We start from the raw sequence: 105,515 nt of genomic DNA, 5'->3' as shown, positions 1-105,515 counted from the left end.
ATTCAATTTCTGATCAGTGTATACAGTATAACCTAATCCGTTTACGCTGAAATATAATCCGCTTCGCGGATTATTGAGCGTAAACGGACCCAAATTAGGTTATAGCGTATAAACTAATCAGAAAATGAATACATATATATATATAAAAACGTGTCTAACAAAAATGTCACAAAGCGCATATTTGAGGTTTCCAAAGTAACGTTCTGTTTTGCGACGTAAAAATTCTTTTAACGTCAATTTTATAAACAATAAAAATTATTGGGAAGTTATGATACTAGATTAAATTTATACGACTGTTGATGTAATGAATAAAAAATACGATTTTAGCGAATATAATAAAATAATGAAAGAAATGTTGAAAAGAAAGCCCCTCCCTCCTTGCGCGCACTCCTGTCTGTTCATATGCAACGATGTCCTGGTGAAATCGGGATCAGCGTGACTGCATCAAAGTATTTTGAAGTGTGTGGACACGCGCTTGCACATTCGCTGTGAAATATTGTAAAATCAACGTATTTCATGATCGTCTTAATTACCTCTTGACAATTATTTTAGCTATGAGATATAATAAGCTGTACAAATATTGCAAAAATATTTTCTGGATTTTTTTTTCAAAGCGGACCACCCCCCCCCCCAAAAAAAAAAAAAAGATCTATTCTGGTGTGGCCTGTTTGACCCCTTATAACTCGAAAACCGTAAGAGATATCCGAAATCTGATTGAAAAATATCGACAGGATTATTGAGGCATCCACTGAAGAATCCAATGAGGTAAAAAAAATTAAAAATAGAAAAAAAAAACTTTGACCACCTATAACTTGCAAACGGTCCAAAACATAAAATCAGCTGTACATTTGTTTACCCGAATTAAATAAAGAACACATTGAAAATTGAATAATTAAAAAACGAAAAAAAAACAAATCCACATAGGTTTTAATAAAATACGTATTTTTATCCTTTTTGACCCCTTTCTAAAGCGGCAGGGGCAACAAAGTCCAAATTAAATAGGAATCTTCTTAGTAGTTGGTAAAATAATATCAACATTTCAGAACAATTCGTCAACCACAACTTAAGTTGCATGGAAACGAAGTGTCTCCGGACCACGACGACGACGACGCGAACGACGATTGCGCCGCCGACCACGACTGCGCCATATCATTATACGACCGCAATTTTTTCCGTCGTATAATAAAAACGGGGATTTCGCTCTCAAGTTTTCTCAAAGTGGGAGCTTTGCCAAGGTTTTGTTTTCTCGAAATGTTTAGCAACATACCTTAGAATTCCGAGACGAGTACATGTTTTCGGAAATATCAACATACATCTACATTAGAGACATAAAATCAAATAGGAAAGAAATAAATTCATTTTATACGCTTCCACAATTTGATTTCCAGGGGGGGTTCTGACCTTTTTGCTTGTAGGTTTGTTGGCTTTCTGTTTTAGTGAGGGTGTTTAACATTTCTTGGCGCATCACGAATTTTGTTTTCGTAATTCCTAACATTTTTCTCATAGGACAAAATTTCCTTCAAATCATTTTTAAATGGTTGATGTCAAACTATTTACCATATCAGGATGTAATCTGATCATTTCAATTGACCAAAACGTAAGAAAAATTGATATCGAATCAGATAATCAAGTTATAAGACATGTTATTTTATGAAAAAAAAAATAAGCACACTTCTTTTTACCTGTAACCATTAAAGAACGATGTACGTCGCAATACAAAGAAAAATTGAAATTTTGCAGGTTTCGACGTTACCAAATATGACACCAACACCGTACGCTACGTCTTTGGACCATCAACACGAAAACGTTGTTTTTGTGGGTCCTTTTAACCAAGATGCATAGTAAAAAGCTGAAGAGCAAAAATTTTCTGTCCTCGCTTCTCTCGGTCTTATAATTCTTTCTTTATAACACCCCCCCCCCCCACACACACACACACAACTTGAACTCCTTGATCCGCCCCTGGTTTAACGCGTTTGTACTATTTTACAAAAACAGATGTTTTAAAATTATTAGACGAACGGATTGGAAATATAATTGCCCTATATATGCATGTCGTATGAGAAAGTATTAAATAAGACCCCAAAAATCGGAAATTCCTACCATACCATATATCGCCGACCATATAACCCATGTTATACACCCTCCCCCGTGAACGCTGAAAATCGAGGTGAATTTTATCTCCGGCATTCCGTTACATATGACGTCATAATGGTCACTTTAGAGATGTTTCCCAGTATTCGAAACATTTATATAAGAGTCTTAAAACGACAATTGTTTTGGACAAGTGCTGGAATGTCGAAGAGAGAAACAGAACGTTCAGGTAAAAAAAAACATTCTACTAATTCCAGAATTTCCGACCTCTCCCCCATTAAACCGACCCGTCTATTTTTGTTTTTTTTTGAGTTTTTTTTTGACAGAAAGAACAAGGAGACATGGATCGATATTGGTTCCAAAAAGTACGCAGAGATATTTGATGACAAACCAATGAAAAGATTTACTTCGAAGACAGACACCCGATAGAAATTATCTACAGCGAGGATATTTTCCCAAAAATCATGGGAAAATTTTGTCTTTTAAGAAGCAGACAATTTCAAGATATTGACATTAGAATTGTTGAATTCACTGTTTCTGTTATCGTCCCATTTTTAATGCGCGTCAAAGGAGTAGATTACATGCACATATGTAATCCAGGGGACACAACAGCTTATGTCACTCTCTGTAGACAAGCATTGAATTGATTACCGCAAAGTTTTAGATGCTTCCCTGTAAATAGCTTGTCTTAATTAGAACAATTCTGGAATACTCTACCACTTACGGTGTGGCATAAATCTTTCTTGGATCAATCGTGTAACGGTAAAAAATGCTTCGTGGGCATGTAGCGACGCATAACCAGGTCCGGTTTTTTAGAGAGTCTGAATGCTAATAGCTACCGCGTGGAGCTAACAATGACTAACAATTTCAATAATGTTACCTGGTGTCCTATTCTCTTGGTTCGTTCTTAGACGGTAAAAAGCTGTCTAGCATCGAGGGTCCTATAAATGCGTTATGTACCTAGTACTTTTTTTCAAGTTTTCTAACCTTTCAGGTCAAGTGCCAGTGCTATTACTTGCATGCTAAGTTCGGTCTGAATAGAACTATAGAACATTCTGGTTTTGATTGTCAAACTATATATAGGGGCGACTTGCAAGGTAGTTTAGGGGGAACATTTCACCGTAAAACTTTTTTTCTTATGTTTTCTAGCTCCCATTGGCGTCTCATAATGCTCGTAGTTTACCTTAGATATAAAACGATCCGGTGGTTTTCTACACTCAGTTACTGAGTGGCTCCTTTAATCTGTATCTTTTTGTCCTTTTGCGTTATACGATTTTTCATGGTATGTTTCCCTTTTAGGGTTCCTGGCGAATAGTCCTGGGGTTCTCCCTCGTTTAATTGCACCTTCTATGTTGGCTACCTCAGGATTTTTTCAATCACAAAAATACCATTAAATCATTTTGTTTCCATACTTGAGTTATCATGTATGTTCCCAGACATGTCCGCTTGCTATTTAAATACCTGTCCACATAAAATTCAGACACAGCCTATGGTAAATTGATTCATAGTGCAGAAAACCCCACCAAACAAATGATACTTTTTCAGTCTACATAATGCTATACATGCACATGTTTATCATTTCTGCATTCAGATCTGCACTTTCCGAAAACCATACATTTATCTCCCACTAAAAGCAACCAACTGAAACCAAATCAAGAACGTCAACTCTTGCATAGTGCCAATTGTATGTACAATCTACATAATTTTTATCTCAAAAGCGCAACAACCAAATGAAAAACTTTGACTGGTTATGTGATCAGTAAATGTTTCTGAACAAGAAATAAAACTGAATTCGGAGGGTTTTTGACATGCATAAATCACCTTCTGTCCGATTTCTTTAGAAAGTCTGGTACATAATATAAGTTAGAAGCTCGATCCAAGTGACTGGGGTGGTCAAAACAAAATATATTTAATTCAAGTGCCGAATCCCAAAAGTGATGAACCACAACCACGAGCACACTCACGGCATATGTGTTTACAATCGAGTCTAAATAAAAACAACCAATATTTCTCTTTGTTTTTCCATCTGGGATAGAAAAAAAATCCATGGCTTTATTTTCTTTTTTTTTCTGAAAGACAATCGGCAGACTTTATAATTTTTTTCAAAATAACAAATAAAAAACTGTTGGTAGGGGGTCCGGAAACATAACATATTTTTAGGCCTAATAGGATGGTCTATTTATTACTCCAGCAGTGCTAGAGGTTGTCTGGCAAGCTATTTAGTGGCAAAACACATGGCATTAAGGAATAGGGTTAGCTGCCCATTACTGTAACATGAAGTTTCGGGGACTCTACATTATACATATAGACATAATGTATACGTAAAAGTATAGTGTACATGTTAGTACATTCCCGTACTCCAACGATTTTTAGTTTTGCTACATATGTATATGTCAGACTGCATGAACTGACAACTTTTTATATGATTTTTAATTAAACTATTTTTTTGTTTATGACTTCATGCCAATAAAGTAAAGTTTGTACATGCATGTACATAAAAATATAATTTTAGTCACATTCATGCTTGAACATTTGTTAAAAGGGTGGAAATTTTATTAAATATGAAGACATTAATACTACGCACGTAAATTTTGTGAAGAAGATTTACATGATTTAATGAAATAGAGATTCTAAAGTTAATAACAGTGTTGTAAAGTACTGTATGTACATACGCATTTTGTTGGTTCTGAAACCAAATTATACTAGCAGTGCCTCTGGATTTATTTTGTACAGCTGCAAAACAAGTACTACAGTACATGAAACATTTTTCAGGCTTTTTAGAAGTTGATAAAATTGTATGATACAAGATTTAGTTGAAATATTGATTTTGAAGTGTTAACTGTGAGCCAGTATCGATGGATTTAGCCTTAAAAGTCCTTCATATACCGGTATTGTAATTTTGATTCATAAGAATTTTGAATGTTTTCTGTTGAGTACATGACTGTAAGTGGGGAAACTTTACAGTTTTGCAGTTTTATTCTCTTTTGATAGAGAACTGTTTAACTATGACTAATGTAAAAACAAAGACCTTATATATGTAAAAAAAATGCGGTCGTATATTGGTATGAGGATGGCGTCCGTGTCGTCGTCGTCCATATTCACTTGGTTTTCGTGCGATGACTTTAGGTATGGTTGATCCATTGTTATGGAATTTTGATATGATTTACTAACTGCTAAAGGAATGCTCCTATTTAATTTTGAGTTCATGATCCCTACCGTTTTCAAATTAAGGCCATCTATGTAACTGACAGATACCACACTGTTGGTTTCTGTAAATTTTAAAAAAAATGAAAGGCCAGAATTTTACCAAGCTAACGTACATAAAGTGAAATGGTCAATCCTTAACATGACATATCAAGTTCAACAAATCCATGCAAGTACACCTTCAATGACTTTTCATTCAGAATTCTCAACTTTCCTTTCATTTGTGGCAACATCCCTTCGGCACCTGCGTATGGAGTGTTCATATCACAACTCACACGTTATGCCAGAGCTTGCCGAAACTGCGCAGACTTTTTTGTATCGCGCTAGAACTCTAACAAATAGGCTTCTGGAACAGGTTTATGTTGCTACAAGATTGAAGTCATCTCTACAGAAGTTTTCTGGTCGTCATCATGAACTCGTGGATCGTTATGGTGTATCCATCTGCACCATGAAAACTGATTTATTCAAGGGGTCATAGTTTTCCTTCCCTCGTTTGTCTACCCCGGACTTGACGTTTTATGAGCAACTCGGTGGGTGTTTCTAGAAAAGCAGAGGACGCTTATCCTACCGGTGCACCTGGTCCATGCTCCCAGTTTTTAGTGGAGTCCGAGTTGCTCATTTGCATATAATCTGGCGACACACTTCAGGAAGTTGGTTGTCGTAATCTGGCGGTCCATATACTGGTCCCAGCAGGTCTGTATTTTTCCTCCAATTTGGTATACTTGAGGTTGTTGTCCTTCTCTAGGTCGTCGGCAGCGACGGCGATGTCTACCAGCTGGGCTTCGGTCTTGAGGTCAGGAACTAGAACATAGAAGGGGACACCACCATGCTTTGCTGCTGCTGTTGTGCCACCCTTAAATTTGGAAGAAATGATTGTATTACATGCATAAGAATGAACATTTTAATTTATATATATTTTTACCTATGCCTAATTTCGTAATCTAATTACATGTACTTTTACTGTAATCTTAAGATACATATTTAGTGTACTAAAGTGTATGGCTTTCGCTGATGTTGCAGTTTTCAGATACAGTGTTTACTGGTTGTATAAAGCAATAAAAATGGAATGACTTTAGTAACAATGAAGACTATTAGCATTTCTCATAAGAAAAGTGATGTATACAAAAAATATGTAATATATATATACATTATGGTTCACTTACCTTGAATGTACCATCCATGAACCACCGTCTAGCATAGCCGCGAAATCGTAGCTCTTGATCTTTTTTTTTTTTTTTGATTTTGCGATCTAACGTTAAGAAAATACAAAAAAAATAGAGCTACGTTTCGCAGCTACGTCTAGCATGACTAAGGAGGTTGAGCTGGAACTCTGTAGCAAAGGGCATCAACTCGAAGATCAGCAACTAAGAAGTCATCACAATTTAGGAAGTCGGTGTCAAGCTGTAAGAAATAATGAAATATTTATATTACAAATTTATATTATAAAGAAAAAGAACAGTTAATAAACTGCAAATAACACAAAAGACTATGATTGTTACATGCATATGATGTCGTCATGTAGATATAATGAAGATTCTCATGTCTATAAATAAATCTTGTATTCAATCCGCATGATTTATAACCCTAAGTTACGATACTGTTTTTTTTTTTTTTTGCCTTTAAATTTATACTGCGTCAAATGTATGAAAACTAATACAAAATTAAGCAAACCTCAAAGTCTAAGTCCCTGGGTTCAGCTGGCCTGTTCTTAGCTCTGTGCAGGTTAACAGCTCTCTTCACCAGTTTCAGTTTAGCTGCTCTAAAGGAATGACGTTGGTGACCACTTGCGTAACTACCTCCATGGCACGGCGATGAGGATCTTGCTGTATCTGTTCTTTACATTGAAATGAAAGAAAAATCAGTAACAAATTAATTTGCTGGATATAACATTGTTTACACAATCCATACACACTGTCCATAAAGGTTTTAGGTACCTGTAAAATATATTCACTACAAATAAGTTACTTGAACATAAATTACCTTTGCAGACATCTCTGCTTTGATGGGCCGTTTCAAATCTGCTGGGTGAATGTGGTTCTGGACCCCTTGTCTAAACAGGTCACCATGTTGGCTGACTGTGGCATGAACGTAACTAAAATCTTAGTGTTCATATTTCCAGTGGGCAACTTTCATTTGCACTTTTATTTTTGAATACATTTTCTACACCATACACGTCATATAGGGGTTATACTACTATTTGAAAAACATTTGGCGACAGCTTCAGCATTCTTTTATATATATATATGTTATTTACGCCAATAAAGCCAATAAACAACTTTTACGGCTTATTAAATTAAAAATTAATCATTTGTATTAACAACAATCCAATTAAAAATAGTTTACCTCTAATCTCTTATCAGCACCTGCTTATTTCTATGCAATCAGTCGGTCACTGTTGATATATTCAAGTTGTCTAATTAGTTTTAGACGCATAATATAGATAGAAATGAAAACCTTGCGAGGCTATAGTCAGAATGCTGAAGCTGTCGGCTGATATTTCATGCTGGGCCTTTCACAAGAAAAAGGGAGCAGTGGATCCGATCAAGAAATTTATACAAAGAAAGTGGTTCCATGCTCTCATTTGCCACTCTTTTTTTTTTTGCCAAATGTTTTTCAGTGAATTAAACGTTAACTATTTACAACAAGCTTATGTTAAGATACATTTGAATTTGGTCTCCGTACTTTCCTTTTATTCCAATTTTTTTGCAATTTGTCGATTATTTGTGGCGTAAAAATTCAAACGATCGATATAAATTGATTCAGTACATGAGTAATTTGATTTTATCTGTTCAGTTTTGTGCAATTAGCTTAATCAAGGAGTTAAATATATATAAATCCTTGGCTTAATTTTGCAACAATTTTCTCAGATTTGTTGCAAATCTCATAAAAAAGTACATGTTTTGGTTAATAAGTTTGAAACATTAATTTACACTGAAACAAGTTCGAATATGTTATGTCAGGTTTTTTTTAATTTATGGAAAGCAAATTTTAGGAAATATCTACTGTAAAAAAATGCATATCCCCTTAATTTATTACTAAATCATAGAGCTCAGGTGAAATATAGGTAAAAATTATATCCACATTTCAAAAACAGACTAATTGTGAAAACAACAAAACCCCTATGTTTATTTAAATGGGCAAACCAGGATGACACTAGTAATGGGACATATGCAGGCAACTCACAAGATCTCTCAAGCAGCGGGGGGCATATGTGACGGGTAGATAAAATTTCTTAGATTTGTGCCAAACATATTAAAGAGTAATTACATTTTGTACCACATGAAAGTACATCAAACAGATGTTAAACTGAAGTTATTTAGGCCACCATTTCCGTATTACCTTGGTGCCTGTCCAATAGAAAGTACAAGTGATATTTTGGCCACGATAATTGATACAATGACTGGAAGAACAACTAATTAAAGGAAACATGACACAAAAATTTCATTTTTTAAACGTTTATATTTATAAAAAAAACTATAGTATGTTTAGATACGAGTATAACAAACGTTTTCTCATCAGGTTAGAATGATTTATTTGGGTTATCACGACGACCTAATCAATATGCATAAATGAAAACCGGAAGTAACACCCACTTACCATATATGGAAGTGCTACTTCATTGGTTCTCAATCTCCATTTGGGTGCATTGAAAATGTATACACGTGCCCATAAAAATTCATAAATCTTCAAAAATAGCTTGTATATATAATGCAGAGTAGTCCAGTGATCTGTGTATGAGTCGGATAATCGTGTTTGAAAGTAAGACGACTGAAGTTCTTGTTTTCTGTCAGCTGTTCATTTTCGTTAGGTATACATCCCCGCGTGGCGAAAACACAACTACTTTGCACACTATTTTAGGACTTGAACAGGAGGGTGCAAATAAAATAGTGACACTCTGCATGTGTATCGTTCTTACTACATGTACTAAAGGGTTTTTTTTAACGTCATAGACTAGCCTGTCGGGTATCGCACGGACGGGTATCGTTCTTTCTTTGCCGCTGGCCAAGGGAAAGCGTGGGCGGCTTCTTTTATCTTTACATGGTTCCGCGCCTCGTGACCACTGTAGTGTAAGCTGTACGTTGAGAAAAGTCGAATCATTTCCAAGATGGCGTTGTCTGTGAAATCGAACAGGCAAGCACCCATTTATACACTAATTAGTCAGCTTTATAGGGTAAGTCTCGTCATGTGACCCCGTGATTTCACGAGAATGGGTCCTAGTCTACCATTTAAAAGCATGGACTTGTCATTTAGAGAGCGTTGAGTTCAGTGTTGAGGGCAAAACATCTCTTTGTGTAAAAAATACCGATATAAAATAACAAATATCTATTTCTACATGATAAAGGTATTAAGAAAAAAACATAAATTAGAAGATTTTGCATTGTTATACTGCGTTTCGAGTACCCGGAAGTAAACAATAAAATGCAGATCGGTCTTCGGTCCTCAATACGTTCAACGTCGTAAATTCCGGTAAAGAAAATGAAACTAGAACGAGACTTACATACCCTATTCTCAATATATCTTGATAACTTAGTGATCAGTAAAAAGCTGTTTGAATAGCGTTTTCTCGATGATATCTGTTTACAATATAAATGTGAATATAACGTTGCAATTAATCGATGAACTGGCTGCGGTGATAAAAAATCATACCTGAAGCGGGAAAGCAACTTTTCTTTCGCCAATTGTCGTTAATCGATTACATTTAATCAATGATGTATAGTTAATCTGAGGGTATTTTTTATTCAACTTTTCGACTGTGAACTCTATTTTTCTACATTTTCAGTGCAAATGTCCAAAATATGCATAAATCCAACATTCAGGTTCAAAACCCGCCCTGTTCGGTTGCGTCCTTTTGTAAACAAGAGCAATTACGGTTGAGTCAAGAAATTTTTTGGGCGGTTCAGTCTAAAAAATCCGACAAAATAGTGTACGGTGTATTCTTAATTAAAGTGTCATTTTTAATTTTAAGAGAATTTAAGTGTTATTTTTTTGCCATGAGGAAGGAGACAGCTTTGCCTTGAAATTCTTGTAGATCACTGTATTGATTATCACCAGCGTTATCATATATAACGTTTTGAAACTTACACGCTTTGAATTGAATGCGAATACTAGAAAAACACCTGATATAGAACGTTGGACTTTAATATTGTTCCGGCCATTGGATAGGAAACACATAAAACAATTGTACCTTGTATTAGTGATGGAAAACTCTATATTGAGGTTATAGAAGCCGAAAATAACGAGGGTGACAATTGCAATATATATTATAAAATTTGGCAAATGTTTGCTATTTTTGGGAGATATGCGCGAAATCCATACCCATTCAGATATTCTACTACTGTGTACCTAACATCCTTTATGAATTAAGAGAACATAAATAAAAACAAAGGTCTCCAGCATGTTGCAGACAGGGCGCACAGTTGCTAAATCCCAAACACCTGTAATTTATCCATTCGTCACCTTAATAAATAAGATTAAACAGGCACTTTTCACCGTGACAATTAGTTGTAGCAGACACTAACTGAAGATTGGAAGGTTTGTCTTAGCAATAAATTATACATTTAAATTGTAGAAATATGACCCATTGATATAGCATAGCACAGAAATATGACCCTTTGACATTGGACAGTGAAAATATTATGACCCAATCATATTTCAACTCGATAAAAAAAAACAGACCATTCCCCCTGTGGCAAGAAGTCCAACACAAGTTTTAGTACACCTGTGTTATGTTGCTGTGCACATCAAATCTGCATATCAAGCCTGTTTTTGGCAGAGAATAATATTTTATTTATTTCCACATAAAATGGTCACTGTAACTTTCTGGATTAAATATTTTGACCCCCTTTTTGTGATTTGTAGATGAATTCCCATTCTAATTTTAGCTTAATTTCTTCACATCGCAAAGGTAGTAAAACCAACATAATATTTTCAGGGCTATTAGTGTAAACATGCTGCTTTTAGGTGATGTATAGTCTTCAAGTTTAACTTAAGGTAGAAGCGCCATAACACAATGAACTTACTGAAATAAGCACTGTAGCCTATGGGAAAGAGTAATCAAGGGAACCAAGATTCTATCGGGATTCAAAAGAATGTAATCCAGGGACAGTATAATAGGTCTCACTGCTGTTATTTTTTCTACGTCTACCTCTGATAATAAACATTGGATGTAATACGCTTTGCAGACAAAAACAATGTTATTTTTGGTTTTTTTCTGCTGGTGCAACAACATATTTGTCATATATAGAAAAAAATGTTTTACTACATCGGGGTCTTTGAAAACTGGTGTAGCATTGACACTCATTGACCTACTAAAAACTTTCATACGTTTCAAAATTAAAGACCTCACGGCCTTTATCCACTCTGACAGAGAATCAAGGTCTTCTTGTTCTCGTTTTATCCGTTTTTTTTTTTGCGTAATCCTCCACGGCACCCATAAGAACTTAAATTTATAATTAAAATTTATGGAGCGTGGTTCACGGTACTTGAGACCTTTAGAAAGGAACTTACGGAGAGATTCGTTTTCGGTGATGTTTAGGTTACAGACCACCAATTCAACCAATGAGCATTTGGAACGTAGGCAAAAATAGTCCTACGCAGAAATTACCCCTGTTCCTTATAGTGCTGTGAAAAAAGTTCTCATCTTATTTAAAAAATTTTAACAGTTTCTTAAAGGAAAAACATTTCTGTACATTTTATAGGTGCATTTTGCTTCTTGTGATGTGAAGCCTAATCTCCATAATGATTTTTAAATATACCCCTATCTTGTGAAAACACTGGGATTTCCCATGCTATTTATAGACCCTTCACTTCCGGTGACCAGTACTGCACTGCAAGTCTGCTAACCCCACATGCCATTCTGAGAATTGTGAGCTGACATATGTAGAATCATGCTGATATATAGTCCTCTGCAGGTTAAAGTTAAGGTAAAGTCCAGAGAAGCCATTGAATATTGTGAAATTAGCATAGAAGCCTATGGGAAGTGGAATTAGTGGTTTTTGCCTGTTTAATCTCCCGTAATGACTCGACCGGAAGGACCATATTCAAAATGGAGAATTTTTGCAAGAACAGTCTGGTAGTTTAGCCTTGAAGTCCCCAATTTCGAGGTTCTGCAATAGCCTTTTGGAAAATTTTTGATGCAATAGGTGAAGTATAGGAATAGCCATACTATGGCAAGCCAAAGTGGACAAAAATGAGTATTTTCTAATATTAAAAAAAAGATTTTTTAATATTACAAATTCATTTTCTAACATTACAAATTAGATTTCTTATATCACAAAACACTTTTTAATATTAAAAAATAGATTGAATTTCTAATATTAAAAAACGACTTTTTAATATTAGAAATAGATTTTCTAATATTAGAAAATGAATTTGTCGTATTCAGTTACGATTTTTTATATTAGAAAATCATTTTGTAATATTAAAAAATGTAACTGATTTTGCAATATTACAAAATGTGTGATGTTTTATAATATTAATAAATCAGGAATTTGTAATATGAGAAAATGAATTTTTAATATTACAAAATGAATTTCTAATATTAAAAAATCCTCTTCCAATATTAAAAAAAAATTTGTAATAATAAAAATTCATTTTCTAATATTACAAAATATTGATTTTTGTCCACCTTGGCTTGCCATAGAATATGAAATAATTGGTACATTTATTTGTCCTTGAAATATGGGGGAATTTTGTTGGTTACGTTCTTGTGGTGGAAGATGTTAGCCAACTTAATTGCATCTATACCTTTGTTGACAAACGGTAGTGGAAGAAATGATCGTTTTTCTTCATCTTGACCTTTTACACTAACTGGTTTAAAGAGTCTGTGGAAACAGATTTCCAAGATGATGGCAACAAGTGAGAGAGTTAGTCTGTATAATGATGAGGTGGGTTCAGGAACAGGAGTGTCAAGATTTGTTTCACTAAGGGCAGTGTATTAGAGGTTCATTCTCACTTAGCCAACATTTTGAAAATTGATAGTCTCATCTGGCCAACATAGGTAATTGGGGTGTTAAAATAACATTTAGAAACATTGTTTTTATAACTGTTTTATTGAGGCCACCCAAAGGGCTACATTTATGTTGGGTAAAATAAAAAAAAATATTAATGATATATTTTTAAAAGTATTTATAAAATAACACAAAACATTTTTTAATTATCCTTAAAAAAATATATATAAATATATATATTTCAAATATAAAAATAAAAAAATATAAGTTTAATTTTTAAATTCTGTACATAAAATTTAATAAAATGAAATGACTGCTATTCTTAATTGAGAATAATTATTATTGATATTAATTAATATAAATTAAAATAATTAAACATAAGATATGTTCAGCTTGCACCACTCTACTTGACAGATGCATACTCACTATAGCTTGGGGTGCTATGGAAGAGTATATAAATGTGGGGCCAACTAGCAGATTTATCATTTCAGTTCTCATGACTAACGCTCAAGTACACGTAGACTTTCTTGAAAATGGCCGCGGTGGTCATTATTTGCTCCATAATGGTTACAAATATTCAATAAAAACTAGACGCAACGACCGTTGCTACTGGAGTTGCATCTCACGTCAATGTCCTGCTACTCTGACAACACTAGATTATGTTCCTGTTACCATAAACAACAACCACAACCATGACTCAGATAACATTGGTTTAGCAGCAGCAGCCTTTATTAATAAAGTAAAAAAGCGTTGCAGGGAAGAGGTGTCACCAATACCTTCCATTTTTGATGAGGAGCTTGGTAGTCTTCGTAATAATGAGTTTGACGATGATGTCAATGAGATGATAGAGAAAATTCCGACGATTGAAAGTTGTAAAGCTGCACTCTACAGAAGCCGTTCTAAGGTGCTACCAAAGCTACCAAAAACTCAGGCTGATATAGACCTCGATGAAAACTTCAAAAACACACCAGCCGGTGATCGCTTTCTTCTAATAGACAACACCAACAACCGACATCAGCGAATGTTAGTGTTTGCTACAGACAACAACTTGGAACTGTTATGCAACTCACAAACAGTGTTTGGTGATGGCACATTTTATTCATGTCCTGGGATGTTTTATCAGCTATATACATTACATGGATTCGTTGAAAACACAGTATTCCCTTTAGTGTATGCCTTGCTACCAAATAAAACACAGGAAACATATTCAGCGTTCTTCAACTACCTTAAAAATGCCTTTGTAGCCAGGAATTTGAATTTTGCACCAGAATGCGTACTTATGGACTTTGAGACCGCCTCTAGAAATGCCATTACAACAGTATTTCCCAATGTGAGTTTGAAAGGATGTTTCTTTCACTATGTGTTTGGCGGAAAACTCAGAACTGTGGGTTAGCTGTACAATACAAAGAAAATGACAATATAAAGCAACTAGTCCGACGTGCAGCTGTGTTACCCTTAGTTTCTATTCCACAAGTTGAATAATTATTATAGTCCCCATGGAAGAGGCCCCAATCAATTAAATAATTGTAGTAAAAACAATTGCAAAGTCTCACCTAGCCTACATGAATTTAATTACCTGTAGGTACCTGAAATACTAAATGTTGGCTAAGTGAGAAGACACCGTATTAGAGTGTGAGGTATAGAATAGAGCTTAGTTTGAATGTGATGAAGTCCAAGAGGTTTTGTATGAAAGGAAGAAGACCATCTATGGAGACACCATGCATCTCAGGTGACGTATAGTGAAGATGACCTTGACTCCTTATCCGTCTTGGATTTTTGTCAAATAGATTCACTACATGTATGTTATATTGACTTGAAAGGTTTCCTATACTTTTGATGTTGTCATTTCACCTGTTACGTATTGCAGTACTTAGTCTGCGTATCAAATTGTTCATCTAGAATATATTTCCGTGTTCTTGCTTTTTGTACATTACTTGTGCTTCCAAACAAATTTTGTCTCCGTTTATAGCGAGCGCCCGCGAAGCGGTGTAAGCTCTACCGTTATTATGTGTACTTTCAAAATTTCCCTTAAGGTCCTCCAATATACTAGTCAGCTCAACGGATTACCACTTGAAATTGTACAAAGAAAATTAGAAGAGGAAATCCACATTTTTTATAAAATATTTGTTATTCCTTATGCCGATGATACTATTATTTTATCAGAAACAAAGGAAAGCATGCAAAATTCTTTGAACATTTTTAATTCTTATTGTGAATCTTGGAAGCTCCAAGTCAATACAAATAAAACTAAAGTTATGATTTTTAGCAAGAGAAAAGTCAGACAAAATATGGAGTTCTATTTAAGTGGCGAAAAATTGGAAATTGTTGATACTTATACCTATCTTGGTGTGATATTTAAATATAATGGTTGTTTTATTGAGACCAGAAAAAAACGCGTAGAACAGGCTAATAAAGCCCTTTATAGTATTTATAGGTTAGTTCAAAATGAACGTATACCAATCGATTTACAGCTAAAATTATTTGATTGTATGATTGAACCGATTCTACTTTATGGTTCAGAAGTATGGGGTTATGAGGACTTGTATTTAATTGAACAAATCCATCTAAAGTTTTGCAAGGGGATTTTGAGAGTACGTAATACTACGCCAAATTTCATGGTTTTCGGGGAATTGGGAAGATTTCCATTAGAATTGCGTGTTAAACTTAGGATAGTTTCTTTTTGGATAAAATTATTACAATGTTAAGGTAAACTGAGTAATATTTTATACAGACTGATGTTTTTTCTTCAAGAAAACGGTGTCTATAATTTTCGATGGATACGATTTATTAAACAAATATTTAATGATATTGGTATGAGTGAGGTATACACGAACCAATTTTCATATGTAAGCATTAAGCATGCTCAAATTACCCTACAGGATCAATTTATTAAAAAATGGTTCAGTGATATTCAACTAGCTTCCCGTGGCGAATTTTACTCTCTAGTCAAGAACTCCTTTGGTATTGAACAATACCTGCTGAAATTATCGGATTCACAGAGTGTGGATTACAAAGATGAGGACATCTAATTTACATCTTCCGATCGAAACTGGTAGATGGTCTGGTATCTCCAGACATGAACGTATCTGTAAATTATGTAACCAAACCGTTGGTGATGAGTTCCATATTCTATTCTGTTGCACGAATGATAAAATTGTCAAAATAAGGGGAAAATATTTACCAAAATACTACTACATAAATCCGAATACTAAGAAAACGGAAGATCTCCTATCATTTTGTAATATCCCTGTGTTGAGATCGTTATCAGTATTTATTAGAAATGTTTCTACTTTATTGTAACTGAAATGATTATATGTTCATTGTACTATTGTATGTATGTTTTGTGCTCGTTTCGTTGTTGTTTGTAAAACTATTATACACTATTGACCTCATGTAACCCATATTTATGTATGTGTCTGAGTGTATTCAATAAATCTGAAATCTGAACTAACGAAAAAAAGTCATGTCCCGGAAGTAACAAAAAGTGACTGTCCTTACGGAGAAAATTCATCATTTCCTTCAATCAAACAAATAAAAAAATATAGGATAAGCTTACGTTTCAGTAAAAATAAATTCATCTTTTCTGATAGTTTCAAGTCTTTTACTAGTTTATTTTACTTATTTAAAGAAGTGAATACAATGTTTATAAAAACTTCGGGAAACACGTGGATGTACGCACGTGTATCTCCGTTGTTCCGCTGTTGCTGTTGTCAAGAACCTAACCCGCCTCGGAAAAATTTAACACCGATTCTATTATCAAAATCGCAGCATAGCTTTTCTAAGATAGGAAAGGCAATCGTTTTCTTGTTTGAAATTTGCAGCTGCCGTCTGAATTTTGTTTACGTCACATGTAAAATATTCCCACCATTCGTGGAGAACTGTAATAGGGGAGTCGGTATTTCGGGTATCCGGAGCCCGAGCCCGAGCCCGAGACCAACTTCCCCGAGCTGAAAATGATTATTGCCGATATCTTCTTTAAAATAGGGTGAATTTCTTACATATTTTAAAGAAATGTCTATGAGTATAATGTAAATGTATTGAAATATTTAATTGAATAAGAGATAAATTTTGCTTTCAAGTATCAAAGAAAATGCGTTTCAAAATGGGTATTTTAGGTATCCCGTCTCGGGAAAGGGAGGTAACTCGATGTAAACAAATTATAGTTTTGTTTCATTTGATATATATTTTTGAAAGGTGGTTTTCCTATTATATCAATAATTGATTTTTCACAGTGCTATATCTAGATTATTATTTCTTTTTTTATTTATCATATATTTATACTTAATTTTAATTTTAATTTTTTTTTTGTTATCATTATTATTATTATCTAATACAGGGAGTGTATATTAGTGTAATATAAAGTCCTTGTCTAATGTTAAAATATTTTCAACAGAGCATCATGCAAGTCAGTGTGTATTTGAACCAATTTATGTACAATTGTAACATGAAAGATTATACCACTTGAAAATACGGTAAACGGAAAAAAGTTACAATAATGTCACTGAAACAAAAAATAAACAGAACAAAAGAAAAAAAAAACAGATGTGGCCTTCCCCTATTTTCATACATGTTATAAATAAGTAGATTTATGCTTATGAATCCTTTATTCCAACCACTATTCGTGAATGGAATGCACTTGATATATCGGCAAGAAATTCAGAAACTATTTCGAAATTCAAACGTGAACTAAAATCATCACTTAGTAATACTCAAGTCACTGTAAATTTCTCGTGAGGACCAAGAATATTAAACGTACTGTTAACGCAGCTGAGATGCTATACTTCATTCGTGAAATTGGACCTTTTTCGCGTCAACATCATTTACAATTGTAGTTTTCAATGTAGGCGCGAGAGAAAAGATGTTTATCAAAATGCATTATAGACATCGATACTATCGGAAATTGTGAGTTATTTACTGTGGAACCGAACGAACTAGTTTTCAAACACGTCTATGAATATATCAAGAAAAGTAAACGTTTTCTTCTAGCTTAATAGTTGCTAAATGTTTGTTCTTAAAGACATCATAATCATCAACTTCAACATCATCACCGTCATCATCATCGTCGTCATCGGAAGAAACATCTGAATATGGATTCTGAAGTATTTCATTTTTGTTCATGCATTCTTCTGTCTATAATATGTTAATAAACTTGTACACCATTGTCATGCTCGTATTATTGTCAAATATTTTATATTGGAGAAGACTACATATGTTGTTATAACTAGTGTCAGATCCATTACTTTTTAAGTAATAAAATGTGTTTAAATAAAACTGTTACATATTTTTACGAAAACGCAATTACACACACCCTTACAAGCCAAGAAGATCCATACCTTAAAAAAAATTGTCAAAGAAATATACTAAGACAGTTCTAAGTGTGTTGGACTTAATATTGACAGTAGTCCAATTAACAGACTTGTCAAATTGTCGTCTGTTAATTGATGGGAATGACGAAAGACCCCGTCTGGGGGTTGTATGGCTCCAACCATGTGTTTAGCCTTTGTTCAGTTACTAATTGCAGTCTGTTCACATAATTCAACCAATTTGAAATACTTACAAGTGTTATCAAAAAGATATCGGCAATAATCATTTTCAGCTCGGAGAAGTTGAGCTCGGGCTCGGGATACCTGAAATACCGACTCCCTGTAATAGTTACGGTATCTGCACAGATTGAAACTGGATTGAATGTTGCTAGAGATGCCCTTAAGGGATAAAAAATGTAAAGTATTGTGAAGTGCTGTAAAGTTATTGACCATTTTGAGAGCGAGGGAAAAGGGGGGGTATCGGGTTGGAATTTTTTTTTGGGTGGTGTTAGATATTCATTTATTGAAAAAAAAACTCCCCATTAGTTAACAAGAAGATTTTCAAATAGAAATATTGATTTTGCTGCTTAAGTATAATAAAAAATATTGCAAAATTTTCATCCGGGTCGACCCCCTTCTTTGTAATGTCCTTTACTATTTTTACGAATCTCGCACAGACGGTACATGTATGGCAAAGCTCACGGTGCTTGCTCGCTGATTTAGGCAATGGTTACCCTATATTAATTAGTAGGTTGCGCAATATCATAACTGCTTTGCAGTAGTAACGGAAGTATAAGGAACTGTTTACCGGATTTGGCAGCCCGTCACTGATATTAATTTTAGTCAAGATCAAGGACGAATATTCTCAAGCAGCATGATCACAGATTGACCGAGGCGTGATTGTTTAATTGCAAACTTCAATATTACATTTGGGTATAACATATGTCTACCATGTACCTCTGTTATCAGAATTCAATTTATTTTACCAAATAATTACGTAATCATTTCAAAGTGCATTGTAAGCAGATAGTGAGATATGACGCAATTAAAACTTTTATACAAAAGTTTTTACTGTATACTGTTTAATCTGTTTCCGCTAGGATAATATATTCTATAGTGTTAATAACTCGGAAGAACCAAAATCAAAATCATTTTTGTGAAAGCCAAGTATAGTTTTTGACTTAATAAATAATCCAGTTTAGTGACTGTGTGATAAGTAACTGATCAGGGAAGGTCAAGGATACTTTTGTTTTGTTCTTTTTTTTTTGTTAAGAATACAACACTTTATTTTGTTTTTTAGATGTGTTACTGTTAGATCAGGATGTTTTCGAATACTAATTGCAAAATATTTGCTTTCAAAAAGTTTGCATGTAGAATAAATGTGAAATTATGTCGTGTTGTTGATATTAGTCAGGTTGGAAAAACTACATGTGCACCAATTCCTCAGTGTGGTTTTACAGAAGACACAGGACAAGAACCTGAGGATAAAACAAGTTATAGTGACACCAAGCAATTTGAAATGTTCAAAGACACAGCAGCTTTTTATGTTGGTAGAGCTCTGACTGCTAATTCATTTGAGAGGCAAGAAATATTTCAATCTTATCGGACACAGCATTTCCGCAGAGCAGTTCCTTATACTTCGTTACTACTGCAGAGCAGTTATGATATTGTGCAACCTACTAAACAGAGACAAAATTTGTCTGGAGACACAAGTAATGTGAAAATAGCAAGAACTGAGGAACATATTCTAGATGAACAATCTGATTCAACAGAAATAAAACCTTTAGGTACAGTTTTCACCTTGACAGACAAATGGCAAATTTGAGGATTAACTTCATTACATTTTCATGTTTGCTTCTTACTTTTGCTATGAACAGTTAATGCTGACTCACCCATTTTTGTGGACCTTTCCAAAAGAAAAATTCTGGTAAATGGTAGTCTTGTTCTAACTTTTTATCTCTCCTTACCAAGGGTACATGTAACATGTGAACTACAGGTAATCAGTTCATTTTGAAATCCTTTTAACATAATTTCAGAAGTACATGTACATGTAACATGTTTTCTGACTATAAAAGGTTTTTGTCCAACATCTTAGTAACATAATTACATCAGACATTGATGTCATCCACAATTATTGATGATTTACTCATTTAACCTTGACATATACCACTATACAATTTTTCAAACCTCAATGCATGTGGTGCTATTTTAAAAATGACCGGTATAGTGGGCTATATAGTTAACCCAACTTGTCACTTCTACCAAAAATTTAACTCTGAATTCCCAAATTAAAAGTTTTCTTAAAGGTGCTTTCCAAAGCTAGAAAATAAGGATTTCAAAACCATTTGAAAGGTATCATGATCTTTGAATCTTTTGTACAAATGGACTTCAATTATTGATACTAAAATAATACATTTCAACTTTTCCTGCTGACAGCATTGAAGAAAATTAATCAAACTTTGAGGGATGACCTTTGACATGATTCCACCTGATCAATGAGACCTCAATGACTGTAACTGCATGGAAATGCTTACAATAGTTAAATGTACTGGTATTATCAGTTCAATTTATAAATTTATATATCCTCCTTAATTGTAGATGCAGAATATGGTAACAAAAGACATTGGGAATTGACCAAACTGGGTAGGGAACAAATTCAGAACCCAGGTCCAGGGTTTGAATTTTTTGTCATGTCCTATAATATTCTGGCTCAGAATTTATTGGAAGATAACAGATATCTGTATGGCCGATCTCCAGAGTATGTCTTAGACTGGCAGTACAGATCTCAGATGCTTTTACGGGAAATTAAAGCCTTAAATGCTGAGGTAAATCTACATTTTAGTACATATTAGGTTAGATTATTATCTAGTTATTTCTCTCAATGTTGAAAAGAAGTATCCCACATGAGTTTTGAAAAAGTTTTTGAATTAATTTTTCGTGTCATTCTTGAAAGCATGTATTTCTTTGCAATTTTCCCAAAGAGTTCATCATTAGGCTGCAGTTAGCCAGAATTCATTTTATCTTGCTTTTGATTAATCGTAAAGATATTAGTTGCATGTATGTAGTGGTATCAATCTAAATGAAGGTTTTAAACTAAGTTTCTTTTTTTCATCAATTGTGTTAAGAAACTATGTATCGAAAACGTTTTTGTTGTGTTCCTTTCATTGAGAGCCCAAATAATGATGGATTAACTATTAATTATGATATTTTAGTAACTTCTATTAATCCATATAAAATAAAAAGCTCCACACAGTGCAGTATGATACGACCACAGTGGTCGTTGGGGCAAGTGTGGACAATATTAGTTTTTGACACACTTAAGCAATGGGACTTACAATGTATTATGGACACAACAATTGGTTTGGACACTATAATGCACATAATTTGAAATTTGAATAAAATTTTCTAATTGTCAGACCAAAAATATAAAAAAGTCAATTTTTGGGGTGTGGCCTCTTTGATCCCCTTATAACTCGAGAACTGTAAGAAATATCTGAAAACTGATTGGAAAATGTAGGCAGTCATTTTAATGAGGAATTCAAAAACAAACAAATTTTGAAAAAAAAATAAACTAGAGGCTCTAGAGAGCCTGAATCGCTCACTTGGTAAAAATTAGTCTTTATAGCTTTCTATTAAAGCTGGACTCATGACCTTACTGTATTATTGTCACAAGAATCATTTAATCAATACACAGCATCTTAGTTATTCAACCGGTTTTCATATTATAAAATAAATCTCTAATTGTCATTTTCTCTCGTCAAGGGCAATAACTCCCAACATTGAGCAACAGATCTGTATGAAATTTTCAGCATAGGCCTCACCATGCGGATTTCCCCCTTGAGAAATTAGGCTAAACCCTTGGTTTTCAAGTTATTTCAACAAGTCATCAATTTATATTAGTTGTGACCATGTTTTCAACAGATGAAAATTGTTAAGGATATTCTACCAAACATTCATGCAATGTTTGGTTACAATCCATCCTACAAGTTGTCTAAGAGGAGATTTAAAAAAAAATCCATTTCAGGACCCATAACTTATGCATTTGTCAACAGATCTTTCCTAAAATTTCGGCATTCACGTACTTGAAGGTAATCCCAACATGCCAGATTTTAGCTAAACCCAACTGTTTTTGTGTTATTTGCATAATTAAATATGACCCCTATGGTCTATTTTTAGAAACAATGGCTATGTTTTTCACTAGATCAAAAATCCACATGCATAGATTGCTAAACATATTCTACATAATATTCATGCAAAGTTTTGTTTCCATCCATCCAGTAGTTTCAGAGGAGAAGATTTTCAAAGTCTGAAATGTTAAATTAGGGAAAAAATCCATTTCAGGACCCCTAACTCATTCATTCGTCAACAGATCGTTCTGAAAATTTCGACATAGGTCCATCCCATCATGCTGAACAATTTTGATTTATGTCAGATTTTAGCTGTACCCAACTGTTTTTGTTATTTGCATAATTCTTCAATATGACCTCTATAGTCTACTTTTAGTAATGGTGGCCATATTTTTTTTCCACATCAAAATTCCCCACACAAGGATTGTTAAAAATACCCTAAGGAACATTCATGCGAAGTTAGGTCACAATCTATTGAGTAGTTTCAGAGGAGATGTTTGAAAAAGTTTACGGACAAGGATGGACACTTAGTGATGGCAATAGCTCACTTGGCCACGAGGCCAGGTAAACTAAAAAGTCAATTTTTTGGTGGTATGGCCCTTTGACCCCCTTATAAATTGAAAACCGTAAGAAATATCTGAATTCTGATTGAAAAACACAGGCACAGATTTTCATGTGGTAATGAGTAAAGAAATACTTAATAAAACCAAAAATAAAGTTATTTTTCTGACATCAGGTATAAAAAAGTTCATGTCTTATCCAACTTTCTTTTATGGATTGAAACCTAGTTATAAAATTTTATTAAGATCAAATAGTTGTGAAATTATTGCACAGAAACCAATTGTCTGTGGACGAAGACAGCACCATACCAATAAATGACTGCAAATTTTTTGCTGTCGTACAAAAAGGGAATATTTCCAGACATAAGAAAGTATTGTAGCACTTTCTATTTAACCTATCATAAAACAACAATGCTTCAAATTTAATCATGAACCTCACTGCAGGTAAAAGACCTGATAGCTTGTCTGAATACACATACAAACATATTTCCCCTAGTAGTAATCACACAAAAACGAAGTGTCTGTAGATAATGACTACAGCACAGTAGAGGACAAAAGTCATACCAAAATACAACCACAAATGTTTTTTTGTTGTATAAAAATTAAATAGACTTCCTGCTTCCTGGAAACCTTTGATCTTTGGAAAAAATGTTTGCTAATGATTCTATCCTAGCCTATTAATTCTATTGAACTTGCAGATATTATGTTTACAAGAAGTAAATCACAAGCATTATGAAGATTTCCTCGAACCAGCTTTGAAAACCTTAGGTAAGTTGCTTTGTTAACACACAAAGTTCATTGCCATAAATTAACAAAGAAAAATAAACCAAAATATTAAAATTGTCTTCATCTCTTCTGAAACAAACGAATGACTCCAATGTTTGTAAGTCTTTAAGATAACAGCATTGATTTTTTTTCTTCAAATGATCCACTTTAGTTGCTGTTCGTTTGATTTGACTTACTAGCTTTTCTCTTAAAACATTATGAGAAAAGATATTTTGACTTCCGGGTCATCCATAAATTTTAACCATTTTCCAAAGCATGCAAAGAGCACACTTTTTGTGAACATATCTTGTTTCCATGTGACTTTTGCTATAAATTTAAAGACGGTACTGTGCCCATTTTTATTAAGTATTGTGTTTTATAATGGATGTTATTATACTGAGGATTATTATTATTACCTGTTAAAAAGATTGCAATAAAATAAAACAGAAATCCATGGATACACCCTCCCACCAAGCATGTATTTTGCACATTTTGGAAAATGGGTTGACAATTATGGATAAACCCTTATATATTGACAGATTAGTCAATGCACTTGACATGAAAAAGTCTTTCCCAGTCTTTACTATCAAGCAATAGTCTGAGGCCCAAGGTTTGTCAAATTGGAGGTTGGCCTATAAAATTAAATACTACAGGCCAACGGTCACTATATAAAAATTTCTGAAAAAAAGTATTTCGGCCTGTGAACTGGAAAGTTAGTTGTGAAGACTGCTTTCCACTTTAGGTTCTACTTTATTAATATACAAATGTAGATGAATGCCTGAAGCTGTCTTAGTAAGCTTATTAGCTTATAAATGATATAATAATATTTTGCACTGGTGGTGCACCGATCATCAGGAACATCAAGTAATTGGTTGTTTGAGGAGCTTTGATTCGATATCAAGATCAATTCATTCATGTCTTAAAAATATAAATACTTTGTTTTTATCCTTTTTTTCACATTCATCTTTTCTCTTGTCTGACTGGACTGTTTATCTTTCTGTTGACAAATTGTTTTATTTTTAATTGTATCATTGGATCATTCAATTAGTTAGTCTGTTGGCCGGGGGTTGGACAGGCCCCAAGTCAACATGTGGCTTTATTGATGATGATTTAACACATTTACATAAGTTATAATAATATAAAAATGGGGAAACAGAGGCATTCTGCCAATATGGTATTGAATGGTCATCCTAATCAAACTCCCAAACACCAATCATCTATCTGGAATTTGGATTGATTTCCAACACTATTTTGCACCTACCTTTTACTTAATATTTTATGCAAAATAAGTATGGTGCCCATAAATCACATAATAATTCTCCACTTTGAATTTTACACATGATTTAATGTATGCAGACATCATTACAGAATAAAAAAAAATTTGGGGTACTACTGTGAATTAATATAATTTTTTCCATTTCGTTTTGGTATCTTCTGTTTCAGGTTATCAAGGTGTGTATGTTAAAAGAACTGGAGACAAATTGGATGGTTGTGCTACATTTTATAAAACGGAAAAATTTACTTTGGAAGAGAGTGTCCCTATCGAGTATTTTAAATCAAATTGTTCACTTCTGGACAGAGATAATGTTGGTTTGATTGTTAAATTGAGACCCAACAAACACCCTTACTTACCAGAAGATTCTTTATGTATAGCTAATACTCACCTATTGTTCAACCCAAGGAGAGGAGATGTTAAACTTGCTCAAGTTATGTGTCTTCTTGCTGAAGTTGACAAAGTGTCAAAGACAAGTGAAGATGCAAGATGTCAGGTGTTGGTTTGTGGGGATTTTAATGCTACTCCTCTCAGTGACTTGTTTAAGTTTATCATTCATGGTTATTTAAAATATGAAGGCTTAATGACCAGGTTGATATCAGGTCAAAGTGAAGGACAATTCCGTGGCAGTAATAGGTGCTTGTCAAAAAACTTTTTCCCATCTTGTCATAAAATATCAGACCAGTGTCGTCACATCAAACCTTATGAGAAATGTAAAAACTCTTTACGACAGGAAGATCTGAATCATCACAATTGTCCATCTATTTCTCAATCTTCTGGACGGTTGTGGCATCATTTAAACTTAGTTTCAACATATCGTCACACAATAGAGAGACTAGGACATCGAGAGGGGGAAGTCACCACACAGCACAGTGCTGATAGGTGTATTGTAGATTACATTTTTTATGGTGTTAGTAACAGAGATGTTCATACTCGACGTAGCAAGCATACATCAACTAATGTTCAGGAAGGCAAACTTAAACTGTTAGGACGTTGGGGATTGATGTCCGCTAGGGAAATAAGAGAACTTGGAGATCTACCTAATCATTACCATCCTTCAGATCATCTTCCATTAGTTGTCAAAATGCTACTTGTATAAGACAGATGAACTTCTCCTTCACTGTGCAATACTCAGCACTTTGTAAATATGCAATATTTTTTACATCACCTTTATGACCTTTGTGTGAAGTAAAGATATTTGATCTACCTTGGAAGAATTTTAGTTTGTGGATGTCAAATTCATTAAAATACTTTAGTTCCATATTCAAAAATGAAATTGGGGGGATTTTGCTATATATTGTCCAACTGAAAAATAACAAGTTCATTTGGAATTTAATTTTGGGTTTCATTAAAAAGCAAAATCTTCACTTTAGAAAAGTTATCTAACAGAATGTCATCTACACTGTTCATGGGGATTATTTGTATAAAATGCATTGTAAGTTTCAATATTAAAATCCAATTACTTGAATTTAGTGTTTTACTCTTGTAACTTGGTTGTATACTTGTTTTGCATCAATTTACAGTTTTTTTTTTTTTAGCTAAACCATTGGAGATACAGAGGTTTTTTTTTGGTGTATATCTTTATTTTCTTCCATCAGCTATTCTTCTCTACTGACTGTTTTCCTCCAAAAATCTTCTGGTCCAAGATGGACAAACATTTTTCAATTTTTTTTTTAGTGGGAGCATGAATCCTATACCAATAGTCCAACCCCAATACAGAAAATGTACAGTAGTAATGGATTGATTGACTTATAACTATTAATAGCTAAAGTTGTTGTTAACTTTTTATTTCTTTTCTAGACACATTTGCTCATGATTGTCCAAACATTTGAAACTGACACATACATGTAAGAGTACAGTGTACTGACTAGATAAAATGATCAAAATGAGGTTTAAAAGCACTATTAGCCTCACATTTTCACTGTAAATATTTTTGTCAAGTCAGTGTACTGTAATTGTCTTTATACTGTAACATAAAATTCAAAGAGAAATAAGTCAGAAAAACAATGATTTGAAGCAGACAACATCTAGGCAACCTGAAAATGATACAACATTTTTGACACCACAAGAGTGTAAGTGGCCATATACATCAGTTGTAAATATAAGAACAGTACATTTTAACTGTTCAAAAAGAATGTTTGCAGTAAAGTAATAAACTTTCTTTAAAAAAAATTCAGAATTATGTAGAAAAACAGTGTACAGTCAATAGTTGAAAATAAAATCCCACAATATTACATCCCTATTTAAAGTATCTTTCAAAATGAAAGTCTATAATGTGCACATTCTGGCATCATCTGATTATTGATTGTTGGGGTTTAACGCCGGAGCAGCAATATTTCAGCAATATTCAGGCGATGAACATGAAAGGGATGATAAAATGAAAAAGGGGTGGAAAACAAGGGCAACAGGGTCGATCAAATTCAGATTGCCACTAGAAAGGAAGGGATGGGTAGGGTCGGGCAATTAAGCCTCCTGTGGCGGAGCACAAAGGTTCCTACTCGTGAACGTGGCATCTTTCCCAACACGGTGCACCACTATGGTTTGCGGTCAGGTTTCCCGTATTATAGCCTGACAACCCCAGCATATAACACGCCAGGGGTACCCCATTCCACCACCTGGGGCACACATCCCAGTTGCCTTGGGCAGAGCGCCTAGCCCCTGGCTAGAAAAGATTCATTCACTGATAGTCAAGTTATTGTCTGGACATCAAGAAAATACATGTTTCTGACCCTTTTTTTTGGCCCATAATTTCTGAAAAGTTCAAGATCAATTAAAGTCTGACCATTGTGGTATAGAATATTATGGAATGAAATCAGTCATTCCTATGCTTTTACTGGAGTTATATAGTTAAATTCTATAGAATACCCGATTAAGGCACCATTTAGGCACTTAATTCTAAAATGTTTACAGTCATAACCCCCAAAATTAGTACAAACCTTTCTTTTGTGGATTACAGTCTTATAAAGATCAACCAGATAGTACTGGAATTATCACACGGAAACCAAGTGTCTATGGACGACGACAGCACCACACCAATATATGACTGCAAATTTTTGCTGTTGTATAAAAAGGGAATATTTGGAGACATAAGAAAGTATTGTAGCACTTTCTATTTAACCTATCATAAAACAACGATGCTTCAAATTTAATCAAATTTAATAAATAAGCATACATTAAACTGAAAACATGAACCTCACTACAGGTAAAAGACCTGATAGCTTATCAAAATACACATACAAACATATTTCCCCTGCCACTGAGAAAAGTCCAAATCCCACAAATAAACAATGTATGTATTATTGAAACAATTGCACAGTTAATGAGTTGTTGATGTCAATATTTCTACGAAATGTAGGAACAATCAGTGGGAAATCAAAACTTAGGGGTAAAAGAAAATTACTAAAAACGACACATTAAAGAATATATTACAATGCAAGGTGGCAACCAAAGTTCCTACAAAGTTTTTCCAAGTAAGTCTCAGCATCCACAAAGTCGTAGGGTCATTTAGTCTAAAAAGTTGAGGCATTCTTTATAAGTATTTATGTTTTGCAGGAGGCAGCTTGATATGATTGCAGATGTGGAACCATGAACAGTTGTGAAAAGTATGTACACAATATTCATACTGATGCAGCTCTTAATGTGGATTGTGAACAAATGTATTGATAAAGACAAAATGAAAGGGGTGAAAGAACTTTAAAAAATTGCAGTCTCATATAAAAATAACTGACTACTTGAGCACTAATCTTTTTTATATTGAAGGGTGGTGGGCTGGGATTATTTTGAAAAAAAAAAATTCCAGATTTGAGAAAATTTTTACTCGGCCATGGATAGAAAAAAAATTATAATTCAATAATTTCCCCATTACCGTTTTTAATAATGTAGATATACAAATAAAAATTTTAACTGAACATAAAAATCCCAAGCCCCACAAACCCTTGAGAAGAAAATGATCTGTACCTCAATTCACAAATGTTCAAGTCAATTGGTTTAAAATTTGAACATATCTTATGTCAAGAGGGTAATGCTATCAACAGTTCATAAATACATAGGAATACATAACAATAATGTATAAATGATAAACTCATTGTCTCAATACTGATATGATGGAAATGCCATACATAGTTTTTTAAGCATTAACATGAAATGAACATGTTTGTAAATAGATAAAATAATAAGGCACAGACTATCTTCTCCACTGAGGGGGGCTGGGATTTCATTTTAAGTTAAAACAAAATTTTCACACAAGCAGGAATTTTTTTTTTTCAGCAGCAGCTTGAGTTTTTTTTTATTTGAAAATCTACATTGTTAAGTAATGGGAGGAATATTGAATCATATTATTTTTTTCTGTCAATGGCTGAATAAAAAAAAATTTTAAAAAAAAATCCCAGGCTCACTCTCAGTATAAAAATGGTCGGTGCCTAACAAAAGGATTGTTATATCCGTAACTGATAGTCTGTAGATTCTTTGGTACTGGCAAAAGACTCCTTAGGATTGGTGGAAACTTTCATAGAATCTGCATTAATTGATGTTTGACTGAAAAATATAAAATATGTATATTAAATAGTTATCAATGAATAAAAATAAATGCCAAAAAATAATGTCAAATTAAATATGAATAAGACATGCTATTATTATCCTGTAAACCTTGTTGAATCAAAATGGCAGTGCATATGTTCAAGTACAAATGATGACGAACAATCCTACAAAATTTGAACAAAATCCACCAAGAAAAAATTTATGGAGGAGTTGCACCCACAAGTGTGACCGGATGGGCAGAAGGATGCACCAACACTGGTTTTTCTATATCCTTTCCCCATGGAACAAAAATGACTGTTTTTTCAAATAATGAAAAACACTCAAATTTAATTTCCCCACATACTAAGTACCACTCCAGCTAAGAATCATGCAAAATGTGATACATGGTTGGAAAGCCTACACATTTTTATTTTTGATATTTTGTTTAAAATGCTTTAGTCAACAGAAATTAATATTTGGTTTTTCATATAACCCATGCTCATAGGATATAAAAATTGTATAGAATGCACTGCAGATTTCAAAATTAAGGGAGATAACTCGGTAAATGACACTCAAATACAATAGAATCAACTGGATTTTCAATGTTGATTATCTCCTAAGAGCAGACAGATCGAAATGAATAATTACACATTTCATAATATACACCCATAAAACAACTTAATTACAAAAATAAAAATACGTAGCTTTTTTTTTTGGGGGGTGTATCACATTTTTCAGATTTTGCATGATTCTTACAAAGACAGCTACTTAATTATGATATTAAATTTTTTTCTGATCTATTATTATGATCTTCATTCATTCATAGACATTCTGAGTGAACTTAATAACCCAAATATTTGTATATTGACCACTAAGAAACTGTAGAACAAAGTTCCATACCACAAAAATCTATTCCTGCCATACTTATCAATATAGTTATGACTGTTTAAAAAATAAGAGGCCAAGAAAGAAAACAAACATTTTCTTTGTGTCTGCATAATTACTCTAGTAAAGGTGGACAGATCCCTATCACATCTAACCCCTAATGCAGATTCACTGTTTTTCTAACACCATTTTTAAATTGCAGTCACTTCCTGAGAAAATAGGTAGGCTAAGCAAATTGCTTAGATATGAATGACGATTTAGATAATATATATAGCAATATGAGCATTTGGTGCTACAATGATAAAGCTAAAAGCAGTTGCCTGTATTCAGAGGTAAAAGTGTACTGTTTTATACTATTTCCCACTTGTTTTCCCAGGAAATGAACGTAAATTAACAAACACCAACATTAGAACTGTAAAACCTGCGTTACGGTTTAGACACATTGCCTATGAAATTGAACCACATGGTTTCACAAAATCAGTAATTTTCCTGTTTTGGCTGATGTGTCATTCTTTTTTACACAAGTGATTCCAGAAAAAAATTCAAAATGTTCTAGATTATTCAAATTTAGCCCAACAAAAATTAAAAGCTCATACTTGGTGGAAGTATTAACTGGCAAAGTGTCTTCAGAGATTGCAGAGATTGGTTCATGGTTTCAATGGAGACAGCAGGGGGCCTCAAAAGGGCAGAAAAATGCATTTTTGACATTTTTTGGGCTAAAATGTTTTATAAATCAGTGTTAAATGGTTCGGTCAGAAAATCCGTAAAATATAGCTAATGAACAATTTTTAGGCTATTTGGCAAAGCTGTTAGGCATCCAGCTTTTCCTGTCAGTGGAGGAGCTTCCATCCCCTTCAACCCCTAAAGAGAGAGGCACAATAACCCTCTCTGGGACCTCCCCTGCAGGATATCAAACTGCACCAAAAATGGTCATTTTTTTCAAGTCAAATTAGTCCAAAAAGTGCAGAGAAATCCATGGATTTAGCTCTCTACCATCCCTAGAAAACGGGGGATACAAAAATAGGGGCCTCAAAAAGCATCATTATGAAGAAATGGGATACCATAAAAAGTCTGTGAAGCAGGGATTATTGTAATGGGTGAAATTCCCAACCCTTCGAGCATAGCAGGCCAAAAGGGGGTTTAAACAAACATTTTACTGGTTGCTTTACAATAACAAGTAAAAATTGAACCACTTAGTTTCATATCACAAATGATAGATTGAATTAGGAGTAAAAGTCCTGATCAATTGAGAATGAGGGCCAAATAGGGCCGAAAAAAAAGAGCATTGTATTTTAGCCTTTAAAGATAGCTTGTTTCTTGCCCATCAGTTTATTCAAATGTATTATGTAAAGGAGCAAGTTGATTAGTTTTTACTTTGTTTACTTCATTTATTGATTTTTGAATTTTGACAACCAGCTGGCACAAGACAACAAATAATATTCAAGTGCCGGACACTTTTGAAACTTTTCTAAAGAAACTCAAATGCTGCAGTATGTATAAAAAACATTTATTCACCTTTAGTCTTCAAAGGTTTTGTGCATAAGCTTAGAAAAAAAATCAGAATTAATGCAATATAACCTAAGAGATTGGTAGACATGATCTAGTTCTAATTTAAAAACAGAAATGATTGGGATTCTCTAATATGCTAAATTAAAACTTAATACCAAGTTCTGCCACAAATTTTCTTGTTAGTCCAATGTGTCCTGATCTTCATTCCATTTCATCAGTAATCCATAATTTGAAATGTTGAATTTCTTACTGTATTGACATAATGGATATAGAGTGCAATTCAAATTTTGAAGTTCTTAAGAAATTTCATCCTATACCAGAATTAATTACAATCCTGATTCAGAGCTATTTTTTAAAAAGCTTGAATTACACAAATAGTTCTTTGTTTTAGTCCCCCAATTTTCATGATATGTCAGTTCCCTGATTTTTTAAATTTATGTGGGTGATGTCAAGAATTCCCCTTGTTTTTTATGTGGTTGGTGTCCAGCATTTTCACATCTTTTAGGTTTCTGATACATCAGAAATTTACCCATTTTTTCGTCACATAACTTACGATCTATACACTTTAGCTGCCTCTCTCAAACTTTTCTGAACGCTGTTTTCATAGGGAAATTCTGCAGTAGAATATGACTTTCTGGGAGACTGACTCTGATAGGTGTTATAAGATTTAGCCTGTAAAAATGTTGTACAAGTATTAAACAAATGACAGAATCTGCCATATATCTAGCCATAACAAATATGGAAACACCCTATTGCTAACATACCTATAATGAATTCAATTAATAACTCACATACCTACTATGAATTCAATTAATAACCAACTGATAATGAACTAGAAACACTGTGAGCAATGCTCACTAACTTGATACCCCAACTCCCCCATTTGATAACATGCACCTTTTGACCTCCATAATGATTTGGATCAAAATCTGAAATAGTTTTATTTGATTCCATCAGTGGTATAAGAGGAGTAACGAATATGAGATGGGTTCCCTATATCCTCATATTCACAAATGACAAAGTTTTTGCTATGAGGAAGATTGATTCAGATCAAAATCTAAATAGGAGGTGCACAATGGGAACATGTAACAAAGATTCTGTGAAAGTTTCATTCAATTCCATTCAGTGATATAGGAGGAGTAATGTATAAGAGATGGGTCCCCCCCATTTGTAATGGAAGAAGAAGGAAGGATGGACAGACACCTATCACTATATACTCCAAAAGTGGGGGTAAAAATAACTATAATAAAATGATTTGCAGGACTAGCTTAATACTGTGACAAGTATGGACATAAATTTCAAACTTGATTCAAATCTTGTGGTTTGCCACTTTTTTTATAATGTTGTCAAGATCACCCCACTAATATTTAACACTTATCTAAAGAAAACCATGTGTTAACAGATGCATTATATGACAACTTTTTGTGTGGGTGTATGAAAAAAAAACAAAAAAACATTACCTCTCAATCAATAAATTGTAAAAGGTACAAAAATTATCTGGTGACAATGAAGTCTGTTTTTACTAATATGAGGAAGAAAGTAGATTGTAACAATTTTTAAGAGCCACTGTCCGTATGAAACCTCAAACTTTCAAATTTCTTGACAATAACTAAAATAATTCTAAACAACAAATTGCCATCAAAATTAGCAGAAATTTTTATTTTTGCAAACTGTCACCATGGAGACCAACATTAAATACTTATCATAACTACTAAAAGGTAAATTTAGCTGTATTCAATTAGAAAATTATTTAAAACTAGAGATGTGGTTTTTTTGTTGTTGTTGAGAAAATTGAAGAGAAAATTGTATTTCTCAATGGTAATTTTCTAGATTGATTGATTAATTGTTGGGGTTTAATGCCCGAGCAGCAATATTTCAGCACCTGGGGCACACAACCCAGTTGCTCCATGGGCAGAGTGCGGTTGCAACGACTTGACTGGATGGACAATTGCACCGACTTTGTATGCTTTAAGCAACAGCAATAGTTTCATAGGATGAACAGTGGCAAAATGAAGCAAGGACTTACAAAACTCTTATTTTCTCGCTAAAACCATAACTTGCATTTCTAAGACAGACCTGAAAAACTGCAGTAAATGTGGATGTGTATACTTTGACACTATAAGACATTTCATCTTATTTGTTATATATCAGCTCAGAAAGGTGACTGGTTCTGGTATATTATCCTTAACGACTTTGGCATACCTGTTTTCCAATTTTTTGATGATTTATACAACAACGACCAAGAGAAACTCTTTTACGTTTTGATGGGACGTACTTCTGATCTTAATTATGCATTTCCCAACTTAAGCATTGAATGTTTTGTCAAACTTTGTTCAAAGATCATAGTGACATCATCTAGAATTTTCTTCAATTCACTTGAGTTCACTGACTAATTTATTAGATTTATTTTTGTACATTTTGTGACAGTTCAATTGCTTATCATCTCCTTATTGTACATGTATATATTTGGTATTATAATATGTTACTATGATTACCTATCTCTATAAAGGAGGAATTAAATATCAGTCTTTATAAAAATCAGACAGAAGGCGATTCATGCATGTCAAAAACCCACCAAATTCAGACTTATTTCTTGTTCAGAAACAATTACCGATCACATAACCAGTTTTAGATTTTCATTTGGATGTTGCGCTACTGAGATAAAAATTATATAGACTGTACATGAAATTTGCACTTTCCAGGAGTTATCCTTCGTGATTTGGTTTAGTGGGAGATAAATGTATGTTTTTCTAAAAAGCGCAAATCTGAATGCAGAAATGATTATCGTTATATGACTGTGTAGCATATGTAGACTGAAAAAGCATCGTTTGTTTGGTGGGTTTTTCTACACCATGAATCACTTTATCATTGGTACTATCTGAATTTTATGTGGACTAGTACTTAAAGATTGATTGATTGATTGATTGGTCATTTCTTTCATAATAAAAAAATAGTAAAACATATTGTTTGACCCCTTATAACTTTGAAACTTAAAGTAAAAGATTACTGAAACCTGATTGATAAAACAGACATGAATTTTCATAAGGAATCCAATAAAAAAAATTCTAAATCAGAACAGAATAAAAAAGTTTTATTGCCCTTTAACTCCAAAAAGTTTAAGTTAAAGATTACCCAACCCTGTAAACAAAAATTCAAAACAGAATTTCAAAAGGAACAGATTCACATCTGAATCATAAAAAGCCTGAATGGCTCACCTGGCAAACCATGCCTTATTAACTAAGTACATGCTTTGTTACCACATTTTACCCAAAAAATGCTGTAAAAGAGCATATATTGACCAATGCTGAAAGTTAAACAGAGTACCTAAGGCACTGTAAAATGTTGGAAATGTTGTCTGGAAAAAATTTTTGGCAAGGGTCCCCTTTACTCTGTTATCCCAACAGGTTTGGGGGGGGGGGGGGTTAGCCCACCATATATTTGCTGAAAAAGAACATAACCTGAAGTTAAATCATGGCATTACAACATTTCCATCATCCCCATTCAACTCAGGAGAATATACTATAAAAACCAAATATCACTGAAATCAAAGGAAGTATAAAAGTTAGCAGAAAGATGGGCGTCAAATACAATTTTTCATCATCATCATTCAACTTAGAATACCATATTTCCTACAGAAACCAAAATTCATTGGAATCTCAGCAACAAAAATTTCAATACTGTCAGTCAATTCAGAATATCATGAATATCTTAGGAGTCGCTTTCATCTTCATTATTCTTTCATAGTTGAGGAAAAATGAGCAAAAAAAGCATTTAGACCCTTATATTCTATTTTTTCAACTGATGAAAAAGTTTAAATGTTCAGTTCTTGAAGAATCATTTTGAAAATGTCATAGGTCTATGAACAATATTACCCCAGCCAAATTTTGCTAAATTCATCAGTTTTTGAGTTATTTGCAAAAAAAAAAAAAAATGAATTTTGACCCCTATGTTCTATTTTTAGTGATGACGACCATGTTTTCAACCAATGAAAAAGTTTAAATGATCAGTTCATGCAGGATACACTATGGAACAATCAAGCCAACTTTCATTGAATTTGTCAGAGTTTCTGAGAAGATTTTTAAAGTTGTACTCTTGAAAAAAAAAAAAAAAAAAAACTATTTTAAGGGCCATAACTCCTGCATCGTGTGAAGAGTCATTTTGAAAACTTTGGCATAAATTCATCTTCTGATGGTGAACAAAATTACCCATGTCAGAATTAAGCTAAATGCAATGGTTTTTGAGTTATTTGCGAAAAAAGTGTATTTTAAAATGTTCTATTTTAGTAACAGTTGCCATGTTTTTTTTTACATTTTCAAAAATTTAAACATTCAGTTTGTGCAGGATACCCTAAGGAACAATCATGCCATGTTTCATTCCAAATGATGAAGCAGTTTCAGAGAAAAAACATGTTTGAAAAAAAGCTAATGACAACAGATGATGGACACAACGTGATAACAATGGTCCACGCACCCTTTAAGCAAGAAGAGCTAAAAGTCAGATCAATGAAAAGCTTTTACTATCAATTCTAAAATTCTAAAGATAACATCTATTTTCCCCTATTAGCCCCTTATTTCCAAAATGGGAGGGGCAAAAACCTCCAAAAACTGTGGAGCTATGTTTCTAGGAACAATGTGTTAAAATTTCAAAAAGATTGGATAAGTTTTCATTAAGTTTTCATAAATAAACTAAAGTTAATGGATGCCAGTGATGACATCAAAGATACCACAAAATGACCCAAAACTTTGTTTGCAGTCATATAAAAAATGAAATACATACTTCAGTATGATTTTGCAAGAGGACAGAAAAGAATGCTCCATGTAATGGGTTTGATCTACCTTAAAATGAGTCAATGAAACAATTTTACAATTGGTGATACAACCATCTGATTTTTTTATTGACCACATTCATTTTAAGTTATTGATCAGTGATGTCCATGTTAATAGATTGGGTATTATGGTTTACAGGCAAATATTATGGAACTTCTTTAAAACTGATATATCATGGATAACAAGATTATGATTACTAGTATTACATATTTTTTTTAAATGCAGAAATGTTGATTCACTAGTCATTTTTTTTCAAATTTACTGTAATTAGCTATCTACATGTGTTTTATAGTTCAAGAGCTTAAAAGATGCAATCTGACAAAAATCAGCAGAATATGACATTAAACTCAGTGTACTATCATCCACTCATAATTACAAACAAACATATTGCTTTTGAAAAATAAAGACTCCCCCAAAAGAAGCCTTTGCTTCCTTTTCTATGTACATCCTAAAACTTGAACAGTTTTTATAAAATAATCAAGATGCTTACAGCAAAAATAATTTACAAATAAGACATTTCAATATTCAAAGACTTCCATGAATCCCTCAAAATCTTAAAAATCTAAAATTATATCATAATAATGGGGTTTTCTTTCAACCCCATTGTTATTAATTCCTAAATGTTTGAGATGCTTTCTGTTTGGTTATGTGATCACCACACAAGCATAGTTTGTTATGATCCTGATGTAAAAAGAGAAGAAAACCACACATTACACAATAACAAACACACATTAGATATATATATATATATCTCACAAAAAAATGATTTGCACTAAAGAACCATCACTCACTGAGGTACCTTACGTGCTGAATACAGTGTTATACCAGGCATGGCCTCAGAAGAATTAAAGTGTGCCTATATATAAACCACAAAAAAATATAATGGGTTTCACATTTTTCCAAGTCATTTAAAACTTCATTTTCAATACAATTAATCTTTAACAAGAGCAGCAGCCAAGGTCCCTAACCATGGAGGGCTGTTTTACTAGTTATCTAAAATTTGTTTACGTAAAAAATTGAAATGTGTCTTTTTGAGAAACTGATCTCGGCCAATCAGAAGCTAAGATAGCCTTTGGCGGGTATCTTGTTTTATCATCAGCTCTTCCATACACAATTCATGCCAAATTTTATTGAAATTGGTCAAGGTTTTTTTTTGCGTAGCTAATTACAAAATGTGAAAAAGTTAACAGACAATGGATAATGGTAGGAAAGTGATATCTGACTTGAACCTATGATAAAGGTAAGATAAAAAGACATTTGATGCTATCTACTGTCACACTATAACTTTATATATACAGGTAATAAGTGCTCAAAAATGCTTCATATGTAACAATGTGCTTAAAATATCCTCAAAATGTCTACCTTCATGGATGGGAAAAACATTTCCGTCTGACATATGACATTCAGTCTAGCCTAAATAAATAGCATAACTTCAATTGAAAAAGCTATACATGAACAAAAACAATAGTTAAATTCTAACTTTCTTCACAGTAAAATATGTACATTTGAGTTGTGTGCAACTTTTAACTTGAAATCCAAATATGTACGACAAATATTATAAGATTCTATAACTTGTATCATAGCTACCTTCAGTCTTATTTCCTTTGCCATATGTTCTAGGTCTTTGGTCATTTCTTTTTTGGTTTGTTTACTTGGTGTTAAAGTCAATGTCTACAAAAATGGACAATAAAATCAAATTAAATATGAATAGTCAACAGGATTTTAATCAAATCATCTAATGTTAGTTTGCATATGTGGTGGGGTGGGCTGGATTAACTTAATATACACACAGATCTCCCAAGTTCAAAACTAATCTTTTCACAATGGATGCCATTCTCCTGAGAAACTTCAACTTCAATGCAACAAAGACTTCTGAAGGCCTTCTCTAAAAGGATAATTCATTCAACAGAAGGATTCTTTCTTTCTTCTTAGGTTTTCTTGTTATTAGCTAAAAACTGTAAAAAAAAACATCCTTTTCGCCTTTCAAGGCCCATAAATCTATAATAAGGAGTTGTCCAACAACTTAAATTAAATTTCTTTCTATCTATTATTATGGTCTTCAAGATATGGCTTGAAACTGAAACTAGAAACCAAAGAGTATGATTCACTCACCTGGAAATTTTGATATCATGTGGTTGCATCATTTGGTCAAGTGGAAAAAAGTAAATCATTTAAAGAGGTCTGTATACTTACATCATTACTGCTACGCGCTGAGCATCCTGAGGCTGAAAAAGTGCATCCTGTGTAGAAAGCATTGAAATCAACACCCTATAAGTTTCAAAACATTGAAATCTGTGGTTTCAGAGGATTAATCTTTAAAAAAATGCCAGTCAGAAGCTTAGATAGCCTCTGGCATCCATTTATTTAAGTAAGTCATACAATCTCTTCTACACATTAATTCTATCAATTTTAGGTAAAATTGGTCAAGTTTTAATGTGAAAAATGAACAACCCCCAATTCCATCCAAGCCATCCTTTTGTGGTATGGCACTTAGTGATTTCATGAAAATATTTGCCTCTGGCCACTTTTGGGCCCTTAATTCCAAAACTGTCCAAGTCACAACCCAAAAAATCAATGCAAGTCATTATCCGGCATAGCACCTTGTGGCACAATTTCATAGAGATAAATTCACTTATACTGGTAGTAAAGTTAATATGCTGTCCAGATATCATGAAAATACCTATTTCTGGCCATTTTTTTGGTCCCTTATCCCACAGCAATTAAATTCACTACCCTCAAACCAATCCCAGCCTTCTTTATGTGTTTTGGCACCTTGTGGTATAATTATGTAAAATTCCATCCACTCAGTCTTTTTATTGTCTGGACATTATTATGAAAATACTTGCTTTGGGCCCCTAATTCCTCCATTGTTCAATTCACAACCACTGATATTGATCCCAGCCTTCCTACTGTTTTACAATTGCATCGAGATCTATTTACTTATAATCAGGTAATTGTCCAGATATCAAGAAAATACTTGTTTCTGGACACTTTTTGGTCCCTTATTTCTAAATAGTTCAAATCATAACCCTCAAAATCAATCCCAGCTTTCCTTTTGAGGTATGGAACCATGAGGCATGATTGCATAAATATCCATACACTTACCCTATGTATTCTAGTTATTGTCTGGAAACCAAATTATCAAAGGACACTGGACAATAATGACGACAATTACAGCATGAGACAATTATATGGCCGCAAATTTTTTGTGGTCATATAATAAAAAACAAAGAGCCTCAGAAATGTTTAATGGGGCCTTTTATGAGAACAACAAAGCTGGTATACAAATTAAGTTTACCTTCCAGTTTATAAATTCATAGCTGTGTGGATCATGTGGCGCTGGCAATCCAACCTTCATCTTCTTTACTTCATGATAGACTGCAAAAAATTAACTCTGTAAGAAATGTACTTCCCCAGTGTCCAATAGGAATGCATACAAAATACATAACTTTAAGTATTATTGTTTGTAAAACAATTGAAAGGGTTTCACCTGGTAATGTATGTGTTAAGTCCTTTTGTCCGGTAAATCACAAACTAAATCTTCACAACAATGTCCTTTTTTGCACTTGATGACCTTGTCATATGCAATTGTCAAGGCGTTCATCATGATTTTTGATATGTACACTTGATGGCCTTCCATTTGATATGCAACAACCCTACTTTCTATGAACTAAAGTATTTTGCACTTATCAACCCCAAAACACTAAATTCATATTTGTGATGAACTCATTAGGACCTTTCATTTGATATGCAACAACCTAACAATATAACATTTTAGTTTCTGAACTCATTGACCCCACCCAATCCATTTTTGGGGGACAAAACATTGATATTTCCGATGTATGCTAAATACCTTTCATTTGATATGTGACAATCTTAACTTCAAAGAACTTTTAATATTTGCACTTAAATGTCCCTACCTATCAAAAACAAGTATGAAATATGGGGTTTGAAACTTTGATTTTTGAAATGTGCTCATTTAGACCTTCAAAATGATTTATGACCCCTTCCAACAAAAAATGATGCAATATCAATTCTTAAATAGGTACTGATAAAAAGCCATTGTAAAATATGAAAATTTCAAGTTGTTGTAGTTACATTGGTTTTCAATATTTGTCCTTGGTACTGTGTCAAACAAATGTACTTGAGTAGATCTTTCATAATTACAAATTATTTGTGTATCTGATTTTGAAAAATATACCCCTGCTCTTAAATACTAAAATTTCAATAGATCCAAAACAAGACATCTCAAATCTAAAAACAGTATAATAATTTGCAGAACATGTACAACATGTTAACAAACTGGGCAATTTCAGAGATCATTGTGAGCACAATGAATAGTCGAATTTTGATGCAATAACAAACTCCAGAACCGGAAGTCATAGAGACATGTGACTTTGACCATACACCTAAGAATCACTTGACCTTGAAAACCGTTACAAGATCAAGTTTATACAATCAGGTCAAGGTCACATACCTGACTGTGAAACAATTAAACTTTTGAACAGATGGTAGGACTGCTCAAAATATAGAGCTTATCGACAGGGTCATTTCATACGATGCATGTATGTATTTATTTTTTTATCATTTTCTTAATATCAAGGCCTGAAGTTTGCAGTGAGAAAGCTTTTTAGCACTCTGTGACCTTTGAAAGTCACATGAACCAAAGACCATTGGCAAAGGTCCCATGTCTCTACAACTCCGAATTCTTCAAAAATTAGGTATGATATTTCAAGAGATATAACTCCCATGAGGAATACATGTTTATGTTAACTCAATAGGTCATCTACTTGCATACTTGTAACCATTTTCAAATTGACTCAATCAATAATCGTTTTTTAAGATATTAACAATTGAAAGAAGTTGTCTCAAAGGGACATAAATCTTAGAGATGATAGAATCCACAGCAGCCTCATCTGCATATAGCACATGATGACCTCTACATATTGACAACATAAGATCAGAATATCTTGAAAAATGAAGAGGGGGACTATGTTGAAAAAAAAAAATCATCAATAAAAGGGAGATAACTTCTATAAGGGAGGATGAAATCCTTTATAGATTCATCCTGTATCCTGTAAAATTTCTTAATGAGGTCTATCGATGGTCCAAATTTGGTAATGATAACTAGAAAAATGATGAAGGGGCGACATCTGAAACAAGACACCGGAAGAAAAAAATTAAAAAAAAATAAACATATAAAAAACAATAAGGTCCCCTCCATGTGGGATAATAAATAATGATTGCAAAATTTGAGTATTACCAAAAAAGTCACAGTGTGATTTTTTTTATTGAAGCTGATTTTAATGATAATATTACTACTTACAATGGTTATAAGACCTCTCAAAATCAAATACAAGATCAGCTAAATTCTGAAATCATAATCTATAGAATATAATATACATTGCAAAAAGAAGAAAAAATAACATATCAATTTTTTTAAGCTAATATATCCATAAAAACATTAACATACAAAAAACTAATAACTATTACCCATCTCCTACTTACTTTTTTTTTTCTTTTTTTTTAGATGTAAGAAAAGTTTGTATCAAATTGATTAAGCAATAAACAACATAATTTAGGTAAACATATATGATAATGTTATAAAATTGAAAAGATAGTATAAGTATCATAGCTGTATTGTTACAATTTAAATAGAGGCTCAAGAGAGCCTGAATCGCTCACCTGGTTAACCATTTGCTTATTTGAAAAACTTGAGGAATGAGACAGGCTAAGTTAAAATCAACTAAATTGTCAAATGCAGGAAATGTTTTTCATAGCATTTTCATGACCTGAACCAGAATTTTGCTAAAGGCAACAATTTTTGAATTTTTTTCAAAAACCTGTCTTATGGCCCCTAAGTTCCATTTTAGTATAGGCAGCAATATCTATTCACGGATTAAAAATCACAACAGTCAATTTGAGCACAATACACTAACGAACTATTATGCTTATTTTCATTCAATGATCTTAAATGGTTTTAGAGAGGAATATTTTCAAAGTTGTACATGTGAAAAAAAAAAACAACAAAAAAACTGTTTCTGGGGTTGTAACTCCTACATTAGTCAATGAATGGTTTTGAAAATTTCGGCATAGGTTCTTCTCATGATGCTTAACAATTTTACCCCAAGCCAGAAATTTGCTAAAGGCAACGGTTTTTGAGTTATTTGCAAAAAAACTGCCATCTGACCCGTATGTTCTATATTTAGTAACAATGGCAATGTTTTTCCATGAATCAACAATCCCAATAATCATTTTGTGTGGGATACCCTAAGGAACATAAATGCCAACTTTCATTGAATTCTGTGCAATGGATTTTGAGAAGAAGATTTTCAAAGTTGCAAATGTGAAAAATGCCCCTAAAGTTTGTGACAGAAATTAACAACTTTTGATAGTAGAAATGAAATTGACAATACAAATCTTGGATGACAGTCTGATCTTGTCTGATCCTCATTAATATCAATTACCTTAAATGTAAGGGGTTTATACATAAGTTCCTCTCTTCGGCTCATACCAATAGACCCCCACCTGCCACTGTAGTACACACCCAAAACAACATGACGATGGACATTACCATTAAACACACTTTTAAAACTTATTGGAAATCTCTCGACTCCTAGCATTCCATTGGTCAGAAATCTAAATCTTCTAAGGAAAATGTTAGCAATGCCATGTTTATCATTGACCTGTATACAGTGAAATCTGTCTACATCCCTGTATAATCCTAAAACCTGTCTAGAGCTTCCTCCAGCGGTAAGTAACAATAAATGTACATCGAAGTTTCATGGTTCACTAAAACTAAAGTTATCACATGGAAACCATAAAAGTAACGCCAACAGCATCATAACATAATACAACCACAAAAATTGTGGTTGTATAAAAATGTCAACCAGAAGACTTAATCATATCAACTAGAAGCTCCTAGGAGCCTATATCGCTTACCTAGTTCATTTTTCACTTTTCAAGGGCAATAACTCTAACAAGGAGTTGTCTGACGACTTTGACCCATGAAGCCTTTAGTAGGCCTTACCACTCATACGGATCATTTCATCAATTAAACAATTAAAAGACTTTTTTCTATACATTTTAGCTTTCAAGATATCTATCTAAACCTGCAAAAAAAAAAATTTTTTACCTTTCAAGGACAATATAACAAGAAAGAAGTTGTCTACAACTTTGACCCATGGATAGCTTTGTAGGCCTTACCATAAAGTGATAGTATTTTTCTGTCTATTATAGTTTTCAAGATATGGTCTCACTAACCACTTCCGGGTCAAATGGCCATCCCCTATGTAGTACCAAAAACACACTGAACTTAGATCTATACATTGTAAGTGCATTATTTGTGTGTGTATTCTGATCAAAAGTAGTCAAAATAAAGATGAGAATGTGTACTTTAAAATCAAATTTGCAATTTACTACAAAAGTGTATGAATAGTGTTTACATATGTGAGTAATTTGCCTCCATGCTGTCAGTTAGCAGAAAAGGTAAAAATGTGGATTTTCAGTATTATTTATGATAGCAAATTTTGTGAAGAATTTCTACGATCATCGTACCATTAGCATAATGATATTAAAGCCTTATTTTCCCAGCTTTGCAATGCTATACAATTTTAAGATGTCATTTGTCCTGGGAATTCACAGTGAAACTTTGAAAATTACTTTTTTAACATGTGAAGAAATGGAAATGTTAAAAGTGGTTAGTGATAAGGGATAAAAAGTTCTTTTTCCCCTTTCAAGGGCAATAACTGTAATAAGGAATCATCTGACAACTTAGACCCAATGGAGATCTTTGTACGCCTGATAATAAGGATCATTTCACCAATTGAAAGTTTTTTTCTCCCTATTATAGTTTTCAAGATATAGGCTAAAAACTGCAAAAAAATGCCATTCTTCTTTTAAAAGGGCAATAACTCTAATAAGGAGTGGTCTGACAACAGGAAAAGGAGGTCGTGTTGATTTTCAAATATCTCTTATAGTTTTTGAGATATATGTAGAAATTGGTGACTTGACCCCAGTGATCTAAAAATAGCAATGGTGGCCATGTAAATAATTGACACAATTATTAAAGTACACACCCTAAGGATGCAGGTCACCAAGTTTGGTAATAATCTACTGAATGGTTTGTGAGAAGAAGATTATTGTAGAAAAGATAACGACAACAGATGACGATGGATGCCAACTGATGACAATAGCTCACACGGCCTAAGGCTAAGTAAACTAAAAATTGAATTATTTGGTGCTAAACAAGAAGTAGTTGGTCCCTGATCCATATAAACATAATAAAACCCCCAAAAATAAATGGTTATCTTTCCTGACTACTTGGATTGTTCAGGATACATGCCAAGAATGATTGCTTCTAAACATTTAATAGGTAATGATTCTTTGATCATTTCTCTGGCTAAATCCATTAACCTATAAAAAAAAAATTGAAGACAGACATAAGGATATATTGTCTAAATGTATTGATTGCAAATTTGTACGAATATATGTACAAGTTACAGGGAAAATTGGAATCCAGCAGCATCAGGAATCCTCCTATGGTAAATTGGAATTCCAATTTGCCCTGGATTTTAACAAGTGTAAATTGGAATTCTAATTTGTCCTAGAACAAATTGGGATATGTCGACTTGCCCTAGAAGGATTTCAGATCCTACTAAATTTTAGTAGGATCTGAAATCACACTAGATTTAATGGTCAGTGGGATTCCAGATATTACTCAACACTTTGAAAGAAAATATGCTTATGATCTATGAAAATGTTGATTGTTGTTGCATATATTATTATTCAACGAACTATAATTTATTACATCAAACTACAAAATTTCATTATGAAAAACTGAAACAACAAATATCAGAACATTGACATCTCAATTATCGCAACATTTTTTGATGTTTTGTGGAACAAGTGTTTTTGGACCTTGCTCATGTTAAGCATGAGCATTTTAAGGTTAAACATTTGCCGTTACAGCTGCAAACAGATGCAGGGTGGCAGTCTTACTTTACGGACCAATATTTCTGACATGCTTGAATGTGCATTATTTCATCTAATGACTTTGGATCAACTGCATAATCCTGGGAAACATACTGTCATTAAATCAACAAGGTCATCCTCTGAGTAATAGTTTTCCAAAATATCTTCTTTTGATAATATTTTATACCGATAAAACGATTTGGAATTGTTGATGATTTTGATATCAAGAATTTACAAGGAAGAATGTTTGCATATAAAATTTTTATCTTTAGTTTTGATATTTTCAAACTTATAGCCAGTAGGATCCCCCTAGTGCAAATTGGAATTCTTATTTCTCCTAGGACAAATTAGAATTTTGATTTGCACAGTGCACTGGTTACAATACAGGGCAATTTGGAATTCCAATTTGTCCTAGGAGAAATAAGATTTCCAATTTGCACTAGGATTATTCTTGATCCTACTGGATTCCAATTTGCACTGTAACATAGTACATATTTCACAGATATATATTGCCTTATTGTGTTTATACTGTCTGTGTTGACATACATTGTATGAATCAGAGTAATACTGATAGTTATTAACTGATGACTTAAAATACAATGTAAATTGCCCCTTTAATACAACAGGAGGTTTTAGCAACCATAATTTATACAGGGCAATTGCCCTGTATTAATGTAATACAGGGCACATGCCCTGTATTAATTCTGGCCCTGTATAAAAGTTAAACTTGTCCGCCATTTTGTTTGAAACAGACTATAGAATTTTGTTAGCCAAAACTGACTATAAATTTGCAGTGTTATATTAATATAGATCTATATAGAAAAGAACAGTTGGGGTGAATAAATGCATCAAGAGATCTGGAGTGTTACAGTCTTCACTAGGAAATATGTCATACTGAGCTGTATTTAAAGGTTTGTACAGATAACTCCTGTTATTTTAAGTCATCAGTTAATAAAGGGATCATAAAATAACCATTTAATAACTCTATAATATCGATCAGAGCCATCATAAGAAAAAATGATTGATTGGTTCTTATTTCAGAGATATAAAATTAATTAAAATGGGGATTCATTTCCATGTTCTATTTATAGCTAAGGTGGCACTTTAGTTTTTTGTTACAAAAATGCCTGATCCAATTTAAAAAAAAAAATACTACACAAATCAGATGGATGCTGTGCGATGGCATAAATGGTTCAGGTGAGATAAAAATGAGTATGTGCAGGTACTTACCCTGATATTGGTCTGTTTTTCCTCACTTCATAAAACTGAGTACCTGTGTGATTGTATCTAACACTCAGTTAAGGAGTAATCTACACGTAGAGGTCACTAACAAGCTTTAATCATCAAAACATTTGTTAAGATAATTTATGTTTCATCTACACATGGCACCATCACATACAGTTTTATCAAAGTACATTGAACAATTTAAGACGGGTTTCACTTACAATTTATAAACATGTTATATCCATAATTCATATTAGAATATATAATACCTTGATTCATGCACATTTGTATATGATGTATAATCAATTCAATCCATTGTACAATTTAAGTTGATTTTAGTATCTTTTACCTCTTTATCTGGTCAGGATCTTAAACCCTCTCAAATTTCAATAACAATTTAAATTCATAGCTGTATCAATTCAAATTGTCCCAACTGTTCAGGGTATGAACTCAGCAGTCGTATAATTTTTTTTTGCAGTTATATGAAAAGTATATGTAAAAATAGTATCATCATGAAAAATGAAAACTGAATATATATCACTTGCAGCGCAAATACACACATACATATATTCTTTTTCATTTTGGTTTATGCTTAGTTGGATGAACTAATTGGATACTGTAAATTTCTCATATAAGCCTGAACTTTTTCAATCCTATCTGGTATAGGGGTTGAAGACGAAAAATTTATAGGTGGTGCCTGTAATGGAATCTGAAAGAACAAAAATATATAATCAATACCCAGTTTAACATATTTACAGCTTTTATTTTTGAAGAAAAATCATATTGTTCTCATTTACCATCAGGGTTGGACCATTATGGCATCAATTACTTTGAAAAATTCTTTAAAGTTACATGATCAATTTTGTTTAATTTCTCAAATCTGTAAATTAGTACATTTGTTTTTAGATGAAATACCATCAAATGTGATGCAAAAAAAAAACAAAAAAAAAAACAAGATGTAGCAAATTTTAGGAAAGAATATTTATGATCACTGTGCAACCCATGATACAGGGACTGATGCTAAGTAGGGTACAGAATTCAAACTCAATCACTTCTTTTTTAAAACAATATCAAATCTTTCACATCTTAAAGTAGTAAAGTTTTAACCTCTCAATGTTTTCAGAAAAACGTAAAATTCTGACAGGAAAGTGAGAAATAGTCATATTAATAGTTTGGTATGGTAACTTCCAGTTACACATTTTTGACCTTTTGCAATCTGAAAACTAATCAAACAAGAAATATTAGAAAAATACACATCATTTTCATGACTAGAAATGAATTGAAATGGAATTTAGCACATCTCATGCAATTTTGCAGTTCTTAGCATACTGTAATAATGAATACACAATGTATTTAAGCACATCATTATTCAGGTACCAGGAAAAGTTGTTACAGGTTACCCAGTTTAGACCTAAAATTAGATCACATTCATTTTCTTCTAATTGACAGAAATTAAATATAACCCCCTATTTCCATTGTCTTGTCTTTACCTGGGGAAGATCTGTACTGTTTCTTATCTTTTTCACCATTTCATAACTGTCTGGATGTATTTTTGCAACATGGTCCCACATTCTCTCCCATGTTCTATTGTCAATAGGAAACCCACTTTTGTTGACCCAGAACAGAACACCGTTTTCCTCTTGCACATCTTCATCCGCATGTCCAGACTTCGAACTTTTAACTGCTTTAATTCTAACACATTCATCATCATCTTTTTCCTTTGATCTCAACAAAGATCCAAAAAATGACATTACTACGCCGAAGTTTTTAAGGCCATGAACCGGCACAATAACAGAACAGACGTCACTTTGGTTTCAAATTTAAATGCTTCCTTATAATTTGATTTTTCTACATCTGGACAGTCGATTAAAGTACACACTTCTTAATTTGTTTACATCGTTGTCAGAATGGATCACGGTCAATAAATGATTCAGGAACTGTCCTTAACAAGCAAGCGGCTATATGATTAGGAATCGATCTAACTAAATACCTATTACATAATTTATTTCGAAGAGAACAGATATGTAATTAGAAATCAGGACTTTATAAGGGCTTTACATCATAAATTAGAATGCAGCAATTTTTTTCATTCCTGAAAGCAGACCTATAAATGTTGCATTATATGTCTCTGCTGAAACCCTCCATTTTCTATTTCACTTGCTGTATTTACTTAAGTTCTAGTCCAGGAGGGAAAATTAGAAATCTGCTATGTGTATTAAAAGTATATCTAATGATTAAAAGAGGAAGATATTTGTATATTCCTATTACATCAAAAAAGAAGAACATTTTGTCCTTGACTGAGAAAATATCCAATATACAAGTGGATAAAAATTTATATAATGTCAGCAACAAAATGACATACTTATTATAAATGGGCACTAATTCATGTAAATTTCTGAAGTTGATTTCCTCTTTCATCTCAAACTGTTTGAGGATAAGGATTTATCTGTTTTAAAGAGTAATCAATGGAACTAAGATTCTAGCAGAAATCAAAAGAATGTAATCCTGGGACAAAGACCACACAGGGAAAACACACACAACAAAGAACATAAAATAACCAAAACAATACTTACAAATCAACAACAGTAAATGGGCAAATCGGACTCCACTATAAACTGGGAGCATGCACCAGGTGCACTGGTAGGGTAAGCTTCCTCTGCTTTTCTAGAAACACCCATGGAGTTGTTCATAAAAAGTCAAGTCCAGGGTAGATGAAAGAGGAAAATAAGACTATTACATGCTGAACAAATCGGTTCTCATGGTGCAGATGAACATGCGCTGTAAGGATCCACTCCTCAAGTTCATGATGATGACCATAAAACTTCTGTAGTGATGATTTCAATCTTGTAACAACATAACCCTTTTCCAGAAGTCTATTTGTAAGAAGTCAAGTGCGGTTTAATAGAAAAGTCTGTGAAGGTTACAGACCACCAATTCGACCAATGAGCATTTGGAACGTACGCAAAAATAGTCCTACGCAGAAATTACCCCTGTTCCTCATAGTGCTGTGAAAAAAGTTCTCATCTTATTTAAAAAAATTAAACAGTTTCTGAAAGGAAAAACATTTCTGTACAATTTATAGGTGCATTTTGCTTCTTGTGATGTGAAGCCTAATCTCCATAATGATTTCTATATATACCCCTATCTTGTGAAAACACTGGGATTTCCCATGCTATTTATAGACCCTTCACTTCCGGTGACCAGTACTTCACTGCAAGTCTGCTAACCCCACATGCCATTCTGAGGATTGTGAGCTGACATATGTAGAATCATGCTGATATATAGTCCTCTGCAGGTAGAAGTTAAGGTAAAGTCCAGAGAAGCCATTGAATATTGTGAAATTAGCATAGAAGCCTATGGGAAGTGGAATTAGTGGTTTCTAGCCTGAAGTTACAGCAAGCTCTGGCACAACGTATGAGTTATAATATAAAAACTCCATATATACACAGGTGTGAAGGGATGACGCCACAGATGAAAGGAAAGTTGACAATAAGGAATAAAAAGTCATAGCTTTTGTTGTACAGTTTGGTCACTAATTTTGACAAAAAATAGATTAAAAAGGTAGAATAAAATGAAATTAAAAGAAAAGCATGAAATAAATTTAGCTATTCATGTTACTTAACAAAGTATGTCGCCTCCTTAACATATGAAATATCAAATTAGCCGACTTATATTGCATTTCAACATTTTGCAATAAGAGTACAAATTACTATAGTACACAAAATTATAGAAAAGGAATTGTTAATGATCATAGCTTTATAAAATTACTTAAATATATTAAACTCAAGACACTAAAGATATCACCACTTATCAGAAAATGAACCTTAGTGACTCAAATACAAGGGCTCATCATACATGGTAGATTTAATAATAAGGCATTGACCATTATATACTGAGGGGGCCTGAGATTATTTTGAAAAAAAATTAAACTGTTCCTAATTAGAGCCAAAAAATACTTTTTAGACAGAAATTAAAATTATGATTCAAATACTTCTATCATCCCTTAACAATGTAGATTTTCAAATACATTTTTATAACTCTGCCTGTTGCTGAAAAAAATTAGTTATCACACATATGCAAAACATTTTATCCAACTCAACATAAAATCCCAGCCCCCTACCTTGAGGAAAAACAGTCTGTGCCTGATGCACATAATATGTGCACAATTCAATTTTGCTGTAAGGCAGCTTTATTCAAAGTCCTCAACCACAAGCTGTAAAATATTTTAAATCCTTTTTCATCATATTTCAGTATTTTTATTTGCTCGAACACATTTTCAATAAATGGTCGTGACATACAATACAAAAACTTATGAGGATCATTTTATCAATGGATAATTTCTTTCAATTTATTACGGTTTTCAAGATATTGTCTAAAAACTGTAAAAGCAACATGATGTTTTGCCTTCCAAGGGCAATAACTCTAATAAGGAGTGTTCCTAGAACTTAGAGCCTATAAAGATCAAGCCTAAGAAGGAAAGTCATCTAAATCTTTTCTAATTCTTTATTTCTCTAACTATCATATAGATTTTGAGATAAAACTTGATATGAATGGTTTTACCCTTATGTTCTATAGATATGGTGGCCATGTTCGTTATTGATATAATCTATGAAGTAGACAACCTGGTAAAGCTAGGGGCAAACCAATGAGATTTGTTATACAAACCTGACTGACCACAATAACAACAGATAAATAAAACATTGGCTTTTCAATGGCTACAACAGAGGAAGGGCATCCAAATCTGGATTGGTACAGGGAGAATGATGCCTTGCCAGGAGGTTCTGGGACAATCATAAAATACCCTATTTTTAAAAATTTGTAACAGGAATTTTGGGTATGGCATGCTTTACCAACAAAAATTATTGGTACAGCGCTAGCAATACCTGCCATACCAGTGGCTATGCAACTGAAAAAATAACTGAAATTTGTTGTTGAGCTTATATGAAAGATACTCTCTAACAGTAAATTCTTTCATAATTGTATGCCTCAACAACTAAAAGTTGGGGAGGAATATTGTTTAACCCTCATCTGTCTCTTTGTCTGTCGAACACATTTTGGCATGATAACTCAAAAACACTCGCACCAATATACATGTATTAAATTGAAACTTTTAGAAAGTATAGATATCCATACTGGAAATTAAGATTTAAAATTTTTGAAAAATTTCAATGTTTCATTTTCACTTTATTACAGAAATTTATTCATTTTAAAAACGTAGTGTTTTCCAGTTTTCCCATAATAACCCAAAAATACCTTCCACAAATTATATCTAAACTTGTCTATATTCATTGTGGAATGCTCCCTTTAATTTTGAAAAAAAATCATTTCTGAGTTACAGAAGTTTAATTGTAAAAAGAGGGGAGGGGGTTGTTTTCCAGTTTTCGCATGATAACCCCAAAACACTTCCACCAACTATGAGAAAGTGCACCGGTATATATCTTTAGTGGTAAAACACCTTTTAATTTTCTGAAAAACTTTCATTTGAAGACACTTGTGGGAACTTGTGATATGTGAAATTTTGTGATGGTATTTCATCCAAAATCAGCATGGCGAAAACCAATCCTACTTTTAGCATAAAACTTTAAAAATATTTTCATCTATCATTATACGTGTTATTCTTCATGCACATGCATATATTAATGAAGTTTGAACCAAATCTACTAAGCAGCTTAAAAGCACAGTGAAAAGTTGTTTATTTATTGTGTTGCCCAAGTGCCAATAGACAGATCTTTCATGTGCAGGGGCATTATCTGTGTCTCCTAGACAAAGATATTTTTAGGCTAGTTCTACTTTTGGGAGTTTTGGCTAAAAAATGTATCCATATGGAGTGCAAGGGCATCTATGTGTCTAGTTTATATTTACTTCAAAATTGAAACAAGATTGCTACATATAGCAATATGTCCCCTGCAGCAGTTAAAAGTTGAAGTGCTTAACTTCTGTAAATATGTAGAATAAAAATCATGGTGCAATGTGATCAATAACATATTATGATTAACAATCCAGCAAAATTTAAGCAAAATCAATACAGCAGTCTCAAAGGAATTTTGTCCACTAAGTGTTCCAAAAGTGTAGCATGAACAAATTTAACAAAGTCCAATAATGCCTGTAAAATTTGTCAAATCAAAATAGTGTTCAATATGAACAACTACATATAGTGATTAACAAACATGGAAAATTTGAAAAAAAAAATATTGAGCTGTTTCTAAGGAGTTGAATCCACAAAGTGTTCTATAGTATAGCATGTACAAATTAAACAAATCCATTACTCCTGTAAAATTTGGGTAATAAAAATTGTGGTGCAATTTGATCAACTTCAAATGGTGACGAACAATCCTACAAAATTTGAACAAAATCCGTTGAGCAGTTTCTTTGGAGTTGTGTCCACAAAGTCAAGTGTAAGGGCACACTTAGGTAGTACAATATAGTTAGATCATTTCTGAAAATTTGGTCTCATTTTGTTGAAATAAAGCTGTTTTGAGGCAGTCCACACAGAAATTTCTTGTGTTTTGTCATAAAACAAGTGCATATTTTTTAAATCCTTGGTGTGTGGAGGTTCAAGTCATTTATAAGTAATTTAGTGATTATTCTTATGAAATCCAGTAGCTATGGTAACATACTGAAAAAAATATTACTGAGTTTTAGTACAAATCAGGGGTGCCTTTCCAAAACTAACAGCCAAATACTATGTTTTATAAAATATCAGGCACTTAGACACTATCACAGGATGAAAGCATGCATGGAGTAGGTGGAAAAAAGGTAAAAATAATAAGACCCTTTTCGATTCATTCTCTCACAATTTTAGTCCCAAAAGTTCGTGCAAAATAAGGTATTTTGAAAATCAGCCATCTGATGCTGAGGAGAGAACCTAATACGGCAGGAGACTGAAACGTTCCTGATACCCTTTTTCATTTAAATTACACCTGTTACCATAACATATATTACATCTGTCTATGTATAAATGCTTATCTACATTTAAACAATATATCCACCAAATTTCAACTTTTAATTTTAAGTTTTTCAAAATTTAACCGGGGTAACTTGGTGTGCGAAACAGTACGCCTTAATGTAACTGTATAGTGCACCCTTAAGGAGAAGGGAACTTTTTAAGTTGTGTATGTCTTGTAATTTTTCGAAAGGTCTATTGGTATGGAATTAAAAAATTCCAGATTTATTAAAACTGAACATAAGATATTGATTCTATAGCAAATCTAATACTTGGTCTGCTCCCCCAGATTGGGGATAATTCTGCCTTGCTAATACTTGGTCTGCTCCCCCAGGTTGGGGATAATTTTGCCTTGCTAATACTTGGTCTGCTCCCCTAGATTGGGGATAATTTTGCCTTGCTAATACTTGGTCTGCTCCCCTAGATTGGGGATAATTTTGCCTTGCTAATACTTGGTCTGCTCCCCTAGATTGGGGATAATTTTGCCTTGCTAATACTTGGTCTGCTCCCCCAGATTGGGGATAATTCTGCCTTGTGTTCTGCTACATGCATTCATATAATGAAAAAGGCTATATACATGGCAAAAATGAGAAAACACATTAAGACACAGATTTTTTTCACACTATGGGCACTGAAAAAGTATTTATTTGATGTTTTTATCTCATCATTGGTTTTCATACTCCAAAAAATAGCATATGAGGATGAAAGTATAGAAAATCATGGAGTTTTCCCAAAACATAAGACTGGGTACTAAAAGGCTTGTTTTGACTTTCTTTTCTGCATTGCAATACTTATTTGCACAGAAAAAGTTTGTTCGGTTATCCATTTTATTTATTATAAGCTAAAGAAGTAACATTTTTTACTTAAAAGTGGTAAGAATAGCACATATCACAAGAAGATACAAGAATATCTTCTATGACGTCGCATTTGAAATGATGAAAATTCAGAAAATTTGGTTGCTAAGGACTTATATGCACTAAACAATTAAATTTCTTAACACAAACTACATTTTCTTACTCAGTACACCTTAACCTATACAAGAAATTATGGTTTCTATGGTGAAAATCCTATTTTTTTTCAGATGTAGAGTTCCTGAAAAAAATGCCATAAGGTAGTACAATACAGTTAGATCATTTCCGAAAATTTGGTCTCATTTTGTTGAAATAAAGCTGTTTTGAGGCAGTCCACACATAATTTTCTAGTGTTTTGTCATATTTTTTAAATCCTTAGTGTGTGGAGGTTCAAGTCATTTATAAGTAATTTAGTGATTATTCTTATGAAATCCAGTAGCCATGGTAACATACTGAAAAAAATATCACTGAGTTTTAGTACAAATCAGGAGTGCCTTTCCAAAACTAACAGCCAAATACTATGTTTTATAAAATATCAGGCACTTAGACACTACCACAGGATGAAAGCATGCATGGAATAGGTGGAAAAAAGGTAAAAATAATAAGACCCTTTTCGATTCATTCTCTCACAATTTTAGTCCCAAAAGTTCATGCAAAATAAGGTATTTTGAAAATCAGCCATCTGATGCTGAGGAGAGAACCTAATACGGAAAGAGACTGAAACGTTCCAGATACCATTTTTCATTTAAATTACACCTGTTTACCATAACATATATTACATCTGTCTATGTATAAATGCTTATCTACATTTAAACAATATATCCACCAAATTTCAACTTTTAATTTTAAGTTTTACAAAATTTGACCGGGGTAACTTGGTGTGCGAAACAGTGTGCCTTAATGTTACTGTACAGTGCACCCTTATGGAAGCACTGACAGATACCAGTATATCTATGTCACCTTCCACATTGCAGTTGAGTAAAATAACCATACTTCCGAAGAACTTCACACCTTAACATCTATTATTTACAAAAAAAAAAGTTTCTGAGACAAACTTTTATAAGTTTATGAAATGAAGAGGACAACAACACCCATAAGTTTATGATGAAGAGGATGACAACAACAATGGAGGCAAAATGGTGTTACTAGCTCATGCCATAGGGAAATCAGAAACAACTAGGAAAGTGATCTGTCAAATACATATGCTAATGAAAAAATATCTGGAAGAAGTATTATTTATTTCCATGAACCAATTTGTAAAAGAGAGATTCATTATCCTGTAGTAATTTATTTGGTTGATCAAACTCTGCGACATGTCCCTCACACATGACTAAAACTCTATCATAGTTCAGTATAGTGTTGGTTCGATGAGCTATAGTTAACACTGTACTGCTATGAAATTCTTCTTTTATTCTCTCCTGAATAAACTGGTCAGTTTCAGCATCAATACTAGCTGTAGCTTCATCAATACACAATACCTGCAAGGATATTACAGTTTGTAACTGTATTTTATACCAAATGAGTATTTCAACCAAAAAAATGAGAAAACAATGACATTGATTAAAAAATAAAAAGAATGAAGACATACAACAGTTTTTTTAAGGTACTATCATATAGCTTTATTTTTATAACCATATACACAGACAATGTACCTTCAAATGCAGAGACCTAATAGGGATGGTGTGCTGACAAGCTGCTTCACTAGTATGTATTTTAGAAAATTACTAAACAAATGGAATCCTAGCTATCCATAAAGTTTCGTGAAAGTCGGTTGAGTAGTTTAAGGGGATTTTTTATGACAAACTGTGTGACTGACAAACTTATTTAAATTTAGTCACCTCCTAATGCATCCTAATGCTCAAGTTGTAGCACAAAAACCAAGTGTTAACAGATGACAACAATGATAGTACAATACCAATAGATGATCACAAAGTTTTTATATTGTATATAATATACTGGAACTTGTGTAAATGCACTTTATATACTATGAAACACAATTCTTCTTCAAAATGGTGAGAAAGTATTGTACAATCTGCCAATATGTTCAACACTTATAAACAGAATATTAAAAAAAAAATTGGCAGCTGTCAAATTAAAGGTTGGTTAAGGAGAATTCATTACTTCTAAAGGATGTAATACAAACCCTTGCTTTTGTAAGTAATGCTCTGGCTAAACAGACAAGTTGTCTTTGTCCAACAGAGAAATGTTTGCCTCGTTCTCCAACATTCACATCGAGGCCACCAAGCCTGTCTACTGGCACTTTAAGATGGCAACGTTCTAATACACTGTAGAGATCTGAATCACTGTAGGATAACATGGGATCTAAGTTTTCTCTGACAGTACCACTGAATAAAAATGGATCTTGTGGTATTATGGCAAGTCGGGACCTAAAAAAATAAACCATGGCATGATAGAAATCTTATGACTAAAGGCTCTTAAGAGCCTGAATCCCTCATCTGGAAAAAGTAAATTAGGATGGCCATACTATTTGATCAAGCAGAACAGAAATTAAAATCAATTATAGAAGATCTATCCCCTTTCATAAGGTTATCACCAAGACATCAGGAAAAGGCTTGTTACTGGTCCCTATTTGGATTTATTTGTAATTGGTTCTAGGCACAAACTCCAAAATAATCCCAGCTTTCCTATGGTGGTATGGCTACTAGTAATACAATTTCTCACTATTCACCATATCTGTTAATCAAGTTGGTGTTGGGACATCAGGAAAATGCTTAGATCTGACCCACTTTTCATCCCTCATTCCTGAACAGTTTACGTCTTAACCCACAAAATCAATCACAGTCTGAACTTTAAGATGTAGAATATTGTGGAAAAGTTTTATTGACACTGGAGTTAAATAATTAAGTTCTATAAAATATTTTCATTTGGTCCACTAATTACAAAACAGTTGGGGCCAAAACCCCCCAAAATCAATAACCTCCTTCCTTTGTGGCTAGGAACTTTGTTATAAAATTTCATTAAGATCAACAAACTACATGTAAAATTTAAATTATCACCTGAAAACCAAGTGTTTAGGAATGATGACAAATGACAATGACCACACCCTACCATTATTAAACCACAATCTTTTTTGTCACCATATACTAAACAAAATAAACAGTCCGTTGCCCTTTTAACTTGTCCTTATGCTTTTAATGAATTTATATGATTGACTACAAATACTGTGATCCAAAAAAAAAAAGTAAATAAAAAATGCACAAAAAAATCGAAAAAAATTTGGCACTATTAAGGCAACCTCAAGTTTAACTAAGTTACACATTTCTGTCTTGTTCAAAACACACAGATTACCAAGTACCTTTTATAATTATTTGTCGATCATCATAACAAATGGTCCATTTTCAACGATTTTTCAACAAATAAAATTTCCTTGGCCGTTTCAGCCTTTTTTTAAAGAGTAAAATTTCAAAACACTGAAATGTAAAATTTGACATTTATACAAATCGGAAGGGAGCTTACCTCAATAGATATGAACAATTCACCAAAGTTTCATAAAAGTTAATGAAAGTGTTTTTGAGTAATTGTGCCAAAACTTGAAAATCCGCCTTTTTTTTTTAGAATAAAAATTCATTACACAGAAAAGATGAATCTAAAATTTATAAAAATTGAAAGGGAGCTTACGTCAATAGATATGAACAATTAAAAAAAGTTTCATAAAAGTTGGTGAAAGTGTTTTTGAATTATTGTCCGGAAACTTGAAAATCTCCCTTTTTTAAGTATAAAAATTCATTACATGGAAAAGATATATCTGAACTTTATAAAAATGGAAAGGGAGCTTATGTCAATAGGTATAGACAATTCACCAAAGTTTCATAAAAGTTAATGAAAATGTTTTTGAGTTATTGTCCGAAAACTTGAAAATCTCCCTTTTTTTTAAGTAAAATAAAGTTGACAATGGTACAACTTTCCGAAAATCCATTACATCCTTCATTTTGTGCATTATAAAGATAGGACATAATTGCTTCAACTATTTTTGTGGAAATAAACCACTAGAGTCCCCTAAAATCTTTCGTAACCCAGTGTTAGCCAATCATTTGCATGATATGAGTGACCCCGACCATCAGCTAACTGTTCCTATACTTGGTTTAATTTTACTTTTCGTGCTAACATATATATTCAATACTGTTAGACCCGGTTTGCAATCATAAGTGGTATTTGTAATACATGACAGGTAGAGGGTTTTATTAACGCCCTCGGCTATCATTTGGGGTCTCATGGAGGGTGTAAAACATTGAGGCATTTACACAGTCCCTGGGCATAATCATACCCATGAAAGTTGGTCATGGTGTATTCAGGAAAATTAGTTGTGACCACAGTCATTCATTAAATTCATTAAATGCATTATCACATGATTTAATATCACCCTGTGACCCATTGATCCAATTTGTAATCTGTACGCTATATATTGTAGAGCCTACAGCATTTGCTGAATCTTTGACCCAGCAAAATACTTCTCGGAATTAAATCAACACTTCCAAGTGCATGTACAACAGAAAGGTAGGTCAACTTAATGGTGCATGCCAGTCAATTGATGAGAAATCTCCAAGGCCAGAAAAAATGTTTCCAATCACCATTCTAAAATGTTGTCGGGTCGGTAGGTAGGGATTTATTTTTATTTAAAATTTTTAAAATGGAATAAGTCATAGTGACACTAAACTTGAAATACAATGAACCAAATATGTGAAAACTAATAGACTCAGTCCACCGCCTAATCCCTTTTGGGTTTCGGTGCTCGAGATAATATTTTGTTTTGACGAGGGTGGTCAAAACAAAAAATAATTAATTCAAGTGCCGAATCCCAAAAGGGATTATCCACAACCAAGAGCACACTCACAGCATGTGTGTTTACTATCGAATCTAAATATAAACAACTTATACTTATGGTTTTCCTTCAACTTTTTTCTGAAAGACAATCAGTAGACTTTATAATTATTTTTTCCTTCAAAATAACAAAAACTTTTGGGTAGGGGTCTGAAGGAGGGTCGGTAGGGTGACCGGAAACATAACATATTTTTAGGCCTTATAGGATGGTCTATTTATTACTCCAGCAGTGCTAAAGGTTGTCTGAGGAATCTGTTGAGTTGGGGTTGTCCAATTAGCTGCCCATTATTGTAATATGAGGTTTCGGGGACTCTACATTATACATATAGACATTATGTACACATTAAAGTACAATGTACATGTAAATACATTCCTGAGGAGCTCCAACCATTGGTCAATACTTAACATGGCATATCAAGTTCAGCACATCCATGCAAGTACACTTTCAAGAAAGAGGCATTGTTATACGTATATGACTTGTGTTATGATTATGGTAAGCCATTGTGTAATTTGTTCCCCATATATTGATGTCAGTAGGTATTTAGTTACATATGTTAATGGATATTTATCAACATATGCACAATTCAATTATTGATATCAATAAATGGAGGAGTTTTCTAGACAATGCAAACACATTCAAGACAATACCAGTCTGTGTGCACACTTGTTTAAGTAAAAAAATTCATAACATGGAAACGAAAATTCTGTAATTTAATCGAAAGGGAGCTTAGTTCAGTAGATATGAACAATTAACCAAAGTTTCATAAAAGTAGGTGAAAGAGTTTTTGAGTTATTGTCCGAAGTGTGGATGACGGACGGACAGACGACGGTATACCATAATACATCAAAACTTAGACGGGCGTATAAAAACTGTTTAGGTAGTCATTGAAGTACAATCAAGCTGAAAAGCTTTAACACAGTACAACTCTCAAAATTTAAATAGTTCCCATGAAAGGTTTTTGGGCTACAACATGCTATGGGTCAGACGCACACACATATGAACAGCAGTAAAACTTACTGCATCCAATCCTTAAAGGTGGTGGAAAAAAACTTCTATAAAAAATTAAAATAGCAAGTACACTATGGAATAACATCATAATTATTCCTTGAAAGATTCATTTACAATTGGTTCAGAAAGAGTTTTGGATAATTACCGGTATAGCCTGAAAATTTCATGGAAATCCAACAAGTTGTTTAGAAGTAGTTAATAATATAAAGTGTGGCAGAAGATTGGAAAGAAAGATGGATGGATGAATATCCTTATCTAGATATACTGGTCTGCTTTAAAGCAGAGTTAAGAAGATATAAAAAAAAAAAGGACATCACACCTTTTAAATCTTTCATAATTTGGCTTAGAAAGTGTGATAAATTTTTAACAAAGAAAGTACCTGATGTCTTTAAGATCTATAAGTTGTAGATTAGTGTTGTCTAAGGTAATACATCCACTACTGATTTCCACTATTCTATATAATGCCAAAAATAGACTGGATTTACCAGATCCTGTTCTTCCCACAATACCAATCTTTTCACCAGGATGTGTATGAAATGTTACATTAGATAATGCATTAGATAGGCCATCACGGTATTGCAGATAAACATTCTTGAAATGAACTATACCTGCTGTAGGCCAAACTGGTGATACCTTGAATAAAGAAGTAAATATTGATATATTACAATAGTTAAATATAATACTACAGACAATAATCATTTGGGTACAAGTTCATTACTGCCACAAATTATTTCAATTTCAATAGGACAATTACTATAATTTCATTATGTTGCAGAACCCTATACACAGTGTTCTTCCTTCTTTGATATCTCAAACATATTAAAGAAAAATCGGCATGAAACTGACTATCAGATCTAATATTTTAATTTGAATGTTAAAACAAAATATTATAACCTCAAACAGAACTTAAAAGTCTTCAAGTAAATTTAAATGGGTATGTATCTTTTATTTAATCTAATTTTGTGAAAAATTTATGCAATTGTTGTATCATTAATTTAATATAATTGTACTTTTGTTCAAGGTTATAAACAACAAACATGATTGCTGCAAGTAATCATACGGCCCCATCAACTGCAAAAAAAGTTAAAATGCAAAAGTCTCATTACTCTTGTAAAATACTAGAGGTCTCAATAAACACTTCTAAGGTTTCCATTACTTTACATGTTAAACAAGTAACAGTAAGTATCACTGTGAATTTCCAGGACAAATGACATCTTAAAGTTGCATACCATTGCGAAGCTTGGAAAATAAGGCTTTCAAAATCATTATGTTAATGGTACAATGATCATAGAAAATCTTCAAAAAATTTACTATCATAAATAATACTGAAAATCCACATTTTTACCTTTTCTACTAACTGGCAGCTTGGAGGCAAATTACTCACACATGTAAACAATATTCATACACTTTTGTAGTAAATTACATATATGATTTTAAAGTACACATTCTCAGCTTTATTTTGACTACTTTTGATCAAAATACACACAAATAATGCACTTACAATGCATAGATCTAGGTTCAGTGTGTTTTTGGTACTGCACAGGGGGGTGGCTATTTGACCTGGAAGTGGTTAGTGAGACCAGAATCAAATTCACACTGCAATAAGATCAACTATAGCATGTACACATTCAACAAAGTCCCATCACTCAAGTAAAATTTGTTGAATAAAAATTGGGGTGCAAAATGTACATATATACATATGGTGATTAACAATTCTACAAAAAATTAAGCAAAATTTGTTGAGTGGTTTCTTAGGAGTTGCATCTACAAAGTGTTCCTATAGTATAGCATGTACAAACTAAACAGTTCCCATAACTCTTGTAAAACTCACTGAATTAAGTCAAATCAAAATGACCTGCAATATGATCAACTGCACATGGTGATTAATAATCATATACAATTTGGACAAAATCTGATGAGCAACAAGGATTTGTGTCATCAAAGTCAAGCGTGATGGACCCAAAAATGCACACATGGACACCAATATTTCTATTACCCCTTCTACGTACTGGCCGGGGACATCAACAAGTGGCTCCCAAGAGCCTAAATCACTTACCTGGTTAAATTTTGTCTTTCAAGGGCAATAAATTTAACAAGGAATTGTCCAAAATTTTTACTCAAGAAGACTTCAGTAGGACTTATCAGAAGGATCATTTCAGCAATTGAAAGTTTCTATCTATTATAGTTTGCAAGATTTTGGCTGAAAACTGTAAAAAAAACCAAAAAAAACCCATCATTTTCATCTTTCAAGGGCATTATCTCTTACAAAGAGTCGTGTGACAACTTTGATCAGAGACTTTTGTAGGCATTAAAATAAGGATCATTTCAGCAATTGAAAGAATTTGGCTAAACCTAACGGTTTGGTAAACATAATAAGCTAAAAAAACTACTGTCTGATCCCTATGTTCAATTATGTTCCAACAAAGTTTAACAGATTAAAATGAAAATTTGACCTCCTGTGGATCTTTATGTCAGAATTTGGCTAAACCTAACAGTTTTGGAGATATATGCGAAAAACTACTGTCTGACCTCTGTGTTCTATTTTGAGTAATGGCAGCCATGTTTTTCGACAGATCAAAAATTCCACATCAGTTCTATGCAAGATACCCCAAAGAACATTCATAGCAAGTTTGGTTCCAATTGGTCAAGTAGTGTGGAAGGAGAAGAGTTTTGAAAAATTGTTAATGATGATGACAGACAAGGAGGACACCAGACAATGGACGGAATGTGATGGCAATAGCTCACATGGACTTCGGCTAGGCGAGCTAAAAAAGTACTAGTATTGGTTTTGAAGTAATTTTTTGCTTAAAAAGTTCAACCTTATGCAAAAAACAATCTGTGGCCCTGAGAATTCAAAGCAATATTTGAAAATATTTTTAACATGAACAAAAAATGAGAAACTTGAGTAATGGAAATGGCAAGTGTTAAGTGAAAGTGGAACTATATTCAAACTTAATCAGCCAATCATCTATATCTTGCCATAAACCAGCATTCAAGTCTGTATCTCAAACTTCTTCAAATAAAGGTCCATACAAGTTAAAAAAATTATGACTGAATAAAAGAATGAATGAATTAATGAGGTAAAAGAACTTAAAAAATTGATATTGTACATTTACCAACTATGGTGTGAAATTGAAATCTAATCATATGTTCCAAAGGGTACAGCTGGATACAACTATAGAGGTGGCAATCTGAACAGCAAGTACTGACATGAAATTCAAGCTTCATACAAGTCTGAATTTTGCAAGAGAGAAAATAGAGTGATAAAATTATTGTTTAGTCCCTATTTCATGCATGGTCCCAGTAACAACCCCTGAAACCAATTTAAGCCTTTCTTTGGGGGATGGCATTTTAACTTAAGTTATTATCCAGATATTAGGAAAAATGCTCGTTTCTGGTCCCTTTTGGTCCCTCATTCCTAAATGGTTCAATCCCCTAAATCAATTCCTTTTGTTGTATAGCACCTTGCAGTACAATTTCAAAGAGACCAATTCACTTGTCATAATGAATATGCTTGTTTCTGACTCTTTATTCCTAAACAGTTAATTCAAGACCCCAATATCAATCAAAGCCTTCCCCTTGTGGTATGACACATTGTGGTACAATTTCAAAGAGGTGCATTCACTAATAGTCAAGTTATTGTTTCGACATAATGAATAAGCTTGTTTCACACCATTTTTTTGCCCCTTAATATGCCTAAAACCCCAAAAATCAATCCCAGCCTTCCTTTTGTGGTATGGCTCCTTGTGGCATATTCTATAAAGATCCTTACATTTCTAAACAAATTACTATCTGGAAACCAAATTGTCTATTGACACCAGATGATGAGATCATGATAACATATGACTGCACATTTTTTGCAGCTGTTTAAAACATGATTGAATTCAGTTCATCTAAGAACCTAATAATCCAGTTTTGGTTAAAATCTTTAGGAGCAAAGTGTGGATTCATTGAAACCAGGCCCAGAACTACAAATCTAATTACAGTAAGGTTTAGCATTACAAAAAAAATTATATTTAATCCAATTGAAATTAATCATGAACTATGCATTTTATCAAAAGTTTAAGATAAGCTTCTTTATGGCCAATAATTCCATAATAGGTGTGGCCAGGACCACAAACTTCAATCACAACCTGCGTAAGTTGTATGAAACAATTCAATATGATCCATAGACTTATTCTAACTTGTGTCTACAGACAACAATAACCACGACAATGTCTGCAATTGTAAGAAGAATGAAGTAAACCATTAATTATAAACTTCTTCAGCTTTACTGGTAGGAAACTAATATTTTAATTGAAATTGTAGAGTCGGACATAATATCTTCAATAAATTAAACATATTTTCCACTTGGTAATTATTAAGTGCAGTATTGGGTAATTATTAAGTGCAGTATTGGGTAATTATTAAGTGCAGTATTGGGTACATACAATGAGAGATCCTTCAGACTGTTCAGCAGGAATGTTGTCAATATAATGCTTTGTTCTCTCAACACTGACCATCTGCTTCTCTGTTTCAGTGAAGAAATTTACACCTCCACATAAGAGATTAGTGACAGACAGAGAATATGATATGGCAAGTCCAACCAAACCTGAAATAATATAAACAAAGCAATTTCTTTTAAACATTACCAAACATATCAAGTAATTGATGTACTAGATAGGCAAATTTCTTCATTGTATAAATCTAACTTAAAAAAAATCCAATGACATCTTGCAGACATAGTGTTTAACTGTGCTGTGTATCATTCTCAATGTCAATCAATGTAGTTGTCGAGTTAAATGTGAGGATTGGATAAAGACACAAAAATAAATTTCAATAAAGGCATGAAAAGAGGCAATAGATGGCAGATGTCTAATCAGCGTATTTAGAGTAAAAATCTGGGACAGCTTTTAGTAGTAGATACAACATATGTTTTGCAGAAAAGTTGTGGAAATTTACAGTTAATTTCAAACACTTTTTTTAGTGATTGTTGTCAAAAAGATGTGGTGTGCTTCAATTAGAAATTTAACATTAAAATATATATAATTGTGGCACCCATATACCATTAAAAAATATGACACTGTAATGTTTAAATTTGTCCTATGATATTGTAAAATGATAGGATACTAGGATTTCTTGAAAACCAAACTATGTACAAAGTCTGATCAAAATACTTAAAATGCAAATTCTAGAGAGCTCACTAATTTAAACACTGAACACAGAATAATATTGGGTTTCATTACTAAGGTTAGAAGTACCAACAATTTAAACAAATGACATATCCAATACAAATAGAAAGCTTACCAGGACTTACTTCACCTAAATGGTGCTGTAGAACAGCAATAAATGCTATCCCACCAACCATTACAACACCAACAACTTGGAGGTGAAAGTTCAACCAGCTGGAAGCAGCTTGTCCTGCAAACTGTGCTCTCTGGTTTAAATCCAGTCGGTTAATATTTTCCTGTCGAAACCTAAAAATAAAACTAAATACTTTAGATACAAAATATTGAATGCTAATACAGATATTGTTAATACACTGAAATCCAAATTTGGTCACTAAACTGGTGATTTCCCCAACACAATACAACAAATCTACAAAATATTCCTTAAATACAGACAAAAATAATACTTCATCTTAGATCCTTATAATACTGTCAAAGGCAAAACAATTATAAAATAATACTTCATCTTGGATCTTTATAATACTGAAAGAGCAAAACAGTTATAAAATAATACTTCATCTTGGATCTTTATAATACTGACAAAGGCAAAACAATTATAAAATAATACTTCATCTTGGATCTTTATAATACTGACTAAGGCAAAACAGTTATAAAATAACACTTCATCTTAGATCCCTATAATACTGACTAAGGCAAAACAATTATAAAATAATACTTCTTTGGGTTATCTAAAATGCATTGTAAGTTTAAAACAACACAAAACATTGTGTTCTCGTAAAAAAAATTGGTAGAGAAATTCATTAAATATCACAAGGAAACCAAAAATGTGACAGACAAATACTGTGAAAGTATTTTAATTAATGGATACCAATTTTCATGGATTAGGGAAGAAACACAAATTCGTGGATTCTTGAATTCTTGATATTGGTGATGGTATCCTTTCTGTATAAATTGCATGGAAATAAATATAGTAATGTAGGTATGAGAGAGCTAACAATGTCATATGGATGAAAAACTTGAGATTTTTTAAGTCCAAATTACATTAATTTTTACAATAAAGAGCTTAACAGAGCACAACATTTCAAACTCTTTTATTTGGAGCAAGATGGGAAACAATATTAGTTCTTGACAAGCAGAGGGACTTATAGTTCATAATATAGCACAATATAGCACAATATTGGTTCTTGACAAGCACAGGGACTTACAGTTCATAATATAGCACAATATAGCACAATATTAGTTCTTGATAAGCACAGGGACTTATAGTTCATAATACACACATATAGCACAATATTGGAAATTCAATTAAAAGTTTTTGAAATTGGACCAAAAATAGAAAGTAACATTTTGGGATTTTAAACCTAATATCTGAAATCTGATTGTAAAACACACGCAGGAATTTAAAAAATCTGATTAAAAATTAATTAGATGCTCTAAGGAGCCTGAATGGCTCACCTCGTTCATTTTTTGTCTTTAAAAGACAAAAACTCAACAATGACTCATGCTACAAATCAGATCCATGACAACTTATGATGGCCTTATTGTAAAGATTATTTCATCAACTGAAAGTCTTTTCCTTCCTACTATGGTTTTCAAGATATAAACTGCATAAAACATCAATGTTTGCCTTTCAAGGGCAATAACTCTAACAATGTCTTCCTACAAGTTTTTACAATAGGAGAGTTTTGCAGACTTTATTATAAAGGTTAATTCCTCAACTGAAAGTTTTTTTCTATATATTAAAGTTTTTGAGGTATGGGCTTAAATTTCAAAAATGTCAGTATTCCCCCTTTCAAGGGCAATTACTCTAACAAGAAGTCTTCCTACAACTTCCACCTAGGGGGAGAATTTTCCAGGCCTTATCATAAATCATTTCATCAATGGAAAGTTTTTTTTTAAATAAAATGTAATTTTTCATTTTTTGAGTGCAAGAAGTCTTTCTACAACTTCCTTTCAAAGCCTTATCATGAGGATAACTTCATGAAATATGTTTTTTTTATCTATTGCATTTTCATGATATTGGCTAAAACTACATAAAACATCACCGTTTGTCTTTCAAGGGAAATAACTCTGACAAAGAATTGTCCTACAACTTCCATCAAATCAATGAAGACTTTTGCTGACCCAATTGTAAAGATATTTTTTTTCTATCTATAAAGGTTTTCAAGACGGGGCTAAAAACTGCAATAAAGGGCATTTTTTTGCCTTTCAAGGACAATGAGGACTTTTGTCAAAATTTTTTTTCTATCTATCATGGTTTTTCAAGATATTGGCTAAAATTTGCAAAAAATGTCATTTTCCATCTCTCAAGGGCAATATTTCTAACAAGGAGTTGTCCTACAGCTTGGACTGAATAACGAGCTGAAGGATCAAAAATTGAAATTCAATTTTTTGTGAAGAATACTCTAAGAAACATTCAAGCATACTTTCATTAATATCTATCAAATAATTTCAATTTACAGACATCTAAAGTGGACAATAAGGGATGGCAATTGATCACATGGCCCTTTCTGCCATTTAGAGCATTAATGGAACATTAAGATATACCCTGCCACATAATGGCAAAAAAGGGGGATGGCAAATTTTTCAAAATGACCTAACTCAAAATCTACATAACTGGATTATGAAAAATCAGAACATAACCTGTACTTTATGGTACTTAACAACCTGGCTAAGTTTTAAACTTATCATCTGAAAGCCATGGGGGATGGACAATCGAATGGATGAATAGGCAACTTTACAGAAGGTAAACATAAATCCCCATCATTTCATGTGGCAGGGTATAAAAACAAAAGGTTTTACATTCTGACTAGTTCAGTGACAAACATTCTTTGTGAATAGTTTACATTGACATGTATGCAACTTTTAATATTATTATGTATATCCTTTTGAATCATGTATAGTTGAATTACAAGAGAAACTGACTTAATATCCCTAAAACTACCTCCAAATAATTTAATGAGTGATCTTGAAAATACATCATCCCTGTAACTTTGAAAAGACTAAGAGGATAGGTAGTTTTCTCAAACCTAATACAATTCTACAGACATTTACCTATCTGTTGCTCTAAATGCCCTGATAGTTACAAGTCCTGTGATTGTTTCTGAGAAATGAGCATATACAGGTGATAAAGATGTACTGGCTATTCTTTTCAACTCTCTACTTGTATGTCTGTAGTATTGCTGTAAAATATAACGATGACAGCTGATTGTACAATTTTCTTCAACTTCATAAAAAACTATGAATATCAAGGACAAATATTATCTTAAAGGTACATACCAAAGCTTGGAAAACAAGGATTTCTAAACAATTCTATTTTCGTTTGTTTGTTGGGGTTTAACATCCAAGCAGCAATATTTCAGCTATATTCAGACAATGAACATGAAATTTAAACAATTCTATTAATGGTACAATATACATAGAAGTTTTCCACAAAATCAACTTTAATAATGATACTGCAAATCCACATTTTTACATTTTCTGCTATCTGACAGCATGGAGGCAAATATTAACATAATTAAATAACATTCATACAAATTTGTAGTAAACTAAACATACTGTGAGCTAGCTCAACAAAAGGCTCCCAAGAGCCTGAATGGCTCACCTGATTAAATTTCTGCATTTCAAGGGCAATAACTCTAAGAAGGAGTTAATCAACAATTTTGACTCAAAAAAGTCTTTGGTAGGACTTATCATATGGATCATTTCAACGATTGAATGTTTCATTTTATCTATTATAGTTTTCAAGATATTGGCTGAAAACTGCTAAGGTCTCACTAAACACTTCTGATGTTTCCATTACTTTACATGTTCAACAAGTAATTTTCAAAGTTTCACTGTGAATTCCCAGAACAATTGACAATTTAAAGTTGCATACCATTTCCAAGCTTGGAAAATAAGGCTTTCAAAATCATTATTCTAATGGTACAATGACCATAGAAATTCTTCACAAAATTTACTTGAATAAAAAATACTGAAAATCAACTTTTTTACTTTTTCTGGTAACTGACAGCATGGAGGCAAATTACTCAAACATGTAAACAATATTCATACACTTTTGTAGTAAATTACAAATATGATTTCAAAGTACACATTCTGAGCTTTATTTTGACTACTTTTGATCAGAATACACACAAATAATGCATTTACAATGCATATTTCTAGGTTCAGTGTGTTTTCGGTACTACATTGGGGGTGGCCACTTGACTCGTAAGTGGTAAGTGAGACCTAAAAAGATACCGTTTTGCCTTTTAAGGGCAATAACTCTAACAAGGAGTCATCCAAAAACTTTGATCCCTACAAACTTTTGTAGGCCTTATCAAAAGGATTATTTCTGCAACTGAAAGTTTCATTCTCAAAGAAGACTTTGGTAGCACTTATCATAAGGATCATTTGAGGAATTGAAAGTTTCATTCGATCTATAGCTTTCAAGATATAGGCTGAAAACTGTTATAAAAACATCATTTTTCCCCTTTCAAGGGCAATAACTCTTACATGGACTTGTCTGACAACTTTGACCCCTGGAGACTTTTGTAGGCCTTGTAATAAGGATAAGTTCAACAATTGAAAGAATTTGGCTAAACCTAATGGTTTGGAGCTACATGAGAATTATAATGATGAGGAGTCATAAATGTAAGTATACTTAAATACTCAACCTCTGGATTGACACATTAAGGACTATATAAAAATACTGCTCATTCTGTAACTTTTTAAAATTTGTAACTACTACACATATACTTTATTCTACTAGTTTTGGGAGGATTGATTTTTATTCGTGTCTGTTTTCCATGTTGGGCCTTTGTCCCTGGATTACATTCTTTTGATTTCCACTAGAATCTTGATTACTCAGATAGTATTGCTCTCAAATTGGAAGCCTGGAAACTTTTGCAACATTGACCCTCTGGGATAATGTATAATATATATATTACACAAACTGTACAGGAAACAAGTTCTTTCAGTATAAAAGAGGGCTACATTTTATATTGTTAATGTTATACAAGCCTGTGCTTACCCTTCCAGAGCATCTGATGTCACTCTTTGTGGGAGTTCATATTGCTAGTGGTTTAGTTTTTTGTGTGATGTCTTGTTTGCCTTATCTTTAATTTCTATGTGTAATTTTTTATTTGGTTTGCTACATTGTGTATGTACATCATCACTCTTTCATGTGTTCACGTTTTGGCCATATTTTTGGATTTTAACATATTTGAATAAATCCACTGGTATTTTTTCCCAATACCTATAACATAGAAAAACTTAACTAAATATTGTCAAAACATTTGTTTTGATTGTATATTTTTTGTTTTGAACCGATTTCTACTGTGTCGGTTATTTATCGATTTTTCATTTCAATACTCTTTGCAATACCTCAATCATCAGACTGTAACAATATTTTCCTTTTAAATTACCTACTATTGTGACATCAGTTTAACAACTGTCACCTGTAGAATCAACATGTCTGGGTAGTGTGTGATATTTGTGCACGAAGCGGACGTGGCACTGGCTTTCTATGGTAAGTCACAGTTTTATTTATTTATTTATTTAATATTAAACGGTGCTAAAACTGCCACACATCATTCCGCTGAAACCTTTTGTATTATAAAGTTATTTGCCGTCTTTTCATACATATTTTTTTGTACAAATTCAAACTATTTACAGTATAGTTTATAATATGTAAGAATTATGCTTTATGTGCTTTGAAATGCACGATGTACTGCATGTTATTCCAGGTGTGATGAGTGTCGTATGCTCGGAGTATTTTCAACAGTCTGTAAAGATGTAGAGCACACGGTAAACTATGTATAGATTATATTTTTGTGTAAATCATATATTTACTGAGTAGTATAGTGTGCAAAACATGCAAGGAGTAATATTGTATGTAAAACATGTGTATTGCATAGTAGTAGTAGTATGTGCAACACATTAGCACATAGCAGTGTTATTTTTGTACTGACATATGTACACAGTATATTATATACATGTATTTCTTTATATTTTGAAGTGCCTTGTAATTTATAGCGTTCAGACATTTTAAAACGTTCTAGCTATGGAATTATTATATATTTCATAGGTCCAATAGCTTTAGTATAGTAATGGCAGTATAGTATTCCATTAGTCCAGTAATGGTAGTGTTCCATTAGTCCAGTAATGGTAGTGTTCGTGTAGTCCAGTAATGGTAGTGTTCCAGTAGTCCAGTTACGGCAGTACTGATTAGTCCAGTAATGGTAGTACTGATTAGTCCATAGTCCGGCATCAACAGCAATTTGTGATACAGTATCATAATATAACTGCAGTAACTCATTATTCATATAGACCCTTTTGTGCTAACTGTAGGATAGTCGATGAGTATGCGTAGCGCATGCTCAATATACACTTCCACACGGAAAATTATTTTGTTCTACCCAAGCCCTACCTCGTGGAAGTGTATACTGAACATGCTCATCAACTAACCACAAAAGGGTCTATTCTGGAGTGTGTCCAAGCTTACTTTACCTTCATTGTATGGTGGACATAGCCTGATTTACCATTTGAGTATACTCACCCCTTGTCTCTGATGTTATAGTGAATATACAAATTAAATACCGGAATCATGATGAAAACCCATTATATGATGCTCCAGCACTACAGTAAAGCCGTTTGTTCAAAGGAAGTCACTTTTATATTTTCTATTGGTGAACATTGTTAACTTTGTATATAGTTTATTAATTTTTTTTTTTTTGTATTCAATATTTTCAAGTTTATTCAGATTGGATTAAATAGCCATCACTTGGTCATCCATGACAAATATCATGAGAAGGAATCCATCTGTGGTAATAATCCTGTACACCACATTCAATTTAACACACAAAACTCATTGCAGACCATACACAAACAGTAATGCAAAAATTAGTTAGACCATGAGGTCAAAGTTTAAGGTCAAAGGTCACCAAATGTGGTAAGTTATACATTGTCTTAAGCTAATCTACCCTCATGCCACATATCAAAAGCCTATACCAAAAGACAAAAAAAAAGTTACAGCCCAGACAAGAATCTGTCATGCAAAAATCATTAAATTGATCTTCAGATCAAAGTTCAATCAAAATGTTTCACACAGCGCAGTTTAATATGACTGCAAAGTTCATCAAAACTTCATGGGAACAAGAAAATGAATAAAAATTTCAAAATGACCAAAAATATATGGCACATCTCTGTACATATGTAACATGCATCGGTAAAACTGAATGCTGAGGCCTAAAACAGTAAAATAATGAATGAGGGAAAGATGGACAACAGTGAAACTAGAAATGCTAGAGCTACTAAGCTGTAAAGTCATAAAAATAGTACATAAATTCTTTAATAGGCTATCAAAAGACTCAAGGCAAAAACATCTTAAAATTCATCCACACTACAATTAAATCTAAACTACATACCTGAATTCTAAGATAGACAAGTCCTAATGGTACCAGAAGAATGGCAAACCATGGTAATCCATAACATTGAACAGCTATTGTACCAATAATACCATAAATATTGGCCAAGAATATATTCAATATAAATGGCAATGAATCATCAATACTGTAAAGATCTGATGAGAATCGATTGATGATTCTACCAATGGGTGTTGCCTCAAAGAAAGACATGGGAGCCTGAAAGTCAACACAATATTCAATCAAAATCATGTCAGTATTGTAAACTGTTATTTCAAAGCAATGTACAAGTCAGGCAGAGAAAAATTAACCCATTCATTGCCAATAAATATATTGTATGCTAAATATCATACATGAAATAAGGTATGGTTGATGTTTGAGTTTATGACTATTCTGCAACCAAAATAAGGATAACTGCCAAACTTCAGTTAATTTCATTATTTCCATTAATGGCCTGCTCAATGATGACATCATCTTGTCATGGATTACCAACATGAAAAAGCATATCTTTGTTTGCTCAAGAAATGCACCCTAGAAATACTGTAAGATTAAGTTCATGTAATACAAAGCAACAAAACAACACAAGGAATATCAAAAAGTACAACTCAAAAAAAAACCAAACCATTCAAGACACACAAAAACATAAAAAGTTTGCAAAAAAAAACAAACAGCAGAAACACCATTTAAAACTGGAAGTAATCTTAGGTGCTCAGGAAGGGTGACAAGTTCCTGCTTCTTGCAAGACACCTGTCATGCTGATTTTTGAAGGTAAGGTCTGGTAAAGAGAAAAGACATCTAGAGCAATTGGTGGCTCCCAATGGAAATGGACACTCCATATCAGTTAGTAGTGGCAACTGTAGAAATTTGAAATAAAGGCTGTAATCTATAAGCAACTAATCCTTCTTCCATTAGTTTTTATGTCAGTTGCTGAGCTCTATCTATAAAATCAAGAAAACTGTCCTAATTCCTTGAAATGTGTAGTTTATGTGTTGGCTGTCTATATTAAGGATTTTGAACTTGCAAAAATTCTACTACTTATTTCAAAGTTCAACATCATACTGGGAGGTTTTAGTAGAAGAGTTGAATTTTGACTCTACATTGAATAATTTATTTACTATTTTAAGTTTAATCAATAAACATTACAATAGAACACTGACAATATACATCCTTCATACCCTGGGGCACCCTAGTCAGAGAACACTGACAATATACATCCTTCATATCCAAGAGCACCTTAGTCAGAGAACATTGACAATATAGATCCTTCATACCCTAGGGCACAATAGTCAGAGAACACTGACAATATACATCCTTCATACCATAGGGCACCCTAGTCAGAGAACACTGACAATATACATCCTTCATATCCAAGAGCACCTTAGTCAGAGAACATTGACAATATAGATCCTTCATACCCTAGGGCACCCTAGTCAGAGAACACTGACAATATACATCCTTCATACCCTAGGGCACCCTAGTCAGAGAACATTAACAATATACATCATTCATATCCTAGAGCACCCTAGTCAGAGAACATTAACAATATACATCCTTCATACCCTAGGGCACCCTAGTCAGAGAACATTGACAATATAGATCCTTCATACCCTAGAGCACAATAGTCAGAGAACACTGACAATATACATCCTTCATACCATAGGGCACCCTAGTCAGAGAACACTGACAATATACATCCTTCATACCGTAGAGCACAATAGTCAGAGAACACTGACAATATACATCATTCATACCCTACAGTACAATAGTCAGAGAACACTGACAAAATACATCCTTCATACCGTAGAGCACCTTAGTCAGAGAACACTGACAATATACATCATTCATACCCTACAGCACAACAGTCAGAGAACACTGACAAAATACATCCTTCATACCCTAGAGCACAATAGTCAGAGAACACTGACAATATACATCCTTCATACCATAGGGCACCCTAGTCAGAGAACACTGACAATATACATCCTTCATACCGTAGAGCACAATAGTCAGAGAACACTGACAATATACATCATTCATACCCTACAGTACAATAGTCAGAGAACACTGACAAAATACATCCTTCATACCGTAGAGCACCTTAGTCAGAGAACACTGACAATATACATCATTCATACCCTACAGCACAACAGTCAGAGAACACTGACAAAATACATCCTTCATACCGTAGAGCACCTTAGTCAGAGAACACTGACAATATACATCCTTCATACCCTAGGGCACCCTAGTCAGAGAACACTGACAATATACATCCTTCATATCCAAGAGCACCTTAGTCAGAGAACATTGACAATATACATCCTTCATACCCTAGGGCATCCTAGTCAGAGAACACTGATAATATACATCCTTCATACCCTAGGGCACCCTAGTTAGAGAACATTAAAAATATATAGATCCTTCATACCCTAGGGCACCCTAGTCAGAGAATATTGACAATATACATCCTTCATATCCTAGAGCACAATAGCCAGAGAACACTGACAATATACATCCTTCATACTCTAGGGCACCCTAGTCAGAGAACACTGACAATATACATCCTTCATATCCTAGGGCACCCTAGTCAGAGAACATAGACAATATACATCCTTTATACCCTAGAGCACAATAGTCAGAGAACACTGACAATATACATCCTTCATACCCTAGGGCACAATAGTCAGAGAACACTGACAATATACATCCTTCATACCGTAGAGCACAATAGTCAGAGAACACTGACAATATACATCCTTCATACCCTAGGGCACCCTAGTCAGAGAACACTGACAATATACATCCTTCATATCCTAGAGCACCCTAGTCAGAGAACATCGACAATATAGATCCTTCATACCCTAGGGCACCGTAGTCAGAGAACATTAACAATATAGATCCTTCATACCCTAAGGCACCCTAGTCAGAGAACATTGACAATATACATCCTTCATACCGTAGAGCACAATAGTCAGAGAACATTGACAATATACATCCTTCATACCGTAGAGCACAATAGTCAGAGAACACTGACAATATAGATCCTTCATACCCTAGGGCACCCTAGTCAGAGAACACTGACAATATACATCCTTCATACCCTAAGGCACCCTAGTCAGAGAACACTGACAATATACATCCTTCATACCCTAGGGCACTCTACTCAGAGAACACTGACAATATACATCCTTCATACCCTAGGGCACCCTAGTTAGAGAACACTGACAATATACATCCTTCATACCCTAGGGCACCCTAGTCAGAGAACACTGACAATATACATCCTTCACATCCTAGAGCACCCAGTCGAACACTGACAATATACATCCTTCATACCCTAGGGCACAATAGTCAGGTGGTGAAGTAGGAGGAAATGTTCAAATCCTGACTACAAAAAAAAACCATCAAATAAACAAAAATATAAAAAAAAACAACACAGCTAATATTTTGTGACAGTTGGATATTGCTGATTGTATTTAAAATGGACACTCCATATATGATCAATTAGGTCATGGTGACAGTTATAGAGTTTTGAAATATCAACTTTAATCAATGGGCTATATATCCTTGTTCAAGTCCAAAAAGATAAAATGTCAACTTCAAGTTGACGTACAAAACGTTAAAGTCAGATTATTTCTTGCTTGAGGTGATTTTACATTACTTAACTTTTTTCATATGATGCCTAACCTTCATATAAGATTTCATCTAAGTCCATTGAGCAGTTTAGGAGGAGTTGCACTTACAAGGTTTTAACATGTAAATTACTGAAGTCAAATTATCTCTTTTTTGAGACATTGAACAAAAAAAAAATTTTCTTCATGCATGTCTTCATATGATGCCTAACCTTCCTACAATCTATGGAGTAGTTTTAAAGTTGAGCTTACAAGATTTTAAACAAGTAAAACCTTTAAATTGAATTATCTTCTTTTGCAGGAATTTGATAATATCTTCCTTTTTGTACATTTACATATAAAATTTTATCCAAATCCATTGAGTGGTTTAGGAGTTGTGCTCACAAGACAGACAAAGAGACAGACAGACAGGATGATTTCTATATATCCCGAAAAAGTGATATAATAACCAATAATATACATCCTTTTATTTAATTACACTTACCCTTAAAACAGACGTAAGTATCTGAGTATGAAGACTTTTTGCTGCACAAATTCCCCCATAGGCAAATAAGAAAGCCCTGATAAGAGTAAAGATCGAGTTGCTAGCTGCCAGACATCCATAAACAGTTAGATAAAAACTGAGGTTATCTTCTGCTCTTGTTATGTTTGTCATTGATTCATTTGAACTGAAAAATACCCTTAATTATATAGCTATAATGTTGTATACTGATATCATGGGTTAACAGTGGAATACAATGTTAGAGTAAAGCGCAAATATTTAGCATTCCTTTATCTATAATACAATATTGATAATGCATCTTGTTCATAAATTTAACATTTCTCCATATTTAAAAAATAATAATAAAAGAAGCTATAGTTTACTTTATAACAAATTAATAACATGTTTTCATGTCATGGTGTAAAATCTGATAAAAAAAAATATGAAAGAATGTAGAAATGACTTAAGATAAGACTATTTGTCTACCTTTCAAGAATGGCAGTAAATTTAGACTGTATCTCCAGTGCAAGATTTACATCCATGGACTTGTTATTATCATGGCTAACCCAGTAAGACAACCACCAATCATTTATGTTTCTTGATGCTATAAACAAAATTATTATTGTAGTATTGTAATGTTTACAAAATTAAGTAAATGGTGCATCTAGTTATTGGTTAGAAAAATGTGCAATATAAAAACTAGAGACACAACAGGTCCAGAAACACTTACCTCGAAACACCAAAAATTACAAATCTAATCACTACACAGCAAAAGCCAAAATTAATCAGAGCTTGTTGAGATTGTTTTTAACTTTGTTAAGCAATTGATGACTTACAGAGAGACTTTTCTAGGCTTACATGAGAAAATGGAGTGCCCAACTGCCAAAGGTCATTCTTTAGGTAGTGGAAATAGTCTCTTTTGTAACAAGGGTGGAATGACCTCGAAAGGCATATAAGCCCTAAGTCTTTGGAATGTCAAATGTCACATACATACCCTGCATTAAAAACAATGATATCAAAATCATAGGAGCCAGGCAAACACCAACTGCAAACCAATATGACTTGTAGACATGTAATCTGACAATGCCTTGTTCCTGCTCCTCAACTTTCACCAGTCCTGGGTCTTCTATGTCATCACACATGTCTTCATGGTTTTTAGATTGCAGAGTATAATGATCATCATCTAGCTGAACTGTACCTAGAACCTCAGATGGTGAGCCTGTATAATGTAACAAATGAAGGCAAAAACTGGTCCAAATTAATTTCTATTTAAATTATGTCTAATTATACGTAAAAAACTAGAACAATGCTATAGGTCACCAATGATGTAATAGACTCAGTCATTTTTCATCTTGACCCAATATAAAGGTTACACATGATTTATATGAATAATCAATTTAGGCCATCAATCTTTCCTTTTAAAACTATAGTGCTTTCAAGGTCCTTTAACTTTCACAAAATATTTCACTTCCTGGACCTGAATTCTTATTTCCCAAGGCACACCAGAACACTGTAAAAGTAGAAATCAAACATGTTTTTGAAAAAGTTATTTCCTTAACCTCAAAAGCACTGTGAATAAAGTCATGAATTTATGCTATAAAAACCAAGTTCTAGATCAGATAAATATATAATTATACATGGATAATGTACCACACAGACATATAAATGAAACAATTCACATATCAATGAATTAGTTCTTAGGGAAAACAATTTTGCTTGAAAAATTTGTAAATGAATAGAAACAAATATTTTCTGAAGTCGTCTGCTCTGGCAAGAGGAAATAACGTTAAAGTTGCCTGTTAAAGAAAAAGGGGATGTCAAAATGATTCATACTATGTTCAAGTTTGACTAAACAATAAACAGGTTTAAAGCAACAATAAATTCAGACTTTCAGAGAATGGAACAACAGAAAGACATCATTATAACATCATTTTAACCCTCTCTCTGTGGAATTTCTGCACAACTTTAAATCATTTAATCTTGCATTTGCCTTGTAATAATGGTGATTTCATCAACCAAATTATTCTTCCTATCTATTAGGGTTTCAAGCAGCAAAATCTGTCATTTTCAGGGTTTCAAAACGAATAACATCAAAATTTGATACATACGCAACTAATATGAATAAACTCTTCAACCTGATGAAGGAAGTCACATTTAATTTTCTGCGATACTATATTTCTTATAGTTATGGAGAAACAAACCTATTTGAACAATAGTACCATCTTTAATCTCCATGACAACATCAGCATTAGTAAGGTACTTGGTATGATGTGTACACAAGATTCTAGTTTTGTTCTTCAGTAATCCCATGATGCATTTGTTGTAAATGTGTCTAGCAACGTGGGAATCTACTGCTGCAAATGGGTCATCCAAAAGGTAAACACTTTTTTCCTGGAAAACATGAATATTTACCAGAATCTATATTATAACTTACGATTCTGTGAATCACTTAGAATTATAAATCAACTAAAAGGAATCAAACCAATCAAATGTTAGGTGCTGCCTAACACAACAGTTGAACAAACTTGTAAGTTTTAACTTTGTTGTATTCTACCACAACATAGGTGAATGACATTAATTTCATATTGAATTACAAGTTAATGTTAATTACTTTTCAAAGTATTGACATTAACTTAAGCAATGTACATTGTGATAAGAAACTAAGGAGACATTACTGATGTAATTCAAGTATGATCTTTGACACTGAGGTCAGAGGAATGAAATAAACTCAATGAAAATTAGACACATACAAATCACAATGAAAATTGAGAAAATGTTACTAGTAATCTCTGAACAAGTCAAGATAAAACAATATGTCTTCCTACCATCATGGGGGATACATAATCAGATTTACTAATTGTTCCATCCAATCACTGCATGTAAAATCTAAGAATACTCCATTCAACTTTCTCTTCTGATTACATTTGCAGAGTTCTTGGGTTTTGCCCTTTGAATAATGCTTTCAGAATCATGAAACTGGAAATCTGATTAGCTGATAAATAAGGTAATCTGAACAGAAAGTAGAATGGTGTGTTGTTTGATATTATTAATATAATTGGTAAATTGATTTTGAATCTTACTATTACTTTGAATGTTCTGTCCGCCTTACAAATGCATTTGTTGATGTTAGAAAAACATATTTTCATGAAAGGATTACCAGTATTAATGATCTCTCATAACATGAAAAATTGACATTTGTTTTTCTTTTTCTTGTATAGATTATTTCCAAATTTGCCAATTTTTGCAACCCCCAAGACTTAGGTTCCATGTCCTTGAAAACCTTGAAAACAAAGAGAACAAGAAAATAAGTTCATGTGATATTACCTGATACAATGCTCTAGCTAAAGATAACCTTGCTTTCTGACCACCACTCAATGTCACACCATTTTCTCCAACTTCTGTTTTATCTCCAGCAGGTAAAATCTGTAACACAGTTTTAATATAGGTGACACAAAATAAGGAACAGGACTAAGATAGCAACTTTTAACTATTGTTCTTGCATTTTTTTCTACTAATAAAGAGCTTTGCAGAGCACAGCATGATACTACCACGGCTTGTCAAACTGATCATTTGGGGTAAGTGTGGATACAAAATTAGTTTTTGACATACTTAAAGGAGTCATGACACAAAAAATATCATTTTTAAACATTTATATTTATAAAACTATAGTATGTTCAGATACGAAAATAACAAACATTTTCTCATCAGGTTAGCACTAAATAAAGTTAAAATAATTTAATAGTGTTTCCACGATGACCTAATTAATATGCATAAATGAAAACTGGAAGTAATGCTAAATAACTATATGTGGAGATGCTATGTCAGTGGTTCTCAATCTCCATTTGGGTACATTGAAAATATATACAGGTGCTCGAAAAATAATTAATACATCTTCAAAAATAGCTTGTTTATATGATGTACAGTGGTCCACTGATCTGTGTATGGGTGTAATAATCATGTTTACAAAGGTAAAGAATTGAAGTTCTTCTTGTTTTTGTCAGCTTCTCATTTTAGTTAGGCATACATCCCTGTAGTGAATACACAACTACTCTGCACTCCTTTTTTTTAGGACCTGAACTGGAGGGTACAACTAAACTACTGCCACTCTGTGTAGCATTCTTTCTTGTCTCAGGTTATATTATGTAATAAACAAGATCAGTAGACCTAATTATGACCAAAAGAGAGTGTCGGCGGCTACTATTATCTTTACAGGGTTTGGCAACCCGTGACACAGGTGTCAACTTGCGCTTGATATGCAGGTGTACGACTTCGATAATAATTGAAGTCTAATTTAATTTCTTTTGTCTTATGGATTTTGAAATTAAACATGGAAAATTTGACAATCAGCGTTTTTTATCAATTCTAAAAATAACACCCATCTTCGCCCTTTTAGCCCCTTATTTCCAAAAAGGTGGGGCAAAAACCTCCAAAAACTATAGAGCCCTCTGCCATGTCCCTTGGAACAATGTTTTGAAACTTCAAAAAGATCGGATAAATTTTACTGAAGTTATTGTAAATAAGACTAAAGTGAATGGATGCCAATGACAACAATGACAGAGTGATACCATTTTACATATACAATCCAAAATTGTTTTTGCAGTCGTATAAAAATAAGTTTATACTCTAATGCAATCATATTATTTACCTCAAGTTATTGCTACTGGTAAATCCCTTAAGCTCACTCAAAAACTCAAAATGGGAATGAAAGTTTTATCCCCTCATTCATTTATGACTACAATATTTCATCCAAAACAAGCAATACAGAGGGAATCCTACATTATCAATAGAAATAAAATTGCTAATTTTCCTGGAATACTGCTCTCAGACAAAAAGAATCACTCATATATATATAAGAGTCTGAAAAATTCCCAATGATGTTAGAACTGTCAAATTTGCGATGCAAATTTTTGGTCGTTCCCTCCGTGGGACTTGAACACTGCCTGTACGAAGTCCAGCGCCATAGACCAATCGGCCAGCTAGACTATATAAAAATATAGCTTTCATTGGCTGGGTCATTCCTCCTCGTAGGATTAATCTAGGGTTGTAACTTAGTACACAATATATATAGCCTAGCTGGATGAGTGGTCTAGGGTGCTGGACTTTGTGCAGGCAGTGTTGCCACAGATGTCACAGTGGTACGAGTTCGAGTCATGCGGAGGGAACGACCAATATATATTTCAAAAACACACTTACTTTCAGGTCATCCAGTAGAGCAACAGCTTCAATCACAGCATCATATTTTCTAAGATCAAACTGCTGGCCAAACAGTATATTATCTTTAATGGTAGCATGTTGTATCCATGGCTCCTGGGTAACCATGGCAATACTGTCTAAGTTTTCTACATGAATATATCCACTGATGTGAGACATTTCTGCCAAAATAGCACTAAATATTGAACTTTTTCCAGATCCAACTTTACCAACAATACCTACAAATTGCTCCTGAAATATTAACAATTAAAATTAAAGGCCTTACTGAACACACTTCAAAATAAACAGTGCACCCACTTAACAGATTTCTTGGACAATAAAACTGGGTATGCTATCTGACCAAGGAAAGATTAATCCGCTATAAAGCCACCCATTGGTTTTCAATAACTGCAGTGATGACACTCCTTCAACCATACTGCAATTGGCTCTAACTTGACAATATTCTTCACAAATATAATCAATAATATGCAAGAAATAATGTGACATATTTAGATGGAACTCATAAGTTGTATAATATATTTAAAAAGTTCATCTTTCGCTTATTTCTTTGAAAATCAATCACATACAAGCTCTATTTGCCATTAACCATTTGTTTATGTTTGAAGGAAATCCGTCTAAAAATAGAAGTACTATCCAAGTGACAATACTCTCTATCATTAACTTGTATTTCAAACAATATTCCTCTCCCCAAAAAGTGCCCCCTCGCTTCACTTACATCTGTCAAAATCAAATCTTATCCAAGCTGTATATTGCTACTATGGTGGTACTATACAGTTACACCATTTCTGAAAATTTTGTCTCATTTTTTAAAAATAAAGCTGTTGTGAGACAGTCTTAACAGAAATTTCAAGTTTGTTTTTTTAAAAAGTACATATTTTTTTCTAACCCTTGATGTGTGGTGGTTCAAGTAATTTATAAGTGCATTAGTGAATATTGCTGTAAAAAACAGTAGCAATGGTAACTGCTGAGCAAAATATTGCTGAGTTTAAGTACAAGTCAGGAATGCCTTTTCAAAACTAACAGCAAAATACTAGGTTTTGTAAAATATCAGGTACTTAGAAATTACTATAGGAAGAAAGTATGCATGAGGGGGAACGAATAGGTAAAATTTGATTCATTTTCTTGCTAATTTAGTTCCTAAAGTACAGACAAAATTAGGTATAATAGAAAATCAGACAGCTGGTTCTGAGAAGAAAACCTACTAGGGCAAGGAATTGAAGCATTCTGGATACCTTTCTTCATTTAAAGTACACTTGTTTACCATCATCTGTCTATGTATAATGCTTAACTACATTTAATCAATATACCCACTATCTTTCAACTTTTAATTTTAAGTTTACAAAATTAGACCAGGTCAATTTTGTGTACAAAACAGTGCACCTAAATGTACATGTAACGTGCACCCTAACTATTCACCAAATTCAAAGGTCACCTGTCTAAATACTGACGCAACATGTCATTCAGATGGAACAAAAAATCTGAGAGCTATGGTTCACTAGTGAAATCCCAGCTTTCAATTACGATATAAGGAATATAAACAAGTCCTTGGTAAACAGGAATTTGGTTTCAAATTTTTCAGAAAATGAATCCCACCACATGGCATACCTACAGGAAGGTGTTAAAATTTCATGATGCTGTGGTAAGTAGTTGCTGAGAAAAGGATGACAAAAATTTCAACTTAAAAAATATGAAGTCAAAATATAAACAAAGTCCTTGGTTAAACAGGAATTTGGTTTCAAATTTTTCCGAATATTGTATCCCACAATATGGCATATGTACAGGAAGAATGTGTTAAAGTTTCAAAGCACTGTGATGAGCAGATGCTGAGAAAAATGTGACAAAAATTTCAACTTTAAAAAATAAACAAAGTCCTCATTAAACAGGAACTCATTACTACCAAAATCATGGCCACCAGAAAAGTGGATAATTCTGGAAATAGCAGAACGATAACCTTTAATTGTGGAAGGAGACAACTTTTTATCTTCAAAAAGGTAGATAAGAAATTCCGCTAACTGCTGAAAAGTAATTTGAGAGGATCAATTTCCTTCTTACTACACCAACTATTGAAGATTGTCGACTTAGCATTGTATAGGATGTTGGTCGAGTCTCTAACTGCTCACTCAGAAAAGCCTCTCTCCTTGAAACTATCCCTGAGAGAAGCCATGTGAAAAGATGTAGATTCTCTGGCTTGGGATGAAGAATCTTGCCCTTGAACTGGGAAATAAGGTTGTGTCTGGGCGAGCACAAGATAGTTGAAGAAAATCTGGATACCAAGCTTGCTTGGGCCAAGCTGGAGCAATAAGAATGATCAGACATTGCTCTGAAGCAATCTTCTGAAGAACTGCTGGCAGATATCTGAATGGAGGGAATGCATATCAACACATTCCTTCCCAAGGAAAACTCATGGTGTCTACTGCATAAGCTTCTGGGTCTGGAACAGGAAACACAAACACTTGAAGTTTGAAGTTGAGACTTGTTACAAACAGGTCTACATGAGGAGACCCCCAATGAAGAGTTATTGCTTGAAATATTGACTGGAGAAGTTCCCGTTCTGTATTCACTGGGGCTAGAGTTCTCTATAGAGAGTCTGCTAAGACATTGAGTTTCCCTGGAACATGACGAACTACTAGCTGAAGCTGAAGTTGATTGCAAAGAAGAATTTCTTTTGCAAGAAGAAATAGCTTGAAACAACGAGTTCCCCCTTGGTTTTTTAAGTAAGCAACAACCGTCGTATTGTCGGATGCAAGAACAAGAGACTTGTATTTCAGAATAGGCTGAAAATGAGAGATTGCCAGAACTGCTTTCATCTCTAGAAAATTGATGTGTTCTTTCAGTAAGTCTGGGCTCCAGACCCCTGATACTGAACGTCCTTCCAGATACGCCCCCCAACCGAGGTTGGAGGCATCTGTGAACAGTCTGATTGGGAACTGGAAAGGACAGAAGCTGGCCTTTCAAAACATTCTCCTGAACAGACCACCATAAAAGATGGGGAGACAATTCCTGAGGAATAATTGGAATTTGATATTCCCAATTCTGAGAAGATGGGCGCCAATGTTAAATTAGATAAAGTTGGAGAGGTCAAATGTGTAGTTGACCAAGAGGAACAACATCTGCTAAAGAGTTCGAGAGACCTAGTAGCTGAAAAAATCGGCAAGCAGAAACTGTTTCTTGAGAAAGAAACTTATGAATTTTCAAGTTGAGGTTCTGAAAATTTTACTGAGGAGGTAGAACTAGTCCTAGATGAGTCAGGTAATGTTCTTCCAGAAAAGTAAAATCCTGAGAAGGAATCAGATCTGACTTTTCCCAAGAAATTAGGAACCCCAGGGAAAGAAACAGTTTGATGACTAGATCCGTATTTACGAGAAGCTTGTCGTGAGTAGAGAGGTCGAACGGTAACGCTCTGAATTGGTAAACCTTGTTGTTCCAGACAAAACAAAGAAATTTTTGGTAAGAAGGACATATTGGAATATGGAAATAAGCATCTGTCAAATCCAGGGAAGTGGTCCACATACCTGGAAGTATTGAAGCTCTGATAGACCGATTGGTCTCCATCTTGAAATGGGGAACAACCAGATAATGGAACAACCATTCCTCCTGAGAATAGAAACCTGGATCTATTGATGTTACAGGATTTTCCTCTATTGCCTTCTTTGTCAAAAGACAATCTGTCTCTGCTGATAGAAGAGATTTTTTTTGCAGATGAGTCGTGTTGGACAATGGAATAGGAACTGGTGAAAGAGGTGGTAGTTCCTTGAATATTAGAGTTAATCCCTCCATTACTGACAATACCCAACAATCTGAGGTAATATCTTTCCATTTCGACAGAAAATGAGTTAACCCTACCCCCTACTGGGATTTGAGAAAGAGGAGTTTTGTAAAAAAAAAACCTCTGGATTGGGTTTTGTCAATAAACAATAATCAATCCTAGGTAGAAGGATTGGACCTCTTACTGCCTTTAAAATTACCTGGTTGGCACTTAGTAACAGTTTTCATTGAACCACCTTTCATACCACCCTCAATGAAAACCTTCCTTCTCTTTTCTGTGGAATGAAAGGAAGAACCACCAGTAGAAGAACCACCTCACTTAGAATTATTTCCTTAGAGAGAAACATTCACCTTTACTGGTGCTGGAGCATGACTGAGCTGTTTCTGAATCTCATCAAGAGGAAGACCAAAAGGTTTGTTGTCCAATGGAGATTTCAATAAAGAATCCTTCAGGCTGTCTGAAACTCTAGCTTTATCCAGGATCTCAGATCTTTTGGATAAAGTAAAGTCTGCCAAACTTCCCATAAGTAAAAGCTGAGAAGAGCCTAGAGCTTTATCAACCTGAAGTAAAAATGGTTTTACTTCAGGAAGAAGACCAATATCTTTCAGTAATGGGGCTACAGCAGATAAATAATGCTCCGCTGTACCTAGTACATGAGAAGCATTTCTAAGAAGATTCTCAGTTTTAGACCAGACAGACTGAGAAAGACGCAGTCCATCCACAGGCTTTGAATTAATTGAAGTGAAGAAGAAAAAGCTTTATCACAAGAAGGAACCAACTTACCCAAAGTGGAATTGAAAATGTCATAATCCCTAGATCATTAAAGAAAGTTATACCAAAACCACTTACCTTGGAAAAATGTGACTCATTGGCTATGATACCTTCATTGATAATCTGAAGAGATCCAAAGTAATCCAAAACACTCTTAAACCCATCTAATGAGGGGGCAGAGTTAGCAACCTGATTAGACTGACACCTAACAAAAGAGGTAGGTACAGTTGCAGGTATAGTAACACTACTAGAAGGCACTGCTACAGAAGGAACAAGGATTGAAAATAGGAGTGAAAGTTTGAGGATCAATAGGTCCAAAGTTGTTACCATAAGGCCAAAAACCTGGAAAAGCTTGACCAGGAACACCTGGGTAAGGGTTAGTCTGAGACCAAGATGTGGGGTTATTAGCAGAGGTGGGCAAAGTAACACCACAGTAAGACACTGGAGGCCTAGAACCAGGTAAATTTAAACCTAGAAACACCAGGGGAACAGGAAACTGAACACATGGCGTCTTCTGGCCTAGATACTGTATGAATTACTGTATCTAAAGTTGAGATTACTCTATTACCATCCACAGAACCTACAACAGGGGTCTGTGGAAAAGTAATGTTAGTCATCAAATTTAAAACATCGGTTGGTTGACTAGACACATTTGGAGTAACCACCTGATTATCGTGAGGTAACGACCCATCCAAAAAACATCATTGCCAGTAATGGCTTGAAATGGGCTACTAACATTAAACTCCATAATAAAGAATCAATATACAATATATAAAAGACTAGAAGCCCTGTTTATCACAGGAGCCCCTGCTTTATTTGTTAGTACATGTAGTGATTTCTTAATTTTTTTAAAAGTATATCAAATGTGTCTGCAAGACACTAATGATGCCCCCGCTCACTAGATTTGCCAAATTAGGAACATGTTTATTTTTTTATGAAGACATGGTTTGCAGATTCAGAAATCCTTCCAAGACTTGTGATACTCATGGTCTGTTGGTTCAGCTCAATCTTTCCAAGACTTGCAATGACAAACTGTTCCAGTACCATAACTCGAAAAATTTGGGGATCAATTTGGGGATCAGAAATTCCTAAATACATGCATATCTACATATTGTATCCTGGCCATAGTGTCATGAAATTCTGTTTGGTAATGTCAGACTAGTTGCGATGAGAACAAGAGGACTGATGGACGGACTGTCACATAAAAAATGTTTATACCCCCGAACTGTGTTGCTTGTGATATATTTCTGACAAAAATTATAAAGTCTAACAATCACCCAGTTCCGTAATATTCCAAAGTCCAACTATCACCACGTTCAGTAATATTTAATGAAAATCAAGATCCTATGACCTTGCACACCATCATTAAGTGTAGGAACATCCTGCAAAAAATATTTTAGATGAGGAGATAGCCACATACCCCACACGTCCCCATGCTGGATACTCAAGTAAATTTGTTTGTAAGAGAAATACATGTAGGAGGACCCCAATAAAAAAAAGGAATATGAATCACCTCGACCATAAGCATAAGATGTATTAAGCGCCCCATGCAGGTCCGGGTGTTAAAAGAATAGGCCTGCAGCAGCGCTAAACTTGTCATAAAAGGTGACTAAATAGTGCTCAGAACCCTAGCCGGGGGCTAGGGTGCTCTGCCCACAGAGCAACTAGGATGTGTGCCCCAGGTGGTGGAATGGGGTACCCCTGGCGTGTTACATGCTGGGGTTGTCAGGCTATAAATACGGAAAACCTGACCGCAAACCATAGTGGTGCACCGTGTTGGGAAAGATGCCACGTTCTTCGCATGTTAAAGAACCCTACTGTGGTATTCTCCAGGAGTAGGAACCATAGGGCTCCGCCACAGGAGGCTAAATTGCCCGACCCTACCCATCTCTTCCTATTCCCAGTGGCAATCAAAATTTGTTGACCCCATTGTCCTTGTGTCCCATCCCTTTTTCATTTTATCACCATTTCATGTTCATTTTATCATCAATTTCATGTTCATCGTCTGAATATAGCTGAAATATTGCTGCTCGGACGTTAAACCCCAACAAACAAACAAAAAATCGACCATAAGCACTGTCTGAATCTTATATGGATTGGTACTTAAGTAATACTAGTACCTCTTCAACAACGAACGAAAGATTCCTGAGTATAAGTGTACCAATATTGTCATTTGTTGACTCATTCCAGGAAAACACTCCATCTCTTATCTTTATTACTTCTTCAGGATTATATATATCTGGAAAAAAGAAAAAAACGGATATCTAATAAACCATTTATTTAGCACAACAATAAAAAAAATATTGTCCTTAATTCTAAAGCAAAACGATGAAAAAATTGAAGAACCTTAGTGAGCGCGCTCACATACCCCACACGTCCCCATGTTGGATACCAAGTAAATTTGTTTGTAAGAGAAATACATGTAGGAGGACCTCAATAAAAAAAGGAATATGAATGTTTCTTAGGCTTTAGACCTTTATCTTCTAACTAAATTCTGTAAACTCAGAATTGGTAGTTTCAAACTCCAGACTGTAATTTCTTTAAGTCTTAGTTAATCCAAAGTAAATATCATCGTAGCAGAACAAAACGTACACTTGACCTATAACTTATCACAGTGAACTTACATACCAAAATTCATGTCATAATCTGAAAGCGTTTAGAAAAAAAAGTCCGAAAAACGGTTATTTCTGTGAATTTAGCTAAGTTCAAGGCCTGTAATTTTGGTAAAAATCATCAAAATGGAACCAACTACACACTTGTCCTGTAACTTATCATGGTGAATTTATATACCAAAAATCATGTCAATATCTGCAAGCTTTTAGAAAAAAAGTCCAGAAAACTGACGGACTGATGGACGGGTCAAAAACATTATACCCTTCGCAACTTCCCTGTGTGGGGTATAATTAACCTAATCCATACCTGTTAACTTTTTGATTGCTCAGAGGGAGATCTCCCTCTTTTCAGCTTTACTAACAGGGAAATTTAGCCTGACGACCTTTTTCGCACAAAAAAAAAAGGATAATTTTGCTGGAAATCAAAGTACAAAGATAAGACAAAGATAAGACAAAGATACATAATCTATGATAATATTGTTAATCTACTACAGCTTTGAGTCATAAGTACAACAAAAGGATTAATTATTTGTTGATTGTAACTCAATGATTATTATCTGACATAAAAATAGTGTTTATTTCAATTTAGTAAGCCATTAAGAACATAATTTGTGCCATATTTCTGCTAAGAGGGAGATTTTGGGGGGAGAAATTCGTGAAAGAGAGATTTGTGGAGAATTTTACAAAGAAGTAGATTGACCCATTCTACATCTAGATTATCATTCTACTACATAGACCCAATGGAAACTTTTTGTTAACGGAAAATTTGTTTCCATCTATTATAGTTTTCAAGATATTTGTTAATAAAAAGCTTCGCCAAACATAGCATGATACAACCGTGTAGGTCAATAAAAAAAAGAAGTTATGCACATCTCTGGCCCCCATTTTGGCCCCAATTCTGAAAAGTTCACCCCCAAAATCAATCTAAGTCTGACTATTGTAGCATAGAATATTGTGGAAAAAAATGATAGACATTCCTATGATTTCACTGGATTTTACTTAAATTCTATGAAATGCTTGTTGATGCCCCTTTTGAGCCTCCAATTCCAAAACGGTTCAAACTACAACCCCCAAAAACAATACAAAACTTCCTTTTGTGGTTTGTGTAAAAAGCAATATGTAGGTTATAAGGGATTTTTTATCATAAAAAGTAATGTAATAATACAAAATTCCATGAAAATGGCCGCCTTCCACCCTTCTAAGTAAGAGCTTTCTAGAAATGTAGCAATTTGAGAAGCAACACTTTGAAAGAAGTTAGAACTCTGTGATTAAAATACTTAGTAAAGGATATGTCATATAATGCCAAAGTTTGTCCAATTCACTATAAGGTCTTACTTATTTTCCTCACCTCCTTTCATTAAACTCTATGAAATAAAAGTGAAAAGAATAAACAAATTTCAATTGAATATTTTGGTCTATAAGGTTTTTTTTTTAAATAAAACAAAAAAAAACAATTCATGTCATGATCTGTAAGTGTATAAATTAAAGTTTCATAAAGATTAATTGGACCTTATGCCTTCAATTTTTCAATATCAATACAAAGATATAAAATAGACAGATAGCAACAAAAGACAATCCCTACTATAGCTGGCTACATGACGTGACATTGATTGAGGAAAACTCACAATTCTTATGTATAACAGCAACCCAATGAATACACAACATCATTCTTCACAAAATACATCCAGTTTGACTTGTATAACATTATGAAATAAATAAATATTTCAACAATTTTTTTTATGGTGTAAAGATTTAAAATCAGGAGATATCAGTAGCTTCTCTGGAATAATCAGGAAAAAATCAGGAATTGCTCAAAATCAGAAAAAAATCAAGAATAATTGGGAAAATCAGGAGCTTGACAGACTGCTACTGATGACTACCAACCAATATACAACCACTAATTTTTTGCTGTTGTAAAAAATTGGCAATAAACATTATTTTATTTCTTTCAAGGGCAATAACTCTAACAAGACCTCAACCAAATAGATACTTAATAGAACTTTCCAAGCTGAAAAAGGAAGGGCGCATGTTTTTTTTTTCCAATATTTCTTAAAGTTATTGAGACATATGTAGATACAGGTGACTTGACCCCTGTGATCTAAAATTATCAATAGTGGCCATGTTTTATGCTTGATCTCTATAATCAACACAATTTCAAACTAAATAACATAAGGATGCTGGTGACTAAGTTTGGTAATAATCAACAGATTGATTTGAGAGGAGAGGAATTTTTAAAAGAAAAGTTATTGACGACAAACGACGAAGAATGTCAAGTGATGGCAAAAGCTCACATGGCCTGAAGCTAGGTGAGCTAAAAACCCAACACATAATAATTACCTGGATTATTTCTGAAAAAAAAAACCAACACATTACCTAGGTTGTTTCTGAAAAACCCAACAGATTACCTGGGTTATTTTATTTCTAAACATGCAACAGAATGATGTTTGGTTGTAACTGCCATACTTATCTAAGTAACACAAATTTAAAAACATTTATAACTTACCTAAATGTTCATTGGTAATAATGTATATAACATCTAACTATAACGATTATAATTACTGGTTAAATAGAGAAACTTTTCTTACTGATCATTGTATACTAATGTAGCAACTAACTGCTGACAAAGACAGAGTTTCTGGTATTTAGAAAAACCACTTTTTATGTATATATTGTTGAGGGCACAAATAATTTAGATATACCAATACTAAAGAAAAGAAATTACATTTGATGGAACAAGTTTTTTTTCTCTAATCCATAAAAAAAATATGTAGATCAAGAAAGAATGATAGCAACTCTCTGTTTATTTGGTTTATAAAATTAGCATTAAAATACACATACTGATATCTTGACTGTAATAGGTATCAAGATCTAAGCCCTGGAGTGAAACAAAGGACTGGACTCTCTTCAATGACACCCAAGACTCCACTAATCCATTGACAACCCATGGGAAAGCATTCAAAGGACTGATTAACATCAGGAACAATGACAAACTAGTGAATACCTGTAAAACATTATAGTCAAACTAGTGAATATCTGTAAAACATTATAGTCAAACTAGTGAATACCTGTAAAACATTGTAGTCAAACTAGTGAATACCTGTAAAACATTGTAGTCAAACTAGTGAATACCTGTAAAACATTGTAGTCAAACTAGTGAATATCTGTACAACATTGTAGTCAAACTAGTGAATACCTGTAAAACATTGTAGTCAAACTAGTGAATACCTGTAAAACATTGTAGTCAAACTAGTGGATATCTGTAAAACATTGTAGTCAAACTAGTGAATACCTGTAAAACATTGTAGTCAAACTAGTGAATACCTGTAAAACATTGTAGTCAAAAACTAGTGAATACCTGTAAAACATTGTAGTCAAACTAGTGAATATCTGTAAAACATTATAGTCAAACTAGTGAATACCTGTAAAACATTGTGATGGTACATATATATAAATAACAATTTATACCAAGATCTATTAGTACATACACCGTTACAGTATATACCAAGTTACATCATGATCTATCAGTACATATGCCATTACAAAAAAATATATATATACCAAGTTACATTATGATCTATTGGTACATACACCTTTACAGTATATATCAAGTTACATCATGATCTATTGGTACATATGCCATTACAGTATATACCACATTACATACTGATCTATTGGTGCATATGCCATTACAGTAAATACCAAGTTACATCATGATTTATTGGTACATATGCCATTACAGTATAAACCAAGTTATATCATGATGTATCTGTACATATATCATTATAATACTGAGTATATACTGAGTTACAAAGAAAAAATAGTACATTACAATACAAACCTTGGCAGCACTGAGTTCATGGCCTAACATGGAATATGTTGTAAAAGTAATAATTGATATAAGCACTGGTGTTGTTGCCCAAAAGTATACACACAAAGCATCTAAGTATTTCCTGCCCTTTAAACTCTTCAGTTCAGCTTGTCTCAATTGTTCTACTTTGGATCCAAAATGTTCCTCCCAGGAGTAAAACTTGACAACCTTAATGCCATACAGAATTTCATTCATCATCTGAAATGACATTATACAGTGTTTTTCTATCATTGTGTTCCTTATTTTTCTTATGATCAAATACTTCAAAACTCAGTCTAGATCAGCCCCATGCAGGTCTGCAAGAATAGGCCCACAGCAGCACTAAGCTTGTCGTGAAAGGTGAATATATAGTGCTCAGAACCATGGTTAGGGGCTAGGGTGCTCTGCTGACAGAGCAACTGGGTTGTGTGTCCCAGGTGGTGGAATGGGGTACCCCAGGCATTACATGCTGGGGTCGTCAGGCTATATTCTGGAAAACCTGACCGCAAACCATAGTGGTGCATCGTGTTGGGAAAGATGCCACATTCCTTGCATGTTAAAGAACCCTGTTGTAGTATTCAATAGGAGTAGAAACCTTTGCACTTCGCCACAGGAAGCTAAATTCCCTGACCCTACCCATCCCTCCCTATTTCAAGTGGTAATCAAAATTTGTCAACCCTATTACCCTTGTGTCCCATCCCATTTTCCATTTCATCATCATTTCAAGTTCATTTTATCATCCCTTTCATGTTCATTGCCTGAATCTAACTGAAATATTGCTGCTCCAGCATTAAACCCCAACAATCAATTAATTAATCAATCGATCTGGATCAACTTAAAAAACAAAACATCGAAAATCTTCCAGTACATCTTAGTTTTTAACAATTAGAAATACATTATGATAATAACAGTAAAATGCTTTGTGTACTGTAGCGTGATACAACTACCAAGGTCAAACCATAAGTATAAAAAAGAAAGAAGTGAATAGATTGTAGAAGGTATTTCAATCGAAATATTGGAGTTGAACAAAAATTTGACCAACCTGAATCATTAAGTACCATTCTGTGTAAGAATCAGGCAAAGGATGGCACACAATATTTCTCTTTAGTCTTTTTTGCCACAAATATTATCAATACATCTAGAAAACAACTGAAAGGCTATTTAAATTTATCCTGTATTATCTGTGACTATAAGGAAAAAGTGCAAAAAAATTTCCCACCATTTTCAACTAAATTTGAGCTAACAATATCTTAAAAAGGCAAAATTTACAAACACTTTGATGGTTATTTCTGGAGGTCATCAGGTATAAATACTTTTTTAATTAAAAAAATCTACGTTTTTTTTTCCTTTATGTGCAACATATACATTTTGCCTGATTCTTAGATGGAGAAGTACTTAAATATAGCCTCTGGCTTCCATCTTGTTTTATCACACTGAACCAGAGAGAATCATTTGTAGAGCAGCTTTCAGTCATCATTGCTATTAGGTTTTATTAAAATCTACCCAGCAGTTATTAAGGAGTTAATCTTGCAAGAAATTATTAATGGCAGACAACTGACAAAGGACAACAGAGATGACAGATGAAGACGGAAGCCAAAAGATAAAATAAATTCACATTGACTTTGGGTCAAGTGGTAGATGTTCAACATAACTTCCCATACAGTAAAATTATCTTCCATGGTTACACTTTATTTTTTAGCCAAAAACATTTTTTTGTAGAAAGCATTTTAGATTTGAGCATATTCTGTATATTTTCTTTAAAAAAAAATAGTAATCCTCAAATACTGTAATCAAATAAACATCTGAAATGACTTAATTCTGAGGCTACAGATTAGGTTATAACTAATTATGGTACCTTGACTCTGTTGTCTTTCTGTGTCATCATTTCTTGACTAAGTTCTCCTATCTTGTTCGCAATCCATCTATTAATTGGAATCAACACCAATGCAAACCCAAGCCCTGCTAAAAAAGCTAAACCTATCTGTTCATATAGAAGAAACAATGATACTGCAATTTGGAATGGAAGACTCCACACTGCATGGAAACTTGGACAAAAGTTTGTAATTCTGTCCGTATCAGTGCTCATAAAGTTAATTATCTCACCAGAACTGAACTTGGAGGCTGACACACTGCTAACGGATAATGATTTTTTATAAATTGTTGTTATAATGGCCGCCCTGATTTTGAATGAAACAACCTTTATATTATAGTCAAACTGTGTTGATAAAATTGAACCTACAAGAGTAGACACAAGTAAACATGACGCAAAAATATATCCATGATATTCAGGTTCTTCCTTCTCTTCAATAAAGCTTACCAACTGATTCAATAGTAAAGGTCCTGCAAATCCTGCACCATCAGCTAATAACTTTAATATACCTAATGAAAAATATTCCTTCCCAAAAGCTTGATTTAAAGCACTCAACAGAGTATAATGATGTCTAGATCTGTGTACATCAGGCTCAGTGTCAGATGAATCAGATAAAATTTCAACATCTTGTTTTGTCTTTAAACATGATGAGAAACGTGCAGTCACTCTTTGTGTGTTAAGTCTACTTGGCAGCAGAAAAATATCATTAGCTGATTTGATTCTCTGTTTATTTCCTTTTACCATTAACTTAAGAACCCAGTAAAATGTTAGGCGAGACAACCAAGAAGAACCATCTTCAGCATGAGTTATCTCCCTTCCTCGTGTTTCAACAGAACCATAAGAGTTACTATGATGAGCAAATGTTTCTGTTTCAGATGGCGAGACATTAATGGTACCTTGTAATATTCTCACATTATGTATTCTATGACCTCGACAAGTTAATGTCACCAGATATAGTAAATGACATCCAACAGTCCAAAAGAGACAATAAGATTCTATCAGATACCTCTTCTGTATTACATACAATACTGATGAGTAAATCTCAAAACATATAGATATCAGTAGGGTTAGATAGATAACTATATTTAATGTTGGTCCTCTGTAAGATGTCCAGAAAATATATTTTAACCTATAGACATATACTGACTGCAGCAACCAACACAAAGTCAAAACACAAAGGCTTAATACATCTAATGCACTTGGTTCTGAATGGTTCAATAAATAAATTAGTAGAACTTGTATGCCTGGAATTAGAGTTAAACAAGCAGTTACCAAAAGTCTCAACCTAACGTGACATGGCAAATCTGGTTGGTCATACAAAGATATCCTACTGGTTTGTGCAATGTGAAATACAGTTACTGCTGTCAAAATTATGTGAATGGGCAACACAATAGCAACATGTTCAAAACAATGGCCAATGTCACCATGGTACCAGATTGTAATGTTGTCATGGTGACCACAGAATGATTTCCAAAAACCATACTCATCTGTCATGTTTGTTGTAGCCAAAAAAAATATCTGCTAGCTTATTTTCATATCAACACTGAAAAAGAAAAAAAAATATATTTCAAAAACTTCACATTTAAGTATAGGAATCCACAAGGATCTGGAACCCTACTAAGTTAAATTGAGATACTAGTATTTTGATTTGTACAAGGAGGATCTGGACCCTAATGTTTGGAATAAAACATGAGATATACTGTTCCAGAACACAATCATAAATTCAAAACTTTAATGTATAAATCACTGTTCTACTAGTCTGAATGAAGAACAAACATATTACTAGGTAAAAAGGAACTACATACAAATAAAATATAAATAAAATGTAAAAAAAATTAACAAATATGAGCTGAAAATTACTTTTGGGGAAAAAAGCAGCGCTAGCAAATCTGTTTCTTTATTCAGACGAATCAGAGTGTCTACAAAATCTCTTGAAAAATAAGAAGGTTGAAGAAACTAGTTCCTTTAATTCAAGATTTGATGATATATCACTGGGATTAAACTGATGTACATAACTGCAGTTACGTACATTCCAAGATGATGGATGAAGAGAAAGATAATTTAGGTTATGTTTTTGTCTTTTAAATAGCAAAATTAGATAGAATCAATCAACATACACATTCCATTATGAGTAATTACAGCCAAAGTTATGATAAAACTTTATCAAAATGCCACATTTATAAAAATAACCTGATGCACATGATGTACGTACTTGTCATGTGTGAGATATGAACGTCATCAGTTTTTTTTCAAAGGAGTTTTATTCAGCCATTGTTACGAAATGAATGATTTTTATCACTGAGAAATGTTAACAGGAAAGAAATATGCAAACTTGACTTAATCATTTCAGTACAAAATTGATATGATTGGTAAATATTGTATTTAAAAAATACCAGATTTTCCCTCCACCATCTTGGGATGTACTTAACTGCAGTTATGTACATCAGTTTAATCCGTTTAATATATATCATCAATTAAAATTATGAGTGCATTGGATAACCACCTTTACGTAATTTGTAGTTAAGGGCTCAAAGACCAGGATTGCCATCCTTGTGTCTGATGCAGATTAGTTAGCTAAAAGGTAATTTAACAGCTAACTCATGATCCTCCTTCATGAGAATGACAATTTGATTGAATTTATCAGCATATATTGGCCGATTCTGTCCGAGATGATTAAGCCTGTCTTCTATTAATTGTATGGCTTCTTGATCATTTAGTTTTTTTTTTTGTTCTAGCTCAATGAAGTATTTTCTTTGGTTTGGGAGTTGTGTTTTAGGTTTTAATTTGTAAGTTCAATGTAATGTGATATTATAATTTTGAATAATAAATGTAATGTATCATGTCCTCACGGGCCCATTCATATGGATTATAAAAGTTTTTCTTCTTCTATTAATGTCATCATCTGTCCAGTTAAAGATAAAAAAAAATGTCACTAAAGCAGCCGCAGATGAAAATAAATACATGTTTACCTGTTTACATTGTGTACTATATAAAAGGCCTATATCCTGACTGCTTTGTCAGTTTGTGCCTAAAACACGAGCCACCAGTTGGCAACGTAATGTAAAGTAACTTGAACTTCAAGTTGAAGTTGTCTTCATTATCAGATGAAATGTCAACCTATATATTTCAATCTCAGAATATCATGCCAAATAGATTTTGATAATACAATACATATCTAAATCGGAATTAGTTTTAACACTCATTTGATAATGAAAATGAAAGTAGATCTCAATCAAACGCACAATCGGAATTTCTCCGATATTTCACCTACAGTAAGAGAGAAAATCTGAGTAGTTTCCGACTGTCAAACGCAACAACGACTTATAAAAACTGGCTGCATGCCTGTAGCTATTGCATTCAGCTCTGCGAAGGATCTCAGAACATTACACCAGTTTAAGATATGGGTATGTCTTTTTGTTATTCATGATCGAACATGGACTTTTCAAGATAGCACAAATGTTGGCTCAAAAGAAATTTTAAGTCATTTGTTGTGATGGGGTTGAAAAATTCCAGATATATTCTATCTAGGCAGTATACACATGTGAGTGTGTTTGAGGGACATTTTTAGGGGGTATTGCAAGCTGAAGTGGACAAAAATCAATATTTTGTAATATTATAAAATAATTTTCAATATTAGAAATTCAATTTGTAATACAACAAATTCCTCAATTTTAATATTATAAAACATCACACATTTTGTAATATTACAAATAATGAATTTCTAATATAAAAATCACTTTGCAATATTCAAAAATCAGTCACATTTCTAATATTAAAAATATTGAATTATATTTTAATGTTAACAAATTATATTTTTAATACATCTAAATATGGCAAGCCAAAGTGGACAAAAAGCCAATTTTTTTAACATTAAAAAATGATTTTTTAATATCAGAAATTGATTTTTTAACATTAGAAATTGTATTATTAATATCAGAAAATGAATTTCTTATATTAAGAAACCATTTATTAATATGAAAAATCATTTTCTAATATTTAATAAGATTTGTTGTGACATGCATCATTAATTTGATCCTCTATCCTACACAACAACACCTAGATGAACTGTCCCATACTACCAGACATCAGACCTTTCAATGATAACTTTATTCTTCCCTGTATCAATTTGATCCGCTGGAGCAGTGTATAGAATATTGTGATTACTCGATCATGTTGGATTATTATTGACAAATATATACTTATGTATACACATTTAATTCTTAGTCGAATATATATATATATAGAAGGGTCTGAAAAATTCCCATCGATGTTAGAACTGTCAAATTTGCGAAGCAAATTTTTGTCGTTCCCTCCGCGGGACTCGAACTCGTACCGCTGTTCTAACATCGTTGGGAATTTTTCAGATCTTTCTATAAGTTTACGTTATCTTCCCTGTATCAATTTGATCCGATGGAGCAATGTAAATAATAGAGTCGTCACATTCTGAGACGTTGTATATATATATATATATATATATATATATATATATATAGAAAGGTCTGAAAAATTCCCAACGATGTTAGAACTGTCAAATTTGCGATGCAAATTTTTGGTCGTTCCCTCCGCGGGACTCGAACTCGTACTGCTGTGACATCTATGGCAACACCGCCTGCACAAAGTCCAGCGCCCTAGACCTTTCGGCCAGCTAGGCTATGAGTGATACTTACTCGTAAGTAAATCTAGAGCGCGAACATAAGCACATTATGTAACTGAATAGGACAACCTCTGATGATATCGAGTAAGACAATAGAGGATCTGTAACAGTATTCAAATACAGCCACACCAAGTATATAAAACATATAAGAAGTCTAATGGGGTGAGGCAACTCTACTATCATACTTGCTAGTACATTACAGTGTAGATACATAGCATGCACGGCGAGGATCAACAAAGTATGTTAAAACAAGGATACATACATATATATAATCACGTCTAAACTACACCCCAACTCTAGAATCGATGTGAGATTGCAAATTTGGCATATTTGAGGGAAACTTCAAATTTATAATGAAAAGTGAATAGAAATAGTTTTCAACACAAATTAGAATGTATTTTGGAAGTTGGAGAGTTCGAAGTATTAGTATTATTAAAATTATGGTTTATTTTAATGTAATCTCAGGGTCTGTTCATTATGACCCTCTTGCAGTTCTTTGATTAATATCACAAATGGAAATAGAGAGTATGAATGTTGTTGTCCTAAAGATCAAATATCATGCCTTAATACTTGTAGTTGCTAATATATGAACCTTTGCCATAGTAAATCATGCAGAAAATGTAAGTCCAGATTATCTATATCTGGTAGGAATGTTGCTTAGTACCATACATCAATGCACTAACAAATTTTCATAATTCCAATACTTAAAGTCGCAGTGATTTTGACCGGAACGTTAAACAGTAGATCATGAAGATGTGTGTCAATGCGACATAACTTTTGTATGGATGTTGCATACAACCAAAGATGCATGCACTGACCAAATAATATTCCTCCAGCACTATTAATTGTGGAGATTGGCGTTTTTCACAAGTAAAACCCTGTTTACATTACTATACGTACTTACCTGCATGAAAACTTTGTACACTGATCTTGGGCTAACTACAGTTTTGCTTCAATTTAAATTTCTCACCACTAACCCCGCCCCCTCCCCCTTTAACCACTTTTGGTCGGCAAATGCCCAGGCTGAAAATTATCATCACTTAATCCCTTATAATGGCTGAGATTTGAATTGAACCATAAAGTGAGTGGTTCGTATAGAAAATGAGTGTCACGGCGACCTTATTTTGGTACTGAGGTTTACATACTTGATACCCAAGATGCATCTGCTGAGCAAAGTGTCTGAGATTTTGGTCTCCGAGGAGTAGTGTTCACCAAGTATTCCTTGGTTGTAGCATGCACAAAATTGATAAAGTCACATAACTTTTGTAAAATTTGTGGACTCCAAATGACTTTGGGATATGGTCAACTACACATGGCTACTAACAATCCTACAGTTTCAGCAAAATGTATTCAGTTGTCTCTGATGAGTTGGGTCCACAAAGTATTTCTATGTTGTAGTATGCATTTTGTTGTTTCCTTGTGTTTGTTTTTTTTATTCTGTGCTTTATTTTTAATAACCTAGTTTTTTTTATTGTCATACTTTAAGATTGCATTGTTCTGATTGCATATTTCTTGACGGTTTGATTTGAAATATTTGGTGGATATAAATTTCCCTCTATTCATTTCTTATAGGCTTCTGGAACAAGGTTATGTTGCTACAAGATTGAACTCATCACTACAGAAGTTTTATGGTCGTTATCATGAACTCGTGGATCGTTATGGTGTATCCATCAGTACCATGAGAACTGATTTATTCAACGGGTCATCGTTTTCTTTCCCTCGTTTGTCTACTCCGGACTTGACTTTTTATGAGCAACTCGGCGGGTGTTTCTAGAAAAGCAGAGGACGCTTACCCTACCGGTGCACCTGGTCCATGCTCCCAGTTTTTAGTGGAGTCCGAGTTGCTCGTTTACTTTTGTTACTTTGTATGTATGATTTTAGTTACTTTATGTTCTTTGTTGTGTATGTCTGTTTTCCATGTCTGGTCTTTGTCCCTGGATTACATTCTTTTGATTACCACTATAACCTTGGTTCCCTTGATTACTCCTTAACCGCAAGAAAAAGGCCAAGTGGTTACAAATTGAAGTACGCCGTGCATTCGATATTGTAACCCCCAAACCAACAGGTCTGGTTAGAGGGACTGTCTCTAAATAAAACATTTAAAAAGAAAACGCTCATATATTTTTTGTCAAATTGAAACGCATTATCTTGAGAAACATTATTAAATTTCAATATTATATTAATTCATAAAATCATTAATTCTCACATTTAAAAACAAAATAATTACTTTGAAATAAACTTTTTAAGGAAGAGGCAAAATACACGTAGTAGTAAAACCGCAACTCCGAGTATACTGTTCATTTATATCAAAAGAAATTACTGCACTCACGCATAGCATATCAACTACACACTAATGCTTTTCATTTCTGATAATTTCGAAACACTAATTTCATTTATTTGCGGAATAACTTTGTCTTATTCAAGCATCTTTGAAGTTTCTAAATAGAAAAGATTTTTTGTCGCAACCTTCAGAAAAAATATTTTAGATCAACACTTCATCAATTACCCAGTGTATCCAATTTTGCCAAGCGCTTCGAAGCTTCACGAGTTATAACGTCACTTGAAACGTTTTTCTTTAAAGACTCGGATTCAACAAAACTCATATCAATCTATATAGTGATTCACCGAGGTGATTGACAACATTTTCTAATATTAAAAAACGATTTTTTTATATTAAAAAAATGAATTTGTCATATCAAAAAGTCATTTTTGATATTAGAAAACATCTATTTTTGTCCACTTTGGCTTGTCATAGAGGGAGATTGAATATTCAGAACATGTGCGTGTGCAGTGTCCGTAGTGCTGTACGTATGCACTACCGAATTGTGATATAAAACTAAATGTATTGCAGTAAATCATTAAAACAATAAAATATCACGTGGTTCTGATAGAATAAATAATGAAATATAATCTATCGGCTTATATAGTGCAATCGTCTAACTCTTCCTATACTGATGGTATACTGCCACTATAGCGGGAGTTCCACTGTGCATATCGCGGTATGGCTAGATCAACAACATAGAACGATGCACATTTTCAGTATTTCTTGTGCTTGACCTAGGGACTAAGTGTAAACTTTGAACCACATATTTGTTAAGTTTTCTCAAATACAGGAAAATTAGAGACCAACTCAAAATTTTTATTTGATTTTCGGCCATTTTTTTTTAAATTATCGATGGTCATGTTCGGAAAATTGCTTTCAAACTGAATGAAGATGAAATAAGGATTTAAAAGTTATCATGGTCCATTAAAAAGTTGCTGAAGTGCACCCCTACAACTTAGCTAAATCAGCTAAATTAAGAGACAAGAAATGCAAGAAACATAAGCATTTTCAAAAGAATCATTAAAGGACAACGGGAAAAAAACCATGAGTACTTCAATTTTGGTGAAAGGAAAGTTAATGTTATACATACCAGGCTAAGAAACAGGTGCAGTTCCCTAAATGCTGATTTATATCGTATAAACGAAGTGCCAACCCCATCTTGTAGTTGTGAACATCCTCTCAAAGACTGCATCCACTTTTTATGGAATGCAATTTTTATAATGAACGTAGAAATTCTCTGTTGGCACGGTAAGGCGGTTTTAACGTAGCGATAGAATTTCTTTTGGCTGGTGACGAAAACCTCACATACGCTGAAAACACGTATATTTTTGCTTGTGTTCATCATTTTATCAAACGAACTAAAAGGTTTGAATAATACTGCATGTACATGTATATAGGAAATGACTACCTCTCACGTTACTCCCATCACGCCTTTTCGCCAGACCCTTTTTATTCCATTTCCTTGTTTTAATTTCATATCGTTCATGTTAATTTCCATTACCTTTTCATTACTATTGTTATTTTTAGTTATATCTAATTACCGTCATTATGCATTCTTTGTAATCATGATTGTTACAAGGGAGAGGACCTCCATAATGTTGTTATAACTGGAGTCCAACCCCCTTCCTTATATTTTTGAGCAAATGTATATGTTTAAACTAAACTACAAATTACCATTTCAAGATTTTTATAGAAATAATTTTAGAGAATTTTCTTTTCAATACAGTGAAACAATGGGAACATTTTCTTAGGCACAGAAATTTAACCTTACCATTTTGCAAGCAATGTCTGAGTGCAGAAGATGCTGCATCAGATAAATATGTTTAGTGCAATGAACGGTTAGATATTGTACTAACTTCAGACAAAATAAAAATCCACTTTCCAAAGCCCTGTTCTCCCCAATCTAGAAAACAATTAACTACCGGGTTATAGTGAGAACCCCAGTATACATGTATGCTGTAAATCATGGCTATACAACATTTTCAACATCACCATTCAACTCGGGGGACTTTGTTTACTATATAAACCAAATATCAAGTATCAAAATTAGCGAGAAAAAAACATTTTAATACTCTAGTCAACTCAAAATATCATGTTTATCTTGTGAGTAGGATAAAATAAAAAAGCATTTTGATCCATTTGCACTATTTTTAGTAACGACGGCGAAGTTTTTCGACCGATGGAAAAATTTAAACGATCGGTTTGTGCAGGTTACCCTAAGGAACAATTAGGCCAACTTTCATTAAATTTTGTCGCACGGTTGCAGAAAAGATTATCCAAGTTATACACTTGAAAAACGACAAATTTGTTTGTGGGACCATAACTCCTACATAGGGCGGCAATCATTTTGAAAATTTCGCGAAGGTCCCTCTTCTGATGATGATTGATATTACTCTCCCTCAGAATTTTGCTAAGTTCAACGGTTTTTGAGTTATTTGCCAAAAAACTGTATTTTTATCCCATGTTCTATTTTTAGTAACAATGGCCATGTTTTTCGACAGATCAAAAATCTACACTGTTCTATGGAGAATTTATACCAAGTTTGAATTTGACAGGTCAAGCAGTGTCCAGGGAGAAGATTTTTGAAAGAAATAACATTAACAATAGCCAAAAACAGTCGAAAAGGGGCTATAACTCCAACATTGCTTAACATTTTAATACGAAACTTTTACCACAGATAGACCTCATCATGCTAAACACTTTTGTTTGGTAAGAATTTGGCTAAACCAAACGGTTTCGAAAATATATGCGAAAAACTACTGTCTGACCCCCATGTTTGTTTTTTAGTAACGGCGGCCATGTTTTTCGACTGATCAAAAATCTCAACAACGGTTCTATGCAGAATACTTCAAGAAACATCAAAGTTTGGTTCTTATTGGTTCAATAGTTTCAGAGGAGAAAGTTTAGAAAAATTGTGACGACGACGACGGACGG

At 33.4% G+C, this 105,515-nt stretch overlaps 3 protein-coding genes and 1 long non-coding RNA gene across 12 annotated transcripts; 2 read left to right on the top strand and 2 right to left on the bottom strand.

The window, feature by feature from the left end:
- Nucleotides 1-2,206: 2,206 nt before the first annotated feature.
- Nucleotides 2,207-26,740, top strand: LOC148623502 (RNA 2',3'-cyclic phosphatase angel2-like). 3 transcript variants are annotated; one of them, XM_088565346.1, is made up of 5 exons: nt 19,320-19,480; nt 19,958-20,334; nt 21,146-21,372; nt 23,933-24,002; nt 25,443-26,740. In XM_088565346.1, exons 2-5 carry the CDS (start codon nt 20,067-20,069, stop codon nt 26,369-26,371), a joined length of 1,494 nt encoding a protein of 497 aa, XP_088421472.1. In that variant the 5' UTR covers nt 19,320-19,480; nt 19,958-20,066; the 3' UTR covers nt 26,372-26,740. The 3 variants fall into 3 exon arrangements, with proteins under 3 accessions (XP_088421471.1, XP_088421472.1, XP_088421469.1); XM_088565345.1 differs by lacking the exons at nt 19,320-19,480; nt 19,958-20,334 and adding an exon at nt 2,207-2,320; XM_088565343.1 differs by lacking the exon at nt 19,320-19,480 and having other exon boundaries at nt 19,501-20,334.
- A 302-nt stretch (nt 26,741-27,042) lies between these two features.
- On the bottom strand, nt 27,043-49,206 carry LOC148623501 (tubulinyl-Tyr carboxypeptidase 2-like). 3 transcript variants are annotated; one of them, XM_088565347.1, is made up of 11 exons: nt 48,695-49,206; nt 47,822-47,913; nt 47,211-47,267; nt 45,348-45,422; nt 43,475-43,646; nt 42,334-42,379; nt 40,306-40,385; nt 38,595-38,678; nt 37,807-37,863; nt 32,735-32,853; nt 27,043-29,805 (listed from the first exon to the last, which is right to left on the bottom strand). In XM_088565347.1, the coding sequence occupies exons 1-11, from the start codon at nt 48,953-48,955 to the stop codon at nt 29,706-29,708; spliced, it is 1,143 nt and encodes a 380-aa protein (XP_088421473.1). In that variant the 5' UTR covers nt 48,956-49,206; the 3' UTR covers nt 27,043-29,705. The 3 variants fall into 3 exon arrangements, with proteins under 3 accessions (XP_088421473.1, XP_088421474.1, XP_088421475.1); XM_088565348.1 differs by lacking the exon at nt 37,807-37,863 and adding an exon at nt 38,370-38,420 and having other exon boundaries at nt 48,695-49,203; XM_088565349.1 differs by lacking the exon at nt 37,807-37,863 and having other exon boundaries at nt 48,695-49,188.
- LOC148623500 (uncharacterized) lies at nt 46,792-63,847 on the top strand. Its single transcript, XR_015919453.1, has 3 exons — nt 46,792-46,891; nt 59,428-59,513; nt 63,420-63,847. It is a non-coding gene; the product is annotated as an uncharacterized LOC148623500 (long non-coding RNA).
- On the bottom strand, nt 56,220-99,008 carry LOC148623499 (ATP-binding cassette sub-family C member 10-like). 5 transcript variants are annotated; one of them, XM_088565341.1, is made up of 18 exons: nt 98,876-99,008; nt 95,590-97,147; nt 93,726-93,953; nt 92,726-92,888; nt 89,396-89,514; nt 82,721-82,969; nt 80,852-80,950; nt 79,729-79,918; nt 78,522-78,746; nt 78,014-78,131; nt 77,531-77,714; nt 73,421-73,636; nt 69,069-69,196; nt 66,133-66,302; nt 65,277-65,437; nt 61,226-61,479; nt 57,142-57,385; nt 56,220-56,476 (listed from the first exon to the last, which is right to left on the bottom strand). In XM_088565341.1, exons 2-18 carry the CDS (start codon nt 97,096-97,098, stop codon nt 56,231-56,233), a joined length of 4,503 nt encoding a protein of 1,500 aa, XP_088421467.1. In that variant the 5' UTR covers nt 97,099-97,147; nt 98,876-99,008; the 3' UTR covers nt 56,220-56,230. The 5 variants fall into 5 exon arrangements, 3 of the variants coding, with proteins under 3 accessions (XP_088421467.1, XP_088421466.1, XP_088421468.1); XM_088565340.1 differs by lacking the exon at nt 98,876-99,008 and adding an exon at nt 98,574-98,863; XM_088565342.1 differs by lacking the exons at nt 73,421-73,636; nt 98,876-99,008 and adding an exon at nt 98,574-98,863.
- Between the last annotated feature and the right edge of the window lie 6,507 nt (nt 99,009-105,515).

The sequence above is a fragment of the Perna viridis genome, chromosome 2 (genome assembly GCF_037379345.1).
Source record: "Perna viridis isolate PV_CMFRI_1.1 ecotype Kerala chromosome 2, ASM3737934v1, whole genome shotgun sequence".
Lineage (NCBI taxonomy): Eukaryota > Metazoa > Mollusca > Bivalvia > Mytilida > Mytilidae > Perna > Perna viridis.
Note: the sequence above shows the minus strand (reverse complement) of the source record. Positions and strands in the feature narration are given on the sequence as shown.

Bases quoted from the DNA above. Each gene is read 5' to 3' on its own strand.
- LOC148623502 (XM_088565343.1), top strand. From the start codon at position 19,869: ATGTTTTCGAATACTAATTGCAAAATATTTGCTTTCAAAAAGTTTGCA. The intron at 21,373-23,932 runs GTAAATCTACAT...TTGAACTTGCAG, and splicing joins TTAAAGCCTTAAATGCTGAG to ATATTATGTTTACAAGAAGT. The intron at 24,003-25,442 runs GTAAGTTGCTTT...CTTCTGTTTCAG, and splicing joins ACCAGCTTTGAAAACCTTAG to GTTATCAAGGTGTGTATGTT.
- LOC148623501 (XM_088565347.1), bottom strand. From the start codon at position 48,955: ATGTCATTTTTTGGATCTTTGTTGAGATCAAAGGAAAAAGATGATGAT. The intron at 45,423-47,210 runs GTAAGTACCTGC...TTTTTTTTATAG, and splicing joins AAAAACAGACCAATATCAGG to GTTAATGGATTTAGCCAGAG. The intron at 42,380-43,474 runs GTAATTGATATT...TTATGATTTCAG, and splicing joins ATAAACCCCTTACATTTAAG to AATTTAGCTGATCTTGTATT.
- LOC148623499 (XM_088565341.1), bottom strand. From the start codon at position 97,098: ATGACAGATGAGTATGGTTTTTGGAAATCATTCTGTGGTCACCATGAC. The intron at 73,637-77,530 runs GTAAGTGTAATT...GTTGACTTTCAG, and splicing joins TACTTACGTCTGTTTTAAGG to GCTCCCATGTCTTTCTTTGA. The intron at 56,477-57,141 runs GTTTGTATTACA...ATATCCTTGCAG, and splicing joins CATTACTTACAAAAGCAAGG to GTATTGTGTATTGATGAAGC.